At 45.2% G+C, this 108,449-nt stretch overlaps 3 protein-coding genes across 9 annotated transcripts; 1 reads left to right on the top strand and 2 right to left on the bottom strand.

Annotated features, from left to right (window-relative positions):
• Positions 1 to 8,179: 8,179 nt before the first annotated feature.
• ABL2 (ABL proto-oncogene 2, non-receptor tyrosine kinase) lies at positions 8,180 to 54,031 on the top strand. Of its 5 annotated transcripts, none has more exons than XM_088060755.1 (12): positions 8,180 to 8,354; positions 37,904 to 38,074; positions 38,833 to 39,128; positions 39,699 to 39,971; positions 40,720 to 40,804; positions 42,430 to 42,607; positions 43,193 to 43,377; positions 43,660 to 43,812; positions 44,656 to 44,745; positions 45,949 to 46,122; positions 46,677 to 46,910; positions 47,226 to 54,031. In XM_088060755.1, the coding sequence occupies exons 1-12, from the start codon at positions 8,180 to 8,182 to the stop codon at positions 48,371 to 48,373; spliced, it is 3,162 nt and encodes a 1,053-aa protein (XP_087916881.1). In that variant the 3' UTR covers positions 48,374 to 54,031. The 5 variants fall into 5 exon arrangements, with proteins under 5 accessions (XP_087916881.1, XP_087916879.1, XP_087916880.1 ...); XM_088060756.1 differs by lacking the exon at positions 8,180 to 8,354 and adding an exon at positions 34,268 to 34,458; XM_088060753.1 differs by having other exon boundaries at positions 46,677 to 54,031.
• A 135-nt stretch (positions 54,032 to 54,166) lies between these two features.
• On the bottom strand, positions 54,167 to 60,519 carry TOR3A (torsin family 3 member A). The gene is made up of 6 exons (XM_005528749.3): positions 59,937 to 60,519; positions 59,487 to 59,600; positions 58,569 to 58,834; positions 57,831 to 58,006; positions 55,785 to 55,909; positions 54,167 to 55,338 (listed from the first exon to the last, which is right to left on the bottom strand). The coding sequence occupies exons 1-6, from the start codon at positions 60,244 to 60,246 to the stop codon at positions 55,088 to 55,090; spliced, it is 1,242 nt and encodes a 413-aa protein (XP_005528806.1). The 5' UTR covers positions 60,247 to 60,519; the 3' UTR covers positions 54,167 to 55,087.
• Positions 60,520 to 63,313: 2,794 nt separating this feature from the next.
• FAM20B (FAM20B glycosaminoglycan xylosylkinase) lies at positions 63,314 to 90,449 on the bottom strand. Of its 3 annotated transcripts, none has more exons than XM_005528703.3 (8): positions 90,377 to 90,449; positions 83,496 to 84,026; positions 80,351 to 80,437; positions 77,971 to 78,080; positions 75,668 to 75,839; positions 71,822 to 72,013; positions 68,822 to 68,881; positions 63,314 to 66,787 (listed from the first exon to the last, which is right to left on the bottom strand). In XM_005528703.3, exons 2-8 carry the CDS (start codon positions 83,870 to 83,872, stop codon positions 66,556 to 66,558), a joined length of 1,230 nt encoding a protein of 409 aa, XP_005528760.1. In that variant the 5' UTR covers positions 83,873 to 84,026; positions 90,377 to 90,449; the 3' UTR covers positions 63,314 to 66,555. The 3 variants fall into 3 exon arrangements, with proteins under 3 accessions (XP_005528760.1, XP_014113075.1, XP_087916766.1); XM_014257600.2 differs by having other exon boundaries at positions 83,496 to 83,925; positions 90,377 to 90,417; XM_088060640.1 differs by lacking the exon at positions 90,377 to 90,449 and adding an exon at positions 87,958 to 88,044.
• Between the last annotated feature and the right edge of the window lie 18,000 nt (positions 90,450 to 108,449).

A 108,449-nucleotide genomic window follows, 5' to 3' on the forward strand; every position in this document is an offset into this window, starting at 1 on the left:
AGGTAATTTGGTAGTGTGACTGCATCCTCAGAAAGAGCAGACAAAAAGGGAAAGGCAGACAGCCAGGCGGTCTCTAGCACACTGAGGTCAAATTCCCCTTTCTGTCACTTTCGGCTATGGGAAAGTTGAGGACGGCAGAGAGGTACCAGACACACTCCCGTGTCTGCTGGCAGAGATGGGTGAGGCCCCAGGCAGACTGAAACACATGCTCCTGTGAGCACAACCATGCAATCTCTGCCATCAGAAAGATGATGCCCGGGTTTCAGGGATGCTCCTGAATGTCTCAACTTCTCTGCATAGTTTGGATTGCACAGTAAATGCCTCGGCTGCATGAGATGTGCTGTTGGCTCTGGGGAGGCATTATTTCAGGTTGGCTGCAGCTGGGAGTATGTAGCATGACTTCAGGCCTCATTAGATGCACACTTGACAAGTTTTCTGCACTAACATAAAGGGAAGAAAGGTTTTCTTAACCAAACAAGGCTTATACAGTTGTCCTATGTGTATGAGGAAGGGCGTGTCTGTCTCTCTGCCCCAGCTGTCTTTTTCCTCCCAGTAACTTTTGAACTTCTTGGCCACTTTTATACAAATAGGATGGAGAGATGAAGGTTTAAGAAATATTCAGCTCCAATGGCTTTTGTAAAAAGTTCAGCCTAGTTAGAGAACACAGTTTTAATTAATGCCCTGAATGGAGGAAACTTTTTTTGGAATAAGAATTTAAGTTGGCAGCAATGTCTAGTCCAGTCTCCTGCTGAAAGCACAGCCAGCTTCAAAGTCAGATGAGGCTGCTCAGGACCTCATTTTGAAAACCTTTGAGGTGTCAGGAATCTACTCTGGACCTCAGCTTCACAAAACAAATATACTGAGCGCAACACCTTTGGCTCTGCCCATCAGAGAATTAATTTCCCCCTCTTTTAAAGGAGGTATAGAAGTGGCAGTCCATGGTAAAGCCTGTGACAATCTCCACACCAGGCACTCCATAGGGCTCTGCTTATGTTAAATATATTTAACCAGCAGCTAGTTACTTTATTTTGGCATTCTTTGGTAGTTAATGATTCCAAGTACAAAGGTCAGACTCAGAGACACAAGGCTTTGTGTATCCCATTGTTTGATTTACCAGAAGCTACAAGGGAAGGAGTGCTGCTCTGTATGAGTGGGAGCTACAAGCTACACATCCAGCCTGACAAGCTAATGAGAACAAGTCATTCATTAACAGGAGACTTGCTGCTAGGCAAACACACACAGCTGGTATGGGAGAAGAATTTGGATGTGAAATGAGACAGTGTAGTTCGTTTTTTATAAGTCATTTCCTATTTCAGCAAATTTACAGTCTAAATAAAGACCACACAGAACACATTAAGAGCCTGATCAGAAGAAGATTTGGGCTTATGTCTTTTCTGAAAAGTTTGGTAATGAGCAGAGAGGCAGAATTTGCAAAGAGAATGGAAATATTTGCATGTTTAACAGAAGGAACAAGTTTTAGATTTAAGTGAGATTTGATTATAAACGTAAATGCTACTCTCTTGAGTACCAGTCTATTCTGTACACACACGCACACAAATGCATTCACAGAAACATCTTACAAAACTCTGGTGCTTTCTCCCGCTTCAGTTGTTACTATTACATTTTTTTTTAGAGTTTCACACTAGTAAGCATATTTACAGGATTAACATTAAAGTTGGAAACTGCAAAGCATGGCTATTTAATAACTGTTTGAGGAAGGAACACAGTGTCATTTGAAAGATAAAGTAAGCACTTACAGTTCTTGCATAATCAAATAAAAAAGCCTGTCAAGGAAGAATCTCTCCAGACTTTGTGGAATGAAACAATAACAGCATTTTAGAAGAAACTCTGACTTTCAAAGTGATTTAAGTGTTTAGGAACATTGCACAGAGCATGACACCATCCATGGCCAGGGCACAAGTGGTCCAGAGTAAGGCTGGATCTCTAACACAGAGCAGCAAACCTGCAAGAAGCTGTATCCTCAGGCTTCCTTAAGAGATCAAAGGTTATATTCAGAAGTGTGTACAACTGAAATATCTGTATATTCAGAAGTGTGTACAACTGAAAACAATACTAGGAGTGCAGTCACTGTGGGATTCATTATTGTAACAAAGCATCTTCTGAAGACATGGATTTCAGCGTGACTCAGGAAAGGGAAGTGAAGGTGCTGGGGAAGATTGAAGGGAAGGAGATATTAGGGGAGAAACAAGAAGCAAAGAACATGGAGAGGAAGCACTGCTGATTACAGAGTCTAATGATTTTTTCCAGCCTAAATGGCTCTATGATTCTAATTTAATATTTTAGCTTCACATCTTCTTTTTAATGTATCTTTATTTTGTTTTGGACTGTCACAGAGGTTATGCTAATCCAAACACAGCACAGCAGTCATCAGAGAAATCTATGCTGGGATGAGGCTGCTCTCTGAGGCACTGGTGGAGGAACTGCAGCACAGCATTGTGCTCTGAAGCATTTGCTATCACTTAACTAAATGTCAGCTCTCTGGATACAAACCTCTCAGTGAGAGGAAAGAGAAAACACATGAAGAAAAGCTTCCATCTGCAAATTGAGAGACCCCCCCCTTACTGTCCAAATTAGCTACTAAGATTTTAAATTAGGAATCATAAAATTTAGGCTCCTAAACATAAATTAAGGCAACCCTGGAACTCTGGTGGCAAAACATTCCTATTGACCCACCTGCAGCTGAATGCCTAAAAGCCTGAATCATCACCAGCGCTGTCGAGGGACCTCATATTACCTCAGCAAATGTACTTTATCAGTGATCATTGTGCAAGCTTAGTACTAATTTGCAATTCCCAGCAGATGCAGAGACTTGTCATCATTTTTGTTTGGTAGAGGCAAAAATTTTCCACAGAAAAAGGCAAACAAACAACTTTCTTAATGTTCTTATTAGCATACTCTTCTACAGCCTTTGGTGCCTGGAACAGATGCTTGGGAAGGGCGGTGCAGCTGTAGTACTTAGAAAAATATACTGGACAAGAAAGAAATTCCCAAAGAAGCCCTATAATCTCCTTAATTCCATCTCTCCCCAACTCTGGCTCCACTCTGCTGGAGGCTGTGTGAGGTTATGTGTTATACCCTGATGAGTACAGCTCCTGCAAAACCTCAGCGCCGTTATTGTGCTGCTGTTGACAATTGACAGATACATGCACAAGCTACACAGTTCTGATCCGTGAGGGTGCTTAGTTACCCAGCATACCTAACCCCAAAACACAGGGCCAAATAAAAGAAGAATGGGGATGCCTGAGATGCTGTGGTGAGCTGGCTGTCTCTACACACTCATCTTTTCCACTACAACACTGTGTGCCCAGTCCCTTTCCCCACTGTGCATGGAGCCCTTCCTTTGCTGGCTCTCCTGGCCAGCATCAATTTTTAGACTTATGGAAGTGTCAGAAGAGTGAGGACAATGCTGAAGCAGCAGAAAAGACAGAACAAAAGGCTGCTTGCACAGAGGAGGAGGATGATTTGGGTGGTGGGATGCAATATTTGTGGGAGTGTGTATATGTAGTTTTCTTCTTATTTATGGTGGACAAGAGAAGAGTTTTTGACAGAGGAAATTTCATCTGCCAAGGGCTGCATGTGAACCCTTCTGTGCTGTTGGGCAAAAACTGTTACTTCCCCAGAATGCTTTTATCTTCATAGACTCTCACTGAACAGGCATGAGAGTACCCCAAGCTATCCTACACATACTGTACATAAATTCTAATTTAAATCATAGTAATGATTCAAAATAACTTTTAAGACAACACTGAAACCCTACCTATTGTGCCATGACAGATCAGTGCAGACATTTTAAGAGCTGTCAGTCAGAGATGAAAGGGTGAGCGTTTGAACATGTTATACCAAGGAACAGCATCCTCCTTTGATACAGCTCAGCACTTACAAGCTTGCAACATTTACTGCAGAGTAACTAACCTTGAGTCACAGAGCCTTTATCAGATTCTTAAATCTTTCTTTTTTGTGTTAAAAGCCTCTCCCCAGAACCCCATGGTGGCTGAACCCCAGAAGCCAGGTGGCTGCCTGCTATCAGGTGGGTGCAGCCCAGAGTGGTAGAGGGACACAGATCTGCACTGCCTGAGCCATGCAGTGGGCAGTACCCATTGCCCTGCAGACATCCCAGGGGGAGCTGCAGCTGTCCTGAGCTCCACAACTTCTTGTGGCACTGCAATAGAGGCACAAAAATCCTGACATGCTGCACACAGGTATCCCTCAATCAGGCCTCTGCTTTTCTACACTCTTAGCAAACACCTTAACTAATACATCTGCGTCCTGAATACCAGTCAAATATTTCACACACATCTATTTCTCTGTACAGCTTTGGTATACAGAAGGTATATGATCTGGAAGAAAAGATTACTTCTAGAATTAATTTTTAAGGTGCCACCAGCATCCTGCTAGCTAATTTTTCCTAAGTTACAAATAGAAACTGCCCATTTAACTCAACAAAGAGTCTTCAATTTGTCCACAGGCTCCTTCTGGCACAGAACCCATACTTCAGGCAGATGACAGTGAGACTGTCATGCACAGTATGATGTAAGACTGCTCAGCCAGCAATTTTTTGAGTGTGTGATTTTTTGGAGCACACTGTGAAGCAAATGCATTGTCAGTGCTTACAAGAAGCTTCAAGAAATGGATATACCATTAATATTTAAAGTCAGTTCAGAAGTACCACATTTCTTGTCAGGCACATGACTGTAGCCTCAGTGCTGCTTTGGTCCTTTTTATCCCTTACTTGAACAGCTCATGAATGGCAGATTGACTGGAAACCCAAAATCGCCAGGTACTGATGCCTCATTAACGCATGGCTCCAGAACTCTTCACAAGAAATTACCCTTGAAAAACAACCTGTTCCCTATGCTTCATGAGGCTGCTAACATCACATCTGATAAAAAATAGCTAGCATTAGTGCAGGTTTTACCCCTTGGCTTTGCATGGTTAATAGCCATGACACTCTGTAAAGTAAATACTTATTAGCCTCCATTTTAACAACAAGAAATGGCGTGGCTCAGTGTCATCAGTAACTCAGCAGCACAGAGTCCTTTTCAGTTTGGGGAGTTTCTTGTTTATATCCCCAGTGCTGTTCTAGCAGGAACTAGAAGAGCTGTCACCAACCAGAGCATCCCTATTTATATAATGCCATAAAAACAATGTTGCTGAGGGGACCAAGTGGGGCACAGTCTGAGGGTCTGGCTTGTTTAGCACACATCAAGCAATGGCTGGGGCTCTGGGTTTGCTTTTTTTACAGGGTACAGCATGATCTTTAAAAACTATTATACAACAGCAAAAACCCCATGCTGCTGCTCTCTTCTTGCAACAGGCCTTCTTAGAAAGCCCTTGCCTGACCCCATTCCCAGGAAGGATGGTTTTGTGTGTCAGACAAGTTTCCTGCAGTTGGACATTAATATAACCTGCAGTGAGCTGTTCTATGTGCAAAAGGTGCTGGGAGAGAAAATGAGAGATTTCATGAGATCTGAGGAATAAGAACAGTGTTTAAATCCAATTCTCCTTGGTACACTTGCATATAACAGTCACTTGACACTTGTATCTTCTTTTAAAATACTAATAGCCTTCCTCTGGATAGTTGTTCATGATCAGCAAGTAAAAAGCATTAGGAAAGAAAAACAGTATTTCTGTTGGTTTTTTAAAGAGTGGCTCTCTGCTATGTGGCAACTGCAAATGGCATGAGGGAGTTCTGTGTTTGTTGTCTCTACAGTCTCCAGAGAACATATATTTTGTTTACAAGGCAAACCATTTATAAATGCCAAATCCTGCAAATTCTAGCTGGAACGAGACCAGGAAATAGCTCCACTGCAGAGTTTACCATGGGCTGGTTCTGCCCGAGACTGTCCATTCTGCAGGAGCACCCTCTGCTCATATCCACATAACCATGCCTGTACAAGGTCCTGCACTTGGCACCGCGTACCCCATGCTGCACCCTGGATGTTCCCAGCACTATTTTAAGAACTGTTTTGTTGTGTGTTTTTAGCAGGTCTGTTTGTAATTCCTGATCTCCCAAATGTTCTTAGTCCATTAATTTAGTGAGTTAAGGCATTTCTGGCTCCACGTGCTCCTCACTCCCATTTACTCCAGCCTGTGTCAGAGTACACATCAGTCCAGTGGGATGAGCCACCCCTTTTTTAGACAGAATTATTACTGCAGCAGGGCTCAGTTTGAGTACATGCACCAGTATGGACAGCACCTTGTGATCCTGGGCAGATAGAACATCAGCTTAGAATTCCTGTCACACAGAGCTGGCTTTCACACAGCTCTGAGAGAATGTCTCCTCACCTTCCCACCACAGGACAGTGACACAGAGGTTGGAAGCTGGTGTTACCAAGCCAGTTTGTCACTGTCACATCAGTTCTCAGTGGTAAAGGCATCTAAGGGGAGCAGCATTGTGGCTCATTGATGATAAGGCAACATTACCTAGACATTGCTGAAATAGTTGCCAGCATGGAGAGAAATACTTCCAACTGCCCAGGTCCTCTAAACTGTGACAATCACCCTTCTCTTTTGGGGCGAAACTTCCTGCCTTCTGCTTTGACTGGAGCACCTTCTATTATTAGCATGTAATATGCTAATATTACAGAAAGTGAAAGAAGTTGGTTTGCTAATTAGCTACAGAATTGAGTGTATGTTCAACCACCCAACAACAAGATGCTGCTGCCAACCACTCCTGGTGGTATTCACACAGCAGTGCTTTTCTCCTCCTCCATACCCTTGGCCAGGACAACAGGTCCTGGCAGGAGCCCAAGGAATCAACCTTGGTAACCCATGGAGATCACAGAATCAATTAGGTGGGAAAAACCCCATGAGATCATCGATTTCAACCTATGACCTGGCACCATCATGTGAACCAGTGAGTGGTGAGTGCCACATCCAGTCTTTCCATAAACACCTCCAGACAGTGACTCCACCACCTCCCTGGGCAGTCCATTCCGATGTCTAACCATCCATTCTGTGAAGAAATTTGTCCTAATGTCCAACCCGACCTTCCCCTGGCACAGCTTTACGACTGTGTTTTCTTGCCCTGTTCCTGACTGCTGGGGAGAAGAGGCTGACCCTCACCTGGCTACAACAACCTCCTCATGCACAGCTTAGGACAAGTGCACTGCTGCTCCCTTCCTCACAACCCTGGCTTTACCCTCATGCCTGCTCAGGTTTGGAGGCAAATCAGCCTGGCTGTAGCCTACAGGGAGAGAGTTGCTTAGGCTGGGGCAGCCTTGAGGCCATGACCATTGCTTGACAGATTTCAAGAAGTATTTGGACACTGTCCAAATACATTGTGTATACAGTATACACATTGGGTATACAGGTATACAGTGTGGTTTCTGGAGCTGTCCTGGGCAGGGCTGAGAGATGTGGACTTGATGGGTCCCTTCAAACTTAGGAGATTCTATGATTCTCCTGGACTGCCACTCATGGCCAAGATGGGAGGCTCTCCTTGGGTGTGATCTGGCGAATCACCCGGGTGGGCTCTTGCCCCTCAGCTCATGTCCATGTGCATTCCCTCGTGTGCCCGTCCCCACTGCTGTGCGTGCCTGTGGCAGTGCCAAGAGGATGGTGCCACACTCTTCACTGGTGCCCAGAGACAGGACAATAAGCAATGGCCATAAACTAAAGCACAAGGAATTCCACCTCAGCATGGGTAAGAACTTCATTACGTGAGGGTGGCAGAGCAATTGAACAGGCTACCCAGGGAGGGCGTGGAGTCCCCCTCTCTGGAGAAATTAAAAATGCGCCTGAACGCGTTCCTGTCACCTGCTCCAGGTGACCCTGCCTTGGGCCTGGGTGATCCACAGAGGTCCCTTCCAACCCAAACAATTCTGGGATTCTGCGTGCCGCGGCGGTCCGGGCTGGGGTGGGGGCAGCCCCCCTCCCTCTATCCCAGCTTCCCTTCCTCCCTCCCTCCTTTCCTCCCTCGCTCCCTCCCCTCCCCTCCCCTCCCCTCCCTGGGCGGACCGGAGGCGGCTGCGGGAGCCGCTCCGTCCCCGCTCCGCCGGCGCTCTGTGGTTTAAGATGGCGGCGGGGGCTGCGGGGGCGAGCCCGTGAGCCCCAGCCCGGAGCTCCGCGGGAGCCGCCGGGACCGGCCGCGGGAGGACCGGGACGCGCCTGCCGGGCCGGGAGCGGCGGGAGCGGCGGGATGTGAGCGCGGCCCGCCATGGGGCAGCAGGTGGGCCGCGTCGGGGAGCCGGGCGCGGGGCTCCAGCCGCCGCCGCAGCAGCAGCAGCAGCCGCGGGGACTGCGGGGGAGCAGCGCGGCCAGGCCGGCGGGCCGCCGGCGGGAGGCTGCCGGGCGCTCCGCAGAGGGAGGATTCAATGTCTTCACCCAGCACGGTGAGCGGCCGGGGCGAGGGGGAAAGGGGCGCGATCGGCCTTCCTCCCCTCCCTCTTTTGTTGTGGTGGGTTTACTGGGGGAGGGGAGAGGCAGGCGGGGGGAGCGGGGCAGCCACGTCCCGGGGGGATGCTCGCCCCGGCCGCCACGTCCCGGGGGATGCTCGCCTTCGGAGGAGCTTTTCCCCCACCACCCGCTGGAGTTGGGGATCGGGACTGCCCGCCAGCCGCAGCGGGAGCGAGGTGGCACCGCCGGGGATCGGGACTTGCGGGGTTCGGTCGCTGTCACCGCGGCGGTTCCGAGATCTGGTTTTGTTTACAAAGGTAAAGGTAACATGTGCCTTGTCCGGCTGTTTGCCGAGGCGTTTGTGACTTGCCGTTCTTGATCTGTGAGACTATAGCTCCTGGCAGAGCAAACAATTTCGATTTGACTGCGGTATTATAGCTGCCATCTGATTCTCGGTTGAAGTTTTTGCCTGTCCACTTCTACTCTTATTGCTGTAAACCGAGACCGGAAATGTTTCATGTATACGCTTCTGTAACCTCTCTTAGAAGGACCCTCACAACTTCAAATCCCCCTTTGTAACCATGTTTCTTTTTTTTTATATATATACTATTTGTGCATTATGTTAAGATGTTGCCAAGTTTTGAAGGGTAAGGTCAACTGAAACCTGTCTGCCTTGACCAGCATGTTGAGAGTTGATGTGTGGACGCATCTCAAATCCTAAAGACCTGAATCAGCTCTGGAGAGCTTGGCTGTCTTGGCTTTAAGTGGAAAGAGAGTTGTCAGTGTTTATAAAGCAAGGCTGCTTCTGACAATACACATTTTCTTTTGCTCAATAGAATGAGCTCAGGCAAAAAGATTAAGGAACGTGCAACCAGCAGTCTAAAAGTAAATATCATCTTCTGTGACTGCTGACATGTAAGTATCTATCAAAACAAGAGCACAGCACTAAATCTGGTTCTTAAAAATCTCAGTGTTATCACAGCTTTTGAGTTCAGGGAGCAGTATCAGCTTTAAAACCAAAACAGAACATGCTTGCTGAGTGCCCGACCCACAGTTAAACCAAGAGTTGTTATTTTATTGCAACTTCACGTTTTACTTTTTGTATTTTTGTACCTTACAAGGCACTTTGGCTAAAACATTCCTATCATACGCTGCACACTCACAGTGTTAAGGACATCTCAAAGGTTATGCACATAACCCACTTCTTTCAGTGGGGTGTGTCTAAGTCTTTAGTAGCAGTGCAAGAATGCTGTGTACACTCCTGCTAATGTCAAACTGTCTTTTCATGCTTTGGTACCAAGATGACTCTTTGGTTCCTGCTTTTACAAGGACAGAAAGGATGTTTGTGGGAAGGGCAGTACAGCATGTGGGGATGTGTAGTGACTTCCCAATAACACAGCTGACACTGACTCAAGCGCTTCTTTTCATTATTGCTGCATGTTTTGGTAGTAATTTACTTTAGCATCCTGAACAAATCCTTCTAGCTCCTCCCTACACCCTACTAAATTTCAAAGGTAGAGGGTAGGGAGAATTATTTACATGTAGTGGCAGGGAAATGGAGAGGAAAAGCTTTCTGAAGCATGCCTGCACACCAAAAAGACAAATTATGTGCCCTGCCAGCCCTTCTACTCTGTCTTCCATAGAACAAGAAACAAGAATGAGTCTGGAAAGCCAACCCACTGAATAAAACTGTTCAGTGCCACATAAAAAGAACATTGCTCTGGGATAAGAGTGATGGTGTCTTTCAGAATAATTTCTCTACTATTTATATTGCTTAGGTTATCTGCTTCAGTGGTAAGGTAATGGATGTAGCTTTACTTAGGGTCTTTACTTAGGATTGTTTCTTTTATTCTCTCTGCATATTGTAAAGGAAGGTGTGTCTTAAAAATGAGATATGGCTTTTTATTCTGTTAGATTATGTAAAAGGGGTGGGACTTTTTGGCAACCCAGGTTTTGAGAGTTTCAGAGCAGGCTTCAAACTCCTCTTCCATCTTGGTGAATGCCTCAGCTATGTTAAATTGTTCCCTGATTCCATTCACGTTTTACTAGGAATGAGTTAACAAGTCAGTATTAATAATTTGTAGCAAATGCTAGTAAAAGCTGGGTGCCTTTTTAAATACTTGTCTTGCGCAAAAACTAAAGTGTATGTAGTGTTCCTGAATCTGGAGTTCACTTCCTTTGTCAGAGAAACTGTTTCCTGTGATCCTGACTCTCCTTGTCCAAGGGAATTTTTTACCATCCACTTGTATTCTTATTTTTCATTTAATGACCTTGCTCTCCTGTTTTATTTAGCCAGCAGTAAGCCAGGTTTTCTTTAAGTGAGTCATATGCTTCTGCTGCTGAGATGCTCTGGTTGCTGGGTTGCTGGTGGTATTACTTGATCCAGATGCCTCTTTTCTAGTAATTTCTTTGTGAACTCCACCTTCCATCCTGTTTCTGGGACAGGTTTTCGCAATGTATGAAAAGTAATGGCAAAAGCACAGGATTGTGGGTTAGCACTCTTGGACTAATGGCTAAACCAGCCAGTCACAGGATGGGGCTGGATTATCTCCCTTCCTTGGCCTTCCTTGATGCAGTCATGGATGTGAAGAAGACAACCTGTTGCAGGTATAAATCCCTACCTTGTGTTGGCAGCTTTCCTACCACATTGTGCCAGCAGCAAACCTTGCTGAGTAGTCCTGCCAAGGTTCATTTTGAGGGGTTTGTCTGGATTGTTTATTGAAAGGTGTGGAAATAATATTTTCAGCCTCAGACCCATTTTGCTACAGGATCTTGAAGAGCAGTTTCAGTCAAATTGATGAACTGTAAAACTCTTTCCACTAAGCCACTGGAAATCTGAGACAAACATTTTCACCCAGCTAACTTGAACCATAGATGTCCTTGAAAATCAAGAGATTGAGTAGAGCCAGTTTGTCCCATGATTATTTGCTGGGTTACATTTTGTGTGGCAGAACCTGGCACTGCAGAAACTCCTACTTCAGGATGTACTTTTGAAACAAACAAAAAATTTGAAGTTGTTTTCTGTTTTATGGAAAGAACAAGGGGATCTGTATTGTGGCACCCTACTATTCCATGATGAGAACAGACACCTAGACTGCTGAGGGGTTTTCTGTGTATTTTTCAATACTGTGGTATTGAGTTCTGTGTGTGACATTGAGCAGAAAAGTCCTAAGCAGACTGATATACTCATGTGATTCCATTTGTTATGGAGTGGAGTTCTCCAGGATGCAAGAAGATAATAATGGAATTTGCAGTTTTCTTCAATTAGCCCTTCTAACCACCCCCTTGTGAGCATTCCTGGCATGTTGTCAGTGACTTAAAAAAGCAGGCTATGGATCTTGAGCATGTTGGTTGCTGTTAGTGTAGTAAAAGGGGCGACTGTAAACACAAGGGTTGTTCAAACATTGGTGCGCTCCATCGGGATTCACGAGTACCACAGGGACAGCTCGAGAGGGAAGAGCAGCAGTGAACAGTAGTGACAATCAAATTCTTACAGATCAGTGCAACCAGAAAAGACAAGAAGTACTTGGTGCCATTGCAAGGTGAGCTTTCCCTTCCAGAGAAGGAACAGGGGAGAGAAGAGGGAAGTTGTTTATCTCCTTATCCTTTCAGAAATTTGTTTGAGGAAGGGGCACAAGCAACAGCAGCCAACAACTTCCAAGCTGCACGGACTCTACTCAGTTCCTCGTGTGACCTTTGAACAGTGACACTCATAATTTTCTTTCAGAAGAGGACTGATAACAGCCTACTGTACCAAGATACTCTTTGGAATGGTGTTAGCATGCTTTTCATCTCCAAAAAGACTTGCTGAGTGTTGTAGAGCACATACTGCAGGAAAATCAGATTATTTAAATCCTGGCTGGGAAGCCTTTGCAATACCTGTTTGCAGTACTGCTCCAGTTGCCTTGGTGATATATTTTGGGGTAGTGGAAGGCTCTGCCACACTTGAGCTTTTGATCCAGCAGGCGCAGGACATTTGTTCCCTGTTTTGTTTCCTAGAGGAGGAGTTTAGCAACCTTTTACTATGTGCATCAAGGTCAGGCTAGATAAGCCTATACTTTTAAAAATAAAATTATCATTAAAGCTCCCCTAAGGCAGTCAGAGTGCTATGACACATGATAAAAACATTCTAAAATAGGAAGAAGCATAAATAACACTGTCCCTTTGAAATTCAGTGAAACTGAAGGGCTGGATGCAGGAAAATGGAAAGAAGGAGAGAAAATAGGGTCAGTTTAACAACTGCACTTTGTGGGCTGCCTAAAATGTTCTTTATTTTTCATCTCAGTGAAATGCAGCAAGCTCAGGCCAGAGCTACTTGCCCACAGACTTTCCTGTCAGTAAATGCCCTGTGCAGATGGAATATAATCACTGTATTCAGTGCCTGGCTTTTTGTACTGTAAATCAGAAATCTTGTGGGACCACAATGTATAAATAACTCTTAACTAATTATTTGGGGAATAAAGGATAGTTCAGCTGAGTGTCTAGAGGAACTTCCCTTGTAGAACAGGAATTTATAGACGTCTTCTCTATTGCATCCTTCTCCATGATATTTAAATTATTCCTGCAGATCCACTGCATTAAATATTGATTTTTATACCTTGTGTTAAGCTGGGATTTTTGCATAATGAATTTTGAAATGAGAGGAGACTAGCAACTCGATGGAAGGAACAATATAATACTGACTACTGATCTAATTCTTTTCTCATAGACAGGGAACACAGTCTGAAGAAGTAAGGCTGAAATGAAGTTACTTCAAAAGGTTTTACTCAGAACCAACTTAAAAATCAAGTTTCAAAGCCCAGACATATCTCCAAGTTCTCTGTTCTCCCCATGTAGCAGATGGTGTGGTACAAGTTGTTCTAGCAATATTTCACAAACTTGCTATTGCTTGCAAGCGCAATGTTTTGCAAAAAAAAAAAAATTGTGGGATTTTTTTTTTTGGAATTAAGGACATGGCCAAGTGAACAAATTGGTGGGAAAAAGAACATGGACACAGAAGCAAAATGTTACAAGTGGCTTAAACCATCCTTTTTTCATCTGGTGGGATCAGCAGCTCACGTAGTTAGGGTGGGGAGAGTCGGACTATCCCCTGGAGATGCTCTAACAGGGTTGGCTTTAGGAATATTTTATGGCTGGTACTGATTACAGATTCTGGGACAGTAAGCCTGAAATCATGTTTTCTGTGGTGTTCAGGAGTGACCTGCTCTGCGACCCACTTCAGCATATATCATGTTTGTTTGTTCCTAAGGCAGGCCAGTCCTTGCTGAAGTCAAACTGTACTTTGTAGATCTTTGTTTTATAGCTAAAGCCAGACGATCGTTAGCATGATTTATTCTAGCTCATTTCTCTTAGTTGTCACAACTTAATGTTTCCAGGATACTTACTATCCATAAACTGCCTTCCAAGTACTGCTGACAGCTGACTAATTTACAGTCATAAGAAACTATCAAAATCCAACTAATACAAACCAAGAAACAGCAGTTTGTGCTTACTCCAGTACAGATGCATGTGGAAGGTGTTAAAAGTAATACAGTTGGGTTTTGTGTGGTGACTTGCAGAGCTCATTTTCACCTGGTTGTATTTCAGAAAGCCAGGGATGTATGGATGACCACAGACCAAAGCCTCATGTACATCCTGTTTCCAACCTGATCTCCCAAATCCCCGAATTTAATTACAAGTGACACAAGGCTTGCAGTGCAAATGGTCCCAGGGCTGGCTTTGCAGGTGAATCTGCAACCTAAGCATAGAGTTTCCTTCTTAACAGGCTTCAGAACAGTTTTTACTGGTAAAGAAGTACTTCTCATAGTTGGTTGTGCCACTAGCAGCCTATTTCCCTCCACAGATCAGGAAAGAAAAGCTTGTGCTGAGGGGTAACAGCATTGACTTGCTGGGTCTGAGGTCTCGGTTTTCTCACCGTTACTGCATCATCCTTCACGTTTCTCTGGCTTTGTGGTTATGAAATACTTTATTTTCAAGGCTGATCTTGGTATTACCCATAGAGATTATTCTCTCTGGAATAAGTGACACTTACAAAACCATTGAGGCTTCCTGTTGGTAATGCTGCAAACCACAACAACAAAGCTCAGTTATATTACCCATATCTGCTTAGGAAGTTGCTTGTGCTTTGTGGGCTCTCTATAGAGACATGTGCATCTCCCAATACAGTTGCTTGTGTGTAGCTAGGTGTGAATTAACTTTTTAATAGGTGGCTTTCAGTACCACCTAATTCAGCAGAGGAATTTAAAAAAAAAAACAACAAAACAGCCCTAAAATAACTTTGCTTTTTCTGAGGAGGAGACAAAGATGTACAGAAATACTTCACTAAAAATTAAATTATATTTATTTCAATCTTCTGGTGCTCTTTAGAGGTCAGTTAAACATACTTTTTTACATATTTTTCAAGAAATTCCCCTCCTCCTCTTCTATACTTTCTAGCCAAACATTGTCCTTAGAATCTTAATATTACTAAGATGCTTCAGTTAAAAAATAACTACATGTAGTAATAAATGGGGAGCTTCACTTAGATTAATTTGAAAGTTTTCTTTGACAATAGTGATGCAAGAATTTGGATTACAATTATGTAAGAAAAGTAGCTCTTAAATAAAGGAACATTCGTTTGTTCTATAGGACAGCATGCATCGTCCTTTAATTTATAATGCTACTGGGTTGGATTTTGGTCTCTTTTTTGGTTTGTTTGGTGTTTTCTTGGTTTTATTATTTACTATTGGAGTGAAATAGAAGCTATATATATAAAAGCTTATATATATGTATATAAGCTATATATGGCAAAGGCATAAGAAGCATCTGCTGCTTTTGGGTCAAATTAGCAATTGAATTATGGAATAAGAGGATGAGAACATTCTGGATTTGTGACCCTGTGCACCTCCATGTCCATTTCTCCTTTATTTCTCAAATGATAATCCCAACAACGAAGCATCAAGTATGTCTTGGCTATTCTTATTTGTTGTCATCTCAGCTAAGATCAGCACCGTGGCTAATTTTGGAACAGGTTTGCTTCTGGTTGAAAGAAATTGTGTGAATATTGGCTAAATTATATGAATATTATACATTTTGGAGCATGTAGTATAGATCATGAAGTGTTCCTGTTTTTCAGATTATGTTTTCAGTTAGATTCATATTTTTTCAAAAAGTTAGTTGCAGAGAGTAGTGTGCCTCAGTAAATACACCAAAACCTACAGGAATTGGAAAGTGAAGACATTTCCCTGTCACAAATCTTTGTACACTCCAACATGGCCTGAGGTAGGAGCTTGTTTAAATATTGTCATATCCAAGTAGATTGGTATTACCTCCTACCTTAACCCTAAATATCAGAGATCTAAAAGGTGTTTACAGAGCACAGATCTGTTTTCTAGACAAAACCCCCAAATATTTGTATATTCTAATTCCATAGCCCCTGGATTATGAAGATAACCTTTCAAACCCAAGCTGGAGTGTCAATTAATATAATGAGGCCTTCCTTAGCTTGCAAGGTCAGCTCAGTTTCTCAAGATTATTTCCAAGCCTTTGCTGCTCAGGGTTGGCTTTGCTAACCAGCAGTGTCACAGAGTTAACAAGACTGTTCAGTTTTACTGCTGCTATTCAAAAACCTGTGGGAGGCTGCACGACTGATGAGAATATCAATTTTGTGTTGCTGCTTAGAAAAGCCAAGAGCAGAAGTAGAGGGGAGGTACAGCTATAATGATATATCTGAAAATGGCTTAATAATAGAAGGAAACTGGATTAGTTTAGATTATTAGTAGTAATTTAGATTAGCCTTGAAGGGTTTAAAAAAAGAGAAATTTTAAAGTGTTGTTTCCCACCCAGCAATCTGTCAAAACTGGCCAATTAATGAAAGTGTAGTGACTGTTTAGAAGTAAAAAAACCTGTTTATGCAAATCTTTTAAAAATTGATACAAATTGGGTCATCTAGGAAGAAGGAAATGCACTCTAAGAAATCTGAATAACCTTGAAGATGTTTTGAATAGTTGCATGGCTTCCTTCCTCTATTAGGTCACTGGGTGCAGCAGGACTCAAGGTTATACAGGCCTGAGCTGGTTTGCATAAACATGGACTTAATGCTTGTGTTTAATGCAGTTTTTTCTTAGAAGACAAGTTTTAATTATAAGGCTTTTTCTATATTCACCATTCTCTTTAGTACAAGTGGGAAAAAAACCAGCATCCATTGTCTGAGAGCTGATTTGTGGTCCATTTTCTCTTGTAAATTAAGTTTTTTTCATCTATAAACTGACAGATATAAAAAATTTCAGTCTGATACGTGGCAGCTCTCGGGCTGGGTTCCTAGATACAAATTTAAAATAGGAAGTTTTTAAATCTTGAACTGTAAATTGCTGAACATCCTTTGCTTTTTGGAATATTGTTGATTTTAATAAGCGGAGTTTTGGGTAAAGTTGCTCTCACACTTGATCAGCTTGATCAAGGCATAAAGGCTGGGGTAGAGGCAAGACCTTGAACAGGTGCTCTGAAAGTGTTTTTTTTGATCATTTTGTGATGATACCACTCAATTCTGGTTTGTTTTCAAACCTGCTTTTCACTGACTTGGATGGGCATCAAGTAAGCCTGATGAGCTTTATCATTTGTGGCAGTAAAATGTAAATAAAAAAATCAAAATCAAACCCCCAGAGGATTCCTGTGCTCTCCTCTCCTGCCTCACAAGATGAGTAGGGCTTGATGAGGTTTTGGCATCTCTTTCTGAGGCTGGGAGATGTCTAAGCTTGGGGATGGATGAACAGAGCTTGTTTGATCAATACCACTGTGAAACCTGTGCTCTGGCCTAATTACTCAGTGAAGCACAGCAAAATACTTTTTCACTAGTCATCAATTCTATGCTCATTGTTTGGGGTTATGTTTGTTGGGTTTACATAATCTTGATTTATGTTGGAATAAACAGAAAGCAGAGGTACTTTATGAGATTAAAAAGGCTTTATCTACAGAAGATCCTCAGGATAAATAGGAAAATGGTAGTGTTTTGTAGTGCTAGTGTTTCAAGTTATATTTAGTATTTTTTTTTAAGTTCAGGATCTTGACCCTGTGGATATAAAGTTTGCAACATAGATGTGGGGAAGGAGCTGATTTTTCATGTTAGAAGAAACGAGAATTATATTTTTTTTTACTAATCTAATAATTTTGAGTGTGATATGAACTACAGAAGAACAACAAGCCCATTTTTTATATTTTTTTTTCCTTCCAGAGGTGCATTAGGTGCCTTAGGATTGATTTGCAAACTCAGTAGGTGCTCAAATGATGATTGGAGTGGCCTGGCCAGCCATAGTTATCCTGTGAGACAGAAGTCCAGCAGGATTAACCCTTTTAAAATCCACTTTGTTAGAAAATGTTTTCACTTTTGGGTCATCATAAATAAATATATTTGAGTTCTTTAGGGGTAAAATGTACATAAAGAAGGCACTGTCCTCTAAATCAGACTCATTGTTCTTGTGTTAATTCTTGCACTTAAAAATACAGATGTGCTTTAAAAAGTTGAAATAGACTGCAGGGCTTATGTCTGTCAAAGCTGAGATTGGCTGAAGTCTTGTGCAGAAATCTGAATTCTTATTTTGAATATGCCTGTATAGCTTCCATCTACTTTGTTGTCAAAGGGTCGAGCTAAATTTGAACGAGACACTTGGCACGTGTCTTTCCATCCACACACAAGCTTGCACTGTGACAGCAGAAGCACAGGGACTTTTCTGTGTGCCATGTAAGCATTTCTGCTAAATGAAACACCTTTTTTCTCATTTCATACTCGGTGGCAAAGCCTGCAACTTCTCCTAGATCAGCTTAGCTCTGGAGTAATGCTCAGCTGGGCTCCCAGTACCTGCTCTGCCCCAGGTGGGCACTCAGTTTAAACTTTTAAATTTCCAGCTAACAAGGTAAAAGGATTCGATTTGGAATGCCAAAAGCTATTTCCAGCCTGCCACGAGAGGGTGCTCCAATGCCTTCATTTATCCATTGCTAAAAGGTTTTTTCCAAAAAGAAAAGCAGGGTGTGTTATTTAATATTACTGCGTTACAGTGCAGTGTTTTAGGTAAGTGTTGTGTTATGAAATCAGGCAGGATCCACATAGCAAAAGGTAGATGTGGCTGTATTAAGAAGTAAGAATACATGTTTATTTTGCTTTTGCCATTAAGAGCTGGGCTGCTTCCCTTTTAGTTGTTTTGTTTCTTTTGGGCTTTATCCTAAGTTAACTTCATCTGCCAGCAAGGGAAGTTTCCCAACTTGTTTATGTGCAAGTATGCAGAGAGCTTTCGTGCGTGGAAGGACAGTAAATCTGATACTTTTGCTAGGTAATCTGAGCACTCAAATTAAGAGTCACTTCTCATCACTTCTGTGCACTTCTCATCTGTAAAATTGCAAAAACACTTGGTTTATGGAGCTATTTAGGCTTAAATTTGGCATAAACAAACACAGGAAAGTTGTCTGCAGGCTAAATTAAATGTTCAGTCACACACTCTTCTCTCATCCTGTAGGCTTTGGAGAAATGTGTTTGTTGTGGCTCTAGCCTGTATTTCAAAACATTTGTGGTGTGGTAATAGGTCCAAGGGAAGGGTAATGTTTGTGTTAATTGTTGGACATGAAAAGGAAGCTCAGAGCACTGTGCTTTGCTCAGTGTTATCTTTCAAAAATCCATAAAGAGACTGAAGCTACGGTGAATTAACAACAGAGAGAGAACATTTCTTTGGCTGTTTAGCAATACAGAGTGTATTGCTAAAACAGTATAAAATATTACAATATAAAATAAAATTTATATCTGTATATAAAACAGACTGTAGAGCAATACAAAGGGAATTGCAGTAAGCATTCATGCACTTGGTGGCTGGGAAACAGGACTTCTGCATAGAGATCCCAAACCTGGTGTTAAGGGCATGTAATTACCAAAAAATAAGATCACCTGACACCACAGTGGTGTTAGCTACTGACTGCTGAGCTGTGGGGTAGTTGTTACACTAAACTGGGATGCTTTTGTGTTTTTCTAATCACATTAATCAGTTCTAAAACAGACTCCTAGAAAGGAGATACGAAAACCTGTTTAAAATACAGCCAGACTTGCATACTATCATGCAAAAGCAAAGGCATGGCTGTAGATGCCCTTTTTTTCTCCCACAAACTCTCCTAACTTGCTACAAAGTTGAGATCCTAGGTGCATTTCAGGCCTTGGCATCTGGTTTGTTACATCCTCCCATCTGTTCTTCCTCTCACAAATAAATACTCTTGATCACATGGTTACCTCCTGAGCTGCAGGGAGGTGGGCTTGTAAATTTTGAAACCTAATCAAAGCTATTACACAAACAACATCTCTGTTAGTAGAAAAGTAGGCTAAAGTATATAGAATTAACTGTTCTCGTACACTGAAGTGAAGGCTGCAACTCCAAGGATTGCTCTTGTGCTTTTAGAAATTGGATATTGTGTTGGGACCAAGTGTCATTCCATGGACAATACTGTGTGAAATGAGGGTGCCTGAAGCTTAAGGGAAAACAGAACTGAATGTCCAGGAATTGGTACTGATGACTAAGTAGGAAGAAAATTCCTTTTCCTCAGAGCATTTAGCATTCTTACTCAGCTGGTGTCTTATTTAGAGCCATATCTATTCTGCAAATGAGACAGGTGATGCACAAGATCTTTCTCTCTGTGTGCTCTTAGTTTGTTCCCAAATTCTTTATCTTTGTTGACAGAGGATGTCAGCTCTAGACCAGGAATACGGACATGCAGAAACTTAATAAAATAGTTTCTCCCTGTGAAGATACCATCTTTATATATTTTAATGCCAGTATCTTTATATATATATATATATATATATATATATAAAGATACTGGGAAAAAATCCCTGCAGTTAGGAAAACTATTTTCCATAGTAGTTAGCTGTTTAATTTTTTTTAATTTTTTTTTTACTGGCAAAGTAGTAAGTTTAAAAAAGGAAGACTGTTTTGTCACACAGATAAGTGAGGCATGAGCACACAAGATGTTTTATGCAGAACATCTCTAGCAGGATTATGGATGCAACACCTTTTCCACAGGCCCATGCTCTTTTTTCCAAGTTTGACTTATGCTTTGCCCTATGATAGGTTTTTTTTACCTTTTTTACACTTGAACTCAAAGCTATTTATTTTAATCCTACTTCATTAATGTAAGAGTAGGAGTTTTTGTTTAGATAATATCAGTAGCTGGGGCAATAGTTGTTTTCAGAGTCTTTTATGTCTTTGATTGAAAGTGTTATTTATTAGTTAGATAGTGTGAGTGTTTTGTAATGAGAGCTCTGAGTATTGCACTGTAGGAAGGATCACTGATCAACACCAGCTTGAGTCCTGCTCTGCCATATCTTCCAGATATTTAGGAAGTGACTTTTGCTTTACTTTAGACCTTCTTCATAGCACAAATTTATCCTACTACTCTGTAGGTCTGTCAAAAGAATAAAATACCAAAACTGCAAGACACTCGATATATCAAGTGCTACAAAAATATCCTGTGTAGTATCAAGTCATAATATTAGCATGCCCTGACTGAGAATGTTGTGTAGGCTGTGAATTTGATGTGTCTGAGAATAGGCATTTACTGCTGGGTAAATGAGCATGGTTAGCAGTAGTGAGAGGAGTCACCCACAAAGCAGGTACAGCTTCAGCAGAAGTCTGGAATTTAATACATCCTCTTGCTCTTCCATCATTTAATTGCTAATAAAGCATTTTAGCAAAAATTGTGGATCTTACTGTTTAGTTACCTGAGCAGGGGAGATGGTTACCTCCTAGCGGGTTTAGAAATAAATCTTACTAGAATTCATATCCTCAATGGAAAAATGTCAGTGCCTCTTGTCGCCATTGCCCCTTTCATCTAGAGAGCAATGATCCAGATTTAGAAAAACCTCACAGTTCAGGATGAAATACTCATGCTGCTGTTTCCTGGCTGCCTCTTGACTAAAAAAAACAGGCACATCAGTGGGTGGCAGGTGAACCCTCTCAACTTTGTGTGGTAGCCCTCATGCAACTTTAAATCTGAAAAAAAATGTGGTTGCACACCTCATTCCAAGGAGGAATGCCTGGTCCTTAGAGTGTGCTTCCAGAGACAGCTGCACACTTAGCACATGTGTCCGCACAATGATCCCCGCCCCAAAACTCCAGACAAAAACAGGAGATGAATCTCAACAGCTGCAGAAGGTTCAGCTTATGAATCTTAATTAGGGTTAGGAGTTGGAGGTATTTCTTTTCATAATTGTCTAGTGAGGGTTGTAAGGGCTACACATCCCAGTTCAGATTGTCAGTAATGCTAATATCTTGATAGGGGAGGAGTTCTGGTGATCTGGGCCTGTGTGAATGCCACATCTCTCTAGAAGTAAATGTTTATATGGACCATGGTGTTTCTCTTTGCCCTACCAGGGTGCACTTATTTCTCCTTCCTCTTTTCCCCTGCCCATGTTACACATGTTTTTGCACAGGCTGATCTTTCCAGTTGTATTTTTTCTTTGAGAGGAAAGTACCACCCTTGCAGCTCTTATGACATTGGCAAAGCTCCCACTAAAACTGGTTTGAGACCTCCACACCCAGACCTGGTTATTTTTCCTCACCAGTTTAAAGGAACAACCTGTATTTTATGTATTTGTCTTAGATTGCAGCAGCCACCTTCATGCACTAAAAAAAAAAAAAAAAGCCAAGACTGTCAGTTTCCCCTGTTATTCTATTTTACCTATCATTGTGTAGGATGCTCTACTCTTGCTTTAGAAACAGAATCATTAGATTCCATATATTTTGAGTAATTTAGTTTCAATCCTGCTTCTGCAGCACATATCTCTTGTGTCTAAAGTGATTTCCCCTTAACAAGGCCAACAGTAGCAATATCAGTAGTATGAAGTCTGTTAAAAATAATCTGCCTGCGATATTCACAATACATCATTTCCAAAAGTTTCACCAGGAATTTTCAAAATAAGAAGAATAAGGTTTGGGGTTTTTTTTGCCTATGATGAGGTGAGAGTTATAAGTTGATCTAGGAAGTACCTGATCTTGAAGTAAAGTTTTACAGGATACAGCCTATTTGTATCCTGCTCATCTGAATGGCAATGTGATAAGGCTGAATGGATGGAAACTTGTCAAAAGGGACCAATATTTCTGCCCATTTCTGCCTAGTTCTGCCAATGAATCTGTTAGTCTAGTTTTGTAGTAATTAGGAATGAAGTTCTTACCCTGGTAATCTTTCACAACATTTTCATTAGAGCCAATTCAGATGTGGAAATTTTACTGAACAGTCACGTTTGAGGTTGCTGGGAAGAGGATACACCATCCCAGATTAGTCAGTACTTCTGAGGGCTGATTCCACTTGCTATATTTGATCAGAACTATTTGATGTTTGCAATTACTCAGTCTCTGGCGTCAGAAGCCAAGGTGTGACCCTGTATGTTTAATTTACTGATTATTTTAGAGGGAAAAGAAAAAAAAAAAATTAAATCTTGCTCCACATCTGCTGGATGTTCTCCAGGCTCTCATTTTTTGTATATCAGTCATTGATTTGGGTGCTGTTTAGAGGCTTTCCCTTTTTTGGGACACTATTCATGATGAAAGCATGACCTTGAGGGGTGTTGGTCCCACAGCCTCTGCTGATGCATCGTGCTGGAACTTCAGCATCCTTGCTGGAGGAACTTAGTGTGCTCGGTGCTTCCAGATTTCAGCTCTTGGGTCAGTTTTTCAAGGATTGGCCATACATGCTTTTAAAAAATTCAGCATGGTTATGCATGTGTGGTTTATTTTAGACTTGAAGAGACTTGGGTCTCAGAGCAATAGTAAGTCCATATTTCCTTGCCTCACTGTTTTTGACAGTTTTGGCACTTGCTCAGCTCTATAACCTATCCAGGTTACTTCTAAGCAGCAGCTCTGTTATATTGACTTTTAAGTGCTTAAAGTAGCTTGAAAGTAGCGAGAAGACCGTTTCTGGCAGCGATGTAGATGAGCAGGAAACATGCCATTAATTCTAAAAACTCTTCAAATAACTTTCAAGTATTAATTAGCTCCTGATTCTATAAAGTCCTCCTAAGCTGAAAACCTATTTTAAACCTCAAGCACAGCAGCTTTCAGTCAGCAGCTAACGAGATCTGCCTCTGGATGCTTCCATGGCTTGCCAAGGAGCAGCTGCTGGGCTGAGGCATTTCTTGTAGTTTGCCTCAAGGGTACTTTTTCCAAAGAAATTTACAAGTTAAGTAGCACATCACAGCAGGTTGGAATTCCAAAAGAGAAATGCCTTGAAAGGCAGATTTGGTGGCATCTCCAGAAGCTGACTGATTGTCTTGTAGTAAATAAAGGGTGTCCATAAGGATGGGATAGAGAAGCCCTTGGCTGGGAACAGGATCTGCACGGGATGGTAAATGTTCTGCTTTCTAACTACTGTACTGAGGAGAGTTATGGTCATTTAAATGTCTTCAAAACACAGGATTGCCGTATTTAACTGCTTTTAATAGTAGAAATGAAACTGAAAGATCTCCCAAGCTGCCAAAAGGCTTTGGAGTGGCTTTAATTTCCAGTACCTGGACAAAAGACAGAATCCCTTTGCTGTAAGAGACTGAGAGTGAGTACAAGTTCACCATGACTTTGGTTGCTTGGGTAGCTGGTTTGGAGTAGGTTTGTACTTTGAGAGGCTCAAGAGAGAATGTTTTGAGAGGACCATATGGAAAATGTGCTCCTGTTGTCTTGGGATTTCCAACTTCAAGACAGCACCTGGTGTGCTGGTACAGCCCAGTAGTGAGCCCTGATCCCAAGGGAAGCACTTTGTGTGGCTGGATCCTGCAGGGATACAATACAGCCCTGTGTAATCCAAGCAGTCAGCTGTCTGACAGCCAATATAGGCCAGCAACAACTGGGAATGTTTTTCTGTGGAGTGGGAGGAAGAAGGAATGAGGAGGAACTCTGTTGAATTAGAAAAAAGAAAATATCTTGATTGAAACAAGAGAAAGGGACCTTTCTTGGCCTTTCACATCAGAAGATGTGGGGATGATGCAAGTTGGCACAACCAAACTTTGGTCACAATTTCAGTTCAAAATTGACATTTCATAAAACAACACTCCTAAACGAAGCAGTCTTACGTAGCTCCCTGGAGCCGGCTGTATGGCACAACTGGCAAAAGTCTTGCTGTGAACCCAAATGTAGCAATGTCCTTTTGTCAGAGCCTTTTATTTATTATTCCACAGGCTCTGTGGAATAAGCATCTTACTATGCCCAGTGAAATCCACACAAACTGATGTTGTGGATGGATGCAATTTAGGAACTAAGCAGCGCTTTCCAGAGTGAGAGGAAATGAACTGCTGAGTGAGCCGCAATGTTACACCTCCCACTGGGAATTTCCAGCCCTTTCCCTCTTCCTTCCTCCCTCAGAATATATATAGTAAATACACTAAATTAAGCACTGGGGGAGGTGGCACCCAAAGGCAGGAGCTGTAGCAGAGGCTGAGTGGCCCCAGTGAAAAGCAGCTGACAATAGCATGACCACTCCTCTGAGCATCCCAGTCATACCACCCGGACTGGCAGCAGAGGAGATGTCTCAGACAGCTATGCCAGTACTGAGTGGGAGGAAAGCTCCTTAAATAACCACCAGTGGGTCCTATTCCCTGAGTGTGTCAACACTGAGTTGTTGTTTTATTCTCTGAACAGGAAAAATTAGTCAAGTAATTGTGTGGCAAGCGAATGACAGAAATTAAATAATGGTTTTTGCTTTTTCTAGCTGCTGGATCTGTGTTTTAGCATACAGCAAGTATTTTCCTTGTCATTTTGCATTTCTGTTCAAAAAACCTCCAAGCAGTGGATGAAAACCAGAACAAAAGAGGAATAGATTTGGCTAAAATCAGGGGAGTTGCATTCTATTGAACCACATCACTGACTACTCCAAAAGAACACTTGTTTAGGTTTTGGGTTTGGATTACCTGCATTTTGAGGGGCTAAGGCAGCATTGGTCCCTTCCCCATCATTGTTAATCTTTGCATATGGTTAAATTACAGTTCATAATCCAGTCTTGAAATTCCTTACTCTTAATATATCTTACACTGTCTGCCTCTTCTTATTCTATGTGAATTGCAGATGATGTTGTGGTGCCAAATCAATAAAGTAGGATTTCATTTAATTAGGGTTGTCTCACAGCCCATTATGATCCTAGATATATCCAAACTGGTTTTTTTCTTTCATATTTCCCCAGAACAAGGAGGGGAGGGTGGCAGTGGTAAAGAAAAACAAACCATTAGTATTCAGGTTGGCATTGTAAATTGGCAACAGATCTCAGCTCTTTTGGGGATTTGTCTTTTGACAAATGGTTAGATAAATCCAAAATTGTAGCTACCTCCCTTATGATGTTTGTTTGTCTGTAGACCAGATTTTGTCCTTGCTAATCTGGTCTTGCTAGCCAAATTAAAGGTTAGTCTAAGCATTTTCCATGCAATTTCTCCTTTTTGAAATGGCAGTCATGAACCTAGGCAAAAGATGTGGCCTAATGTGTCTGGGGAATTAAGTCACTCATTTCCACACTGTTGTACTTCGTTTGCTTTTCTTTACTGCTCTGAAAACAAATTAGTAGAAAAAACATCATCTGTGGGATGTTTTTGCTCTGCTGGCATCTAGGCACAATCAAGTTTTCCTCCTCCTGGGTTATTTCTCTCTAGAGCAAATTATACTTTCTTTGACCAGTCTTCTAGTTCAGCAGTCTTTTAGTTTCCTTTGCAAGGTAATTTTTATCTTTTTTTTTTTAAGTGCTTCTCACCTTAGGATAGCAATATCTGCTGACTTAACCAGACCATATACTACTAACCACTGCTTGTAGTATATAACTTGTAAGAATACCTCGATTTTTTTAGTGAATAGGGTCTAGAAGTGAAGCAACTCTCAAACAGGAACAAAACCTTTCACTCAGCTTTCTAACTTTGCTTAAATTAAGCTGTTTGTTTTTGTTTATTTTTAATTAAAAGCAGCTATGACAAATGATGCAAAGGAGAAAGCAAATGGCAACTGCTTGCAGGAGGTTGAAAAAGTAGGACAGGATTCAGTGTGAACATGTAGAAGGTGGAACACACAGGAAAATGGTTCTGCCTTTACATGTGAGGTATTAAGTTCTGAGCAGCCCCCTGTAACACTAGGAATCAGTCTCTGAGCTGTAATAAGACATATCATGACAACATTTAGAATTAGAGTCCAAAAAGCAGAGCATTAGGAATAGAAAAACATGTAGTTCTGCTACTGTACTAAGCTCTGGTTTGAATCCTGCATGTAATTCTGATCTGGTTTTCTGGAGAGGTGTGTGGTAGAGCTAGAAAAACCCAAGGGGGGAATGTTTAAAGGTGCCCAACCTTTAAACCAAAGGCAACAACATCAGACCTGAGAGAAACTCTTCAGCCTGGAGGAGAGGTGGCTGAGGTAGAATGAGATAAGGGCTTATAAAAATCACAAGTAGCAGAGAAAGCACCTACAGGTACTGATCATTTGGGATTTGCCATGTAAGGACTGAAGATCATCAAAGGAAATTAGGAGATGTCCTGTCCAGAACCAGTCAGAGCCCATTCTTTGTTCTACGAGGTGCTGTGAGCTCTTGGTACTGTGGCAGCAGGATTTTGTTTATGTGTGAGGTTAGTTTGCAATACTTCAGACAGCAACTGGACAAAATAAGGCCTGTCAGGAAGTTTAACTACAACAACACAAGCTCTGGCTCAGAAACACCTTGAGCTACAACATGTTGGAGGCTTGGAACATATTCCAGAATAATATATTTACCCTTTCCCCAGGCAGGATGCTGGGCTGTAAGTGATCAGTGGTGCTTGTTGTGTGCCTGAAGAATCCCAGTTGTCAGCTGGCTGACTTGCTTTTGACATTCTGAAGTGTTCTGCTAAATCTGAGGGGCAGGACTTGTTTTTCCTATCATACTTCCTTTAAATGTTCTATAGTTTTGATGTTAACAATCAAAAAGTGCTGTACTCCCTAAAAGATAATCCACAACTTTGCTGTAGATGTAAAGGATCTTTAGTAGCAGACAGATAAAATGTGTATTTTAGCTCAGCTGCATAAAATTCCATCAGGTTTAATGCATTGGCTAGTCTTGCCTCTCTTGAAGTAATTTTAAAAAATATTGTTTCTTCTATTATTCCATCTTAAAATATTTGATCTACTGAATAACATCCATTACAAACATACTAAATTATATAAATATTTTCAACCCAATTCAGCTTATTCACAATTTTGTCTATTCACTTGCTGTTATCTTTCTTTGTAATAAAACTGATTAAATTTCTACATCAAGTCAAACAGTGACCTTTTTGTAACTTTAAGTACTTTTAGGAGTACTGAACCTGCTCAGCCTTACAGTGTCTTCTTTTCCTTTAAAGCTGTATTAATTCTGCCATAACCCAGAAAGGATTTTGCAAAGACATTATTTCAGTGAGTACATTCTTGACTTAATATACTGAATTCAGATACGTGAGAGCCAAACTCCACAGTTAGATTTGGAAAAGCAAATGCGGTGACACAGCCTGAAACTGCGAAGCCATTGGCAGCGCTGAGTTTGGAATTCTCCCTCTGGAGAGGCTGGGCTTGGAATTCTCCCCCTGGAGAGGCTGGGGCTCGTGTTTCCCTGGTCACTGAGCAGCTGCTGGGCTGGTGCTGGTGAATGGAGCCCCTTGTCTGCTTGGTGGAGCCAATGACAAGTGTCTGGCTTTCACCAGCAGGAAGCGGTTCTGCAGCCGGAGCTAAGTTTAGTGCCATGGATTTGTACCTCTGACTTCACATTCCCACTGCCCCCCTCCAAAGGAAATCAGCCCAGAGGGCTGAGGAGGAGCAGGACAGCTAAACCTCCCTCAGCCAGAGCTCAGCTGGATGTCAGGGGCTCTCCACGTTAGGAGTTTTCCCTGGTTCTGAAGTTCACAACACGGCATGCAATTTTTGGGCAAGTATTCACACTAAGGCTCGGCTTTTCTTGGAGGAAAGGAAACGCTTGTTTGTTTGCTAAAACAAATGTATTTCAAAGGAGGCAAGATCACAAGGGTATTTTAGTCAAATGAAGTAAATATTCTAAAAAGGAACCCCCTTCTTTGTTCAAGAGAAGAAAACTGCTGTGGACGATGGTTTGAGCAGCATATTGGTTGCTGACAAATGAGGTTGACAGTTTTGTGATTTATTTTTAACTGGAGAATTTTTTTAAAAAGAGAAGTACTGTGTAGCCTTGGCAGTTGCTGCATATTCGGTGTGGGTGGATGGAACTGAGAAATCACATCTGTGCTAACAAGCATTTTGGGATTCCATTAAAAAATTAAACTCATGTACTGGAAACTGAAGCTGTACCAGCTCACCTGGGGAGCTCTGCCCTCCGAATATCCTCCACAAGGTAAGAAGCGCTGCCTGTCCAAGGCACTTGCAAAAATATTTGGGCCTCGAGATGTGACATCAACTCAAATTTGGGCTATTAGATTGACATTTTCTTTCTCTCCTGAGATTACAAGTCAATGAGTTAATCTCTACCCTTTTCTTCCAAGTTTTCCCTCTAACTAAAAAGGCTAAAAATAAATTTCAAAAAGGCAGTCGAGAAACAGTTTAATGTGGTTGTTGATCCAAGTGCTGAGTCTAAGGAGAGTACCTAATACTGTAAGGCTTCTAATAAGATGTAATTATGTCACTGGGAAAGCAGCTCGGACATTTATATCATGTTACCTCAAAGGTCTGATCAGTTAGTGCTTTACATCTGCAAAATAAACCTCTCTCCAGCTAGACTTTGTGAGTGTGGGTATTTCTGGCTTCTTCAGGGATCGGCTGAGCCGTAATTTCTCAAGGAGCCTTTTTGCAGAAGAGCTCTTATTTCAAGTGTTTGTGTTACGCTGCAAGTAAATAAGTACCTGTTTGAATTGCTTAGAAGTAGATAATATCTGGCTTTGATGTGGCCAGTAGTAGCAACTCCCCAGGAATTCTGTTGCAGTGAAGTGTAATCCCCATTAAGAAACTTTTCTCCCAAGGTACTGATTTTAAAAATTGCTAAATTACGTGCTGTAAGCTTTCATATATTTGTCCATCCCACCTTTCCTGGAGCAGGACTGGGTGACCTAATCCTGCTCACCCTTCACACTGGAGAGGTTTCCTAGAACTTGCCAGGACAGAAGAAGAATGTCAAACAGACTTTTGAGCTGCAATTTCCCAGTTACCTTTGAAATCTGTGTCCCTTCATAGCACTCCTTTCCCTAAAGCTGACATTGTGGGAGTAGTTGCTGTCCACTGTGGGCAGCATTCAGAGGAGGAGAGATTGGAGCTTCAGTTCTCAATGGAAGGAGGTATGTGATACAGAGCATTTACAGTTACTGGTCTCTCCTTTTTCCTTGCAGTTGCAAGGCTGACTGGCTCTATAGGAGCTGAGCAAATCCTTGGGAATTAAGGGAGAAAACACTTTGATACAGTATTCAGGATTTTGCAAAAGGGTTACATTTGTAGTTTTTTGTTCCAAGAACCTCTGTTTTTAATTCTGATTACATTAAAATCTCTCTTCAGAAAAGGAAAGGGTTTTTTTCCTTATCTTTTGTGCTGTTGGGTTTTGGTTCCTCACCCAGAGGCCCATTTAAAGAAATCAGACTGGGACTGCATCTGGTCTGGTGCTTCTAACCATTCCCAGTGCCTGTGGCAAGAGACATCTGTTGTACCTTTTAACAGCTGATAGGTCCAGCTCTCTTGTGCTCAGCTCACACAGGTTCCTCATCCTAAAGTGTTTTTTAAATGTATCTAAACCCCTGCATCATTTTGCTGCTGGCTGTACTTACCAGAATTGCTTTCCTGACAGAGTTGTGTGAAAATCTTAGCGGTGATGAGAGCCAGACTATTTGGTTAACAGTATTGTACTGAACATGATCAATACTTTATCTACTTGGAAATTCTCTCTTAAAACAGCAGAGCTGCCAAATGCTTCTGTAGATGGTTCAGTCACAGCCTATACTTTGATCTATGAAGAGATTTATGCATCTTGGTTTTGAGGAGTAAAGATGTTCAAATCAAAGCTTCGGAGTTTAAGCTTGACTTATTTCATACTGGATTCTGCAATAAAAAGCTACTTCACCAGAAATTAGTTGATGAAGAAATAGGGAAGCACTGCATTATGTTAATAATGGGAAAACGTGTCACTGACATCCGAGCAAAGAAATGGGTTGAGGGACACCTCTGTTTGACTGCATTAATAACAAAGGGAGGGGATAACTGCTACCAGGGAAACAGAAAACAGGCAATTTGTGTAAAATCTTAGCACAGCTAATCCCTTGTAATGTTCATGTAGACAGACAATGTATTGAATTCTTCATACATTGGTGGAACTAAGTCAATTGAGATCAATTTGTCTCTCTCCTTTTACCAATTAGAATTCAGTAACACCAAAACCCCAAACTTTGTCTTCTCTTGGATTTTTTGTATCAAGCTAGCTAAGAAGCCCCTCTTCTAGGCAAAGACCTACCGCTTCATCCCCTGCTTCATATCAGCACTTCATCATGTTGCAAAATTAATCTGTTTGTGAGAGATGAAAGATGGAGAGCTCTTTCTCCAAGTATTTCTCACTCTGAAACCAAAGATCACTTTTATCTATGTCAGATACATTTTGATAATTTGAGGCATGACAGTGCTGCCAGCTTGAAATATTTCCTTTTATATGATGTGAGCTGTTCATGATGCAATTTTGTGACTGACTCTGAAATCTCCTCCCTTTCTGTCTCTCCCAGCCTGGTACCATAAATAGAAACCTACTCCTTGCCCATCCCAATTTCTTGGCTTGGAGCTGTATTTCTTGGCTTTCCTCAGTGTGTTGTTTACAATACTTAAACCGTGCCCCACTCTGTGGGAGGCCCAAGGACTAACTATGGGTCTGTGCTAGGCTCCAGCAAACCACGTTATTAAGAGTCTGGTTGCTTGCAGAAGAGGAACACCTAGGAATGGCATTTAGTTCATGCCTGCATTTTACCAAAGCCATATGTGAGCTGTCTGACCCTTTTTAACTGGTGTTTTTCATGGCCACATGGATGTCAGCAGAAGGACTAGGTGGTCCAGTTAGGTAAAGGCTGCAGTCTGTTACAGGGTAAAGGAAGTTCATAGGTCTGTTTCAATACTACCACATTATTAGACAGCAGAAACTTGGCCTGTTCAGCACTGGTTGCTTTTCAGTGTGTAGCTTGTCTTGAGTATTTTTGGTTAGCGGGAAGCACTGAGACTTGGCTTCAGAAACAAAGCTGCTGTAGAACTTGATACTGTTCCAATCGTGTCAGCAAAATAGGAAACCCACTTGCTGCTGTGTTATCAGTTTTGTTTCCTTGTATTCATTAAGGCAGAAATCCTCCCACTAAGAAGCCAGTTAAAGATCTAAAGGTCCAATAGTGGTGTAATGTGATGTATATTTTGAAGGTGCAGTGGAAAATACCAATTATACCAGCACTCATTAAGTACTTGATGGTCTACTTTCCACGGGTTGATGACCAGTGCCTGTTCTTTGGTAGTCTTAAAAGCAAGCAAATAAAATGAGTCTGTCTGTAAAACAGCATCATAGGTAATTTATTGGTGTTTAGTTCAAGGACTCAAGAGTGAAAATAAAGTGAGATATGTAGCATATGCAGGGATCTCAGCGGCTTTGTATTTGAGTTGTCCCTATGTGAAAAAATACACACAAGTCTACATCCTATGGGGGTTTTGTTGTAAAACACCAGTATATCAGATTAAGACTGCATGCAATAATCAGTATTTACCCTATAAACCTCCTTGTCTCTCTCCTTCCACTGACAAACCAGTCACTTTGGCCTGTGGCCAACACCACTAAATCAATTTCAGGGCTGTATTTTCATTAATACATTCTTTTCTTTGATTAAGAGACATTAAGAGACATTGAAATTCAGAGTGTAGCAAGTTTTGTAGAAGCTCCCTGAACTATACACTATAAAGTAGCATAGTCAGCAAGATTTCCTTTTATTCAACTTTCCCCCACTGCTGGAAGAACTAGAAAAATGCTTCTAAATGGATGACTTAAGTTGTTACAGGAAGGGTAACCACTCTCAGGAAACAGCTTTGAAGGGCACCACAGGGAATAGGGTAAAGAGCTGGGAAGAACTGCTGTGCCTGAGAGATGGACTCTTCCACTGAGGAAGCTGAGTGTACCAGAATTAAGATTTTATGTCATGCACTTACTGTGAAGGGCACAGGAACAGGATGCAGGTGTGGTGCATGCAGATGTCAAAATGATGGCCTGCAGTATAAAATAACTATCTAGGAATATCAGTTTTAAGAGAGATAATGCTCATCTAGAAGCCAGAAAGATGCTTGATTTTATTCTGGCTGAGTGCATTTGACAGAACCTTATGAACTGCTATATACTCTGTGTCCTTTCTACTGGAGAGCACCTTCAGGAAGGAGCCTGGAAAGAGTGTAGGCATAAAATGACTCTGTTGCAGAAGACTTACAGCCAAAATGCTTCTCACCTGTAATGCCAGTGCTGGCAACTACATGATTCCCATCAGGATCTCTTAACACACCAGCCAGCCATTAGGCTTTGGCTACAGACTCTTCTGACAGAGGCTAGGGATATGTGCAAGATACATTATTAATCCAACTTAACTTCCTGATAATCCTTCTTTGTTTGTAATACCAATTACTCATCCGCTGTACTTTAACTAAGAAGTAAATGTGTTATTTTAGCTAAGGTTAGTAACTGGAGAAGAGAGAAAGCCCAGGAGCTCTCACGCAAAGGCATCACTACCTCTGACCACTGGGTAGCATGCTGCAGGATTCACTGAGCTTGGTTTTGGAAGAGGAAGAAAAGAGGTCACCCACTTGTCAGAACTTTAGGAACGGCAGTATTCAGGTGTCCTAAGTTAATTCTTTGCCTTGTCAGTTTTCCACTAATGTCAGGTGTTGGTTGCAGGGGAGATGACTCTTGTCAGAAGCCATATGGGAAAGGCAGCTCCTGATCATCACAGCATCTCCACAGTTCTAAACACTCTTTTTCTACATTCACAGCTTTACAAAACACAAACATTTGGAATAAGCCTGGTTGCTTACCTTTAGTCTAGTTTGAGTCATCATCACACAGTACCGCTGCCCCTCTCACAGAACAGAGGTTCACAAATCATGGAATTGCTGCTTTCTTGCCTCACTAGACTGCAGCAACTCCTTTCCCCCTACAAAGGCCCAAACCACAGACTTCCTTTTCCCTGCTCCCTTTTATACCCCTCTGCAGGCCCACCACCCTCCCAGGTGTGAGACTGCCATGGTGAGTGCTGGTTTGTTAACCCTTCCATGGCCACCTGGCAGGAGGAGCCTGTCCTGCCACAAAGGCAGCTCTCCTAGAAAACCAGGGCTTTTAAAGAATTCATCAACAAATCCGGAGGTTTTGAGAGGTAATTTGATGGGGCCCTTGTGGAAAGCTGTCCTGAATGTTACTAAATCAGCAAATGTGCAGCTCAGACTGGGTGCACTGTGCTTGCCTTGCTTTCTGTGTCTTTCTGAATTCCTGACATGTCCAAGAGCCTTCATGTGCTCAATGTTTGTACCTCTCTGAGGTGTAGATTTTCACCAACATCCTTTCCTGTTGATTCCCGTAAGCAGTGCTCCAGCAGTGGTATGTGGAGTGGAAAAATGAATCAATCTGGGCGGTCCCCTTAATGGGTGATCTGTTTTTTAATTTGTGCAAAGGAATTTCTCCAAGGAAACTGTTTGCTTTCTTCCCAAACACTTTGTTACCTAACTCATAGTGGAACAAAACTGTCTCTATAGCTCATCTCAAAGTTGTTTCAACTTGCAGTCCAGTCCCCACATCCTCTGTGTGTTCAGCAGTCCCTGGAAAGCTCCACCCTCCCATCCAGTTAATAACCACGTTAACCCAGGGCCTGATTTTCCCAGTCTCTGCTTTGCCTGCCCAGCAGCGCTTCCTTTCCCCTTGGCTCCCGGCCTTGCGAGCAGCAGTGATTGCTGTGTGTGGAGCCTTTGTGCTCAGCCCAGGACTTGTGGTGCCAAGCAGCCTCTTTGCTCTCTGGAAAGCACAGCATGAGTGTGGGGACAGTCCTCTTCCAGTCCAGCACCTATGGCAAGGAGGGCAGGCTGCTCTGCTGCCTCGGTGAGGGTGCCTCCGAGCCCGGCGTGCGCTTCACAGGTAGGATGCTTGGGGGTGTAATCCTGTCCTGTCCCTCTCCTGTGTTTTTCCAAGTGCTTCAAGGAGGATGAGGTCCTTTCAAATCTGTCTTTGTGTTCTAGTACAAGACCAGGCATAGGAAGGTGTAAGATTGCCAGCTTTTATCAGGACTTTAGGATTAGTGAAATGCTTCTTTTTTATGAGCAGTTACACAGTATTTCAGAAATGGAGACCACTTCAGAACTTAATGTGATTCTGAAATTTAAAATTTAGCATATTCTACCTCCTGCTCTGAGACCAAAGAGATTGGTAATTGGAGTGTTGGGAGCAAGGGTTGGGGACAAAACACCCCTTACATGGTGACTGGATAGGAAAGGGTTCATATCCGGAGAGAAGCAAATGTATTGTGGGAATAAAAAAAGGAAGGAGATGGATGAAGTGTAACCTCCTTGTGTGACTGTGTATGACTTGTTCACTAAGTGATGATGTAAGTTTTCCATTGCATAGGAAACAAAAGTGATAATACAAGATTTATGGTTAGCCTTGAAAAGGAGCTGATATAAAAACAGAATTTCCCAGCTAATTTCCTGACTTTTGGTGTGGACAGAACTCACAAACTATTTGGCTGGAGGGGCATCACTGGTGACACACTTTGGTTATCTCTGTGATGATCATGTTTCACTTCTGTGATGGAGGGTGTAGATCTCACACCATATGGAACAGCATGGGCTGTTATGGAATTAAAACCTGCAAGAAATACTTTTGTATCCTGGTAAAAACCCCTTTAGGTGTTGGGTAACCTTTACAGTTATTGAAGCATTCAAGTTACTTTAACATGAAAGTGAAGGAAGTTAGTGAGACGTGAACTCTTAAAAACATTTAATTTTTAGGTAATGTGATTTTTAGGTAAGCACTTAGGTAAGTGATTGAAGTTTCTCATCAAACATTAACTTCTACTGGCTTTTTTGTACATCAAGAGGGGGTTAAGAACATGTGCCAGCCTCCCAGGCATTCCCAAGAAAGTGGTAGGAGCCCCACATCTGCTTTGACTCCCCACTGCCAGTCCAGCACAGCACGTGTTTCCTTGTGGGCAAGAACTCTTGGTGCTGAACAGGTGGCATTTCTGCTGGCTTCACCTGGCCTGCAGTGGGCTCAGCTGGGCACAGGGCTTGCTGCACCAGCTCTGGAGCTGGGCTGGCCCTGGGCTGCTTAAGGTTATCCATGGGTGCATGGATAAACACTTCGTAGTGTCTGTGGAGCAGGGCTTGGTTGTTCAGTGCATGAACTTTTCTTGCTGGAGAAAGAAACTTAAAGAATGCTTTGACTTAGAATAAATGTTATGTTTTTGTTTAAAGCCTGTCATTGGTTGGCAGATATGTAACTGAAAGGAAGAGGGTAATAACACTGTTAAGGTATTTTGGAGCTGAAAGGTTTTTGGAAACTGCCTGCTTTTGTGTTTGCCCTTTAGCAGAGATGTGAAAGTCAGGGTTTTCATACAGCACATTTGACTTTTTTAAATCATTGAAACCCTCATAACACAAGTCACTTTAAATACGTAAAGAATGTATTATTTAATTAAATACATATTTTTACTCCATAAAGAGAGCTGGATTTAGGAACTGGTGTTCTTTCATGGAGCTTAGTATGCACACATCCAGCCCCAAGAAAATACCGTGGGATGTTGGCAGCCATGCTGTGATGTAGGTGGCTGAGCATTGGGATTTCTTATTTTCCATGATAGCATCCAGTCTGATGGGTTAATATCTTGTAAAACTAATTGCAGTTGAGAGTTAGGAATAAGAAGTGTATGTAAATATTACATCTGCAGGCAGTGCAATCAAGGAACTGGCATTTTGGTGCCTTAGTCTGTGGTCTCCTTTTTGTGCTAGGAGAGCCTTGACAGAAGGCTACTTTTACGTTATTAAGTAACTGCAAGATGAACAGGTTATGCAAGCAGTAGAACTCTGAATAATTACCAGAAATGCAGTAAAAAGCCGCTTAACTACATTTAAAATGGAAACAGAACAAACCTCAACCTCTTACTTTCTCATATACCTACAATGCAGTTTAAAAAAGTACGTTATAGGCTGGAAATTCCCTTAGTCCTTGTTTCCCAGGCTTGACTCTGTCCTGTGACACAGACTTGGCATGTTACTGTGCCTGTTACATGGCACAGGCTTCTTCCTGCTTTGTGTCTCACTGACTTCCCAGTTTTCCTGTCCTGTGCTGCATTTGAGCTTTGTTTCTTTTTCAAGTGCCTCATAGACCAGCTCTTGATTATGAGTGTAAATCTCAGGGGCCTGTGGGGAAGGGGGTAGGAGTAGCCACACACACGTTCTCTGGCATTGTCTGCTTTGAAACATCCCAAGCCTGACTTCTTAGCCCTTCAGAAATGTGCTAAATCAATGACTGTAAAGCAAAGAGAGCCTCTGATGTTTTTAGAGAGATCTTTTTATGTTTAGTGCATTTAATGAAATCTCTTTGCTGTATTCATTGCTCTAAGTAAGTTCAACTAGAGAATTCAGAAATAGATATTGGGACAGGGACTTAGATATCTGTACCATCAGACAAAAGGCATATAACTTTACACCTTCATATGTTTTTGTTCCCTTGAGCAGCCCCCATGTATGAAACCACACCATCACTCTTTTTCTTGTCTTAATACTGAAATTTACTCTACTACACGTCTCTGGAAAACCTCTCCATGAGTTAGAAAGCCAGTGACGGTCTTGACATAGCACTAGCATGAAGCATTCACAGTTTTGTTTCTTAATACAGTTCCTCCTAAAACCCTATGGATTTAGATTGGTTTTAATCATCACAAGAACTGTAGGGCCTTTTTTCTTTTGTTGTTAAAACATGTCTGATTCCTCCCCCCACTCCCTTGTAGTGACAAGTGCATCAGTTCTCCATTGAAACAGCAAAACAGAAATGCTGCTGCTAAACACCCAGCATCACCTGGACTGCCTTCTGTCCCTGTCAGTTTTCCACCTCTGTTTACACAGTCTTGAAATGTATTACAAATCACTGTCATTCCTACATTAATACTGAACCACTTGCTATCCCAATTTATTAATCTCATTTGTGTCATAATTCAGTCTTACCTGTATTTGTAATGTTGGTTTCTGATCCAGGCTATGTCCATCACAAAAACAAGAAGGACAAAACATAAAATTTTGTGAATGAAAGGGTTCCTTCACTACTTCATGTAATTTTAAAAAATGCTTTTAATTGTGCACTAGTTTTTCATCTATGAATGCTTGAACAATTTCAAATAGAGGTATAGATGAAGTATATATAGTATAGTAAATATTAAATAGAAGTTTTATATACATAGCTTGCTACTTGGCTTACAGCCAGGAGTTGGACTCGATGATCCTTGTGGGTCCCTCCCAACTCATTATATTCCCTGCTTCCATAATTAGAATTGTACATAAAGCGATGGCCTCTCCTGTCCTTTCCTCAGAGGCCCTGCACCGCCCCTACGGTTGCGACGTGGAACCCCAGGCACTGAACGAAGCCATCAGATGGAGCTCCAAGGAGAACCTGCTTGGAGCCACTGAGAGCGATCCCAATCTCTTTGTTGCACTTTACGATTTTGTAGCAAGTGGTGACAACACACTCAGCATCACCAAAGGTAAGAGTGGGAGTGTAGAGCAGCTGTGGGCTTGAAAACTTAGCAACAGAAATCAGGAAATGAAATCCTTGCCTGGATAGGATTGGGAATAATGCACGTAGAGAATGGGAATAGTGCATTTAGAGAAGGTGGTTCCCTACAGTGATGGTGGGAAGCAGACAGCCTGTCCCTCGTGGTGCTGGAGGGACACCTGCCGGGCAGTTCTGCTGGGACAGGCACAGTCCAGCCCACTCCTGTGCCAGGCTCCCCACACCACTGGCCCTGTGAGATACCTGCTGTAGGAGGGACAGAGGGAAATGGGTGCATCATAGATCATAGATGGTAACAGAACTTGACAATTTCAACTGGGGGCAGAATCAAGAATTAATCTTGCACAGTCAGAATGATTCTGGTCAGAACTGTTAAGTCATATGTCATTAAGTCATAAAGCTTCAAGGAAACAAATCTCACCTCCAAGGGATGGTGCCTGAAGCTTTACACATTCAATTATCTGTGACTCCAAGTTATCCCTCCAAGAAAACAAAGTCTTCCTAGTCTAATAAGCTGGAGTACAAGAAACTTTTTGAATTCATCTCACTACACTGAATCAGTGAACAGTATCCTAGGCCTTTGCTTTGTAAATACTTTATATGTAGCAGTTTAATTATGATTTCTATTGTTAAGCTACAAACCCAGGCTCAGCTGATGCTGAGTTTCTCTCTCAAGGAGACACAACAGCTTGCACTGTGCTTATTTTGTTTTTTTCTTTCTGGTCACAGGTGAGAAGTTGCGAGTCCTGGGTTACAATCAAAATGGTGAATGGAGTGAGGTACGTTCGAAGAATGGGCAGGGCTGGGTACCAAGCAACTACATCACTCCAGTGAACAGCCTGGAGAAGCACTCCTGGTACCATGGGCCAGTGTCCCGCAGTGCAGCAGAGTATCTGCTGAGCAGCCTCATCAACGGCAGCTTCCTGGTGCGGGAAAGCGAGAGCAGCCCAGGGCAGCTGTCCATCTCGCTCAGGTACGAAGGACGTGTTTACCACTACAGGATCAACACCACCTCGGATGGGAAGGTGAGGACCTCTGGATAATGCTGTGGGGAGAGGAGATGAAGATATTAAGAGGTGGTGCAGAATCTCAAATTGCAGATCCGGTATTAATATAAAAGAAGAGCATGTGTGCCAAGGGTTTGGTGGTAATTCCCCAAACAGCACTTTGGAAAAGGGCAGACAGTTCTTGTCTAGGCTGAAAGTGTCTGGGTAGCAAGGCAGCTGTGGTTGGAGGTAGTGATAGCCTTCCACTGATCCCCTTAGAAGCAGCAGAGCTTTGGTAAGTCAGCATTTTTAACCAAGATCAAGTAGTGGCATGTTGTGTTGAGAGACCTAAGAATTCCGATTTCTAGTCCTGTAAAGCACGAGGCAGGAGACAGCACAGCTCTTAAGTGCTGGCTTATCTGTAGCTGTCTTCTGCAGGTGAAAATCCCACAGGTTAATAGTTACTTACCCAACAAGAAGAGAACAAATATTCTAAAATCCTGATTTTCTCATTTTTTAAAATAAAAATTAGAATGTACCTGTTTTCCAGCATCACTGAAAACTTCCAGCTGCCTTCATTTAAGCAGACTCCTGTTTCTTGCTTACCAGGTCTATGTGACAGCAGAAAGCCGTTTCAGCACCCTGGCAGAGCTCGTGCACCATCACTCGACAGTGGCAGATGGCCTGGTGACAACTCTGCATTACCCAGCACCCAAGTGCAATAAGCCCACCGTGTATGGAGTGTCCCCCATCCATGACAAGTGGGAGATGGAGCGCACCGACATCACCATGAAGCACAAGCTCGGGGGAGGGCAGTATGGAGAGGTCTACGTGGGGGTCTGGAAGAAATACAATCTCACAGTGGCTGTGAAAACGTTAAAGGTGAGTTTTCACATTTCAGGCACTGTTTATTTGGTCACCATTTATGACATGAGTAAGGAAATTTCAGTGTTCTCAGCTACACCTTATGATATGAACATCAGAAAATGGAGTGTGCTGATCTGCATAAAATCCGTGCTTGAGAGCTTTTGATCTGCGAGGTGACCCTATCAAACTTATACCAGTGCATGTGGCTTAGAGACAAATTGTAATTATGGCCCAAAAATTGGAGCTGCATGTCCAAGTCAGACCAGTAGAAATGGTTACAAACACAACTTCCCTTTCTCCAGAGGAGCTGTGGAGGCTTTAAGAAATCAAAGGTGTAGAAAATACCTTCTATAAGCTGTTCTCCACTCCTGAAAGAATTCAGCCTCTCCATTTCTCTTCCTTTTCAAAACCTCGTGTTTGTTTCAACATTGACAACTACAATTCTAAGTGCCCCCTGAGTAACTTAGTTTTTATAGCTATACAGGGGAACTAAGTGATCCTGAGAGTCTTCCTCTCACCAGCCACAACAGCTACCAAATGAGCAAGCCTGGCTCTGCCAGGGTACTGCAGATCAATCTGCAGGACAGCCAGGCAGCTGTTCAGGGCTTTTAATCACAAAATGTACAGTTTGCTTTGGTAAAAGCCAAAACAGCAGAATGGAGACAAAGATGCCATCATTTATATTCAACCTGGATGTGTGGTGTTAACCAGACCTTGGTCATGAAGATAAATGTTCCTTTCTTTCGCCTCTCTGTCTGTCTAGGAAGATACCATGGAGGTGGAAGAGTTCTTGAAAGAAGCTGCTGTGATGAAGGAGATCAAGCACCCAAATCTAGTGCAGTTGTTAGGTCAGTGAAATGTCTTGCTCTTTGTGTTCTTACTTAGTCTTCATTTTGGCAGAAACTTGCCTGGTTTAAATGCAGTGGCAGCTTTTCTGTATTTATATAACTTTACGAATCAGGTCATGTTATGGGGTGGTATTTTTGACAGCTTTATGTAATACTGGAGCTAAGAGACACCAATTTTAAATAAAACATCAAATACAGTCACATTAGTAGACAACTTTGCTGTTGAGGCACGACTGTTATATAAAAGTTTGCAGTATCATCCTCCTGCTGGTTCATGTCCTTGGCCTTAAACATGCTCCAGGGTTCAGGGATCAGGTTCAGATCCCTTCTCTGCTCTGTTAAATCACATTTGCAAAATAATTTTCTGTGACTTATTTTTCTGAGAGAACAGGAAAAAAATTGTAAGAAAATTCAAAGTGAAAGGAAAAATTCTGTTGGAAGCACAACAAATACCATTGTCCATACTTCTCAAATCAGAGACATTTACAGAAAAGGCTGCATTGAAGAAAACAAATTAGCCCATAATTAGGCAGAAGACACCAGATTGCTGCTGCTGTGAGGAACTCTGTGTATCACTAAATAAGTACATGAGATCAAACAACTCAGGACTGGAAAAAATCCACAGGCTTTACATCTTGGCTCTACCCTGTTGTCTCACTGGCAGATGCATGATATGATGATCATTATTAAATAGTTTGCATAGCTGTTAAATCTACATGCACAAAGATTCTTAAGGAGACACCCTAAACCTTTACTAGTGTTTAATTGCCTCTGGATTTCTGGTGCTTTCAGGAGCAGAGCTGTCAAGTCAAGCCTGGGATAAAAGGAGAAATGTGAAGAATGTGAAAGCTTTTTACTAATGGCAACTGTTCTGTTGTCACCCATTTTTAAAAAAGGGCACAGATGAAGTTTGTGCCAGCCCTGTCTGGTTCCAGGAGCAGCTACTCAGAGATTTGTCATCAGAGAGCTGCATTTTTGCTCTTTCTGATGCACAGTGCAGTCGTGCTTTACTCCTGAATGTGTAAAGAGCTACAGGGGGGATCCCAGAGCTGTGACAAGAGTATCCTGTTGCCCTCCTCCTCCGCCTTTACATGCTTTGTACAGTGACTGTAGCAAGGAGTCATCCCAGGAATGTGTGAGAATGCTGCTCTAGGAGCAGGTCCCACCGTGCTGATTCCTTACCCAGCACATGGGAGTGCTTCACATTACTCAGTAGTGACATTTCAGTCTGGAAATCTTGCCAGCTGACAGGTACCCACTTCCAGTTGGCCGCTCCTCAGCTTCATGAAGGCAGAGAGGGGAAGAAAAGCAAATTTTATGTTCATAATTCTCCTTTTTCATTCTGTAATCTTTCAAAGAATGGAACAACTGCTTTATGTATATTATATAGGAATAGTGCTGCTTTCTTAGATGTGTTTCTCTCTATCCATAAAATGGATGGACAGGAAAACAGAGAGAAGCCCTGAGTTTTAAGTTGGGCTGTACTGACCTGGGTCTGTACATGGAAATCTTCACTTTTCCAGAGGAACACTCAGCGGTACAAAATGCAATAAATGCCTGTTAAATCAGGAATAGTGGTGAGAAAGGGGAGCTTTATTCACATGTAGCCTGCTCCTCCCTGGCAGGTGTGTGCACCCTGGAGCCCCCCTTTTACATTGTGACGGAGTACATGCCCTACGGGAATCTGCTGGACTACCTCCGGGAGTGCAACCGCGAGGAGGTCAGTGCTGTTGTGCTGCTCTACATGGCCACCCAGATCTCCTCTGCCATGGAGTACCTGGAGAAGAAGAACTTCATCCACAGGTGGGTGAAGTCATGTTGAGCTGGTGCAGATTCAGATTGCAATGATAAACAGGCCACCAGAATGATGGGCCAGGAATTCCAGCTTTTGGGGAGGTTTCTTCCACAGTTGGGATTCACGCTGGCTTATCCATTGGCTGTGTTGGCTTCAGTACTGCCTTGGAATACTTTCTCCTCAGGACTTTCATAGCAATCTTGTGCCCAACTGTCTGGCAACACCTGTACCCCCTGTGTGCAGACAGTGTCCACCCAAAATCCTGTTTAAGTGCAGATAAAGCCGTGCCATAAACCTGTTACCAGTGTGTGATGAGCTGCTGATCCCATCCTATCCTCAGGAAACATACACTTGGCACCGTAACAGACATCATTACTGAAAACTGAATAGAATTTAAAGAATTAATCCTAATCCTGATTTACCTCATTGCTCCTAAGAATAGGTCTACTCAGTTTCTGACACTGTAGCAAAGCTCACCTTGCCTCTACCTGCTGCATACAGAGAGCACTTCCTGATCCAGGAGAGTGGGGTCCCAAAACTACCTTCATAAGCCCTGCTCCTGCTGCAGTGGTGTCCTTTGTTCCTTTGTACAGGGACCTGGCAGCACGGAACTGCTTAGTTGGAGAAAACCACGTGGTGAAGGTGGCTGACTTTGGCTTAAGTCGACTCATGACTGGTGATACCTACACAGCCCATGCTGGGGCCAAGTTCCCAATCAAATGGACAGCTCCCGAGAGCCTGGCCTACAACACCTTTTCAATCAAATCAGATGTGTGGGGTAAGGAAACTCAACTTCAGTGACCTTTTCTTGTTCATTTTGGTTTTTCATGCCAGCCCAGACAATAACTTGCTTTTTGGCCTAGGCAGAAACCTTTGTGTCACATGCCAGCCCAGAACTTCATGAATCAATAGCATTTTTAGCATGTGATGTTTCCGCCTAAACTGGCCAGAAATACCTGCAAGGAAACAATGCTGTCTCAAGCTGCAGTGAAGGCCACAGAATAATGAACAACACAAGGGCAGACTTATGACCAGGAATTTCGTTTTCCTCTTTTTGCAGCCTTTGGGGTGCTGTTATGGGAAATTGCCACCTATGGGATGTCACCATACCCAGGCATTGACCTCTCTCAGGTGTATGATCTGCTGGAAAAGGGCTATCGGATGGAGCAGCCAGAGGGGTGCCCTCCCAAGGTGTATGAACTGATGAGGGCATGTGAGTATCTTCTTCCAGTTTTGGGGACAAAGCCTGGGAAGGTGGGAGGAATCTGTAATTAACAGCCTGTCTCCAGCAATACCTGATCCCCAGCATGTCAAAGTCAGGGTGGGCTTCAGTTATGAAACAAAAAGGGTGGGGAATGATGAAGGATATTACTGCTTAAAAAGCCTTAAGAAAGTTGACAAAAGCCCAAAAGCTGGGACTTCATGTGATCCTAATGCAAAACAAGCAGAATGCCAGTCACTTTCCAGACCCTATGGTGATACCAGCAGACAGTGCTTCCAGAATATATTCCTCTAGTGCAGATTTCTAACTACAGAAACTATACTTTTCATCATGATACTCTTGTGTAACTTTCCAAGCCCCATTTAGGATCAAGGCACTCTCCTCCTCTTTCCCCCACAGGGTCCACACATCCTTCTTTTGGAAGGGTCAGCCTGAATTTCAGTATTTAAGAGCCTGTGAACAGGATGGTGCCTGGAGCTTTGCACACTCAATCATCTGTGACTGGGCTAGATGTGTTCAGTCCAAGTAGCCAAAATAGCAAATATAGAATTGTCCTTTGCCCAGAAAATTCAAAAAGGGGGATAGGGAAATTAGATTGTAGAGTTGGCAGAGAGCTGGGATTTATAGAATTGGTTCTTCCCAAGATTTGTTTGTGAGATACAGCAGGGTGACTGACTGCTGCCATGAATGTGGCCAGGCATTCACATACTTGTGAATGATTAAAGCCTGTTCAACAGAAGGTCAGAGTCTGACTACTTTCATGTCCTTGGACAGAAGAAACATTCATCTCCCTGTTTTGGGCACTAAGACTTACTTTGCTTTCTGGCATTGCAGGCTGGAAGTGGAACCCACCAGACCGACCTTCCTTTGCTGAGACCCACCAGGCTTTTGAAACCATGTTCCACGACTCGAGCATCTCAGAGGGTGAGAGCTGCTGTTGTTTTGTTCCTGAAACAACACTGGGGATTACCCCCAGAGTGCTGTATCTCATGGATGGGCCCTTAAGGCTCATCTGCTGGCAGTGAGGTTGAAATGTAGCTCCATCCCTTATTCTTTTAGCCATAATTGGGATAAATACATTTTCTTACTTGTTCCACAAATACCGAATAAATTTCAGACACATTCCAGTGCAGGGAACAGTGTCATTTCATTTGAACACTAAGATGCCAAAGAGCTGATTTAAAGAATGTTGTTTCCTCTATCAGAGGAAATCTCATTTTCCAGGCTGAAGAGTGAGGAATAGTAAGTGATGAAGGGAGAGAAAGATGTATGCATATCACAGTCCCTTGCTGACTGCAGCAATTAGGTCATGAAATATTATTCTACCAGCCTCTACTTTTAAAAAAGTGTGCTTTAATCTCTGGATTTTCTGCTTAGCTACTTCTAGGAGCAAATCTCTGCAGCTCAAGTCTGAAATATAATCTATCGAGGTAAATACCGGTGAGGAATGTGATACTATTCAGCAGACAAGCAGAATTGTCAGAGCATTCTGCTCAATTTTAAAATTAAATATGCAACTGATCCATCAACTTCCCTGCTACAGAGAAAACACACCAGATGGAATTTTACCAGTGAGGATCTATAATAGGCACATTCAGTGGCCATACAAATGCCAAGTTGGGTGTGGCCAGGAGGTTGTGGGGGTTTTTCTGTGTTTGTTTTCTTTTTGTTGACCTATTGTTGACATGCAATCTTCATTTCTTTATCTAGGGGATTGCAGTGCTTTGCCTCAAGCAAAGCAACTTAGATCCAGATCCAGGCAGGACACAACTTTGGGGGTGCATCAGTAGGAGGCACCTTGATTAAAAACAGACAAATGCATCCAGTGCTGCCTTTAGGTCTTCAGCAGCCTTTAGTAGACCCCCTGTAAATATCCTATCACTGGATCCTACCACTTTTTTTTTGGACTGAATTTATAAAGATGTAAATGAGTTTGAAATCATTATGAAAAACATCTGACCCTGAATACCTCTAGACTTGAACGAAGACTAAATCCATAAATTATGTATTTCTCAGTCATGGATCTCTTCCTGCTAGTCTGTGTTTGCAGTAAAGACCCAGAGTTGGTTTTTTTTTCCCTCTTCCTTTCTGATCTCTGTTTTGACTATTCCCTTTTTTTCCTTACAGAGGTAGCAGAGGAGCTTGGAAGAACAGCCTCGTCCTCATCCATAGTTCCTTACCTGCCCCGCTTACCCATGCTTCCTTCCAAGACGAGAACGCTGAAGAAGCAGGCAGAGAACAAGGAGAACATTGAAGGAGCACAGGACACTGTGGAGCACTCGGCGTCCAGCTCAGCACCAGGTGTGGGCACAGAGAAGCAGTGAGGCCCCGTGCTCTGGGTGCGAATTCCCAGAGAAACAAAGAACAACATGACACAGGCATGCTTTGTGCTGCTGTGTCAGTTATTTAACAGCAAATAGAAAACACTGTAGTTTTTTCAATGTTCTTTTAGTAAATCCCATTTTATTTTTCCTTTGAAATTCAGTTTTGCTGCTCCTTTTTGAATGATAGCTTCAAAACTAAAGTTAACAGCGCAGCAAGAGATTCTTGCCTATACCTAGGGTATTTGGAAAGGAGCAGAAAATTACTGGAAGGGAGCAATAAACTGAAAGAAAAGAGTAACTCTTTTCTGATCTCTCTGCAAAGCGGCCTTCTCAGTATAGACAACACACAAGTCACATGCAGAAATGGAAAAAAGTAAAGAAAAAATAAAATACCAGTGCTCGCTTCTTCCCTCACTCTATCTCTGCAGCACCTGGGCAGGTAGATACACCAGGTCCATAAAACCCAATGCAGTGCAGGGAGGTGGAAATGGAAATAGATTGTCCAGATTGACCCCTGTTTCTTCTGCCCAGGTTTCATCAGAAGCACACAGCCAACAGGCGGGTCCCCCGCACTGCCCCGCAAGCAGAGGGACAAGTCCCCCAGCAGCCTCCTGGAGGATGCCAAAGAGACCACGTTCACCAGGGACAGGAAAGGGGGCTTCTTCAGCTCCTTCATGAAGAAGAGGAATGCTCCCACGCCTCCCAAGCGCAGCAGTTCCTTCCGGGAGATGGAGAACCAGCCCCATAAGAAATACGAGCTGACGGGTAACTTTTCCTCTGTTGCTTCCCTGCAGCACGTGGACGGGTTCTCCTTCGCTCCCACGCAGCAGGACACGAGCCTGGCACCCCCCAAGTGCTACGGAGGGAGCTTTGTGCAGAGGACCTTCTACAGCGAGGAGGGCACTGGGCCCAGCAGTGCTGGGGGTGTGAGCACTGGTGGAGGGTGGTCGGGCATCACTGGCTTCTTTACGCCACGCTTGATTAAAAAGACGCTGGGTTTAAGAGCAGGAAAACCCACTGGCAATGAAGAAGCTTCAAAGCCTTTTCCAAGGTCAAACTCTACATCTTCCATGTCCTCAGGGCTTCCAGAGCAGGATAGGATGGCAATGACCCTTCCCAGAAATTCCCAGAGGTCAAAAATTCAGCTGGAACGGACTGTGTCCACCTCCTCCCAGCCCGATGAGAGCACAGGGAGGGCCAGTGACCTGATACCCAAAAGGTTTGATGAAGGCCCTGCTTTGACCAGAGAGAGACCAAAAGCAAAACTCTTGCCAAGGGGTGCCACTGCACTCCCTTTCCGAACTCCCTCCGCATCGGAAGAAAAGGAGGGTCCAGGGCTAGTGGCTGCTCCTAAGGGCAAAGAAAAAAACAGTGGCTCACGACAAGGGGCCCTTGAGGATGGCGAGAGGCCGGGGTGGTCATCTCCGGTAAAGGCTGCAGCAATACTTCCAACCACTCACAACCACAAAGTGCCAGTCCTAATCTCACCCACTCTAAAACACACTCCAGCAGACGTGCAGCTCATTGGCACAGACTCTCAGGGTAATAAATTTAAGCTCTTATCTGAGCATCAGGTCACTTCTTCCGGCGACAGGGACCGGCCCAGACGGGTAAAACCAAAGTGTGCTCCACCTCCACCACCGGTGATGCGGCTCCTCCAGCAGCCAGCTGCCTGCTCGGATGCAGCAGAAGAGCTGAGCAGCGTAGCGGGAGCGCAGCACGGACTGGAATCCAATGAAGGGAGTAAGAAGGCAGCAGCAGCAGCAGCACCTGTTGGTGGAAAATCTGGGAGGCCCGTGATGCCTCCGCCCCAAGTGCCTCTGTCATCGTCTTCCACCTCCCCAGTGAAAATGGCCAACGGCACGGCCGGCGCCAAGGTGGCGCTGAGAAAGACCAAACAGGCGGCCGAGAAGATCCCCGCAGACAAGATCAGCAAGGAGGCGCTGCTGGAGTGCGCGGATCTCCTCTCGAGCGCCATCGCCGAGCCCACGCCCAACAGCCAGCTGGTGGACACGGGGCACCAGCTGCTGGATTACTGCTCAGGCTACGTGGACTGCATCCCCCACACGCGCAACAAATTTGCCTTCCGGGAAGCCGTGAGCAAACTGGAACTCAGCCTGCAGGAGCTGCAGGTGTCCTCGACAGCTGCTGGCGTCCATGGGGCAAACCCCGTCCTTAATAACTTATTGTCATGTGTCCAAGAAATCAGTGATGTGGTGCAAAGGTAGCTACTGTCAATCTGGGTAAGAGAAACACACACAGGGAGGGCGGGACTGTTTTTCTGTACTGATGCTTTCAAAAGGAAAGACTGATACTTGAGTATGTGAAGTACCTCAGATCACTGAGTTCTCCTCACGTTTACAGGTTCATCTCAAAAAATTGGGGATGGAGAGGGTAGATTAAAGCTGGAAGGGGCAGAACATCAAGGATCTGTCCCTACCTAGTCAGGCTGATCTGCTTGGTATGGCGAGAGAAAGAAAGTTCCTTCTCCTCCCCTGGAGAGGCAGGAGAACCAATGGCAGGTTCTCCCTCTGGGCAGGATGGTGGTGACAGCCAGAGTTGTGGGGTGGCTGCAGCTGCCTGGCTGCACAGATCCTGCCCTGGCTGCACTCACCTGTGCTTCGCTGTCCTGACAAGGCCAAGGAAAGGCACTGGGGCTCTGCTGGTACCAACGGCAGAGCAGCCGGAGCGGCTCCGGAGGGGAGTCGTGTGCAGCTGGGGGAAAGGTCTAATGCACTGACAGTATTCAGAGCTGCTGGAGGTGGATGCACTGGTCTGCATGGCTTGACTTCCACAGCGCTGTTGCTGCTGTAATGAGAACTGCAAGATTAGTTAATATATGAAACTGTCCCTTTTCCCTCCTGTCCACCTCATCCACCACGTTCTCATCGTCATTGTATTGGAAGCGTCAGGGATGCTGGGCAGGCTTACCACTGGAATTCCCTCTTCCCACCACACAGCCTTCACTCAGCTGATACCTATTTCTAGTGGTCTAGCACAGGTGCTGCTTGATGGTCATTTTTGAGTAGTTTGGGGCTCTTGCACAACTTGCCAGTGTTGTTGTTGGGGTGGGTGGGTTCTTTTTTTAAGCTCTAGATTGTTTTTAACTTGTTACCAGGTTGACTCCCCGGTTCAGTTTGATCACCGTGAGGACCCATGGTAGGTAAGGCAGAGCCTCTGCTCCCCCTGGCTGTTCTCCACGTTCTCCACACAGTCTCAGCACTGCAGGGCCAGCTGGAGAACCAGGAAGTACAGCCCAGCCTGCCCACCAGATGTCCTTACTGCTGCAGGATTCCCTGGACCTGTCCCTAACCCTTCACACTGCCAGATTCCTGGGATTTGTTCTGATGCTTACTTGTCTCACAGGCTTCCAGCTTCCCTGCATCCCAAGGTGATAGAGTATGGCAGCACAGAGGGAAACACCACAGGCATCTCCATGTATTTATTCCTGTATTTTAAAGGCTAGACCAGAATCCTTCGCTGTGCTGTAGGGCACGTGCACATAACCTGTGCACTCCCCTGCCTGAGGCGTGGCAACAAAAACTGTGGCTCTACCTTGAAGGGCTCCCAATGTGTCTCGAATGCCTTCTAACAGCCCCAGAATGAGAGCAGTGAGTGGCTGGCATTGTCATCCTTGGTCCTGGTGCTGTTGGCAGGCTGCTGTGGCCTCAAAAAGCTTGTCTGTGTCTACACACAACTCCCCAGGGTGTAAACGTACTGGCAAGTAGGAAGAGCTCAGTTGCTGGTTTGTGAGAGGAAAGGAAACAGGCCTGAAACCTGGCTCCAAATACACCTTACCTGCATGCTGCTGCTCACTTCACACTGCTGGTGATTGAGGTTCTTGCTTGCTTTGCACCTTAAGTTTTTGTTAGTTTTTTGGGGTTTGTTTTGTTTTGTTTTGTTTTTTTAGGTTAAAATGCTTTTTAAACTTGTTTTTCAAGTGTGGCTGTGCTGCTTTTAGTCTGAGCAGTCAGAGTGGAACTGTGGCACAGGTGTGACTTTAGAAGATGGGCACTTCTGTTTCTGTCTAGAAGCCTCCACCTCCATGTTGGTGTTTGGAAGCAGGCTCGGTGTCTCAGCAAGTGTCCCTGTTTTTTCCACAGAGCATAGCAAGACAGGCCTGAAAAAAATCTTTAGAAATGGGTTGGTATCTGAGAATCCTCATTTCATTACTGGTCTGAGCTAAGCAAAGTTGTTTCAGGGTGCTTGGAGGCTGAGCAGAGGAGCAGCATGTGAGGTACAATGGACCAGTGAAGTGGTGAGGGGGAGAAAGAACCAAGCAATCCCTTGTGCTGCACATCCTGATCCCCTGCAGCCCTCGGGGCTGTCCCGAGGCACTTCCACAGGCAGAGTACCAACCCCTTATCTGGTAGACTTTACTGAGGGCTTTTGTGGTTTACCTTATCTCTCTCAGTCATCTCCATGGAAGGTGTGCATCCAAACTAACTGCCTTTGGAAAGGTGACCTGCAAAGGGAAGGTGGCTTGAGGCATTGCTTCACATGGTCTGTCAGACAATCAGAAGGATTTAGAAAGTGGGGGGGCTCTCTTCTTCGGGGCAGAAGGGCAGGCCTTGCTTACCCTGGCAGACCATCACATGGTTCCATCATTGTACTGCTGCTCAGTCTGGGACAAATGGGCTGGAACTGAAGGGATTCCAAGGGAAAGGAATTTTAACCAGAACATTTTAAAGCTTAGCCCAGTTCTGATGAGTATTTTGAAAGAAGCCTTTTTTTTTTTTTTCCCTAAATGCCAGTCTTCCAGAAAAGCTACAGGAAAAGTGATAGAACAGCAATATGGAATTTGTAACTACTAGAACTCCCCTCTTGCAGCCCTTTCTGAAGAAAGCAGCTGTGTCCCAATGAACATTGGCCATCCCCACTTCCTTTCAGATGTTCCATTTTCTCCTTGCACCACAGCAGAGATGGGCAATGGGACAGGGCAGCATCCAACTGCTTTTCCAGAGTCACAGAATGGCTGAGGTTGGAGGGACCTTTGGAGCTCACCTGGTCCAAACACTCCACCCAAGGAGGGCCACCAAGAGTTACCTCTGAGGACCATGTCCAGCTTTTGGGCATCCAAGCACTGAGACTCTACAACCTCTGTGCCCAACACAGGAGCCCATTTAGTTCTGACCCCTCCTGTGGTCCAAAAACGAAGTCCAGTGGAATTTGGGGATTGACCTGTTGTAACTCTCATAGAAAGTATTTTCTCTGCTCTTACCTATCATCTAACACCAGGTTGGTAGATTAGGGCAGAGGTAGTGCTGACTTGACACTTTTTTTTCCCCTCCTAAATTGAAGGTTGCAGAATTTCTGGGACTTCTGCTGCCCTAGGGTGTTTTATTCCCAAACTGCAATGTTCCCCTGCCCCTGGCAGGATAGCAAAAGGATGTTATCTGGGAAAGCTGGTTCTGCTGTAAATTACCATCCAGTTGTTCTTCCTTCCACAGCTGCTCCTAAAACTTTTACCATTCCCTTTCCCTTTAGCTAGGTCTGGCTTTCTCTTCAGCCTTAAAGGTCTCCAGTGTGGCCAATTCTCTGTTTTCTGCCAGATGTGCCAAGGAATGTGTGGGTGCTGACACCCCATTATTTGTCCCAGTGAAGAGCACTTCATGCTCCGTGGTTTGGGGCAAGGGACAAGGCATAAATCCTGTTGTTCCTTTTCCTCAGCACTGTCAGACAGCTGTGGGGGCACAGCTGGAGCTGGGCTCTTGCACTGCTGTGGGCCAGAATTTAAAGCAGTCATCTTTGCCAGGGGGATGGCACCCACAGGCCTGGTACTGCCCAGCACAAAGCACAGAGTGAGCTCAGGGGGGCACTTTCTCTTCCTACCACTGTGGGAATTAGCTGACTCACAGGTGCAATTCTCTCTTCTTCCTGCACTGTGCACCCTTCTTAACCCCAAAGCAGTGCACTTGATTTAGTCATGTTCTTCATTAGTGTGGGCAGGGGTGAAGCTGAGCTAAGGGTCTGGGTCTTGGGGCTGCACCAAATTTAGGCAGTGGGAAAGGGGAATTGAAGGGAGCAGAATTGCTGATGCAGAACACAGCAGGGGGAGAGAGAGAGAGAGAGGGGAGGGCTGTTCTTGTCCGCCTCAGGACGTTTCTCCTGGGTGCCACTGGCCTTGTGTCTGTGAGACACAGCCAAACACAAGTGTTGACATCTGCCAGGGTGCTACTGCAGGGGTTGTGGGGCACAGGGAACCAAACCCCACAGTGGAGACAGAGCAGCCCCTCCACATCAGGCAGAGGTGTGGGGTGTGCAGCCACAGAGCAATCCCAACCCTCGTGTCCTACCACTTACCTGAGGCAGGCTGTTCTTCTGGGCCATCCACAGTGTGACAGGCACGAGTGACTCCAGAGGATGGTGGCTACAAAACCATCAGGACACACTCAGCTCAGCTCTGCTGCTCATCAGGAGCTGGCAGGGAGACTGAAAGGCAGAGACTGCAGCACCTGTGGAAACCTCCCAGGGCACTGTCCAGCAGGGCTGTGTGCTGGGGTTGTGCTGCAGATCCCTGGAGTGCAGAACAAAGCCCTCAGCCCATTCTCTGGAGGCAGGAAACAGGAGGTTCTGGGACACTGACTTGTTTCTCACAGCTCCACGCTAAGCAATGTCTGTACCAAAGGAGGTCGTTCTTCCCCAAGTGTCTGTTGTGCACGGGAGGTGGAGCCTGCTCGGCTCCCATGGCACTGTTTGTATTGGTATTGAGGGCAGGAATGGATTGAAATGAAACACGTTAATCACCAATCACTCTTAGCAGAGTTGTCAACTGTTTTTTTGTTTTTTAATTGTTATTGTAATATATTTTGGTTGTTTTTCTAATTTAATTCTCTCACTATCGTCTGACTGTGAACTGCGAACAGTGTTAAACTTGATGTAAATAAGGCCCTTGAAAGGGCCTCTTTGCCTGTCGTTCCACAAAGTTTTGCCAATTTGCATTTTGTTTTAAATAAAGGTTGCAATATTTTATTGGCAAAAACCACTTGAGTAGACACTGTCTTGTTTTTTTCACTTAATCAATATTCAAAGCTGCTCAGTCCTAACAAGAAGCTCATTCATTTGGGTAGAAGAAATCATTAAAAAGAGAATTTAATTCCAGCAGGTTGCAAAAAAAAGCAGTATCTTTATTTATGCAGTATCTGTTTAGAACCAAACCGTTGCCCTGGCCTGGTCAGAGAGCACCTCTTGCTGATCAGAGCTCACCCAAGTGTGACACACACATTTGTGACCCAGCAAAGCACAGCTCTTGCCTCGCCCTCCTCAATGTCACCACCTCCCTCAGAGCTGCTCCGTGCCTGCCTCAAACAGTCCCCACCGCCCTCCTGCCACCCCAGCCTGTGGCAGCCTAACCCAGCTGAACACTTCTTGACATTTATTAAAAGTCCCAGGTTATCCTGGCTGACACAACCTTTTGGCAACTAACCTTCAGCCAACAGCTTGCTAAACTTTCTGCCCAGGTGACCAAACACAACCCCAGTTGTGTCCTGTGAGGCAGCAGCCTCCCTGCCCCTGCCCTGATGTTTCCCAGGTTTATGACACCTGAGATTAACCATAAACCAAGTCTCAGAAATGCCTGATCACACACGCTGGCACAGCCTGAAGATCCATTCCACACAGCTGCACTGTGAGCAGTGGGAAAACAGCTGGCTCATCTCTGCCTTGGACTATGAAGCCTGTTAGGTAACGGAGCCAGCGTGCCCGGAGGGAAGCAGGACTCAAAGTCTGCAGGGCTCGGACGTGTCTGTCTGGTCAATCTTTCCCAGAGGTCGTGCTGCTCATCACTGGCACCACAAAATGGGTCAAAGCTTAAAATAGACCAAAGGTCCCCCCATGGGGGTGGCTGGGAAGCCAAGCCCTGTCCTTGGCAGGTGCTGTTTCACTCCTCGCCAGCACAGCCCTGTTGGAAGGGAGTTTTGACCCAGAGGTCAGAGAGTGATTCCAGTAACACTGATGAAATTTTTTGGGAGCTGCTGCAACACGTTTATCACCTGGTGAGTATCCAGACAGCAAACAGCCCCTTGTAGTAATAATAATAATATTAATAATAATGCTGATAGCAGCTAAAAAAAACACACCATGAAATGTACTGAAGAGAAAAACGTAAAAAGGAAGGAAAAAAGTCAAGCTTTCACTGCATCCATGAAAATTCACATTCAGCTGCAGCCTGATGCTTCAGCCACCACCCTCCTCACCTGCACTTGGCCTTTGGCAGAGGAGTTCTCTCCCCTTTTTGGTTTTGCAGTGAAGGAAATGGGCTCTTCACCAACCCACTCAGAAAAATAATTGCAGCAGAAGATCCCCTCACCCCGGCAGCTGCTTCCATACAACGGAAGACTCCAGTGAGAGGTGGACACTCCAAGGTGAGAGCTTGGATCTGGCATCTCCAGAGGAGATTATTCAGTCCTTTTCTCCCTGCACAGACTATGATCCTGGCCCACGTGTCCCTGAGCACCAGACACCTTAGAAAGGCGTGAGATCAATAGAGGGGAAAAACTCAACTCCAGCAAAACAGTTCTGGGTGTTCTTGTAAAGTGACAGAGAAAACTGGGGACAGGGACGTGGCTTTGGCCACACTGTCTCAACAGGACCAGCCTGTCCAAGGCCTCCCTCCACCACACAGCAACAAACCAAGGACTTGGACATTCCCAGTCCCCACTCACAGCATCTGCCAGCAGAACCCCACCACCCCTTCAGGCTACTGCCAGCTAAAAGAAGGGATTTAAAACACCAGATAGACTCCAAATGCAGCTGAGCACAGGCTGTCCCCACATCCCAGGAGTAAGGGATGCACCTCCTTCACTGCAACAGCCCTGGGAGTAATGGGGGGTTTAAGTCTCTGTTAAGTCCCTGTGCAGTGCCTGGCTGGGCCATTTGCTTCTGACCCTGTGCAAAGAGAGCAGCTCCCAGAGTGCAGAAACACCAGTGCTCCCACCTGGTGTTCAAGGAAGGAAGTAATTGATGCGCTGGGGCACGGATTTGCAGCCCTGTGCAGAGAAAAGCTTCTCCTCTTTGGGGACAAAAACCATCATCTGGGCCACCTCATCCAGTGTTGCCTCGGTGTAGGGAAACCCGCGGGCCAGGAAGGCGTCCCGTGCACAGAGCTTCACGTGCTGATACTCCAGAGGCAGGAACGGCACCACGAAATCGATGAGGTTCTCTCTGAGGAGGTGGCTGTGGGCATAACTGTTCTCTGGAGCAGAACACAAGACAAGGCAAACTCAGGAGCTTCACCTGAGAGCATCATCCCTCTGCGAGGCCAGGCTTGGCTCCGAGGGGCTGGGACCCACTTGTGCACTCTGAGCACCGAGCATCTCTAGAAATCACACCAAGAGACACCTGGAGGCCCAGGGAAGCATCGGTACTGCCCTGTGACATTGAGCTGCCTCTTGCCCCCAGCCATTTTCAGGGCTGAGGGGTGCCAGAAGGTCTCTTGGCTCCCTCCCCACCTGCCTTGGCTCACAGGGACCAAGGACGGGGCTCTCACTGTCAAACCCCCGGGCTGGGCTGGAGTGAGGTGCCTTGTTCCCCCAAGCACAGCCCTGCGTGGCACACGGTGGGTGGGATGGGTGGGATGGTGCAGAGGGGCAGCTTTGCAGACAGCCTGCCCAGAGCCCCCTGAGCGAGCCCAGCCCTTACCTGCAGCCTCCTGCAGCTCCAGCCGCAGCCGCTGCTCCAGCAGCTCCAAGGAGATCTCCTCCCGTGCCCGGCCGGCTCGCCAGAAGTCCAGGGCGACCTCATTGATGGTGTTGCCACCAAGATTACTGTGGACACACAGGGAAGTCACTCAAGATTTCCCCCAAAGCTGAACCGCTGAGAGCTGCCAGCACCTTTCCTGCAGACAGGCCCCAGCATTTCTGTTGGCAACAGAGGATTTGCTGTCTAGGATCAGCACGTGGAGAGCCAGCCTTCTTCCCAAAGAGCCCCTTTCCATAGGCATCGATGCAGCTGTCTGCCATCCTGCCAGCTCAGACCCAGGGGCAGCAGATTCCTCCATCTCCCTCAGTCCCCTGTCCTGGCTTGGGAAGCCACTGACCTCACAGGTGACACTTTGCTCCACAGCAAACGCTGAACAAACAACCACAAAGTCCAGGTTAAAGGCACAGAGCACATGGCAGGAGTCCCACTGGAAGTGAAGGTCCAGGGCAGGGATTCAAGTGGCAGCCCAGGACATGGCAAAGCATCCTCTGCCCATGGGGCAAAGCAGCAGCACAGTTCCCACCCAAGGACTACTCTGGACACCCATGGGGGCAGCTCTGTGGTGGGATTTGCAGGGTCCTGGCAGCTGTTGAGGGTCCCAGGACAGCCTTTCGCCCTGGAAAGCATGTCCAGGAGAGGTGTCAGCCCCAAGTGCTGGTGAGGAGTTTGCCCCCAGCCCTGAATGCCCCAGTGAACTGGGAACCGGCTGGATGCAGAGCTTGTGTGGGTGGGAGGCACAGATCTTGCACCCCATCCTCATGTCACAGGCTCTGGGCCCCAAATGGAAGGCAGGGAAGATTAAAAAGCCACCACTGTTTCCCACCATGCCCCCACCCCATCAGGTAGAAAACAGCTTGTACTGCTCCTGCTCCCAACCCAAACTCAGCAGAAACAGCTCCTTTTGACTGGACAGGCTGCCAGTCCTCCCCTGTCCCCAGCTCCCACACCTGGGCAAAGCTGCAGGACCGTGCCAGTGCCCACAGGAGCCCTGGGGCAGAGCCATCCCTCCTAAAGCAGGTCAGTGTCACACTGCCACCAGGAATGATGAAAGCCCTGGGATTACACACTGCTGCAGTTCAAGGCACCCTGCTCCCCTCTGCTTGCTGGCATGAGGGGGGTGACACTGCCCATTCCTGACCTTCCTGGCTCATCAGGCAGGACACAAGGTCAGCCCAGAGCAGCTGGCAGCACCTGCCCCTTCCACCACAGCTCCTTCCACTCAGGTGTGGAGTGTGGAGAGTTCCACAGGCACCAGGCACACAGACAGGTCCTCCACAGGCAGGGAAAGCTCTCTGAGGGAACCACCAAGCTTGGAGGTTGGAACACTTGCCTGGATGGTGGGAGGTGCAGGAGGAATGCTCTGCTCACCTCCAGCCAGTAGGAACTGCCAGAGCCAAGCTCAAGGCTGCGATTCCTAAACTGAGGAGGGCCCAAGACACAGATCTCTCCCTCTTTAGGAGCACTTCAGTCAGGAGCCTGTTTCACATCCTGGTTTTTAGACATCCCATTTCCTCCTCCAGCTGCATCCCACCCAGGGACAGCGCTGGGGTGCACATGTGCCCAACTCCTGGGAAAGGAACCAACTAAACCAGGCTGTGCTGATGCCAGGATCAGCTTCAGCACCTCAGTCTGCAGCCACAGCCAGGCAGTGGGAACTTCCCACCAAGACCTTCAGCCCCAGCTTTGCTCCCTGGAGTGTGACATCACCTGCTCAGCTGGGCAGGGTGACACCACGTTAACTGACTCTGCTTCCTTGCCTAAAAGTCTAGACACTGGCTCAGGTATCCCAGCTCAGCTGGACCTCAGGTCCTCCTGCAAATGCCCTGTTCCCAGGGAGGATCCGTAGGTAAAACTGAGCATGGAGGAAGCCACCACAAGGGAACGAGGTTTCTGTGCCCTGCAGCCTCAGCCCTTTGTATCACACACCTCTGGGGATAAACACCATCACTTGGTTCCTCCCATCCCTTCAGGGGAACCAGAAATCACCTGAGGAAGAGGAAGATGGATCTCTGTGGATCTGCCTGGCCCTGGCTGTCGTGTTGAGCCATGAAGGGTTTGATGGCATCCAGGAGGCTGGAATGGAGCTTCTCGGCCTCGTCGAAGATGAGCAGGGCCTGCCCACAGCGCTGCACGGTCTCGCTGATCTGCCTCTGCAGCTGGACCTGCAGCAGAGGGGAGGAGTGTCAGGAGCCTCTGGGATAACCCAGCCAAGCACCACAGCTGCTCCATCTCCTCCCACCCAGAGAGACAGGGCAGAGAACAGGAAGAGCAAAGGCAGGAAAACGAGTGAGGCGAGGTAAATTAGTTTAACAAGTGAAGGAAAGAGGAAAGAAATCAAGTGGTGCAAAGGCAGCCACTCACCCTGCTGCAAACAGACTGACACCCAGCCAGTCTCTGAGCAATAGCTTCCTGCCCCCAAACCCCCTCCCTGCAGCTTTTATCCCTGAGCATGACAGTAAATGACATGGAATATCCCTTTGGCACTAGGGCTCAGCTCTTTGGTGTGTCCCAAACTTCTTGTACACCTCAGCCTGCTGACCCCAGGGGCTGAGTATGAGAGGGGGGAAGCCTTGAGGCTGTGCAAGCACTGCTCAGCAGTAACCAGGACAGCGCTGTGGGATCCGGTTTCACTCACAAACCCAAACCACAGCCCCACACGGGCTGCTGGGAAGGACATGAACTCCAGCCCAGCACCCTGGACCATCCTGTGTTGGTGGCTCTCACCTTGTAGGAGTCCACGTAGTTGTGATGTGGGAAGTGGAGGAGGGAGACGAACACCCTGACACAGTCACTCTTCAGCCCGTCCCGGTACAGGTGACTGGCCATCATCCGAGCCACAAAGTTCTTCCCTGTGCCAGACCAGCCATGGAAGGACAGGACCAGAGCCTTCTGGGGCCGTGGGCTCTGCAGGAACCCCCGCACTGCCCGCACCACCACGTCCTTGGCCAAGTGCTGCCCGTGGAGCTGCCCACTGAGGTCTGCCTCCAACCCTGCACAGAGAGAGCACGAGCTCAGCCTTCCACTGCCAGCACAGCTACTGCAGGTGTAAGAGGAGAAAACGTGGCAGGGCTGCCTGGCTGAGAGGACTCTGAAGTGACATAAAAGCCACAGGCTGCCTGTGCCCTACCTACATCAGCTTCTGGCCCCCAAAAGACACAAATCCTCTGCTGGCTCATTTTTTTTTTTCCTTTAGGAAGAGGCAGTGGTGTTTGGCAGCTGCAGAGAGCGCCGATGCCCAAAGGCCCTTCAAGCTCCCAGCACAGGATTTGCATACCAGGAGTCTTAGGGACAGCGAAACACAAAAACCCCTACTCATGGCTTACACACAGGTCTCATGTGCCCTCCCGACCTACAGCAGGGTCCTGGGCGGGTTTGGATCCCACTGCACGTGCCTGGAAGCTATGGGCTGCAGGCAGGGCTCATGGCAAGCTGGAGCAGATATGCTGTGCAGCAAGGAACAAACCCTCCTTGGTCTCAGAACTTCAAATGGGTCACAGGACTGAGCTCAGCCTCTCACTCTGCCACAGCTCAGCACCCCACTCAGAAAAGCCCTTTACTAACATCACTTTCTAGGACACACTTTATCAGGAAAAAAAAAAGAGAAAAGCTCAAAGCAAGCCACACGAGCAGCGCAGCCCCCACCTGTGATGTTGTTGGTTATCCTGCAGTCTCCTGTCTCACAGCACTTGCCGAAGCTGCAGTACCAGGCAGAGAGGATCTCCAGGTAATCCTGGCCCACCAGAGGGAAGCCCCAGCCTGGAAACGGGAGCAGTCTGAGCAGAGAGGCTCCAGGAAAGAGGCTTTTTTACATTTTGAATGGACGCTCAGCTGAGCCCTGTTTCGGGCAGCCCTCTCCCAGGTGCAGGGACCCAGCCATGCCCTGTCTGTGGGGAGGGACACCGAGCTCGGGCCTGGTTCGAGATGGCTCCGAGCGCCCAAGGAGTTCAAGAGCACTCCCCTCATGCCGGGGCTCGCCAAGGGGGCGATGCCCGGGGCAGCGACCCTCGGGAAGGAGCGGCGGGCACAGCAAGGTCCGGACCTGCTGCTGCCTCCCGGCCACGGGAGAGGGAGAGAACAGAGCAAGGTGCTCACCTGGGATGGGGCCGGCCTCTCGTTCTCGCTGCTTCTCCTCCTCCTCGTCCTCCTCCTCGCAGCCCTCCTGCCACACCTTGCACGCCAGGTACCGCCAGTACTGCCTGGAGAGAGCGCCCACAGCTCCCAAATGCTTCTTCACGGCTTCGTACCTCACCCTGCCCCACGGTCCCCGCTCCGGGACGGGTCCCTGCTCCTCTGCCCAGGGCTCCCGGGGCGGTGGCCTAGTCCCGGGGCTGCCCGAGCCGCCCAGGAGCAGCAGCAGCACCAGGACACAGCGGCCGAGCCCGCCGGGCCTGCCCCGGCCCATGGCGGCGCTGAGGGCTCCGGGGGGCTCCGGGGACTGAGGGCCCCGGCCCGGCTCCGCTGGGTCCGAGCTGATCGCGCTTCCCGGGGCGGTGCTGGGCAGCAGCGGCCGGCCCCGGCCAGACGTGGCTTCCTTGTCGCCGTCCCAGCCACGGGGACGCGACCAAACCCAAGCCCGAGGCCGAGCAGAGGCTCCGGCCCCGCCCCGGGCCCGGCCAGCCCTGGCTGGGAGGGGAAGGAGCTGGAGCGATGCCCGGGGAGGCTCCCGGAGCACCGGGGCCAGACAAATAATCTGGTTTTTTTAAGTAGCCCAGCGGCTCGGCTGAAGTTTTGCAGGCACAGAGGTGAGAGCAAATGGCAGCTGCTCCTCCGCGTCCTTTCAAAGGGGACAGAAAAATAAGAGGCAGAAACAAGGGAGCAGCGGGTGAGTCAGCACGGCTGTGTTTGCTGCCTGCTATCCTGGTATCCTAACTGAGAGCAAGGCCAAAATGCTTTAGGAGTGGAAAGGATTTCAAGGTTATTCCACATGCTTGGAAAAATAAAAGCAAGAAGGATCATAAACAGAATTAATCCAGCCTAGTAATTCCCTGAGGCAGGTGGATGGCAGGGGGGATGCAGCCCAGGCATGGAGCAGAGTGCATCACCATCTACAGACGCCTGCAGATATTACACAGCAGCATTCAGCACACTGGGCTAACAAAACAGCCCCTTCCAGCTACAAAAACAGCGAGGCTGAAACCTGAACACCACTTGCAACAACTTTAACAGAACTAAAAATAGTGCATTAAAGAAACAAATTAAAAATCAAACTTGCTGTAGCTAAACTGCTGTCAGCCTTTCCGAAAACCAGTTGAGGCACTTGAAGCATTTATTCAGATTTATAAAAAATTTAACAGCTGGAACATTCAAACTTTGTCCGCCCAGGATAAATTGCTCTAGCTGAAAAGGGCTTCTTAAAAGGGGCAGATGTTGTAAAATATAGATGTTGTAAAAAATAGCTTACTTACATGTTCCAGAGGAAAAAAGAAAATTCTGAAGGATAAACTGACCAGCTCTTGGGATGGTTTCATGATTTCTGGGATGTCAGCCCTGCCCAAGTGCAGCACATAGTAAGAACCAGAAGGAAAAGCAGTTCTTTAGGAGGCCCTGGCACAGGTTACCCAGAGAAGCTGTGGCTGCCCCAGCCCTGGAAGTGTCCAAGGCCAGGATGAACGGGGCTTGGAGCAGCCTGGGATAGTGGAAGGTGTCCCTGCCCATGGCAGAGGCTTGGAACAAGATGATCTTCAAGCTCCCCTTCCAACCCCAGTCATTCTGGGATTCTGTCAAGGGGGGTTAGGAAGCACATGGGGTTTTTTCCTTCCTCTGCTGAAACCCAAAGTGCAGTTTGCTAATCTTGAGGTGAGTCTCTCTTGAGGCCTGCACAGCCCTGGAGTTGATGGGAGGATGCTCAGCTTGTCACTCATGGCTGGTTATTCCAAGCAGTCAGTCCCAGTGAGCAGTAATACCTGATTAAGACTCCACCACCTCAGCTCAGGTGCTGTCTGAAGAGAAAACAGCACCACATGAAATGGTTATGCCTGGCTTATTCCACACCCCAAAGCAGCTCGGGACAAGCAAACATTCAGAGGGAACCTCACAATCCAGAATTTCATTTACAGGCTGTCCAGGGAAATGCCATGCATCCATCTTTTAGGTTTTTTCTCCATTTCCATACAGCAATTTCTTCTGCACATCCATCTCAGCACTCTGACAGAAGGAAGGGGGAGAAGAGCCTCTCTCCAGAGCTCAATATAACACAGCTATGGATTAGATCACTACATAAAAGAAAGATCTAGAATAAACAGTATGAGAGGAGTCCTTTCCCCTCCCTCCTTTTTTCCCACAGAGTACTATATATTCTCCAGTCTTTTAAAAAGATTGAGATTCTACAAAGAACAAATCACCAGTCCCACACCTGGGATATATGAACTGAGGACTTCTATTCCTAATTTTTAGATTCAATAAAAAAATTGTAGGTAAAGGATTTGAAGACCTCAGGGAAAGTGCTGATTTTCAACCCCCTTTGGTTCTCCATTGGCTCAAAGTCGTTTGTGTTCATTCTTTTGTAAAAGTGCATTCATTACATAATCCAAAACACTAAAATCTCCCAGTTATACAAATTTGCACTCTGTTACTATGGCCAACCACTCCAAAAACACAAAGCAGCAGCACAACAAAGTGCTTGGAACAACAGCTCTCAACTGCCAGTTTCTCCCTGTCAGAACTTAAAAGCATCTCTAGCTCTTGAACTGTTCATACACAAGCAAGAATCCTGTCCCACTCCCTGAGCAAATTGGCACTTCAAAAATAGAGATGGAGGAAAGGAAAAGTTACTGTCAGCACACAATGCTAGGAAACAAAAAACCCCAGAACATCCTCCCCCAGTAATCCCTCAAAATAAACCCCAGAAAGCAGCTCACACAGAATTCAACCACACTGAAATCCAAAGCTGCAAGTGAGAAACTCTAGTTTAAAGAAAAGCAGGTTTCACACCACCAGCTCATGCTACATAGCAGGTCGAAGATCCCTGAATTCAGAAGTGCTTCACCCCCTGCCTCTGAAACAAGTTGGGGCATTAAGAAAAACTCCTCTGCAGGCTGAGTAAAGCTCTGCTCTCAGGGGGAGCAGTGACCTACCCCCCCAATAAAAGCTTATCCACAAACACCTGCCAGCTCTAGAGACACCTCCCACAAGCCAGTGTCCATCCCTGGCTCCATGGAAGCAGCTCCTGGGACACTGCCAAGGGCTCAGCCCACGTGCTCAGCAGAGGCAGGGCCATGGGATGCACGGGCAGAAAACCACTTCAATCTAGGTGTGTTTTATTTCTGTATTCCTTTGGGACACTCTCCTTATCAACAAGGCTCTGGCAAACAAGCTGCATGTTTTGGACATACACAAGTGGAGAAAATGCCACTGACAACCATTAGAAGAGGAGTAAGTGGGAGACAGCAGCAGCAAAACACTTCACACATTCAGCCCACCACATGTTGGAACGTGAGACAGACAAGGGAGGGAGAAAGAGACTTAGGCAATCTATTGATGTTGCTTTATTAAAATCTGTATTCACACAATGTTGCTTTATGTGGGATCTGACCCCGGGGGGATAGGAGTAGAAAGTCATGATTGCGTTCTGTTTGCTTATTAGCAACTCCATTTGTGCAGCAGCTCCCAGGGGCCTCCTCTGGCATATCCGAGAGGGAAATCTGTTTCCAGCATCTTGCTCCAGCTGCTGCAGTAAATAAATTACCTTCTTAATAAATTAGTACTTTTGAGTTGAAGTTTGTTTGGCAAGACACACTCCAGTTCATCAGCTGCTGAAGAAGAGCTGACTCAAGTGTGTCCTCCCCCTGATGGCTGACTTGGGAAGGAGGAGGTAAATAGCAGATGGCTGATGAGGCTCTTTAATTAGTTCTTGATTTCTGCGCTTCCAGTGCTCTGATATCATTGATAACCACGACACAACCAGTGTGTAACATCTGGGGCCAGCGGGGAACACGTGCACAGTGAACAAGAATCAGAAGGTGTCTCGAAAACCTCCTGGACAGAGCACCTGCCTTGCAAACAATGTTATTTTTCAGAGATTCAAGCAGACCCTGTTGGCACCCGGATGCTGCTCCTCATTTGCTTTGCAATGGTTACAACTTAAAATTTCATGGGGTTCTGTGTTCAAGCAAAACCATCATCTGCCAAAAGGGCAGAAATTATCACAAGGCCAAAACCAGATTGTCCTGATTTTGGTTTAAGAGAGGAATTTATTTTTCTTTCCTACTGCAGAACACCAACCTCCAGTAGTGTTTACAGCAACCAGAAGCATCAATATCACAAATAAAAAAAACAACCCCAAAAAATAACCGCTTCTTGTTTCTTTCTACTGACAATGCTGGACTTCATGCCCTTTGTCCACAAGTAAACCAAAATAAACCAATACCCTGCTTTAAATCTTTGACATTTATACTGGGGAAAAACTTATCTCCAGGTTCCACTTGACAGCAAAAGCTTTAGCTTAAAACAATATGTAAGTCCTCAACACTAATTTAATTTCAAAGACTGAAAGACCTTTTTTTGAACCCATTGTTAAATCAAATGTAAATATCAAGAGTGATCACACAGAAACCAGAAATTAAATTTTGGTAGATCCCTCCCAAAATATTAAGAACTCATGATTAAGCTCAAAGAGAAGAATACACTTTTTGAAATGCTACAAGCCACGAACCATGTGTTTCACCATCTTCCCTTTGGGTAAATCATCTGAAATTTCCTGGGAAACAGCTTAAAATAGCACTTGCTCCTGCCCCACAGGCACCACCCACAGCTTCTGAAGTGTGTTCTGTTATCAGGTGATAGAGGTATGAGCTTCACAGTGTCCTCAAAGCTGGCTGTGTCACCATCCTGACTAAGAACTCCAGTAAATAACTCCAGGTCCCATCCCATCATCTCATTGCTCTGGGGCGCATCTGTGATTGTGGCCAAGTCCAGAAGAGAGCAAGAATAACATAAAATTGCACCTCAGGTAAGCGGTCACATTCTACTTTCAAGATACTCTGCTCATGCAATGAGAAAAAGACTTCAGCAAAATAAACTAAAACCTGCATTTTTCAGATAAACTGTCTCCCTGACACCTCCTAGATCAGGTGCAGGCAAGGTGCAAGAACAGGAGGCAGCTCTTTACCTGCCTGCCACACTGCAGTTAGAGAAATCCTGACAGGAAAATCAAGGAAAAGGGCTCAAACTGACAATGTGGTGCTCTTGCTCTCAAGTCCAGTAACCTGTAATCACTTGGAGAAGGGAGCTCTTTCCTTACATTAAGGACCATGCTGGCTGAACACTGATGCAAAGCTGTTCAGTCTGGAAATAGTGATGAAACTGCCTCTCTTCTGGAGACACAAACTGAGACCTGCCCCAAGGTGATCGGTTTTATTACACAAACTCATTGGCAGCACAGGTGCTGAAGGACAACAGGACTAGCACAAGATGAGCGCTGCAAACCTGCCCTGAAGAAACAAGTTTTTTTCTATGGCAAAAGCATTCATGATGACGCCAGGATGACCATCCCAGGCAGAACATCGCAGTGGGGGCTGCAGGAAGCAGCTGGGGAAGGCAGAAAACCTCCTTGGAGTGGTCACAGCTTCTGAGCTCAGCCACAGGCAAACCAGGTGAACGTGGGACCCCAACACTGGGGTTCCAAGAACAGCAGTGCTGAGCTGGGGTCACAGGGAGCAGCAGAAAGCTCTCTCAGGTGAGATGAAGACAGACCACAGCTCAGGGCTTTCTGCAAACCTCGGGTTTCTGCTGGTGACTGGGGAAGTCCAGCAAACTCCTCTTTCCCCAGTCCCACATGCCCAGAGGCTCCACAGCACTCAGGGCTCACAGTAAAGCAGCCTGACCTCGCTACGCAGAACTGCTTCCAAGGACAGATTCTGTCCTCCTCAGCTACAAGAGAATGAAAATTGGGTTATAATGGACACAGGATTGCAAGGATATTTTCTCTACTCAGACCTTGCCAGACTCCTTAAAAAACAAGTGACAAGACACATGGAAACTTACTATAACCCCTTAATTATCAAGTGCTGTATAACCACCCTGTCCTCTCCTAAATCTCCAACCCTGTGGATAAATCTTTGATAGGACTTCAGCAAAAACACTGAAGCGTTATCACAAATGAGGCAACCCCTTTTCCCAGCCTTTTATCAAGGAAAAGCCAAGTGAGCAGCAGAGAGGTCCCCTCTCTCACCCCTCAGACAATCAGAAGAACATCCCACCCCTGGGGGGTGGCACAACTCTTCAGTCTAACAGTTATTTTATTCGCCCCTCGCTCGTTCTCTAGAGAAGCAGTAAAATGCCCAACCAGCTCAGAGCTGATTGTGTACAACCCTGAATCAGACAAAGTCGCCAGAGTATAGGGGGAAGAGAAGGGGAGAGAACTGTGCTGTTCATCTCTGTTTGTCCCCTCCAGATCAGTCCACAAAGGAGTTCTGTATTCCACACACTGCACCAGCACCGAGAGCCGTTTTCATCCAGCGCGATGCCCACTGCCGGCAATGGACACGCCACAGTGGCCACCATGGGGGCTGAGCCATCTGAGCCCCCTTCCCACCTCTCACATCCAGCCCAAGGAAAAAGCCAGTGTCACCTCCTTTCCTCTGGCTCGGGAGCTTTCCTGTTCATGTCAGTCCATCTTGGCCACAGCCCTTCTGAACTGATTGTGCTGTTTTTCTATCGCTTTTTTGTTCGTTTGTTTTTAAAAAAAGGACTTTTGTCTCGCGTTCTGCTACGATTACAAGTGAGACAGAGTCATCCTGTCTTCCACCAGCACAACATCTGGCCCAAATTGGTCTGTGCACTGCTTCACTGTAGCCAGGATGCTGAGGAGCCGCTGGTCCAGGGCGTCCAGGTGAGGGTCGGAGAGCACAGGTGAGATGGGGTCATGAGACATGGCAGTTTTTAAGGCAGACTTCAGGACTCCGTTCTTCAGGTAATTCAGCCTGTTCCAGGTAGAAACCCGGATGCTGCAAAAGAAACAAACACACGTCACCACACCCTGGCCCAGCTGCATCCCACTGGGAATACCAGAGCCAACCTCCTGAGGGAGCCTGGCACATCAAGAACGAAGACTCATTGCAGAAGTGGGTTTGGGATGGCAGGGTCCAGGTGAAACTGCATCACAGACAGGATCTAATGAAACTTGAAAACTGAAGATGATGAAGGATCAATCCGGTGTGACATAACTGATGTTACACAGGAACACTTCCAGCTGAGAGGACAGAAGGTCTTCAGTCATGACATGGTTTGGAAAGGAAAGAAAAGGAAGGAAAAAGTAACAAATTCAAACAAAGGTCACCTCAGGAAGAGCATCACTGAATAATAATGAATCACAAAAGGCAGTTGACCAAACTTGCAAGAAAGAGAACACAGCAGTGACCTTTCCTCTTCAATGGCCACTGAGCTTGTTTATGTCAGCCAATCTCAACTCTCATGTTCCGTGAAGTCTCTTGGGATTCTCCCCCAAATCTTTCAGGGCCAAATCTTTAGCACCCCTGGTCTAAACTCTTGGGTTTGATGGCCTCTAATAAAACCAGCAAAATAAGCAAATGTTGTAACAAACCTACAGTAAAAACAATTACGCAAATTAATTCTTACATGGCATTTGCCCAGTACCAGAAAGAAGGAATATCTGAAAAGCAGGAAATTGCAGAGTCTCTTACAGAGATAAACTTCTCCTCTGGTTGCATTTGGGGAAATCAAGATGACAAAGACTCCAGAAGAATCTCAATAAAGCATAAAATTAAACTTTCATTTAAAATTAATGCAGGAAAAAGAAAGAATCTGAAAATTCTTTAGCTGTTCTCCATATGACTTTTAAAGGATCTTGCAGAACATAGACCAGGTGTACTGCAGCATTCAGGGAGCTGTGCTTAGTGCAAGCAGGATGACAGCTCAGGCTTTCTGCAAAATTCCCAGTTTTCAAAGGTCCCAGAGAATTTGGAAGAGAAAACCTTTCAAGGACAAGCTTCATGGACAAGCTCCATTTGGAAGGCTTGGAGGAGTTAATGTTGAAGTATCAGAGTCAGGAAATTGGTATCTCAGTATTTTTTTTCCTGTAAATTTTCATAGAACCCCATAATGACTTGAACTGGAAGGGACCTTAAAGAACATCTCATTCCACTCCCCTTGCCATGGGCAGGGACATCCTCCATTAGATCAGGTTGTTCCAAGCTCTGTCCAACCTGGCCTTGGACATTTCCAGGGATGGGACCTCCTCAGAGGGAAGAACTTCTTCCCAATATCCCATCTAACTCTGCCCTCTATCAGTGTGATAGATTCCCCTTGTCCTAAATCCCTCTCCAGCTCTCTTGGAGGCCCTTTAGACACAGAAAGGGGCTCTGAGGTCTCCCCAGGGCCTTCTCTTCTCCAGGTTGAACACTCCAGCTCTCTCAGGCTGTTCCAGAGGAGAGGTACTACAGTCTTCACAGCACCTATTTCCTAATGAGAAGTAGCAATGGCCTGGTAAGAGAGTGGACACGGAACAGAAATCATAAAGTCACAGTCTCTGAAAATAAAACAGCTCAGAAGGCCAAACAGAAACAAAACTCTACAAAGAAACTACAAATTTTACTTGAGAGAAGCCCCCGAGCAGGACTGCAATTTTCTTTAGAAGCCACATTTGAAATGATTAAATTGCCAGACACGTTGGATCCTTTGCTTCTGCCAGGGAGAACTCAAGCTGGGATGTGAACTTTGATTTGTCAGGAGCTGGATGGGGACAGCTGCAGATGCAAAGTACCTGTCACACTGACTATGGATAGATCTGAACCAGTGACCTGGAGGTAAGACCACTTTCTGCAGCTAACCCTCCAATGTACATGAAAATGGATCCCTCAGCTTCTCAGGCAGTGACAATCCATCAAACAGACAATATCTCAAATAAGTACAGCACTGTGGAACCCAGCAAACCTTTTCAGGTTGCCAGAAGGCTCACAAGTTAATGATATTGCAAAGGACAGCAATTACATAAGTGAACAGCACCCCTGTGTTTCACTTACATGCAGCACTGATAGAGAGGAGCCAAAATGCTTCTTTCATCCAGGGCAGGGTTTCCAAAGCTGAAAAGAAAAATTAAAACTGAGTGAACCAGCTGAACTCCTAAGGTTGTTCTCAACATAAAGAGCTTAGTGAAGAACACAGAGAAATCAATACTAGGCAATTTCATGCTCCAAGAGATCAAATAATTTAAATTAAAATATAAACAGGTCATGACCAGTCACAGATGTAACTCTCATCAGCATCAGCTAAGCAGGTAAACAGAAGCAGCACCAGCATACCCAGTTCTTTATCAGACCAAGGCACCTTAGAAAGGCATTTCAGAGGAGTCTAGAAATGATGCAGGGGTGAGGAATAAGTGGTATTCTGGGCATGCAGAATGGGAGCTTTGTCTGTCTGGCACAGCTGGGCAGGGAAGGAACCAAACAGCAACAACCAAAGAGCAACAGTTCACTAACAAGGTGATCAACTTAAACATTTCAAGCCAGAAGGCTTCCACAGTATTTCAAGCTTCATCTAAACACATGCTGAATTTATTTTTCATAGTTTCACCTTCCTCATAATACTGTTTTCAACTAAGAACTTTCCCTTTGTCTTGGGTTGCAAGATGTAACCAAAAGTCTGTATTCTATTACAAGCTGTTAAAACCAGGTGGGGCAGTGTTCTTTTTCTCTTCCATGACCCATCCCTCAAAACTCCAGGGGGATCTCTTCTGTTAATGGGCCATTGACTGATAAAATGACATCATCCCATGGGAGATGCTCCACCCAGGGGGAGGAGCCCAGCATTCCTACCTGGATATACTCTGAGCCTTGGAACACCACAGCCTTTCTCCAGTGGATTCCCAGAGGAGAGACCAGACCCATCTACACCACCCCTGGACCTTCAGAGGAAAACTACACCCTTCCACAGGGTCACTGCTTCAACAGAACCACATCTGCCACTCCAGGAGAGCTACAGCCACCATTTAATTAAACTGCTACCAACACCCTGCCCAACAGGGTGTCAGGTTGCATTTTATTTTACATTTCCTACTAAGTTGCAGGGTTTTTTTAAATTTATACATACTAGTAAAGAAGTGTTATTCCTACTCCCATATCTTTGCCTGAGAGCCTCTTAATTTCAAAATTACAGTAATTTGGAGGGCGAGGGTTTACATTTTCCATTTCAAGGGAGGCTCCTACCTTCCTTAGAGAACACCTGTCTTTTCAAACCAAGACACCCTTCAATAAAGATGAGTTGCTGCAGGGGCCTGGCATTATTCTACTCAAATAATTCTGTTATTCATAGCTTTAAAAGTAAATAAGTTCCCAGGGAAGTGGTCATGGCACCAAGGAACATCTGCTCTTATATGTTTTAGGTAGCCCTGTAAGAAACAAGGACTTGGGGTCAATGATCCTTAGGGGTCCTTTCCAAACTGAGATCTACCATAGTTCTATGAAAAACTGTTCCCTATCCATTATTTCACAGAAATGCTACAATTTTATTAAGTGACTAAATAAATCACTTAAATTTTCAGGAAAAAACAACTTACTGTCAGCCTGCAAAGCCCCACCAGAAATATTTTCATAATGTTATAGGAACATACCATAACAAAGGGACTTGACCTTCAAACTTCCAGCTAATCCATGACCTTCCTTCCTCCTAGCACATTGTCAGTGAGGAACAGAAAGAGCATTTTTGCCAAATTCACCTAAAGCAGCAGTAATTAAGCAGTCCCAGGGTGGAATGCATACTGCTGTCATACTGGAGTATTACTGAACAGGCTGATGACAGGAAGGATGGATGGAAAGATGGAAGGAGGGATGGAATCCACTATACAGAAGATAAATGGGAAAAGAAAGGTAACTCCAGGCCTTCCAAGGATCTCCAAGGTCTCAAGTGGTGTGCAAAGCCTGAGCAGAGCCTGCCACAGGAACTGCTGGTCCTTCACAGAAGGGAAACTCACTGCCACTGCACATGGGAGTGCTCACCAGAAAAATAAATAATCCTGAACTGCTGGACTAAATTATGAGAAAGGCAAGTAGATGATCTTTATGTTTTTAGGAAAAATTAATCACATTGTTATGATTTAAACAAGGCTGTGTCTTCAATATGATTTTTAACCTATAGTGGACAACATACAAAACTATAGCAAAGACAGAAGGACTCATATTCTAAACACATTTTTAAAACATTTTTGTTGGGGTAAGTTAGTGTCCACATTTAGAACATCATCATATTTTGCTTTTGGTATCATTTCTACCTCCACATTAAACTTTTAACTTTTCGAAGCCTGAGTAGGCATATCAGACGGCAGGGAATGCCAAATCAGCCAAAAACACATTTTGAAAAGATCTGCTTTTATTTCAGTACTCACTGATTGGTGATAAATAAAAAAGATTAAGTTTTCTTCCATTAATTAAAAGCCTAAAAGGAAAGGGCTTTTCTGGGGATAGGAGGAGAGACTGGAGCAAAGCTTTCAAAGTTGCTTTGGGAAATACTGTGTTAATTGTGGAGTTTCTGTAGCTTGAGCAAGACTTTGCCAAGACAAAAGAGTATCTAGAGCGCAGAGTGGAATCATAGAGTCCTAGAATATTGGGTTGGGTTAAAGTTCATCTTGTTCCACCCCCTACCATGGGCAGGGACACCTCTCACTAGACCAGGGTGCTCCAAGCCCCATCCAACCTGGCCTTGGACACTTCCAGGGCTGGGGCAGCCACAGCTTCTCTGGGAAACCTGTGCCAGGGCCTCCCCACCCTCAGATGGAAGAATTTCTTCCTAATATCTGATCCAAACCCACTTTCTTTCAGTTTGAATCCACTCCCCCTTGTCCTGTCAGCACCACAGCCTTTCAAGGACCCTAAGACTTGGTGAATAATTTCTGATAAAAAAGAGAGACGATTACAAAAGATATTAAAGAATAAATTTGTGAGAGAGAGAAAACAGAGAGAGACAGAGCAGATAAATGTGTGCCCTTGCGCTCACCACTGCCAGGCCAACAGGACTGTCCCCAGGCTCACCTTTTGGCATTATCCAGCAGGATGAGCATGCTGGCTCCCTCATCATCCTGGAAACTCTCGTAGTGGTGCCGGTCGGCGTTGCCGATCAAGTAGTCAAAGATGGCCGTGTCGATGATGTCGAGCAGGCGCGGGCCCGAGTCGTACGGGGACGTTTTCTTCACGGCATCGCAGTAGCTCTCGTCATACTCCCACCTGCAGCCAGAGAGGAACCAAGCAGCCCTTCAGGGAACCACCACTGCACAGCAACAGCACTTAGAGCTGCCCTCAGTCACCTTCGAGTGCACCAAGAGAGGGGAGCAGCCCAGGCTAGACCAAGAAGGAAGAGCTTGACAACAGTGTTTCATGAGGAGAGTAAACCCTGCATTAACATCCCAGCCTATGGAGCAAGCTGTAGTTTCAGCTCAAAGATACACAAAGATCATCTTCCTACGGAAAATGAAGTCAGAGTTTGCTTCCTCACAACTCCACAGTGGCCAGGCTGTCTTGTGGGAAGATTACTGCCATGCCTTTTCCTCCCTCAGCTTCCCAAGGAACACTCCAGTAATGTGTCTGTTTCCACTGCCTTGAGCTGTTTCCATCTGGCTTTCCAACCATCCCCTTCCTTTTTTCTTTCTAATGCAAATACCCTCACGAACCACAGAGGTGGTTAGTAATGAGCCCCTCTGCCCCCTGGAGAAGGGCTTCACAGTGTTCACTCTCCTTCACTCACAGCGGTCTCTTTCCTCTCCTCTTCCTTTGCAGAGTATATCACCTTCTTCTCCACTCACAAGATTTCAAGCTTCCCTCTTATCTCCTTCTCCAGGTAATCTTGTAACATGGATGTCATGTCTCAATTCTCCAAACCTAGGATTTTAAATTTTCTCATTTTCTTCTTTACAGCTTTCAAAGCTATTCAACACCACCACCAAAACAGCCAAATCTCTGGTGTATATCCTTTCCATCTGTCAACCTAAATAACAAGGACATCTTCCATGTAAGGACTGAAACAATCCTTCACAAAATAGCACTTAAATTGGAAATGCCTTAAACCATCTGTGATTTGGAAACAGAGATGGAGGAAACACAAGCTGGGAAGACTTGCTGACATGCTCAAATCTGCAGACAGTCATAAAAGTAGGAAGATCAGAATCTAACTACAACTGCCACATATCCCACTTCATCTTCCAGTGGTCTGAAGCCAGAGGTCCCAATATCCCACCTTTCCTCCAGGTATCCAAATCAGAGAGGTTAAAAATTTATCTTCTCAGTGTTTCTGATAACAGTTCCTTAAATGCTGTGCCTAAATCTCACTAGGAAGAGGGATTAAGGTCCAACTCACACTCAATGTGTAGCACAAATCCATACAGGAACAGTCTCAGAACCTCTTCTCCTTGTTCTGGATACACTTCTTATGCTGCATCTCGCTCTCCCTCAAGTGTTTCTTTCTCTCTCATTTTACTTCAGAGCAGTACTTAATCTCCTTGCCACAATTTTTCAGATAAACTGTGCTCTCTCTCCTCATTTTCCATGCAGTCTTTCAAGAGAGACTTTTATTCAACACTCACTTCTAATCATTTATATTGTATTAGCACAGGCCTTAGAAGGTCAGGGATTTTGTCTATTACACCTCCATTAAAAATTACATACACTAATGTGCCTCTGTGAATTATGTTCAAATGGTCAACTCAGAAGAGCGGCTAGAGCAGGGAAAAATTCTTATAGAGTTATTTTTCCACAATTACCAAGCACAGAAAAAGGAGAGCATGACACCAAGAAACTTTAGTTCTGATCTCTCAATGTGAAATGGGCAGCATGACAATGTGAAAAAGACCAGAAACTTGTAACCTCATTTGAAGGAGGCAAATGTGAGTTTAAATACACCAAATATCAAATCAGCACAGGAATCAAGATAAACCCCTGTGTAAGCAGGCAGGGTGTGATGAAAAGGAGCCTCTCAATAGGAGGAACACCTCCAAGAAATGCATCCCATTCATTACTGCAATGTACCATGTACTGAACACAGCTGATTTTGACCTGCTGGGAAAGAAAAAACATCTGCTGCTCAAAATTCAATCTGTGCCTTTTATACTCTAAAACAATTCAACAGAGCCTTTGGATGAGATTCTGAGAACAATCACATCATTGGAAATCAATGGATACTTTAGCTCAAGGACTGAAAATCTCTTCTAATCACTTTCAAGTTCAAGACAGACTTGGAAAAATTTACTAAGCTCAAACCCATTTCTTCTGGTCATAGCAAAAACATTCCCTCCTCAGGAACTCAGATGTGTTACATCTATTGTAGAAAGATGCTTAACAAAAGACAAATGTGGGATTTTGCATTCTTTACATGCTGAGCATGGTCACTAAATACTGATGGCATTCAAAGCAAAGCCAGGGTGTGTTGATTTGGCACAGCCTGATTTTTTGGTGACAGGGGAAGGCCACAGGAGTGGCTTCTGTGAGAAGCTGCTGGAAGCTTCCACCATGGCTGACAGAGCCAATCTCTGATGGCTGGCAATGGAAGCATGATGAATGATTCCCCAGTGTGGAACCTAGACGAGATCAACTTCTCACGCTGCGGGATCTTGCAAGAATCCTTGAGTTAGTGGAACTTGTTGACAATGGTGCCTACTACAAGCAGCAGTTTTTCTTCTAGTCAGAGAAGAGGAGGAAATGAGGACATGTGAGGGAGAACAGCATGGAGACACCAAGGCCAGTGGAAAAGAAAGAAGGGGAGGAGGTGCTCCAGGCATTGGAGCTGAGATTCCTCTGTAAGCTGTGGTGAGGACCATGGTGAAACAAACTGTCCCCTTATAATGCATCAAGTCCATGGGGGATACAGAGATCCACTCACAGCCCTTGGGAAAAGTTCTCATGGTGGAGTGTGTGGATGCCAGAGAAAGCTGTGATCCAGTGGGAGACTCAACTACAGAGACAGAGGCCCCTGCTTCCAAACTAGAGCAGCCTATCTTTAAAAGACTGCACCCTGTGGACAAATGACCCACGCCACAACAGTTTTGGGATGACTGTTTGCCCATGGGAGGGACCCCACGGCATAGCAAAGGAAAGACTCCTCTCCCTGAGCAAATGGAAAATGATCTCAAGTGATGAACTGACCAAGACCCCCATGCCCTGGCTCCCTGTGCTGTCAACGGGAAGGGGCTATGGGGAAAAAAAGGTGTTTCAAAGGCTTATTTTACTTCTCATTATCCTCCTCTGACTCAGTTAATAATAAATTTACTTCATACCTTTAAATCTGGACCTGTTTTTCCCTTAGAGTGGTTTTTTTTTCTCCCAGTCCTTATCTCAACTCATGAGCCCTCCATTAATGCTTTTTTTCCCTCTCCTCTGTCCAGCTGTAACAGAAGAGGGTGAGCAAATGACTTTCATGAGTGCTTGGCATTTGGCCAGCATCAAACCACGACACAGGGCCTAGCTTAAGTTAAACCAGTTCCACAACTCTGAAAACAAACTACAAGGATCATGATATTAAGTATGGCACAGTGCTACCACATTTCAGGGGCCACAGCATCAACAGAAGGTCCAGTGGCACAAGAGACAAGTCTTAGCTTGCCCACAGACAAATTTTCAGAGCTTGGAGTGACTGCACTGTGGAGTTCTTTTCCAGCCAAGATACAGGAAAAGGACAGTGCTTAGTATTGTGGAAAACAATGAAGATGTTTTTTCTTTCTCATTTTTATTTAAATTTTATTCTGGACTTCTTGGCAGTTGTCCTAAGAAAGCTGTTGACACAACTGTAGGTTGTGAAAGCACTTCACGCTCTTTAATTAACCACTGTATTTGTGAGGGTCATTTTAGTGCAAATTATCATCTATAAAGAATAACACTGCCATGTTCCCATACCTGGCAAGTTTTCCCTCCCGGTAAGTCCTGCCCCAGGGGTGCCGGTGTTTCTGGAGGGGCCAAACGTCCGGCAGCCACAGGGTCACTGAGCCCTCCATGATGTCCCCGTCTGCACAGGCTGGCTCTGTTTCCCGACAATAGTAGCACTTCCCATAGAAGCAAGTGTTGTTGCCTTAAAAAGAAAAATATTAAAAGGTGTCAAATTAAGAGGTGTTAATGCAAGGAATCCAGCTGAAATTCAGGAGCATGTTGTTGCAGCGGAGGCTGCCCCATGACAGGATTTCAGTGCACTTGTCTTCGTGCTTCCTGTCTCTGAGAGGGAGAGGTTCAAAAGAGATTACACACACATCCCCTCATTCAGAGCAATTAAAGAATATGAAAAGGAAAGAGCAGTTATACTTTCTAATGACTTTATCACTCTGAGAATTAATACAACATTACACTATCAACAGGTTTTTGTGATCCTTTCGTAGTCCTGAGGACCCTGACTTTGCAATGTTAACACTGCTTGTTTTTCACATTTCATACTTCATGGATCAGATTTCCCACTTATTTGAAAAAGCTGACCAAAAAGATATAAGTGAAAAGACACATGGCAGCACTTGAAGGGATTTAGTGCCCTGAGAACTGCCACATATCTCAGCTACTTGAGCTGACTCGGGAGAGGAGACAGAAACAATTATCACTCTCACATGATGCAGGCATGGAGATCTGTCAAAGCTTCATCAACGTCTTCCGACAGGAGAGGAGCAACAAAACACTGCAGCCTTTAGTCCACTAACACTGATGCATCCTGTAGCATTAAGTAGTCTGGAGCAGTCTGCATTAGTAGTTTTAGTCTAACCTTTTCCATTTTTCCCTTCTTAACCCACCTTCACTTGATCCTCACCAAGTTAAATCCAGTTCCATTCTCACAGATGTTCTTCCAAAATATTCTTCAGATATGTCTCACTTGGTTGTGATTACTCTCTGTCCTTTCTTCCTTTAGTTCTACATCCAATATCCTCCCCAGAGCAGGCACAGCTCTCCAAAAGCCATATTCTTCCCTTTCCATCCTCACATATCCCTGCCTCTCAGCCAGCACTCCTTTGGAGCCCTCCATCCAGACCCTGTGCTCCCAGTATCCCATCAGACAACCTGAGGATGTCAGAGATTATTACCAACACAGAGCTTGCAGATCAGATCTCTTATTTGTATGGAAACCTTCAAGTCTCTCTTCCCATCCAGGGCCTGCAGCAGGTCTAACGAGAGACAGAATTCTTTGAGATTCTAGCTGTAATTCCAGTAAACCTGCACTGAGTATGAATGAATTCTCTCTTCAAAACCTCAGGAACTTTGTCAAATTTGGCTTGACAAAAGATCATAACTCCTCCACAGATCCACCCATTTCTTTAGCTCCTGCTTTGCAGAACAGCAGTTCCAAGGAATCTAAGGAGGAGCAATGAAAATTTCTGGAGCCTTACTTCTCAAGCCAGCACTGCTGCTAGTGAACAGCTTGGTTATCTTGGCTGAAATTGGAAAACGTAAAGCCTGCCTGAGGCAGGCACCCCATGTGAATGCCAGCAGAGTCTGGCGAGGCTGAGCTGAAACTTTCATCTGGAAGTTGCACCTTTTAAGTGGCAGTGTCAGGCAGCAGGTGAGACTGCCAGCAGCGCTTCTAACAGGAATGTTACCAGAGGTAAGGAACAATCATCTCTGGAGCCTTCTGATTAGGAAATGAAACAAACAAAAGAGTAATAATTGAATGGTTTATGAAAGCCTGAGGGAGTTAAGGCTGCAGCATAAGTAATTTCTTGGTGCTTAATGACCACCTGGTAGGAGTTCACATTAATAGCTTCTATTATGTGCACTTCACAGCATTATGACTGTAAACAACACAGGGAAGTTCTGCCATGTTTGGTTTTAAGTGCTCTGCAGGCTCTGATGCAGCACAAACAACATCTAATACCAACCAGTGTGTCAGCTCTATAAATTATCCCAAATCACCACTCGCTTCACATTAAATACAACGTTATTCTTTTCAGGTCTAATCACAGATTTTTCTAACCATCTCTGACAGCAGAGAGAAAATTCTTACTCAAAACATAAAAATCCCATCTGTAACAGCAGCATGAGGGAACACTATTTGAACAAAACCAAGTCCTCCTCCCCCACCAAACAGGGTTATCCAAGATCTCTCCTGGCACAGAAAGCGCTTCCTGCATCATGGTTCACTGTTCTATAGCTGTGTCAGGTTCTCACGGCTTTTTCCCCATTAAGCTTTTTTCCTTTCCTGGGCAGCACAGTCCATGGAATCCACTTACCCACAGTCATGAAGGTGCCCAGGAGCTGCTCTGTGGCCACTGGTTTGATCTCTGTGCGCAGATTCACAAACCTGCCGACCACCAGCGGGGCTCGGCGGAAACCCAGGATTCTGATTGGGGGGGAAAAAACACGACCTGAGAATTTGCAACATCGGCAGCAGTTCAAAATTATAACAAAAAACCCTCACAGTCTTTGTCAGAGATGACAGAGACCAAAGAGTAAAGCTGAAGCCCTGCAGCTACCTCCTCTCTAAGTAAGGAAATTAATTTTTCTTATGTGCCTGGATGTTAAACTTGCTTTATAGGCCATCAGTGACACTCCTTTATTAAAGCATTTGCAGCAGAGCAACAGAGGATGTACCATGCTCCAACTCTCAAAACTCAGACCTCACACCAGGAATATCCATCATGTGTCTGAAGCAGTAAAACCATATGGCCCGTGGGCTGGTCACCTGGAAAGATCATTTTAATTTGTGGGAACCACTATCTATTAAAATGTTATGCTTAAGCCAAATTCAATGACACTTGAAAGCAACCAATCCAAGAATTGTTTTGTTTGGCACAAGGAAGGAGAAGGGGATAGAGAATGGTAGAACAAAAGGGAATGCCTGAGAAGTGCCTGGAAAAACAGAGGTGGGAAGAACAACCATAAAATTTGGAGTTACAAGATCCAGGTTCCATTCCCATGCCTGCCACAGCCTTTGGTCTGTGACCACAATTGACTCGGGCATTTGTAATGGAATTTTAAAAGTGCTTAAAAAAGAACAAAGATCAAAGAATTGTCAGCCCCAACTCTCTTAATGCACTTTTGACACCCTTTTGATAGTCTTTGCATCTCAGAAAAAGATCCTGAAAAGGCTCTTTTGGAAAGAGGACAACTGACACTCCACAGATGTATTGGGACAGTCACTCCAAAAACTGAAAAGGATTTGTTTTAGATATTCAGTGAGTAAATCCCCTTCTGTAAGTATAAAAATAACTCTGAGAAAGTGCAACACAAAATGTCTGTCTGAACAAGTCATGTGCATAAGGACAAAACTCAGAGCCAATACTGAGCTATGCACAGCCTGAGTTGTTTCTGGTGTTCCAAGAAAACAAGCACAGAGCTGAGATGTGGAAAACCTGCCCCTGTATTTTCAGACCCACAGCTGAGAGGCCACAATCCTGGAAAGCACAGCCTCCCCATCAGTGGTAAACACACAAAATGATCCAGGATCCTTCCTGAAACAATGGCATCCTTGGTGTTCCTGAAGAATAAAGAGGTGCAGAGCCACAGAGAAAGGCCAGAGGAAAAAAAGCACAAAATCATGACCAAATGAACAGCAAAGAAGTGTTAAGTGGGATTTGGACACTGGAAGAGGCTCTGATTGAATGTTCAATCATTACTTTTTCAGGGGACCTGAAGCCTGTATGCTTCTTGAAAGCACAAATGGACTGACATCTGGCTATATTACCTTTTTTTTTTGATCTTAATATACCCTGATTTTGGCCCATCAGCACAAGCTGGCTGTAGCAGCAATGGGTGCTATTCAACTAGTTATCACCCTATATATTCTAATTCTTCCTAGAATTACTGATTTCTACTGTGAAATGAGTTCCACAGGTGAATCAGGACCAACAAATATCTCTGTCACCATCTATGAGTTTAGTCACAGTGATAAGGCTCTTATCTATGTTCTGAGAAATCTCAGTTTAAGTTCAACCATTCTATCCTTTGTTACATTTGTCCGTCCTTACTCCTTTTCTCAAGATTTTAATTGTCTTCACCTCCAAATCTTCCTGTGAGGAAACAGAGACTGTGCTCATTTATGTTATGTGAAATTGCAGCCCTAACAGCATTTCCTAACTACTGACATTCAGTGTCTGGTGTTTTCTGTCCTATTCTTTGAACATCCTATAATTTTCATTTTTTCCTGTAATTGCACCTCCAGCACAGGTCCACAAAACCACCTGGGTACCCCAAGCACAATTAATATATGAATTGCTGGTTTTCCTCTAGGATGTACTGATTCATATTTAATCTAGACTAAACTGTTAGTCTTGACTTTTTAGTGAACTGGACATGAACTCAACACATACATTTAGTATTTCAGACTCTTCCACAGAATTTGGCTAAGCTCCTTCTCCCCTGTAATATTAACCAGAGTGGATTCAGGGCTCATTCTCCTTTCCAAACTTTACACAAGTATCCAAAATATTACACTCTTGGACAGATCTTAGAAATTAAGTTTCACAGAATAAGCTAATTCTTAATTTGGCTTCAATGTAGTATACGGGCAGGTTAGAGATCATTCCCATCTGAGGTGTATTCTTCAAAGAACTCCTTCTTTCCTGGTATTTTCCAAAGGCAATAAATCCAGCTAAAGCAGTAATTCCATACCTATCCAAGTGAAAGGCTGCCACTTCTGCGTTGTGTCTGTCATAGCCAGCGTAGGGTTCTCCTTCCACTATATAATCCCTGGCATATCTGCAATTGAAATAAGTCAAATGAAGTGAGTCTAGGTAGAATTCCTGACAATTTTACTGTTCAGAGTAACAATTTAATAACAGTTAAAGAGTCTCTGGGTCACTTTCCAAGTGACTGCCAATGGGAGAGGGGAAAAACATCAATGAGATTAAAGTGTCCAGACTGTTGAAGTGGTAAATAAGGAGGAAAAGTCATTGATGTACAGTGGTCTCCAGAGCTTGGGAAACAGCTCACATTCCAGCTAATAAATTTTAATCCAACCATATGACAAATCACATCTTGGAACAAAGAGCACAGACCCTGCTATGGAACAGGGGGCTATTTATACTGGAAAGCAACAATTCCACAAATGATTTTGGGGTTAGAAAGAATTGCACATTAACAATTCTCAAATACAATCTTATATCGTGGAAGAGATGGTAAATGCAATCTTTAGTAGATAAAAAATCAGCAAGCGTGAACCAGAGGACAATACTGGGTATAAACAGAGCCTTTATTCTGGCAGAGAAAAGACATAATTAAAAAATAAGCAGAACTAAAATTTAAAAATAAGCAAAAAATAGAAATTAGCCACTCATTGCAACAACAATGGTGTATTTTGGTGAAGTGCAAGTCTTTCTGCTCCTTTTTTTAATCTTTTAGTAGATGGTACTTAGTCAAGGCAAACACCAATTTCTCAGTTTCCTGACACTTGGATCAGTGCAGATCCTACTTTAGCACCACACTGCAGCCGAGTGTGAAATACCACAATCAATACCAAGCAAATGGGCAAAATGCAACATGTTTTCAAATAAAATGAGGCCAAATTAAATTACCTGTTTTCTCATTTCCATCTATGTATCAAATTGTGTAAACTGGATTCTTTCCAGCAGAATTTGTATTCAAGCAGTAGCAACAACAGTGTAGGAGAAGGCACAGAGCTCGACTTTGCTGTTTTAGCCTTGCTCAGGAAGGATGTGGGGTGAGAAGACAGTCCATTTCCCCAGCCTGAGCAAATGCTTCAGCTTCTCTGCAAGGCAGCTCAAAAGAGAATTCACCAGTGCAGGATTCCTGCCAAATGGGAGCTTCCAGAGGCAAGCCAGCATCTTCTGTCACATATACCACCATATGTGATGATTGCAAGTATTATTTGTTAATAAATTAAGCTGAATTTCAAGTAAATTTGAAGTGAGATAGTTAATCCCCAGAACATGTCCTCAAAGGCAGGTATTTGGTATGTACTTAACAGCTGGCTTTTGGAAACATGGTCACTTTTTGAAAGCTGCAGAACTGGGATTTTTTAGTAAATCCTGACCAAACTTTTTGTTTCCATGCACAGTAGGCATCTAGTCCTTTCCAGAGCAAAAGTAATGAGGGAATTCCTTCTTCCCCAGCTGGTAAGTTTGCTCAGAACTGTTTTCAGCAGTAACTTTGACAGAGCTTTCAGGTCCAAAGCTGGTTAAATAGACTCTCTTGCAGTGCCAGAACAAGACTCTGCCCACAAACCTGGCTATTCAGCAGCCACAAAGAGAACATGGGTCTACCAGGGTGGCCAAGGCCACCCTCTCTAGCGCTCCTATAAATACTCCAGCTGCATGTGTCCTTGCTGGAGCACAGTGCTTGTGTTTGCCTGCACAGACAGAACGCAATTTAACGCTCGGCGAAACCCCTGATTGCATTCCCTGACACAGAAAGCTCTATGGGAATGCTGTGAATCCCCAGTGCTTTCACTGAAGGAGATGACTCTTGTACCACCAGGACTTTGTGTGCAAGGCTCACACTGCCTGGGCCTGTAGGGGAGCTCCAGCCAGAGCAGGAATTGCCTGTTCAGAGATTTTTGTCTCATTCTCGAATCACAGACTGGCTTGGGTTGGAGGAACGTTTCATTCCAATTCTGCTGCTCTGGGCAGGGACACCTCTCACTAGACAAGGCTGTTCCAAGCCCTGTCCAACCTGGCCTTTGAACACTTCCAGGGATGGGGCAGCTACAGCTTCTCTGGGCAACCTGTGCCAGGGCCCCACCACCCTCACAGGGAAGAATTTCTTCCCAATATCTCACATATCCCTGCCCTTTATCAGTGTGAAGCCATTCCCCTTGTCCTGTCACTGCAGGCCCTTATCCCACGTCCCTCTCCATCTCTTTCCAGCCCCTTTAGGCACAGGAAAGGGCTCTGAAATCTCCCTGGAGCCTTCTCTTTTCCAGGTGAACAGCCCTAGCTCTCTCAGCCTGTCTCTGGGCAGGGGTGCTCCAACCCTCAGAGCATCTTTGTGACCTCTGCACTTGCTCATCAACAGGACAGGAAACCATAATGCCTGCTCTGCTTAACCCAAAATCCTTTTCTGTCATGACACTTCTCATTTGCAGTGAAATTTCCTAAAACACACCTGGCCTTACTTTTTAACATCTTTCTTCTCCTTTTCCCCAAAGACAAACAGTTCCAAAAGCTTTACAGTTAAGACTCTTCAGAAACATTCAATCATATCAAATTTTTCTGAGGATCACTGTAAACCAAGGCCATACCAAGGAAGTATCACTATCCTCCATTCTTAAGTTGGTCCTCCAGGACTCACCACTGGCAGGCAGGAGGCTCAGGGGCTCTCACTCTGACCTACCCAAACCATTTTTACAGCCTACATTCAACTACACCAGACACACAGATGTACTTTTAAGTCCACTGCCAAGTTTTCTTCCTTTTTGAATTGCACCCTCCCCTGGCATTCTGACTCAACAAGGAGGTGAAGCTTGTCCCCAAAGTGCCAGAAGCTGCACTTCCACGGTGAGAAAGATATGGCTCAGAAACATCAGGTCTAACCAACACTCCCTCAGGACTGAACAGTGATTATTCTTTCAATCTAAAGACGGGCTGTAATGAGCATCAAGTCTGTACAGCCTGAGAGACAGCTGGCACAGCAACATAGTGTTACTAGAGCACCAGCAAGGCTCTATTCTGTCTCAAAAATAACAGGATGGTCCTTCCACTTATAGAAAAATTCACTGAATGTTGATGTGACAACATGGAGGAAAAAAAAATATATAAATAAAGCAGTTATTAATGCAGTCATTGAAAGCAGTATTTACCTCTTGGGCTTGAAGACGACCTTCTGTCCTCCTTCAAGTATCAGCAAAGCTTTCAGTTGCGTCCCTTTGTATCCCACATCAGCTTTGACGATCTTCTTGGTGGTCATGGCGTGCATGACAGCGCCCAGCTCGGGGGTGTCCTCGGGGTACACCTCGCGGGGCACCACCCACTGCGCCGCGATCTCCCAGGGCGACTGCAGCGTGTGCTCCAGCCGCGGGTCCAGCGCCACGCGCAGCCCCGACAGCATCCGCTGGAACGCGCGCTGGTCCTCCCGGTTGGCGGCCGACGTGTCCAGGTTGTCGATGAGGAAAACCTTGGTGAAAATGAAGATGACGAGGAGGATGGCCAACAGCACAACTCGCTGCTTCAGCTTCATGGTGCCCTTCAGCCCTTCTCCCCTGACCCTTTCTTCCGAGCGTTACGGGAAGTCTGTTGGAGATCAGGGTGAGGAAGGGGATGTTAGTTGATGAATTTCATGCCTAATTTGCATTGTAAAAGATGTCTCACCACTGAAGTATCTCCTGGTACCCCTAAAAATAAACAAAACACAAACTTACAATCCTGCAGATCCCACCAAACTCAAAATCAAGTTTGTGCTTGGAACATAAACCTGCATTCGTGGAAACTTGTATCCTAAAGCCCGGACACTTCTGTTAAAACACAATGGGTTTGCTGCCTTCCTGCAGCCTTCCTGTGATCTGCATGGAAGGCGAAATTGCCAGATAGCATCTCTACACAGCTGAAATCAGAGCAGCTGCAACCACCACCGGCAAGACTTTTGCAGGGAACCGTAGTTTAACGCGATTGCTCCAATTTCACATGCGCTCCTCCACTAGTGCGAGATCCTTTGAGTGCTGGTGTCCTAAAGACCTATCCCTCAGAAAAGCTCCCAGGTAGATTTTAAGACAGCTCACAACAGTAAGAACAGCTGCTCAGCCTACTTTCCTGAAGGAACGAGACATAAGGACAGAATAGACTTAGTTGTTTATTGCCTTTCATTTACTACCACTATAATTTACTCAGCATTTTTTCCATTCTTAAAAAAAATGAGCTGGGGTGGGGGATGACATCTTCACTTCCTCACAGTTAACTAAATACCTTGTGCATTCAACTGTAAAACCCATAACCACAGAAAATATACAAAGTGTCTGCAATCTCAGCCAAACTAACTAGAAAAAATATGCCAGACCACTAACCCTTGCCTGCTCTCAGCAGCCTCACCTACGACAGTTAAAGCCACATCTGTTTCTATATTGACAGTGGGCTGCAAGACATGTCTGGCCCCTCAAAAAGCCTTGGCCAGGGCAGAGCTCACATGTAAGGACCAGAGAATGCACCATCAACTGTATTCAAAGGACAGAATTGCCTTCCTAGTATTAGCTGAATGTAGTCAAAAGCTAAATGGAAAGGGGACATGAGGCACATCTCTGAGGGGCACTGGGAGCCGGCAGCAATCTCTCTTTGCACCAGCCACACCGATCATGCAAACCCCAAACAGCACCCTGAGCTGGGGGAGGACTGACACAGAAAAGCCTTCCCATGCAATTTAACAGTTAAGTGTATAAATCAGCCACAATTAATCATGGCTGGGAAAAAACGAGCTGCCACAGGCTCATTTACCAACAGGACAGCCAGGCCATGCCTGGTGAGGCACACACAGGTCACAGCCATCAGTGCAGAATCAGGCTGGCACGGTGTAAGAGTGTTAGTATGAAAGCACATGCAAATCCACAAAGGACTCCACGGCACCCAAAACAAATTTACATGAGGTCTAGAGCAGACCCATGCATGTGTGGCTCTCCCACATCCCTGACAGCACTCACAGCAGGACAGAAGAGACCCCAGGAAGGGCAGAGGGTAGAAGCGTCAGGGATGCTTCAAACTAGAACTGTGGTCCCCTGTTAACTGTGTAATACTGATTTTAATCTGTTGGAAAATAAGTGCTTGTGCTCATACTGAAAGAGAACAAATCACATGTTTATATGGAAATTAGAGCATATATTATTCTTCATCTAGTTCTGTTTTGGCAGCCTGTTCTTCTCCAGACAGCACTGCCACCTGCACATTACCCACTGCAAGCACAAGAATGAGAAGCACAGACAAGGAAGATGCACCTGACCAAAAAGCTCTCATTCTTGCAGATATGGACTCACCCAGGAAGAGATCCTTAAATAATAATCACATTATTCTTAAACTTAAGCAGACAAGCAAAGCAGACTGGCTGCACCTGTACCCTCTCATTCTGACTGCATAATTCACCTCTTTAAAACTACTAATTCTGAATCATTTTGAGCACTGCTGTAATCAAGATCTGCTTCCATTCATTTTTAAAATCCACTTGAGTTTGTAAGGAGTTAGGCAGAAGAACAGAGGTCATTTCAGAACAGCTACTCCTCGCTGTGAGATATGTGTATGTGTACACACACATTTAAAAGAAGTCTCACAGCTCAGTGCTGGCTGACTAAAGCATTAAAGCACAGGGCAGGATGCTCCACACCTCTGGAGCTCAAGATGACCACTCACTTTTCTAGACTGATTTCCAGGAATGCTGAGTTTCTCTAGGGATATTCCTCCTGGGACTCATGGGGAGAATACAGCTATAGTCACTTAAATTAAAGGTCATTTACTTAGTTTATGTTTTGTGATGGCTTTGAAACTAATTTTGGCTGAAACCCTCCAATGAGGTAAAGAGAATTTACAAAAATAAATAAAATTAAATATTAAACTATTTGCTGGTGAGTTGGCTCTCACTTTTTAGCGACATCTGAGGACATGAGTCATCGGCTGCTTTCCTCCAACAAACACCAAAGCACCTCAGAGGTTGCCATGCAATCAATTTCCCAGTGTGCTCCTTGCACACAGCCTGCACTTTGCTCCTTGGTGTCAACATTACACTCTCTGCTCTACAAGCCAAGGGAATTGAATCCTTTTATGAACAAGTTTACCAAGGACAGCAAGAACTTGAGCTTACTGTTTTAAATTGAAGATGGCAAGGGTGACAGCGTTGAGGCCATGTAAGAAAATATTTATGCAGTTTCGGAAGAAAGCAATTTGAAAAAGGCAAGTCTTTGCCAAAGTCTTGGATTGGAAAGGAAGATTATGAGAACTCCAGAAGTGTCAAGCTGGCCCTGGAATGAGGTCAGAGATGAGAAAAGTGAAATAACAATACACCACCAAAATTTTAGAAAGGAAGAAATAGGGTGAGCAGAACTCTGTGACATGAACGGCAAAAGGGTCTTGAACAACGGCAAAAGTAAACCCAGCTAAAAAGAGAAAACAGACAGAAATAATCAACCCTCACAGCTTTTTAATGCTCTAGTCAACTGCAAGGTTTGCATAAGTGTTTTTCACTACCTCTTTGGGAAATTTCCTGATCAATTCTTTCTCTTATTACAACCAGGTCTGTATTCTCAGCAAGTATGAGTCTTTCAACTCAATATACAAATAACAGCATCTCCTCAGTATTATGGTGGGGTCAGGGCGCACACAAACACACCAGTTCAAAAAACAGCATGCAATTTGCCTGTTAGAAAAATCTCAGCTACTATAAGCAGCCTACAAAGTTAGCAGAAAAATCCTACAAGACATTTTTTATTGGAATCACAAAATCAATGCCGTGCCTCAGATCACAATCTTATTTTTATATCATAAAGCTTTTTAGCTATGTCAAAAATACTTGTGTGTACAATTTGCCAGGATTTCATTATGCTCCAAGTCACAAATCAGGTCCAGGGGCAGGCAAAGGTTTAGTTTGGCAGCACAAGTACACAAAAAATCTTAGCTCAAACAGACACTGATCCGAAATGGATATGGTGGGAGCAGAATCTAATTCCTGTTTAATGCATGGGGTTTTTCTTACATACACTGTACCTTTTGGGATCACCTATCAAAAGGCCTTTAGAAGTTCTCCAGTAAATCCTGAAAAATGCCTTGAAGAAACATCGTATACAGTAGTGATATTTTCCTCTTCCCAAAACATCCTTCAGCCTCACCAGATCAATCTTCCTTCCCATCCTCCCCTCTCTGGCCAGCTCCTTGGTGGCTCGTGCCTCCCCTCTCTGTGTGAGCCTTGTTATTCCAGTTTCCACAGGCAGGCTCCCACAGACCTTTCCTTGGATTTCTCAGACTCATTCTGTCACTTCCACTCTCTGCGTGCTGCCTGCCTTGTGTACGAGTTTAGTCATCTAGCGCTCAAGGCTTCCCACATATTTACTTGTCTGCTGTTTCTCCATCTCCCTTCCTGTTAAAACCCTCGTTATCTACAGGCAAAATCTGTGACAGTCTACACTCAAACTTTCCAAAGACTGCACCCCCAGCAGAGAGCCACGATACTGATAAATATGAAAGAACACAAGCATTTTAACCACTGCAATATCTCTGCCTGCAGCTGCAACAATCAGTAACCACCTGAAATATTCTCACACAGCTTTGGAAAGAAACAAAATCATTCTGTCTGCCCACCTTTGGCCTATTATATCCCTTAGTAACTTTAGAATCTGTTGCCTGCATTTCTACCAAATTTGTCAGAGGACCACTTGCACGAGCTTTACAAAAACCACAGGCCAGATAGAGGATGGAAGCCTTGAGAAGCCAAGGACAACTGGGTAAATATCCTGAATCCTTCCCAGCTGCCGGCACAGCAAACAGGAACACCTGACTCAGCTGGCTGCATAAATAAAGGGCAGACTGGGATACAGGCAGCTCCTGGGTGCAGCCCTGGGGAAGGAGAAGCTACCAGGCACCGAGGCCACTGGGAAGCCCAGGCAGGAGATGCTGGGGTAGGATGTGGCAAACAACTCCTCAGAAAACCAGGCTGCATTAAATCCTCCTTGCAGAATGACTTTCCACCAAGCAGTGTTTCCTATGGAAACAAAGTTTATATAATGACACTTTTCACTTGGATCCACCAGCTAATTCCAAACACATCTGAGAGGACAGTAGATGTTTTGAGGACAGGGTTTATGTGTTTATTGGAAGCTGGCAGCCAGGGGTGCTGCAGGAAGGGCCGTGGTATTGGCTCAACAGCTGTCTGCATGCCTTGGCCATGTGGGCAACCCATGTGCACAAAGTTGGTAAGGGCAGGGAGCTGGGACTGCCATGTGGGCAGGGAGGGATTTGGAGCACTGAAATGGGGAACAGTACAGGACAGGGGCAGGAGCCAAGGGTACTGAGACAGAGGGTGCTGGGACATGGTCCGAAGAGAGCTGGAACAACTCTCTCTTGTCCCCATCCCAGTTACTGACATTCCACCTGACCACTACAGGTCAATAAAGCCAGCTAGAAATGCTTTAGGGAGCCTTGCTCCACTTGGAAATGAAGCCAAGGCAGTGAGAAAATTCTGCAGTTTCCCTTCTCCACTCGACATGTTTATTCAGCTCCTACATAAGTGCGGCATTAAAAATTTAACCAGGGTCCATGTACCCATCTGGCTTTCAGCAGCAACGAGCCTGTCTCTGCTGTAGGACAGTGCCAACCACCCTCATCCACTCCTGAGGACAGGCAGAGGGATTCTGGTGTCACAACCCAAAGCCGACAACTTTGTACCACAAAGCAAAATTGACTTTGCACCTCAAGTGGAGGCAAATCTTGTAGTGACTATGTAGGCCAGACTTAAGGACACAAGGGGTGAATGGAGCCATTTTCAAATTAAAACAAGATACAAGAATGCCTGTTCTGTAAAAAGTACCAGGTGGGATCCACTCCCAATGAATCCACTACAAACCTAGGATCTACATTTTACACTTTACTCTGTTTGCTCAGCCCCTACAGCACTATGGATGTTGTAGGGCCTCAGAAGGTACAACGAAACAGCTGCAGTGCTTATGCACATTTATATCCAGAAAGAATCCAATGAGAGATATCCTTTAAAAAGTGTTAAACCCACGGCTTTGACAATCAGAGTCAGCGCTTCTATGAACACACGTTGTGTTTTTCCAGCAGTGTTCAATGACCTTCGCCAAGCTGCGACTGGCACTCGGTGAGAGCCCACGGTGCACACGGCTGCTCCCAAGGGTTAAGAGATGGCCAAAGAGGCTTCACAGCTGTACGGGGCTCCGTCCCCAGCTCAAAGCGAGCATCCAGAAGAGGAATGAACCGCAGGAGTGCAGACAAAAATTCCCATCTGCCAGAGCTGCGTCCGTGCAGCCCCCGCCGACCACAGCGGGCAAAGCCGGGGGGTGTCCGGGGGCCGGACCTGTCAGGAAGGACGTGGAGGTGCTGGAGCGAGGCCAGAGAAGGGAAGAGAGCTGGGGAAGGGTCTGGAGCACAAGGCTGATGAGGAGCGGCTGAGGGAGCCGGGGGGCCCAGCCTGGAGAAAAGGAGGCTCGGGGAAACCTCCCCGCTCTCCACAACTCCCTGACAGAGGGCTGTGGCCAGGTGAACTCGGGCTCTTCTCTCAGGTAAAAAGCGACAGGACAAGAGTACGGAGCCTCAAGCTGCGCCAGGGGAGGTTCGGGTAGGACACAGGGAGGAATATTTTCACGATAAAAGGTGATTATGTATTGCAATGGGCTGTCCAGGGAGGCGGCGGAGTCACCGTCCCTGGAGGTGTGTAAGGAAAGCCTGGACGTGGCACTTGGTGCCATGGTCTGGTGACAAGGTGCTGTTGGGTCACCGGCTGGACTCGACGATCTCTGGAGGTCTTTTCCAGCCTCACTGATTCCCTGATCCTGTGCTGCTCCCGCCGCCGGTCCGGCCGCAGGGGCCCCTCCGGCGCTCCGCGGGGCGCAGCCGCCCCTCCGCCCCCTCCCTCCCGCCGCCAGGCCCGGGCGCCCCTGCTGTACCCGCCCCGAGCCGCAGTGGAGCCGAGTCCCGTCCCGTCCCGCTCCCGTCCCTCAAGCGCCGCCGGCCCGGCCCCGCCGCCCGCGCCCGCCGCACTCACCGCGCCCGCCGCCCGCCCGCCATGGCCCGGCCACCGCCGGCCCCCGCCAGCCCCACAACATGGTGCCGCCCAGCGCCCCGCTCCCGCCCCACAGCCAATGGGCGCCCGCCCCGCCCGCCGCGCGCTGCCCGCCCACCAATCAGCCGCCAGCGCTGCCCCGGCCGGGGGGACGCGGCCGGGCGGCTCCAATGGGAGCGGCGGGGGGGGGGGGGGGGCGGCGCCCGCCAATGGGGCGGCGGCGCGGTTAACCCCGGCCCGACTCGCCGGTGCCGCTCCACGGCTGCGGGGAAGATCCCTGGCTTTAGGGTGAAAGCAAGCGAATACACATTTGTCACACACGTTTTTCAAATGCATATGGAAAATACTCAGCTGTGGCTGCGCGCAGCAGCGCTCCGCGGGAGCAGGATGCTGTGGCAACGGGTCCTGTAACAACGCGCGCTGCCGTCAGAGGCACTTGGCTCCTCGGATTTTGGAATTACAGAATTATAATTTGGAATTGCAGCCCTCTTAAACAGTATTATTATACTATATAGCCCTATTATTCTACATATTATGACTATATGCGGTCCTGAGCAATACACCTTTTATAACCCAGCACCAATAAATTGGATGCTATTCAACCATAACATAAGCAGAATTTTATCTTCCCCCCGTTCGACTACGAATAACATATTAATTAAGATTTCCCCCGGTACGTTCACACACTCCCGATGTAAAATATATAAAATTATAAAATTTTATAAAATTTATAAAATATAAACCGCTCCAGTGTCAGTTCAATCTGGCAGGCACCGAAATGAGCTCACAGAAGCAGGAGCCGAGCGGGGCTGACAGAGACCCCAGCACTGCACACACCCACCGCACCCACAGCCCGGAGCATCCCCGATCCTCTCCATCCACAACACTTTCTCCATTGTTTCTGCTCCACTTGCTGTTCCCCATCTTTTTCTTGTCCGTTTTCACAGAATCAGGTTGGAAAAGACCTCTCAGATCGCAGCGTAGTTGACTGCAGTATTTTGGGCTACTTTAAGACTGCAACAAATACTGCACTTGCAGACTGCCCTGATATGGAAAATAAATTTATTTCTTTCCAGGAATTTTCCCTTTTCCTCCTTCATTTTTTAGGACTTGGAACGAAAACTTTTAATGGGACTTTTAAAAACCCCTTTGGAAAAAAAAAATAAAAAAATCATACCTAGTGCTTTATGACTTCCTGCTGCAAGGTTCCAAGTGCCTCAAGCAAACATCTTTGCAGACATCCACACTCAGGCAACTTCTCTTGTGCAATGCTAGAGGGAAAGATACTTAAACATAGATATAGATAGAGTTATGGAGATTTTAATAGCACAGTTTCATTGTTATGGACTGCTCCTCTGCCAGCTCCTCACCCAATTAAAGTTTTAAACCTAACTACAATCTCAGCTTTCATTATTAATTAGCACGTTAATATTTAAGTGCTGAGCAATTGTCTACAGCTATATAAACTTTAAGAGCTAAGAAGTGGCCAAGTGCAAGGTTACAGACAAGGCACGGAGCTGGGGATGTTGGATGGCCAGAGGAGCAGCAGGACACAGGGTGGTGATGAAGGGCCATCATCTTCCAAAGCTGACAGGCAGAAAAGCTTTGCCATCCCCTTGCCAAGAGTGCAGCAGACCCCAGGAAGATCAAGAGAAAGAGCTGGTGGGTTTGGGGCTGCCTATAAAAATCTGCAGGTCGTAGGAATAAGGACTGTCTCAGGCTGGAGAACAAGGTCTGGCTGGGGAGGAACACCAGTCAAAGGACCATCTCAAAAAGCTGGTGCTGGTGTGGGAAGGAAGCCATAGAGGCTGTGAAATAATTCAATCTGCTCCAGGAAAACCTCTGCATGCTCAAAAGGAGAAAGCTTTAAATCAACATACGCACTGTCACCAGATACTGCACAGATCTTCCTGTTCAAAAAGATGTACGACCCTGGCAGCAGTCAGAAATCAGATTTGTGCAATACAAAAGGAATTCCTGAGTCAAGGATGCCACTTAGACCCCACAAAGCATGTTAAGCATTGCTTTGCAGAGGATACCTGTATAAAATAAAGCCACGTGTCAATAAGCTGAAGGTGCAGAAATAATTTGATGCAGGGTGCCTCTAAGGTCAGGTATCAAGCACTGACTCTTGGATGGAAACTTTTCTGCTGAAAAGGTGCCACCCCCAGCTCTCTTCCTCCCTGCCAGGCAGCAGAGAGACAAACAGGAATCATTGCCTTACCCATGAGGAGGAGCTCTTGGATACTGTGGAATGGGAAAAGTGAAAGAACGTAAGAGACATGAGACAGAGGCTGGGGAAGGACAGGGCAGGTGAGCTGAGGAGCCCTTAATGTGCACCAAGACTTCTCACACCACCCTGGTGGCTCCCTCAGTGCCCACCTTCCCCTGCCTTCCCTGCAGTGTGACCTGTGGGGCAAAGGAAGGGCCACAAGGTCATTGAACAGTGGAAAGGTGCCACAAGAAAGCTTTCACTGGGACTACAGACAAAGGGGTCCTTCAGTATCTGGTCAGAAAGACCAGATCCTTAGTACTGGGGTTAGATGGATGGAACCCAGGTTTGGACAACGTGTAAACCCTCAGGAGTCTCCCAAGCACAAAACCCCAAGCGTGGCGTGTGATGTCTCAGCGCAGGTGACCTCATAATCAGGTGAGAGCAGCTTTGCTGGCACCTGAGGAGCCAACAGGTTCCTCTCTCCTGGACCTGTCCAGAGAGGAGGACAGCAAGAGACTTCCCTTTGCAGCTCCTGAGATACTCCAGCCTCCAGCTGCTGGTCAGCACCAGCAGATGAATTCACCAGCACCAAATATCTGCTGCTGAGAAGTTCTGCCTCATGACTCCTTAACCTGTTTCAGGGAAAAAATCAACAGGATTAGTTTGTATAGGTGATTTGAGCCACCTGGGTGATTTTGCCTGGAGCAAATTAGGAAATGTACACCCTGGTTGCTCTCAGATAATGCTGGATACAGGAGTTACCAGAAGAAACTACATGTGTCAGTATTTTAATAGAGCATCTCACACCCTGAACATGAAGTTAAAGGAGTTGTGTGAGGGATTAAAGATCTTTTTATAGCACTGTCAGGCTTATTTATGCAGTTGTAAGTGTGTAATTAAATATTTGGGATATTTTTCTTCCTCCAAAACCACATTTAACTAGAAAGACAAAAACACACATCTAACATTTAAACTTCCTTAATTGCTTTTAAATGCCACCACAAATTAAACAGTGTTTATTCTCAGTCTAATTGACAGCAGCACGAAGACGTCACCTCTCCACCTGGCCACAAAGGCTTTAAGGGAACAGCAATGCACATTTGCATTGCACATTTTATTCTCCTTGCCTCCTCACCAGCACCTCTGTGTACCTTTGATGGGCCTGTGCCTGTTTTCCTGCAGAGAGCTGATAATCCCAACTTCATTCGCTGGAGCAGCCACCAGCTCACTACAGACCAAGTCTCCTTGTGGAGAGGGGGAAGAGCCCTGGTCCCTTGGGAGAAGAAAACCAAGAGCAGTTAAACAAAATCCAGATGTTTGTTGGGGTCCCATGGATGACAACCAACTCCCCACTGCACCCTTTCACCAGAGACTGTGCCAAGACAAGACTGAGAATTTGGGGATCATTAACATCTCATCAGAGCTGCACACACTGGAAACCTGACAAGGGCACTGGAATGGCCATTTCAAATTGACTGAAATTGCATAAAATTATAAATAAATTTTTAAAATCTCTAAAATTCAGAGTAATTTTAAGTTGAAGTGCAAGATCAGTTTGGCAATTTCATGAAGCATCAGTGCCCAAAACCAACTATTGGTAGGTAGAATCTCTGCCCATGGCAAGGGGTTGGAACTAGAGGATCCTTTAAGTTCTTTTCCAACTGAAACCATTCTTTGATTCTATGAATAAAAGCAGTGGGCATTGTTCTGAGCCTCCTCTAAAACATTAATTAGGGTTCAGCACAGCCTGGGAAAAAGAAAGGGAGAAGAGAGACTGCTTGCTTGGAAAACAAACTCCACAGAGACAGGTGGTGCCAAGGAAAAGGGGCAGTACCTACAGTACCAAGATTTTACCTTTCTTTCTCTCTAGAAATAATAGAAGTGTTGGAGGTACTGAATTAAAACAATTCTCAAGCTTCTCACAACAAATCAAGCTCTGTTCAGCTGAGGGGCTGAAACAAGTCACTGTGCTGTGACAAAACTCCAGCCAGGCTGTGGTGCACTGTCTCTTGTACATGGGTATTAGCCCAAAATAACTCAAGATATTCAAATCACAACTAGCTGACTTTAGAGCAAACCAAGTAAGCTGTGTAGAGACTCTTATGGTTCTTCCTGTCTCTTTCTCAGGCTGTCACCAGAACATGGGGAATTATTTTTAATGTGTGACCTTTATCAGATTCCTGGTATAAAAGTCCTTCCTTCTTCATGTGAGCCTTGTGAAAGAGAGGGGTCACAGCAAGGATCCTGAACACAGCCTTGAGAACTGACCTGGAGAACTTCTAGGTTGTTTAACCTTGACCCCAGCTTGGCTGCTAATACAACAGCTACAGAATGAGAACTGCTTTCATGAAAAAAGCTTCTAATTCCTCTCCTAGTGATTCAAGACATCACCCAAATTTACCCAAACTTACTACAGGAATAATTGATGCTGAGTATCCTTCATGGCTACCAGCTGGCCCTTTCTTACAAATAACCCCCTTGGTGGCTTCCCTTCGGGGCTGTAGGCAACTGCTGCAGAATGCAGGGTGAATCTCCTTTTTGTTCAGAAGGTTGTGGTATTGTTCAGAGGCAGTAAATTCCGGAGACAACCGAAAGGAAACGTTCCTTGGTGAACAGCAATCCTCAGGAGCAAAGCTGGTTTGGCAGAGGGGAAGCCTGTGTGACCCCCATGCACAGCTGGCAAAGGTGTGGACATTGCACCTGGAGCACAACCAGGAGAGCTTTCAGTGAGGTAAGGACAAGGAGAGAGCAAGCCCAGTGTTTTTGGAGCTATTTACATGTCAAGTCTAATTCTATTTCCATGAACACCTGTCTTGGAAGCTGGATCTGTCCATAAGAATTCTTTAAGTGTCTATAAATACTTTGAATCTCAAAGGTTTTTATGAATGGACACACTGGCTATGTGCAGAAATCCCTTCCTTGTTCACTTGGACGGGATCTCGCCTGGAAACGAGGGGACTGCTTGGCCAGCTCACTGCTCCCAGGGCAGCAGTTCTGCTCACTGATCTCAGCAGCATGAAAGCACAGAGCTTGAGGGAGGCTGACATGGCTGAAGGTGAAGGAAAACCATATCACAATCTGGCCACAGCCCTGAAATTGCTGTGATTTTGAGATGGGAGATTGTATCTTTACAGTTACTGGTACCCTGGAGCTCAAACTTCCTCTAGGATGGAGTGAGGGTCTAGAACTGATCAGGCTGATCAACCAGCACCATTCCTTCACTGGGAAATGATTCCTGAACTGTAAGACTAATGATATCCAACCTTGCTCACCCACAAAGATCAACAACTCCAGTGCTTGCAAACCGAGTTTATATGACAACTCATTTCTACTGCACATTCTGGCTCTGCTCAGCCCAATTTGTCTCCGTTTCCCCTTCTGCAGACAATGTAAACATCTAAGAATTAAGCATCCTATCATCTCTGGAGGAAATCAGACCAGGCAAATCTCAAGGTGAACAGTGCAATTCCAGCACTCAGGTGTTCCAGCCAGCACATGAGGAATGGGACAGCTCCCACACTGCCATGCCTTCCCCTGCAGCGCCTGGCTGCGCTCACATCACCGGGAGCCTCACCAAACACCACCCTCTTCTTTCTGATCTTCAGTCCTGCAGGGGATCCTGTGCTCAATCTGCAGTGAGAAGGGAAACTGATCTCTCTTTAACCTGTGCCCAGAGTCAGAACACAGGCACAGGAAGGCACCCAGGACATGTTCCAAAGAGCCAGACCATCCTCTGAGTGACTTGCAGCAAGAACAAACACAAAGCTGCTGCTCTGCATATTCACAATGCACATTTAATAATAAATTTGGCAGCTCTTATATTTTTAAACAAGAGTCCAGACTGGAAAGGAAATGATTTTCATTCTGACTTCACCTTGCCATGAAGCAGCTCCCTCCAATGCTTCCAGCTGTGCAGAAGAAAGTCCTTCAGGAAACTCAGCCCACTGCAGGTGCATTCTTTAGATCTTGTTAGAATATACCTCGTCATTCTCTTTTTGGTAAATGAGCTTTTGTGGTTTAGCCACAGGATTAAAGAAATATTTCTAATAGAAAATATACAAAGGATTTTTACTTTTTAATCTGACTTTGAAGACAACAAAACCTTCATTGGAAAAAATAAAAGTTTCTCTAAAAGATGGCATGAATGAATCTAATCACTGGCCTATAGCATCAGAAACAAGGATCAGCAAGACCTGGAGAAGGTCCCTCCAAACATCTCCACAGGGTGTCAGTGTTATTTCAATTTTGGGTCATTTTATGCTGGAATCAGACTAATTTCTCACCACATTATTTTTATGAGTCTGTTCCTGAGAGAGCAGCTGCCACTACAGGGTTTTGCCCATATTTTTCATTCTAATTAAATTAATTTAATTAAAACAAAACATCTTGAAACGGGGAGGTGGAAGCACATAGTCACTGTGGTCTGGGGACAATGGGAGATTTCAGAGGGATCTGCAATGGGATCACCACTGTAAATCTGCTTCCAGTTTGCTGGTGGGACTCTCAGTTGCTGCTGGGCAATGATCTCCCAGCTGGTGATCCAGAGCCCTTCCACAGGCACCAACCCAGGGCTCCACATCCTTTCCCTGCCATGGCCACCACAAGAGTCTGCCACGACCCATTCAGTATTTGAGCGCCGTTCGAGAGCTGACTCTGAGGCAGAGCAAAGCTGTTTAAGTTGACCCTTGCCAAAAATTATTTTCCAGACACGTTACTACCATGGCTGTGCTGAAACAAGGTCCCCACTGTGCTCTGGCAGCCGTGGCAGATGTGTGCTGTGACACACAATATCCCCACCGACGTGGGTGCCCCGAGTGACCGCACCAGGCAGCTCCAGTGCCTCTGCAGGGCTCTGCTGGAATGCCCTGGGATCTTTTTGGTCCTTGTTTCTGATCCAACAGCCCTCTTCCAAGCAGCTTTCTTCATCTTCCAGTGCTCCAGCACTCATATAACAGCTCCCCTTCTAACCTGTAATTATGAGTTGTTGGAAGCACTGTTGGATGTCCAACAGGGATGAATCCCGAGTCAGAAGTTTCTACAACTATTTACTACTCAGCATTCCAGTTCTTTATAATTTTTTTCTAAAATGTGCCATTTCTTATCAGTGTTAGGGACATCACCCTGAGGAACTTCTCCTGAAAGCAACACTCAAGAATGTGCCTGTAGCAGGCAGCAAACAGGCAGCACATTGTGTTAGCCCTGCACAGAACATGCTCTGCCTCAGATATCAGGCAGCAGTTTGACAAACTGGGGTGCTTTTCAGCAGAACCATCAATTTAAGCTGCCCCTGCCATACTCTTCACCATTTATCCTCCCACCCCTCTGCCAGCCTTTCAGATGTGTCAATACCATGGGCAATAAATTGAATTGCAGAATGGACCTAAATTAAAAATAATCTGGCATCAAAGTCAGTATATTCTTAACCCAGATTAATCATCCCATCCAATTCACCAACTGCCCAGTAGTTGTGCCACAAGGACCAAGTGTGGGAAGAGCACTGGCTGGGAAGGAGGTGCTGGACATTTAAATTGGTGCAGTTCAATTTATACCCCTGGAATCTGACTTGCCTTAAAGTAACAAAGAGATGAAACCCCAGATCTCCAAAAATGCCTAAGAATTCAACTTCCTAGAGACCACTAAATGGTTTGGGTTGGAAGGGACCTTAAAGATCCTTTTATTCCACCTCCCTGACACGGGCAGAGATACCTTCCACTGTCCCAGGTTGCTCCAAGCCCTGGCCAACCTGGCCTTGAACACTTCCAGGGACACAGTTTCTCTGGGCACCCTGTGCCAGGGCCTCCCCACCCTCACAGGGAAGAATTTCTTCCCAGATTTCAGGATTTTCATGTTCTAACATTTTCGTGTTTATGTCCTACAAAAGCAAAGAAGGGCAACAAACAGCAACATGTCCAGAGGAGGGCAACAGAGCTGGGGAAGGGGCTGGAGCACGAGGGAGCTGGGGCTGTGAAGTCTGCAGAAAAAGAGGCTCAGGGGACACCCTATTACTCTCTACAACGAGCTGAGAGGCAGTTATAGACATGTGGGGGTCAGGCTCTTCTCCCAGGTTAGTAAGTGATGGGACAAGAGGAAATGGCCTCAAGTTGCACTAGGGGAGGTTTCCATTGGGTATGAGGAAAAATTTCTTCATGGGAAGGGTTGTCAAGCCATGGACCAGGCTGCCCAGGGAAGTGGGAGAACCACCATTCCTGAAACCGTTCAAAATCCGTGTATGTGGCACTTGAGGACACAGTTCAGAGGTGAACACTGTGGTGGTGTTGGGGGAACAGTTGGACTTGATGATCTTAAGAGTCTTTTCCAACCTTAGCAATTCCATGATTCTAACTAAGACAGCTGGTTCTTTCTGCTTTCCCCCACCACAGAGAGCAGGGCACCAGGCAGGGGACCAGCCTCACAGCAAGCCCAGCTCCTGCTCAGAGCTACCTGGTGGTCTGCAGAACATAAAAATATTTTGGAACAGCTGCACTGGATGATGGCAGAGAAGGAATATTGACTGGGACCGCTGCGGCTATTTCTTAAGTCTTTAAAAACGAAACATCACGGCAGCTATTTAGTATGGCTTTTGAAAGTTCAAATATTGACAGAAGGAAGTTTTCCAAAGGATGCCAGCAGCTTTTGCAGGAACCCCAGTAGTCGAAACACTGCGGTGTCAGATGTGGGCAGCAGCACAACCAAGCCCACAAGCTCCACACAGGCAGAACTTCCAGGGCTTTGCCCTCTGCAAGGCATGCACTGGAGCTGCACTGGAGCTGGGGGTGGCAAGGGCTGCAGGGTGGAAGGGAGAGGCTAAAATACCCCAGGGAACTGCAATCACACGTGCCAAATCCTGCATTTTACTGGGAAAGGGAGAGAGTGACTTCACTCTTTACCTCCCCTTCCCCACTTCCCCTGCCCCAAATAGACAGATGTGGCTTTGCAAGAACTTAATTACAGATGGAGGTTAAAAAAAAAAAAAAAAAAAAAAAAAAAAAAATAAGGCAACCCCCCCTCCCCCACCCCCCCTCAACCACAAGGCTTTTTCCTCTGCAGACTTGAGGATGGATGGGGCGACCTGGGAAAACTGGCAGATGGAAAACCCATTACAGATGTGAGGTTTGGAGAATAAGGCTGAGGGACAATTTGAGAGTTGTAAATTTTAACTTTGGGGGTTTAAATGCATTGCTTAGCAACACAAAACAAATAGGAAACAAGGAGACTCATGAGAGAGATGCTTAAATATTTTAAAATCCCTATTTGAGCTGAAGACTACATTACCAGAGACCTGAGGGGCTGCTATTCTCAACAGCTACAGTCAAGTCAAAAAGAAAATGAGGACTGTAATCTCATTTCCACTCTAAAATTTACATAATTTATTTTGGTCAAGGAAAATAGTTATTTGTTTTTTCAAGTTCCCATTCCTATTTACAAACCTGAATAAGATCAGAATGCCCAATGAAATTTTAAGAATTTTGCTGCCCATGAAAGATTGTCATAATGTGTTCAAATACAGGCAGGGAAAGTGCTTTACTGGGCACGTATATATTGTATATGATCATTGCTACCATATGTCTGACCCTCGCTACATGGTCCAACGCCATTTTATGCTCCTGCATAAATCATCTCCTAAAACTCCTGACATCTCAAAGGATGGCAGGGGCCTCCATCTCCACGGAGAGAAGAAGGATGAAAATGAACAGATCACCTGGAAACAAATGTTGAACATTTTACACTACTTCTTCACTATGAAAAGGGTAAGAGGGAAGGAAAAACAACAACAATAAAAAAAGACATTACCAGATTTGAAAGGTCAAATATTAGTTTTGGCTTTTTGGGTTTTTTTTTTCCCCATCTACTGAAACAGTAGAAATACCAACTAAAGCAAAGTATGAAGCTTCTGAACAAGCCTGTGGCCAAAACCTCACCTTCTGCAGCAAAACACAAAGGAAAAAATTGTTAAAGATTAAAAAAGAAATTCCTAAGGAACCAAAACTCCTTTCAAAAACCCTCTTCTTCTCAGACCTGTAAAAGCAATTCTTCAAATGCATACATACATTTTTATATATATATATATATATATATAAAAAGCAAATTTCAGGTAGTTCTTTGCCTTATTCTGGGGCATCAGCCCATGGTGTTACCTCTGGGGTGTGCTGAGCTGGATGCAGCATGCACTGATCCTCTCCTGAACTGCTGAACGTGACATCATCCTGCTGCTTTCATGAAGGAGGGCCACATCAGTGGAGCTCAGAAATAACCCAGACATTCCCACTTGGTTTTGCTGCTTGAGCAAGAAGGGATATGGCAGGCTCACAGTTTTGGAGGTTTTTTTCATTTTCATTTTCTTTTGTTTTGTTTTCCTTATCTGAAAAAAGCCAAGCACAGAAGCCCAGCCATAAATAATCTGAAATAACTAATGCTTGAAAGATTTAAAATCAGTAGGAAAGCTCCTCAATGGCTTAGAACTCCAGGCCAATAAAACCAGCTGTTCATACAAATACTTAACCTTCAAAATCAATATAAAAACTAGAAGTATAATGGACACATCTTGCTTCATCTAATGGCCAGAAATATGGAGAGCAAAGAGTACTTAGAGAAAAGGCATTCTGACATAGAATCATGGACTGGTTTGGGTTGGAAGGAACTCTAAAGATCTAATCTAAGCCATCCCAATCCTAGTGGACACCTTCCATTATCTCAGATTGCTCCAAGCCTCATCCAGCCTGGCCTTGGACACTTCCATGGATCCAGGGGCAGCCACAGCTTCTCTGGGCACGCTGTGCCAGGGCCTCCCCACCCACAGAGGGAAGAATTTCCTCCCAATATCCAGTTTAAATCTACTCTCTGTTAGTTTGAATCCATTCCCCCTTATCCTGTCACTCCACACCCTTGTAAAAAGTCTCTCCCCATCTTTCCTGTAGGTTCCCTTCAGGCACTGGAAGGCCACAATGAGGTCACCCCAAAGTCTTCTCCTTTCCAGGCTGAACAATCCCAATTCCCTCAGCCTTTCCTCATAGCAGAGCTGCCCCATCCCCCTGATCATCCTGGTGCCTCTTCTCTGGATACCCCCAACAGGTCCATGTCCTTCCCCTGCTGGGACCAGCTCTGCAGCTGGGGAAATATTTCTGTACACTCCCTCAGCAGTTTATAAGCACCTGAAATGACCAGATGTAAAGAGCATGGAGAAGACTCAAAGATCCCACTCCAACTGTGGTTCATCTCCTGGCAGCAAGAGATGTTCAAAATGCAACTAAATGCTGTTTTGTGGGTGTGCCACAATGATGGTGTAAATCTGCTGTCTGTACACCTGCCTGAAAGGCAACACTAAGCCATGCCTGGAACAGAGGCTTTTGGGAAACAGTTTGATCTTGGGCCAAAAGAGGAATGTATGAAAATCTCCTCCAGGAAGGATTTCAGATGGATACTTTTAGCTTGGCCAGGGACAGGAGCAGAGACCACAAGCAGGCTGATGGTAGAAACAGTGAGTGTGGTGGGTAAGTGTTCCCTTTTCTCATGCTCTGTTTTCCCATTTCCCTATCCAAACCCATGGCACAGGACTAGCAAAACTTCTTTCCTCCACTGTCCTTCCAAGGCTCTTTTATTTTTTATTTATTTCTTTTGGCTCTGCACATTGAAAAAATGAAGGGGCATCTTTCCAGTCCCTGAATTATATACTAGGTTATTAAATCACCCACAGATCTCATTTACCAGACTCAATTTGCGAAAATACCTATTGCAAAAATCACTTGGTAGACAGCACCAGCAGATGATCTTAAACAAGGGCCCAGCAGCTCCCAGGAGGTTTTTCTACAATCAGTTAAAACTATTTGTCAAGATGGTAAATACATGCCAGAAACTGATGGTCTCATGTAAGCACAGACTCCCTGCAGCTGCTGGTACCACCCCTAACCTGGGGTAACACTGGCTGGAAAGTTTTCCAAAATTCCCTTGGATAGCTAAAGGTCTGCTTTTCCAGGATTACAAAGGCATGGAAGCCTGGCATCTTACACTGTAAAAAAAGCCCCAATAATTTCCTTTATTCTACTCTGCAAAATTCCCATGGGTCTTCTATGCACAACATGGGAAGCAAAATGAAACACAAATTCATTATTCCCCCTTTGCCAGCAGCTTTTCCTTGCAGTGAAACTTCTTTTCCCATCATGTTTCCACCACAGAAGTGCTGTGAGACCGGCCTGCTGCAGAACCGCTGCCCAGGCTGGCTTGCATTTTTTTGGAAGAGAGTGGCATAGAGAAGGCATAGTGAAAGCTGAGCCTTGCTTTGTTGGATTCTTTCCTGGATAAAGGCAGGAGTTCCTAGCAAACCCCACGTGTTTGTGGCCAGAAGGTTCCCTCAGCCAAGGATGTGACACCAGGTCACTTGACACAGGGAGCTCAACAAAGGGAAAAAGCCCTCGGAGTTTACTCGTGCTCTTGGCTGAAAACAGGCTGCTAAAAACTGCACTGGAATTAAAGGGCATGGTAGTGTGGAAACTGAAATCTCATCAGATATTCCACTGGAAAACAGAAGGAGCAGCTTCTCCAAGCGCGAGGCAGCTCTTGGAGCGCGGGAGGGAGCGAAGGCCAAGGGGCTGGGCAGGCCTGCCCGGCTGAACAAGACTCACTTTTCTGGATGCTGCTGAAACTTGCCACTGTTGGTGAAACCCTGGCTTTGACATGAGCTTCAGGCAGAGGAGATAAATGTGGGGCAGGAGAGATGACAGGGAAAAAGAGCACGGAGAGAGATAGGAGGGGAAAGGGGCTGCTCTGTTCCCAAAGCACTGCCTGCCCCATCCCTCGTGAAAAGGCCCCTTCAGCCAGACCTATCTGTCAGCCTCTGACCTGCCTCTCAACATTATGATGCTCTTTGATTTTATTCATTCCTGCTGGAGGTTTTGCTTAAATATAAACAGCAGAGCATTTCAGCCGGAATTAAAAAAATACAAATAAAAGAAATGAGAAATTCCCCAAGCCTCCAGGCACATTTTAAAACACATTAAAAAGGGTACGACAGTACCAGCTTCATACATACCACAGCTGCAGTGACTCGCAGCAAAAGTAAGGAAGGTTGAATGTGCTAGTGTTTTGTCTTAAAACATGGGCTTCACATTCAGAGAGATCTCTACAACACCAAAAACCTGAAGGAGAGAGTGAGAAATTCAGTGATTCCCATCTTGATATTTCTACTTCTCCATGTGCAGGGCGGGCTGGACTCCGGGAGAGCAGAAGCTTTTGTGAGGTCCTCAGGACTCCGGGAAACACAGGCAGCTTTACACTAGGATTTACAACCAGTAGGTAAAGAACAACTCCAAAGGTGTTTTATTACTTGTGATGAGGGACTATCAAAGAAGCCACAGGCTACTTTGCCAACTGTTTGGTGTTATTCCTTTAGTTCTTACTGGCAACCCTCTAGGCTATTGCTCTATTTTTCTTTCCCCCTCCCACTCGCTTATCTTTCATCTTCCAGTCTCCAATATTAACTCAATTTCATGTTGGAAATTAATCCACAGAAACGCTAAAGAAATTCAGCTGCTAAGAGAGAAAAACAGGAAAGAAAAAAGGCAGCAGGTCAAGTATCTGACACACACAGAGGCCAGGATGCTGCTCCAGCACTTTATCACAACATTGGTTGTGCAAACAGAAGATGAGTTCTTTTAAATGAGTCACCAGTAAAGGCTGAAAGCTTTTTTGCACAGATTTTGACATTCCTATTATCTGTTTTGAAACATGGCCAAAGGATGATTTTCCTTTGGTAAGCACAGGGCTTTAATGACATGTCCCACCTTGTGATTAACAGGAATATCTTGTTTTCTTGATTCTTCTGACACCAAGACCAAACAGTGCTGGAAACTGTGTACATTTACCAAATCCTTCTGCTTTTAGCATTTTTCAAATACTACCCAAAATAGAAGTTCAGACTTGCACTGTGATTGGCACATGTACAATAACTGTGGGACACAAAAGATCAAGAAATGTAAGCAAATATTGACTGACACTTGTTTGCCCAGTGTGAAAATAAAGAGGCCCAAGCCAGGGCAATTATGTGTTATAGCATCAGTGGAGATGGACTGGCTGCCTGTGTAACTTAAACAAAAATAGGGAGAGAGGTAGTCTGTGCTGTTAATCTATACTGGAGGATTTAGAAGCAAATAAAGCTCCATTAATCTTTTCTAGCCTTGTATGTACAGATGTTTTACTTTTTGTAACACTATTTCAAGTTAAACCCAGATGGTGTAAATCAAGTTGTAATGCTCATTAAATATATTTTCAAAAAAAAATAAAAAATATTAAAAAAAGCTTTTATTCCATCCTTTCAGCATTCCAAGCAGTTCAGCAGGGCAGAGCACCCACCCTGAGCAAGGATTGCACATGGCAAGGGAACACAGTTCCAGCAGTGGCTCTCTGCAAATAGCTCCTCCAGCCAAGACTGAGACATCCAGACAGGAGTCACTGGTGTGTGTAAAATGCACCCAATTTCTAAGCTGACAACAGCCACAAGTACTGGACCATCTAGGTACATCTTTTTAGAACTAAATGCATTTTTTCCACTCAAAAGTTACATGGCATTTTGGGAACCAAAACAGAATATTTAAAATATTAACCATTTTTCTTATTTTTTTTTTTTTTCTTCTTTTTGTTAATTGTGTCTTCACTAAGAATTCTTCATGTTTATAAAACTGCCTATACATCTTTTCCATGGATTACACTGTTTATAGTGACTATTAAATTCTACACAGACCACTATGTAAATGACCAGTTAAGCCTGAGCAAACATCCACCTTGTTTTTCCAATCCCACCATTACTTTTGCATTTTCTCCTGTTCATCTGCTGTCTTGCAATGCCTTTTCTTGGCCTTAAAACCACATTAACTTGCTCCTGCAGTCCTTTCTATAAGCAAATTGTTTAAAAGAAATACCAATGTTTTTAGGTAATAAAATGTGAAAAAGCAAAACCCCCAAAGATGCAGTCCAGTGTAAATCATGATGGAACACTGATAATAAACGAACCCTATTCATGCCAGATAAAGCAACAAATCCTAATTTAACACACCAAATAATTTATCCTTAGCCAGAAAGACACTCAGACATTCAAACAGCCGTCTTTGTACATATGGAGAAGCTGCCAAGCCTCCATACTTGAATGATCTCATAGACTCTGGAAAAAAAAAAAGGAAAAGAAAAAGAAAAACAAAACATTTTACCATGCTAGATGAATACACAGGGGCAGGCAAGGACCAAAATGAAAGCATTTTAATGGTCTGGGTCCTAGCACAGATCTGTGGACAAGTGTGGGGAAAAATTATGACCACAAAGTCACAGAGAAAAAACAGAGCTAAGCAAAACCTGCCTTAAATTTTCTGGCCTGTAATGGTGCTATCTATGAAGCAAAGAGGAATAACCACCCCTAAATACCTATTGCTGTTGTTCCCTCCCCAACTCACATCAAACTTAACTCATAATTCTTTCTGAAACAAGGAAAAGATGGACGATTTAAAGAGCATGAAGTGACAGGACAAGGGGGAATGGCTTCACACTGATAAAGGGCAGGGGTAGATGGGATATTGGGAAGAAATTCTTCCCTGGGAGGGTGGGGGGACCCTGGCACAGGTTTCCCAGAGAAGCTGTGGCTGCCCCATCCCTGGAAATGTTGGATGGGGCTTGGAGCAACCTGGTGTAGTGGAAGGTGTCTCTGCTCACGGCAGGAGGTTGGGAGGAGATGAGCTCTAAGGTCCCCTCCAACACAAACCATTCTGGGATTCTGGGAAAAGGTCTGCAGCAAATGATGACCACTGTTGGAGAAGTTAATGTGTAAAGGCAGTAAAGTTTTCCTCTAAATCATCAGGAAAAGGTGATCAGTTTTCACCTACAATGCCTTTTCCTTTTGGTGTGAGGATTGCTGAGTTAGAAGGGTGAGGAGAGCAGGGGACAACATGGATACAGGCAAACAAGAGGACATTGATCCATGTGCTGCTGCCTAGGAGAAATATCTGTGTGCAGCCCAGCTGGCTTGGGCTGAGGACTGAGCACAGATAGTTACTGAGCTCAGCTTGGTTCCCAGCTGTGTACACTGGACCTGATCCTCCACTTGGGTAAATTTCCAGCTCAATTAAGCTGTGGATGATGACAATTTTACCAGCTGGAGACTGGCTGCATTCGGGGTTTCCAGAAACACCGCGGTGCCTTTTATCAGGCAGCTGCACACGTCAAACCAACTCTGAGAGATCACACGGGGTACACCTCACCCCGCTCAGGTGAGACACAGGCAAGCAAGAATCTCAGGTTTGAACACCAACTGATCAGTTTGGATTTCAACTTTGTCACTTAGGTCAGAATGGGCTGAAATTACAAATTGTGTGCCACATACTCAAACTCCCAGAACTGAAAAAGTGAATTTTCTTGAAGCCTTACATCCTGTTATCTACCTGTAACTCAGTATCAGCCCAGCCCAGCCGGCCCATCCTGCCCCACTGCACACCTGCAGGGACTCCACACTCAGCCCACAGCTCTGGAATCTCTCTCCCCAGTCCTCTCTGCATAAATCAAGCAGCAGGGAGGCTCAGAAACATGACGAATACGTTGGCTAGAATATCTCCTGCTGTAAAGACACAGGAGGAAGGGGGATACTAAACTAACCTTGCCTTGGATGGAAAAGCAGCTGGAATTTAATGTTCTTGGAAGCCAGCCCTGGCTGTTCAGACATGGATCTGCCAGGGAAGTCCCCAGCGGAGGCATCGCTCATTCTCCAAAACTAAAACGTCAAGAGAAAGCCCTGGAAATCATTAAGCACTCTGTTCAACATTTCTTGAACAATCTCAGGCAGGAGAGGGGGAAAAAAAAAAGTCTCTGGACCAGACAAATTCTCAGTGTTAATATAAAACAGAGGGGGGATCACCAGCAATCTGAAGTGGAATTTTGCTTAATTGTGTCAATCTGAAATGATTACAACATCAAACCAGCCAAAAAAAAAAAAAAAAAAGGGAAAAAAAAAAAAAAAAAGACAAGAAGGAAAAGAGCAGGAAGAAAGCTAGGAAAAGAAAGCTAGGAAAAGAAAATGAAACAGAAGTGTTTGGCCTGGGCTTTCAGGGTTTTCACTGTCACAGCCCACCCTGTGCAACTGCCCTGCCCCAGCTACACCCCTCACATGTGGCAAACTGTGCTCGGCCACCAGGAACTCTCAGTGGGAGAGAAATGGTGCTCAAACAGAAGGCAAAAAGAAAACCTTCCCTGGAGAAGAGCTAGCAGATCCCACAGAAGCTGTGCCTCGCTGGCACAAGCCCCACTTGGAAGTACGTCACTACTTTTTCCTAGGGTTCAAATTAAAAAGAAAGGAGGTAATTTTACCATCTGCCACAGAAACACAGCTCTAGAAAAAGCATGTGTGAGTTTTAATCCTATACCAATTCAGACAATTACACACCCCAAATGGCTTTTATGAAAATACAGTTCTGGAGTTCGTTCTTCCCAGCTCTTCCAGGGTGAGGGAAGATTTTCTCACAGAGGTCCCGTTCTCCAAACAGGAACACTAGCAAAGTGTTCTCCAAACACTTTGTTAGGGAGGTGCCTCCTAAATCACTGACACAGGTCAGTGTGTTAATACACACCACAGGCACCACCACCTTCCACTAGAAACACAAAGCATTAGGTCATGCCCACTGAAATAAGTAAAAAACCCACTGGCCGTTTTTGTAAGAAGAGAAGCAAACTTGGTAAGCAGCAGGTTAAATTGAATAGGATTTTTTGTTTGATGTTGTCCTAAGAAAATAAGGATCTGTATTTTATGAGTTGGGTAAATGGGTTGCTTATCGTTGGCTGATCCAGTAGGTGCCAGAAACAATTTCTCTTTTTCTG

This window comes from Pseudopodoces humilis, chromosome 10 (genome assembly GCF_049639895.1).
Source record: "Pseudopodoces humilis isolate 2021_Gansu_Grassland_sample_001 chromosome 10, ASM4963989v1, whole genome shotgun sequence".
NCBI classification, from domain to species: domain Eukaryota; kingdom Metazoa; phylum Chordata; class Aves; order Passeriformes; family Paridae; genus Pseudopodoces; species Pseudopodoces humilis.

Excerpts from the sequence above, each read along its gene's own strand:
- ABL2 (XM_088060753.1), top strand. The coding sequence starts at position 8,180 with ATGGGGCAGCAGGTGGGCCGCGTCGGGGAGCCGGGCGCGGGGCTCCAG. Across the intron at positions 39,972-40,719 it reads TGGCTGTGAAAACGTTAAAG|GAAGATACCATGGAGGTGGA; the intron begins GTGAGTTTTCAC and ends CTGTCTGTCTAG. Across the intron at positions 43,378-43,659 it reads AATCAAATCAGATGTGTGGG|CCTTTGGGGTGCTGTTATGG; the intron begins GTAAGGAAACTC and ends CTCTTTTTGCAG.
- FAM20B (XM_005528703.3), bottom strand. The coding sequence starts at position 83,872 with ATGAAGCTGAAGCAGCGAGTTGTGCTGTTGGCCATCCTCCTCGTCATC. Across the intron at positions 72,014-75,667 it reads CGGGAGGGAAAACTTGCCAG|GTGGGAGTATGACGAGAGCT; the intron begins GTATGGGAACAT and ends CTCTGGCTGCAG. Across the intron at positions 68,882-71,821 it reads CTGCTGGATAATGCCAAAAG|CTTTGGAAACCCTGCCCTGG; the intron begins GTGAGCCTGGGG and ends TTTTCTTTTCAG.
- TOR3A (XM_005528749.3), bottom strand. The coding sequence starts at position 60,246 with ATGGGCCGGGGCAGGCCCGGCGGGCTCGGCCGCTGTGTCCTGGTGCTG. Across the intron at positions 59,601-59,936 it reads AGAGGCCGGCCCCATCCCAG|GCTGGGGCTTCCCTCTGGTG; the intron begins GTGAGCACCTTG and ends TCCCGTTTCCAG. Across the intron at positions 58,007-58,568 it reads ACTACGTGGACTCCTACAAG|GTCCAGCTGCAGAGGCAGAT; the intron begins GTGAGAGCCACC and ends CCTCTGCTGCAG.